The sequence below is a fragment of the Coenobita brevimanus genome, chromosome 45 (assembly GCF_032717465.1).
Source record: "Coenobita brevimanus isolate Jiangsu-jjx chromosome 45, ASM3271746v2, whole genome shotgun sequence".
Taxonomy (NCBI): Eukaryota; Metazoa; Arthropoda; class Malacostraca; order Decapoda; family Coenobitidae; genus Coenobita; species Coenobita brevimanus.
The window spans coordinates 30,611,617-30,755,795 of NC_136998.1; the positions used below are offsets into that span (position 1 = coordinate 30,611,617).

Genomic DNA, 144,179 nt, shown 5'->3' on the forward strand with positions numbered 1-144,179 from the left:
CGTACGTCATCGAAGTGAAGGGGCGAATTAATACGTAGGTGACTGAAGCGGAGTGAGGCATGGTGTGGTGAGGTGTAGTGTAGTGTGGTGTTGTGTAGTGTAGTGTAGTGTGTGGTATGGAGTGGCGTCTGTCCTCACCATTAACCACACCCATTTTAGTCCCCCCCCCCGACATTTTCCATCCTGTATGTACTGAATTATGTGTATCAGCTTCCTCATGGTCAACTCTGACTACTGATGGAAGAGAAGTTACAGGCACACAATCCACATCTTACTTTGTAGGGGATATATATATATATATATATATATATATATATATATATATATATATATATATATATATATATATATATAAAACTAACACCTGGCAATATTTTGACTCCCTTAATGACCCCCGTGAAGGCGAAAGGGGTAACTCTTAAGCTTACATCCGTGGGCTTATATCCAGTGGATGGTTGGGGTTTATTGCTCATATTACCACTCACGGGAAAGTGAGGTTGATCACCCTTGCCTTAGATGTCAGGAGTGAGCAGCCTCGTTCCAGGCTCGTATGCTCCTGGTGGGGTAAAAAGGGTTTAGATGATGATTCGCTTCACTGCAATCAAAATGTGCCGTTAAAAAACCATACTCAAGCTAAGAAAAGTGAAATCAAGGTTGAGGGCAAAATTCTGGTTATTCTTTATTGCCTAGTGTATATAAAAAAATTGATCGGTCACCTTCATCTCTTTGGTTTAAGAGAGCACAACGTCATCATCGACACTGACACTCATTCTAACTGTAATGTCGATTGCAAATGCACCAGAATTTCGGTGGGAGGATCAGCCACAGTGACGTCAGAGGATGACGTCAAAGAGGAGTGACGCACGAACCGGAAACTTGCTGAGCCACTTCCTTGAACGTGCAATATATCGCCCGTTGGGATTCCAGACCTTTGTCTTCCCCAAGCCAAGCACCGCACACTGCCAGACATTCAAATACTATGCCCCCTGTACTACCCCTCTGTACTCACATTACACGTGTACTTATGATCACATGTCTCGGGGAAATATTCAGACAACTTTCACCGTGCTTGGCAACAGCGTGAGCACCAACATTCCTGCTGACTCTCACGTAGCCCAACCCGGCAACTGGCATATAACCCACTCTGCTCCCTCGGCGTCCTTATAAGGCGGCGGACAGCCACGGCAATTCAGTAGCTTCTGAAAGCTTTACAACATCACGGCGATCTCTCTCCACACTCCACAGGCATCAGTTCAGACTTCTTCGTCAGACAGCTTGACTCTCGATCTTGGGTATTGACTCCAGGCCACAGGCAATAAGCTAAACTTAACTGGTACAACCTGCCAAGCAATAAAGATGGTTCAGGAACAAGACTTCGCCATGAACACTGTCGCCGACCCTCAGGCAAGGTCAGTATCACACCCTTGAGGTCAATAACTTGAGGAGGATACTAGTATGAGATATCAGTACCAGCTTTTGCTTAAGAGTCCAAGCCAGTAAACTCCATCATTATACCTGTCGATGTAATTTATTTCTGTAATTAAACAATCTTTGAACCTCTCGCGCTTAGCGGAATAAGAAGGTTGTCATTTAGCTCTGAGTTAAGTAAAATCGTCTGGAGACGGCAGGAATATACAGTAATATAAAACATTATCTCACTGACGGAGTTCAATCACCTAAGTTAAGCTCCGGAAAATTGTTCAGGTTAATCATTACCATCCTGACCCTTACTCTCATCTATAGATGGGATGAAGATTAGATGACTTAGATTAGGTAAATATCACATTGTATTGCAAAGCATCAAGAGTGAGATAACTCTACCCTTTTTTCCCCAACAGTCGGGCCATGCACAAGGCCTTCGACCTCTACCACAAGTACAGCAACGTCAGCAGCCACAGCGCCTCCTCTACCAGCAGCAGCAGCACAGGGGAAAGCAGAACTAAGCGACACAAGGCTCAACCCGATGTGTGGGGACCTATCTGCCGCAGCAGACAACACTTCGTCGACATGCAACACTTTTAGTCCTACACACCTCCATCACCATCCTACCACACAATCAACCTACATCACAACACTGATCTGGTATACCACAACCCTAACACCCTACCACACATCCCTATAATTCCACCACTACCTAACCATAACCCGATCATCTTATCCTGCCACAACCATTTCACTTTAGCACACCAAGTCCTCCACGACAAGATGACACACAGTGCTACACCACAGCCCAACCATCCTACCAGTCTACCGTACCACTACACGACTGGGCTACCACACCACCACCTTACCACTCAACTTCACCACAGTGCAATTCAGAGAGATATTTTTATCATGATCTCAGTACCAGGTATTTAGGAACTCTGCTTACGGAACTCAGCTGCTTCATATTTATTAGTACTTTGGCAGACATTAAACACATTCATACTCGCTAGTTCCTTGCTATTTATTTTTATTATTATTTCTTGTGTATGCGGTGTATTTGCCTTACTACATTACGAGTATATATTTTCTTAGCAGTAGATGATAAGTTGTAAAGAGAACTTATTTATATTTTCACAATAAAATAAATTAATGAATTTTGTGGTCTTCCTTTCAATCTCCAGGCGGGGGTTGTTCATCATCGGTAAACAACTCGTAAAATTTTGCGGGGAGGTCCGTGGACGTGTCACGGTGTAACTTACTTTTGGCACTGAGACGCCTGGCCGGTTGTTGATTTTTTTGTTAATTGTTTGGGGGTATCATTAGTGGCAGCTGATGGAGCGGGGGGCAAGGGATGATGGGGTAGAGCAAGGTAAAGAGAAGAGTATACTGAGAGGTAAGTACAGCACCAACGAGCCGCGCAGATTCTGTGACGTCAAAGTTAATAAGAGAGAAAGAGAGAGAGAGAGGGAGGTGGGGGTGGTGGAAGAAAACGGGAGCTTGACAGAAAACCATCTGTATGTATGGTATGCTTTTGTATTATGAATGTTCATACAAGTCGCTACTCAACACACTCACACAGTAATGGAACTTACTTGTTAAACTCGGTAGTTGAAAAGTAGGCACTGCTCCTTTCTTGAATTTCCTTTGTCCAGGAGGCACTGGTAAACCAAGCAATTCATAATTAGGGTTGCGTTCAAAGGCAGTACTCTCAAAATAACCGCTGCATACAAAACCAGATGACCGATTTTTCTTTTTGTCACATAATTCAATCCATTTTTTTCTAAGTTCTTCATCTTTTGGCAGTGCATGAAAATGTATTCTATTGTCACCTTTCACATGAATGGATTTGCATCCACGAACTATACAAATTGTTGGCATGTTCACAAAATTATCTGTATTGCCATAGCCACCCCTAAAAACAGAAAACGGAGTACCTATTCACAGGCAGGTGTGTGTGTGACTGGTGTGTGTTGAGCAGGATGAGCTGCAGTCTGTATTAACTATGACGTCATGCGCAGACCGAGACGTATTTTAGCTCCCCCTCACCCCCCCATGAAACTACCTTTCATTCTCTTTACCTTGGGGTAGAGGGTAATGGAGCAAGAAGTGACGGGGCAGGGGACGATAGGGTGAGAGATGATGGGGTGGAGGTGAGGGAAGGGACAATGGGGCAGAGGATGATGGGGCGGGGGATGATGGGACGGAGGGTGATAAGGCACAGGACTACTAAGCAGGGAACAATGAAACGGAAGGCAATGGGGCAGGGGATGATAGGGCAGAAGGTGATTGGGCAGGGTGACATGAGGCGGGGTGCAATAGGGTGGGGGGCAATGAAGGAGGGTAGATGGGGCGGAGGGCAATAGGAGGGGGGACAATGAGGTGGAGGACGATAAGGCAGGGGATGATAGCATAGAAGGCAATGAAGCAGGGGATGATGGGGCAGTAAGCCATGAGGTAAATTATGATGGGGCAGTGGACGAAGGGATGGCAAGGTAATGGGGGAGGGGACAATGGGGGGGGAGTCAGTGAGGCATGGGGCTGGGGGTGATAGGGTAGGGGACGATGAAGACGAAGAGTAGTGGTGATGGGGTGGGAGCACAGTGTAGAGACTAACCTGTGGGAGGGAGATTATCACGTATCTACCCCCACTCATCCCCTCCCCCACTAGTCTGTATTTCCATTGCCTCTTTCCTTCCCCAGATGTCTCCATTCATTCAGCCCCTACTCACTCAACTTCTTCCTTCTTTCCCACTTATTTCACTCAATCACTCATCCCCCACTCACACACTCATTCACTACCAATCCCTCACGTAAATACTTTCCACTCACTCACTCTGCACGCTCTCACTGCACTCACTAACACACTCCCCCACTCATCACCCACCTACTCACTCACTTCACACTCACTCAGTTACTCAGCTCCCTCACTCACTCAATCTCATTCATTCTGTCATTTACTCTCTTAACACCCATTCACTCACTCGTTCTTCACTCATACACTCACCGACTCGCTCACTCACCCTCCACTCTATCAGTCACTTAGTCCCCTTCACTCACTCCCCACTTACTCATTCACTCACTTCCCCACTCACCCACTTTCACCAGTCATTTGCTCCCCACTCACTCACTTTCACCATTCATTCCCCAGTCACTCACTCACTCCCCACTTACTATGCTCACCACTCATTCACTCACTCACTTGCTCATTCATCAATTATACATTCACACAGTCACTCATTCATTCACTTGCTCACTCCCCACTAACAAATTCACTAACTCATTTACTCCTCACTCAGAAAGCTCACCATTCATTCATTCACTCACTCACATGCTCATTCATCACTTATACATTCAGTCACTCATTCATTCATTCACTCTCACTTACCACAAAGTAATTCAATTACTCATTCCCCATTCACCCATTTACTCCCCACCCACTCATTCACTTACTCACTATTCACTCATTCACTCCACCCTCACTCATTCACTTACTCCCCATTCACTCATTCAGTCCACACTCACTCATTCACTTACTAACTCACTCGTTTACTCACTCTCCATTTCCTCAATCACTCCCCATTCACTGACACATTCCCCACTCACTGATTCATTCACTCATATACATATTATGGTGCCCCTGTTACTGAGTGGAGAGATGCAAATGAAACATCCACCCAGTAACCAGACCACACTCTTCCCCACGTCTCACTGTTGCAAGGCAATGCACAAGGGAACATCAATTCACTGCAGGATGTGACTGCTTGCCTGTGGTAGATGGGTCTGCTTGCCCAGACAAACTGGGGTTGCTCTACTACTGTACAACTACTACCACTACTATTACTACTCGTATTACTACTACTACTATTATTCAAGAGGAATGCCTTCATACAGTGTCACTAATGTAACCATTTCCTGGTTATATAAACATCTCTCAACTTTTCTGTTCCCCAAAAGGGGGATACTGGACTCCAAAAGGGCAACTTCAGCCTGCAGTCCACTGGATTCAGGTCCTCGTGAACCCACTCTAGTACTACAGTATGTATGATACATTGTATTCTTGCTATATCTGGATGATTTTACTCACATCAGGATGTTTTGAACAATATGGATCAGATATAGCCCTCACTAACTCCTTCAGTAATAAAGGTTATTTCAAACTTATATAAAATAAGCTGGCATTAGTAAGAACAAATCAGCAAAATACATCATTTGATTCAAGGGGTTAAAATATACTGTACTGTGTTGTACTCACTTTAGCTTTCCAGTTCTGTGATGCTCAATATCGTTCTTATGTCTGGATATTGACAGTTCTATCTGAGAGGAATAGTACCAAATCATCTTGTTAACAGTTTTATTGATAACAGAGATTGCATAAGACAAACAATATGGGTACTGCACCATAATTAAAGCCATACAGCAATCTAAATATTGCTCTGGCCAATCGATAGGCATTTCAGTGTTCTATAACATTTCCATCTTGGTCCCATGACAAGATATTCCCAGGCACACATGATCAAAAATGTATGGCACTGCAAACAATGGGCCAGGTGATATCCTAAATGATCCAATGCAATTCGCTGTGTCTATGGAAGATTTATGTTGGTCATTTTAGTAGACATACATTATACTGTAATAACAATACTTACAATGGATAAGATACCATAAATATTGCAAACCAGAGATACAGTGCATCCTTGTTAAAGCAAGACTAGGAATATCAGCATTTTGAAGTACTGTATCTATCATCTGGAATGTCAGATAATTTTGAGTGGAATGTGCACAGATACTTTTTTGCCTGAGTGAACCAAGAATGCTGTTATAAATACTTATCACTCCCCCCCCCTTTTTAAAAATTAAAAATTGAGATAATATCCAGTGACCAATTGGCACCCTGTTAAAAGATGGATATATTTAACTACTGTATCATCATCATCATCATCATATACAGTAATTTCAAGGCCTAGCTTTCCTAAAGCTGATAAATTATCATCAATGGAAGTCCAGTAGCCTCTAGTGTTTCTCTCTCCATGGGCTTGAAAAACAGTCAAGTGAATCCACAGCAGACAACAATGCCAATACTGTTCTGATCAGTGGCCAAATAAAGTTATCAGTGCTGGTTGCTGTTGATGCATGAGGCTGTCTGTCAAAGTGCATGGAGAAAGAAGCAGGAGAGGTGACAGGGCTTTGACTCTGGACTGAACAGAGAAAACAGTGAGTGAAAGTAATGCATCTTGGACACAGACTGCTATGAGGACAGCCTATGAATGCAGTGCAGTAAGTCTTCGTTATAAGTCATGCTTTGATATTCCTTTTAACTGCATACCCTTTCACTCTAATTATTCATTTTTCAAAACAGTCTTACTCAAATTATGGTGTATTTTCCCCCATGATTTTATTCAATTTATAGAAGATGTCGCACTGCTATGAAGTTAATGGAGTTTGTATCTAATCCCTTGACTACCAGCTGTCTCTCCAAAGCCAAAGAAAATTGTCTGATGTTGTGGGAATAAAATACCTGGAATACATTATAAGATAATGGAGTGGAGGGGTTAAGTAAATGATAATGGAAAGAAAAATTGCCTACTGAAGTCCCACTGCTATCTATAAAGCTACTACTGTATACCATTATAACTAAATCATATTATTATGTGAAGTGAAAACATTACAATATATTGGAACACATCCTTGACTGACTTGTAATGAAGACTGTATACTCTTATCAGTATATACACTGAAAGCTTATGTTAAATGATCTGGAAAATTTGTATAAAAGTAAAGCTTCCATATCAAACAAATTGTAATGGATTAAAAAAAAAAAAAAATCATAAAAAAATTCTGTAGTATGAAAAAAAGAGCTAGAACTACAGTAGCATGCACCATATAGCCTGTATTACAACCACAGTAGTGGCCTAATCTCCTGCTTAGAGAAGGAGCAAGATAACAGATTTTGCAACTGAAAATCATTGCTAAATGAACACAACTAGGTACCTGTAAAATGCTATAAATATATTCTCTTCCACTCACATACACCACTGACAGGCATTCATGTTCTCGTCACTTCTTGAGGATTGAACCTGTGCTCATGTCAGGGTCAACATTCCAATGAGGATATATAATTAATTACTGACCACTTGGTGTCAAACATTCTACTGTAATTCTTTCACCATAACTTGGACTAGGACTGCATCATTTTGCAACGTATTTCACATTGCTAGCTCAGTGGCAGAAAAAGACAACAGCTACTATGGCTCTACATCCTTTCCATAGGAGTGTTCATGACCAATAAATCTACTGGTACAACTTGGCAATCATGATGGGGAGATGCCAATTTTTGGCCAAGTGAACAGAGTAAAGTAGTGCATTGAACTGACAATGATGCTTCAGGATATTACTGTAATTCCTTATAAACTAAGAAAACATCTAGAAAACCATAATGCAGGTGAAAATATACACTAAGAGATATCTCACACTTACAGCTCGAAATTACTGTCTGAAATTATTGTCAGTACAGAAAAACAATGAAAAAATCTTACAACAGGCGATATTAGAATTTTGATGAAACACTAAAAAACTATACATGGATTTTTGTAGCCTAGTAAACCATTTGTCTAAGTTGGGTGTAACCAAATAACCAAATACACACTTGGTTGTCTAGTGGCTTTATGCCCCAGCTGGAGTAGCAGCTTGCACAGGTTTGATCCCCAACTGGTGACTGGAGGTTTTTCAAGCATGCAATGCCATCACAGATAGTTTGGCTGGTCATGTACCCTCAAAGCAATGATGCATACGCAAGAGGGTTGAATTACTGCACTTTCATAAAACCTAAGGATGAGATGCGTTTTCAGACAGTCTAAGAATACATTGCACTTTCATACAACCGAAGAATACTCAACACTTCCATACAGTTTAAAAATACATATCACATACAGAAACAAACTACTTAAGGTAGTTTTATTGCTCAAACTAACCTTCATTTCAAACTCATTCAAGTTTGAATTTTCTTGGCTTGTGAATGCAAATGAGTCATCCAAAAAAATTGCAGAAAAAATTCACAACCATGGAGCCTTTGCAAATGGATGATCTGAAGGTCCCAGTCAGGCAACTCATCTAAATTTCACATCTAGGCACTTGAATATTATATGGCTTATGAGAAAGAAACAGAAGCCTCATCGCACAAAGAAGCTGGTAAGGAAGAACATAACTGCACCTGAAAAATGGACAAAAAATCACCTTTACCCACTCAGTATGATGGCATCTATTTTTTTTTTTTTTTTTTTTTCACTATTTCCAGTTTTTTTATTCAATGTGAGGAAACATTTTTATTCAGTGTGGGGAGACTTTTCAAACTAGAGGGGTTAGATATAGCCTTCATTAACCACTTCACCACTACAAATTAATCCTAGAGTAATTAAAATCATGTGGCAGTAACAAGAACAGAACAAAAGACTTAAAGGTCTAAGAATTCAAATACTGTATTAGGTAATAATTTCTTCAAATGATGTGAATGTTTACATGGAACAATGGCAAAATATTTATAACTGTCTAAAGTTTTCATATGCAATATCATTCCCCTATGTATGTCTCCATCAGTGATGAATTTCAAAATATCACCTTTTCCTTACAACCAATTAATACTGTATCCACATGTCTGCATCGCGTTGGCCCTGGCCACCTAATATGGTGATTCTCCCTCTTGTTCAATTTCTGACAGCATATACTTAGGGAAACTGATGAATCAGCTTAACGGGGAGCAATGGAACCTTAATAGCCAATATTTGAAATTTACTGTTGCTTAACAGCAAAAAGTAATATAATAAAAAAAAAAAAGGACTTAGAACAAGTTGTTACTATACATTTATAAGTCTCCGACATATTGAATGCTTGTACCATGAAGAATCACTACACTTGTTCTAACATTATGAAAATCTCAAACACCTTTCAGCTCAGCTGATGGCAAAGTGTACTGACGCTGGTGTGTTGATTTAGCTGGTTACCCAGGAGACTCAGTCCAACCTCATAACTCACCAAATTTCATGTAACAGAAACCTGGCATTCAAGTTGTGAGACTTGTTCAGCTCCATTATGTGAAACCAAATCAACTACAGTAACCAAGGAGATTCATTTTTACCTCATAACCAAGTTTAATAAAATTTCATGTAACCACTGCTTACCGTTCAAGTACTGGGGGTGGCCCAATTCTGTCAGGTTAAAACAAATCCACTATAATGACCAAGGGAATTCATTTTTACCCCGCACCTAAAACTCATTGCACTCTATACAACCACTACTTAGTATATAAGATGTGGGCAAGGTCCAGTTCCATCAAATTAAAAACATACTGTACTAAAGAATACTATAAAAAGAAACAAACGACATATATACTTTAGATCACTTACTAGCCAAGTAGCCACCCGGGTACATGATGAGAAGGGCTGTGCGGTAGGAGGTGAGGTTCGTGAGGGGATCCACCAGCACAGGCAAGTTCCCTCCAACATTGTTCATGATAAAGAGGAAGATTGCCAGGCCCACGGACTGCACAGACTCCGACACCAACTCCAGCAGCACCGCAAACAGCACTCCAAACCACATCTCAGCTGGCAGAGGAGAAAGGAAAATTACATGGTCAAAGTCAATTTTGTGTGTGTGTGGGGGGGGGAGAACAGATGTGGGATGTGAAGCAGGAATTTATGAAAGTATGACAATCAGATTAGAAAGATGGTGAACTTTTTTACCATTCACTGACATTATCATCTTAACTACTTTTCTCAACTAAGGCTGGGGTAAGGTTCATCCATCATCCAGTCCTATGTTGTCCCATGAGGAGCGTAGGAGCCCGGGGTTAGGCAAGTTGGTCCTGACATTTAAGATGAGCATGACCTGCCTCACTCATCCCTGAGTAGCATTATGTGAGCAATTTAATACTTGTGGGTGACTTGACACTGAGTGACATGCCAAATGGTTTCCTGTACACTAGGAAACCATTTACTAGGCTGGATGGTAACCACATAACCAAATTATGGCACCTGGTGGTTTAGTGGGTAATTGGGGGGCTTCAATTGGATCGAGCCAGTGCAGGTTTATATCCAAGGAGTGGTCGGGGTTTATTCCTCACGTAATGCCACTCAGGGATGAGTGAGGCTGCTCACTCTCATCTTAAATGTCAGGACCAACTTTCCTAGCCCCAGGCTCCTACACTCCTCATGGGGCAACACTGGATTAGATGATGGATGTACACACTGCATATCTCTCTTTATATCTAAATCCAGTACAGGAAATCATCCCAAACCTACTTCCCACCCAGGAGATGAGGCATGGTATAAAAGCAGAGAACTATCAAAACTGCATATGCAGTTGGGGCTAACATATCATTCAAGACTTGAAAATACAAGAAGGTGTGCCTATGACTTGTAATTCAAGCTACTCTTGTCCACTAAGTTATGGTAAATGACTCGCCTAATCCTTTTGGTGATGTTACATAGCTGAAAGAACTAACTGGGACATTCAAACCACTAGACCAACAAGCACCTCAACCTTTTTACTACATAGAGTACCTCTTAGGTGAATAAAGTTGTTTGGTGCATCAAATACTTAAGTGTATCTACAGCATCACATAGTTAATCATGATTGATTTATTCCTATGACTGTTCAGATTTCCCTCAGCTGAAGAAAATAGTCTTGTGTCAATATAAATAAAACAACCATGTGTACCAACAACATAAAAAATGTGAAAATAAAAATAACCAGGGTAAAGTTATGATTTGAGATTCTTAATTAGCTAAGTACTCACCAAATAAATAGGCTCCCAAGAGGCTGAAGAAGGCACCAGGGGGAGGTAAGAACAGCACTCCTGCAGCAAAAGGTGTGGCAACTAGCTGGAATGGATAAGGCCAAGTATATTGTGTGAGGACTAACTCTATCCATCCATAAACCAATCTTTTACTGCCCTGTCAGGAGCACAAGGGCCTGTGATTAAGTAAATCAGTTAAGAAATGTACAGCAATGGTAAGCAGTCATTTGTCCCTGAGCAGGATTATGTGAGCAATTAACCCCAACCATCTCTAAAACTTAAACCCATAAAGGCCACACCTGGGTGAAGTGCCTTAATCTACTACCTGGCTGAAGTGCCTTAACCTACTAAACCACCAGGCATCTCTTTGTTGTTCATATGGTTTCTGCCCAATGTGCTAAATACTAAATGTAAACCATCAGCAATAATTAGAAAATTAAAAGAGTACAGTATATCATCACAGTAGTTACAACACCAGGCTATTATGTGCATGAACCTGCAATGCACCATCTTTTCGGAAGATAGGGAGAGAACAGAATGACATTTGTATAACTGGGCAGTAAAGCTGCCCAATTACATCAGTGCCACCACATGCAGGAATCCCTCTCCTGCACCACATCACTGTACATAAGGGGTTAACTTCTTAGTTGGATACAACTGTGTGGCCGTAGCTGGAACAGAATAAAGGCAGTCCATGTTGTAAGCTGAAGATGTGTTCCAAAATACAGCATCATCATTTTTTCCATCCAATTACTGTTGTACTGTATGATGTGGTACCAGCAAATCAGCTCAATGGTTAGTAATTATATTTTATTGGGAAATGTTCTGTTACTTAATATGGAATCAGCCCCTTCAGCCCAGAATGTCTTTTACTGTTTTAGTCAGTTCGGTTTGCTCAGCTCAGGAGACATTTATAGAACCACAGGGGTTAGATATACTTTTCATTAATACATTCATTAAGAGAGGTTTCCTTGAGCAAAGCCAGATTACCAAGTGGCAACATGATTAAAGTTTAAAATATGTGATCAGAGTGAAGTGGTTAACAACAAACGAGCAATAAAAACAAGGCAGTTAGCAAGGACTTATGTTCTGGATTACATAACTGTTCCAACCAACTGCAGTCTTTTCAGCTTCATCTTTTCATTTTCACATTCCCCAGGCAATTATATTGAACTTACAGGAGGCTTTGAACAACAGAATCCATAATACCCCTTAAGTAAAACTACCATCATCATCACCATAACTATGATCATAACTATTACAATCACCATCACAACCACCACCACCACCACCACGATAATCACTATCACCATTGTACCCTCACCTGACTCCCAGCCAGTACATAAAGCCTTGCCCTCATTCCAATCCTCTTGACGAGCTTGTCAGACACTAAGCCTCCTATCGCCACACCTAAAGTCCCCCCTATTATGGACACACCTGTCACCCACAGACCCAGGTTGAAGTCAGGGTAGTAGGTGAGAAAGTAAAGCTGGGTGTTGTATGCCCAAGAGAACCCAGCTGAAAGTAGGAGATATGTGAATGTTAAAATCATCATCACAATTATGACCACCATCATCCATTATCATCATCATTATGACCATCATCATCCATCAATATTATCATCTGTTGTTGTCATCATCACCACCACCATCCAGGCCCTTTTTCCCTATATCTAATGATGATGTAAGAGTCAGTCAAATATCCTCGGCCACAGGTTATGAGAGGTTGTTGAGGTGAATGGCGGAAACATGTAAGAACAAAGTAGCAAGAAGCAAGGTCCTTGAGGAGATGATGGCTGATAATTTTAGTCAATGATATCACATCTGATGTAAACTAGGGCCTGTAACACAAAATCCATGTCAAGTCAAATGAGTAAATGATAAGGAAATGTTAGTTAATCTAATGCAAACCTAGGTGAGATATGCAGAGTAAATACAGAACTAAATTCATCATTATCCTTACTCTTTTTTTCTGACCTACAGCTGAGGTGAGATGGGATATGAATCAAGGAAGAGAAACTGTGTAAGTAGAACAATCAGCAGCATGCCAAGTGAAGTGAACCAAATATTCACACATTGTTTAAGCTCTGGCATATAAGTATAGTACAGTATATATTACGTATTTAATCTCTTGGTCAGTATTTGTTACATTCAACTTCCACAATATTTACAATACATTGCTAGGTACTGATTAATGAAAGTGGATATGCAACTCACCTGTATGCCTTAGACAAGATGCAAAGGCAAGCATTAAGACAGGAGGAGTTAGAAGAGACTTAAGCCCTTCTACCAGTTTGGGTCCATCTGTAATTAAATCTTCCCTTGACTGGCTGTTTGGAGAGGAAGTGATATCCTTGGAGTCCTCATTAGAAAATTCAGTTTCATTTTGCTGTTGGTTGGTTCCAGGATTTTTCCCGTCAGCTTCTTCACTACCCAGCTTGACTCTGAGTTGTCCTCCTCTAGGTGGCTCAGTAACCAAGATGAAGAGCAGCAGAGTTGCAACCACACCCATCATTCCCGTCACTATGTATGACCACCGCCATCCCTACAATGGGAAAAGTAATCTATACAAGCAGTCTTCAGTGTAGGTCAAAGATGTGTCCCTACATGTGATAACCTTCTCCATACAAAAGGTACTGTAACTTGGGGAAAACTGACAAACCAACAGATCTTTATTAGGTAATTTTCTGTAATAAACTGTGGACATAAAAACAAATAGAACATTTAAAAAGGTGAATTATAACAAAAACTTGCTGTACAGAAGATTTTTATTATAAGCTTCCTTTTTACCTTTTCTCTTTTTCTTTTTTAACTCCATATAAATTACAGAGACAATGCCTATTAAACTTCTGCTCATATCGACAAAGATGACATCAGTTTCTCCCAGTTTACAGTACCATCTGTGTGAAACAAGTTGTGATACTTTACAGCATATCCCCAACTTATGAGGATTACCTGTACAATCAAAATACTGATACAATACTTTACAGTAATGCAAATATAAAAACATCTTGCTGATCACAGCCTGTCAATAGTGTTACAGTTCTAATCATAAAGTTGTATCAGTTAAGCTGTAACCTTCTCAATCCAATGGTGTATTTTATATCTCTCTCTAGATACTTCGTAGCTCCATCTTCACATATTTTGGGGGGTTATTTTTCTTCATAGATGTGCTTCTTTTAAAGAAAAACACTCTCCCTGAAAAAAATGAAAAACAGAAAAGAATGCATTTAGATGGTTGTGAAGTTGGCCAAGTTATTCATGCTGCAACCAGCTTACCAAGCCTCCAATATCTGCAGCTGTGATGAAGTTACCAACAGCATATGACAGGCCATAACCAAGGTAGATTCCCCAGTTGAAGATCCCCAGGGCCAGAGCACGCAGGGACTGAAAAACAAGATGATTTCTTGACTCAATGTTTTGCAAACAAAAACTGAAATAACGTACTATATAATTTATGTGGAAGACACAAGAGTGTGAACAGATGACCCATGATTAGAGTAGTAAATTTCACTCCATGACAGTTTTTTACACCGTAAGACATTAATACACAAGATTTAAAGAATATGTATACACAGTTTTGCTGAAACCGATTTTGTTTTTGAAGGTCTTGGTCAAGTGTGCATGTACAGGTACAAACCTTTTCTTAACCAATACTACCAACAGCTATACTGCATATGTTTCTCCAGCTTTATCAGTGAACAATCAACAAGCAGTGTGGGCTTTTTTTTTTTTTTTTTTTTTTTTTCTTCTCCATCACCTAGGCCCTTGAATTTCAATTCTGAGCTTCTGTTTTACTGGGACAACCACCAGTCAAAGATCAGATCGTAACTACAGTAGGCACTTGCTATAACAGACTAACTGGGGGGGAGCCTCTACAGGGTCATCCCATAGGTTATGGTTAATGTTGTATCTGTGTCTCAGTGCAGCATGTGTTGTGCAGTGTTCCATTATGTGTGTTATGCCATGTGGGTCTACTGTATTCTATATGGGGGGCATGTGTCACCTGTGATTCCACCCAACCCAAACTGAATTTGTAAATGAGGAGGGCTAGGTGATGTCCTTATCTAAGCCTAGTTAGGTGAACTCAACCAACACTATTTACGGACATCTCTGACAGGCGAACATCAAGAAGGGGGGTTTGCGGTACAGTGTCCTGATTGAGGTGTTGTATAGCCCTGTGTGTGAAATGTGCACAATATGTAGGCATCTCTTCACTGCTAGTGTTGGATTGTCTGGAAGTGAAGTATTGCCAAGAGGGTTTGGTAATGTTCATGTAGTGCTTGTTTTATGTATCTATTTGCATTGCATAGCTCTGTCATGTAATGACACAGGAGTTATGTGTTGGTGGAGGTTGCCACAAAGAATTGTGTGCCTCCCACATAAAAATATTCTCTGACAAGAAGGACTTCAGGTATCAAAGTGGAAGCTGCAGGAGTGGTTTTGGTGCAGCCATTGGTGATGTGTAGAGTACTGTTCTGTATGGTCAGCTAGGTGTTATAATGGATATTATATAGGATGGGGACCTATGCTGGGGAGGCACAGGATATCACTGACTTAATGTGTTTCTTGTTGAGTTGGAAGTTTTTTTTTTTTTTTCCATAGTCTGTCCCCATAAGTGCCTTGAGTGTGCTGAGTGTGGGGGTGCACTGCCTTTTCATGTCTTGTACGTGGTCACTGAGAGTGAATCCAGAGTCATAAGTCACTCCAAGGACCTTATAGGAGGGTGTGTGTGGCACAGATACATTGTTATGTGTGATTTCAGGGGAGTATCTGTGTTCATGCTTGCTGCTGGTGATGCTGCAGTGGTGGAACTGGATGGCATGAATGTCAGCCTATTGTCCTCTACCCATGCCTGAAGTGTAATGAGGTACTGCTGTCTTGTTGCAGTGTATATACGATGCTGGTGATGTGGTGTGCGGTTGTTATAGCAATGTCATCTGCATATAAGGCAATGTTTGTGGGTGGTTGGGTTATAGGAATGTCAAGCATGCACAGGCTAAAATAAGTGGGTGAAAGAATGGAACCCTATAGAACTCTTTTAGGATGTTGTGTGTTCATGATGACTCGCCCTGGAGTGCAGCATGTGCTTGCCTACCATATACTCATATGTAGTTGGCAAGCCAGTATTTGATGCTATTCTCCTTGTCTGTGTTTTAGATTTTCGTGATTAGTTTGCATCGGCGTTTGGCATCAAAGGTTTTACTAATGTCTACTGTAAGAAGTGTAGGCTGTGCGAGTTACTGCACATCCTCTGAGCGAACATGTTAGGGGATATAATGTATGGCACCTCACTTAAACTTAAGAAAATGTGGATCAGCAAATGCAAAGGTTATATAAAAATACATGAACTTCCGGTGATCCTTCAAATTATGAAAATAGATATGACTTTTGTTTTCCCCTACATGTTTCTATCTTAAACAAGCTGTTTTATTATTTTATTCAGCTTAAAACAGACTTTCTGAACAAGGAGGTTAGATATAATCTTATCTGAAACCATTTAATTATAGGAGGTATTTATTAAAGTTCTGTAAAATCATCTGGTAGCAGTAAGAATAAGCTACAATGGATTTACCTGAATTCAAGAGGTTAAGGCTATACATACATAAAACAATGCACTGAGCACCATACCTCTGGGAACATATCTGAGATCATACTACTGCAAGCTGGGGCAAAGGAGGACTCCCTGAAAGTAAGAGAGTCCATGAATTACACAAAGATTCTGATACCTACACAAACATTTGAGGTGAAGCTATTACCTTTGGCATATATATACCTGCACAGGTACATTTTCAAGCCACAGTTTCTGCTCACCCTTTCTCCAGCCCCTGGCTAGAGAGAAATTATAGCCAAGGTTTCACACTAAATGATGTCCTGTGTTAATGTGGTAGGTCAAAGCTTTGACAGATTTCATGAGGAACACTTCACAATACATTTTACTACGCCTGCAGTCTACAAAAGCTTCAAAACAGTTTTGCCTTCACTGTGAATTCCTGCAAGCTATCAACGGGTCTGCCTTCATTGTCAATTCCTGGTTACAGCTTCCTTGTAGACATGGACATATACAGGGTGAGATGAAACTACTCGTATATCTTATAAGTGTACATAAGTTATGAAAGTTAGTATTACATGCATGCATGATTAAATTTGTTTACCTGGGCTTCTTCTTCCTCTCTCTCTCTCTCTCTCTCCCTTTTTTTTTTTTTTTTTTTTTTTTAATGCCCTTGCTGCTGCCAACCCTTACTGAAGGTTTTGGGTTTGAATTTGGAGTTTTCCTTCTTTTAAGCCAGCTGAATTCAAGGAAAACTACTTCAGCCTACCTCCTTGGAGGAGATTTTAGCTGTGCAGAAAGAGAAATGCACGTGTAGTAGTCTCATCCTACACGCCATACAAATGTGACTGAGTTCCCCACCTGGGAGTGTTGTGCAAAGTCAGCTGCTGGGCTTATGGCCTCAACCCATTCCCATGGTAGTGCTTCCCATGGTTATGCCTCCCACGGACAATGATAAGAATCCATCTTCTGTAAAAATAAATGCTAGTGAAAGATACTCACCCTGCACCCATTAGCATCCTAAGAATGACAAGGTGCCAGTACGAAGAGGCAGCACCTGTCAGCCCTGTAGCCAGGGTCAGCACAGCACAGCACACCATCACAACAACCTTCCTGCCAACCATAATAACAAATCACGAATTGAGACAGAGAGAGAAAGAGAGAGAGAGAGAGAGAGAATCCTTAAGTTAAATTCCATATTCTATTTTATTCTGACAACCATATGATGATATTATTGAGTTTAGGAAGAATATCTTGGACTGAAGGTGTTAAAAGAATCCCCCGTTACCCAACAGAGCCCAGGGTTATGTCATCTTCACACTATTCATGCCATCTGCTGACAATGTTCTTCAGTTTAGGATAATTTTTTAACTGTAGGGATAGATATAGCCTTAAGTTCCATTCATTATGAAAGGCTTTTGCAAAGTTGAATAAAATCATCTGGTAGCAGCTTGAAAAAATACAAAGGATATCATCTGGATTCAGAGGGTTACTTCCAACACGATGATGACAGTTTTAATAATATTCTCTATGGTTAGAACAAGATTGTTCTATTCAACTAAGGGAAGACATCTCAAACTGAAGGGATTAAGGAAGAGGTGAAAATTAAACTGTCTGTGAGCTATGTGAGCAAAGTGATGGATGCTGAGAAAGAATGTGACTCTGTGTCTGACAAACCAGTGAATAAGGATACTTTAACTGATAAATAAGCTTTATTACATCAGTTAGTGTTGCTACAGAGCAGAGAGGTAATTGTAAAATGAAAGTGGAACAAATTGGCTCAAGAAAAAAAGGTGGCTTGTGCTATGCCTTGATATTTGCAATTCAAGGCTGAGTATGGGAAATACTCGAGGAATGTATTAGTTTCTTAAGCGCCCACCTTAACATGTGGGTGTGAAACTTTGGTATAATAAGAATGTGAAAGTCAAAAGTAAAGGCAGTGGAAATGGAACTGGAAAGGAATGTGCTTTGTTTGTATACAGTAGATAGGATACGAAACACTGATTTGCAACAGATGTGGAAAAAGGAATTCTGCTAATACTGTAATGGGTAGACAAAGTGTGTTTAGAAAGAATGGTTATTTGGCAGGAATGGATACTGATGTGAAGGGGGGGGGGATGAAATGGGTACATCTTAGTGAATCTGAAGGTGGAAGAAGGCATAGTAGGCCAAGAGGAAGGTGGATGGATATGGTAAATGACTGTGTGAGAAAGATAAGAATGGAAGTCGATGATGTTTAAGAATTGACAGGTAATCAACATGGCTGAATGAATTCTGTAATGACATGCATATCACAAGGGATTGGCAATCTTTTTTTTATCTTTATAACAGAGAGAATACAATATTTAATGTGTATTCTCAGTGCATCTTTAAAGAAAAATGGTGAATATGAGCAGAGGGTTGTACTAATGAGGAGGAGCCAGGATTCAGAAAGTTTACTGATGTGTGAAAGACCATGCAGACCTTCACTGACTGTGTTGCCAATAATTCTCCCACTTTTATGCTCCTTCCTTGTTTCTGGACCAACATTACCCCATCTTTAGGTGGGAAAATTATTAGCTTTGGACATTTTTTTCTTCTTGGCACACTCTTCTCCTAGTTTCATACATTCTCTTTCCTTCTGTCTGGATCCTATCTAACCCTGTCTCAACTGGAAAAAATGGATAAGACTGATTATAAGTAACAAAGCATGAAACTGTGTAAAGTTACTATGAATGCTAGCAAGAACTGTTTTGGACAGTATTTTTCTTTTACAGCATAAGAGTAAGATGTGTGTGAAACTAAACCATATGTGGCCGTTACTGACCTATTGAACTTATCGCTGATGATACCAATGATGATGCCTGCAGTGGTGAAGACAAAGATGAAGGCAGGCCCGGCTAACACCTGATACTCCATCCCCAGGCCAGAGTAGTCCCACACGCACATTGTAACATTGTCACCCTCCAGTAAGTCATAACAACTGCAAGGATCAATACTTTGATTATTCACACCTACTATGGGTAACTGGTGATCTAGACATTAAACTATCCTAGTTGAAGTGACTACCTTCTCTTGTGCCACTGACTCATGGCCAGGGAAGAAGTTGGGGAAGAATGGTCACCTGACCCTTCTCATACAATGGATTTTGGGGAAACCACATTAATGCATTATCCTAATACTGAGTAGATGGTAATACTGTATAAGGAATAAAGCACTGACATTAATGTGCTTTATACAGGCTGAATTTACCCTGTTGTTTTTTCATTATGTTTGTCATTAAAATTTGACTAATTTAGTTACTAAATGATAAGCCTTTCAAATGAACTACGTATAATAATAATGACCTTATAATATCTTCAAACGCTCATTTCATGTGGTTTCAAAATGTCTCTGAAATTGGTAATATGTCAAACAATTTACAGGGGAGATTTGCAACACCGCCCTGAGAACGACAGTTGTACAAGCTCAATGCATGTCATGGGCTGCTTCTACCCAAGAAAATCCTCCAGGCCCTACACTGATCCCTTGGATATCACATATAACTGGTACCAAACATGATGCATGATAAATGAATTGTGTGACAGCAAATACACAGAACCTATGGCATTTATTCTAATTGGTACCAGGCACCCTGACTGCGAGCCCAAAATTTCCCTTTTACAATAATTTAGACCTACTTAATACATACATATTGTTATGGTAAGTACCAGAAACACACATAAGCATGGTTAGGTTAATAGAAAGTGAAGATAAAGGCACATTAAGGAAGAAACACATAACACTGAGAGACTTGAAATGGGCTTGAGGTATGGGATTCTGAGGCTAAGAGGTGGACAGTCAGTGGTCTCCAAATACACCTACATCACTTGATGTAGTGCTGCTTACTTTTACCTATGGTGATTTTACACTTAGTGACAAGCCTAATGGTTTCCTGTAAAGTAGAAAACCATTTACAATGAAGGGTGGTAACCATGAAACCAGAGAACACAGTGATGTTGGATCTAACATGTTGCCCCTGATAACTGAGTGGCAACAGTCAATGTGGTATCCATCCAGGCACCAAACCCACACTTTTCCACATGTCTTGCTGTGGCAAGGAGCTGTTCACAACAAGGGTACATCGGTTCACTGCACAAGATGGCCCAGCAAGGGTGACTGCTTGCCAGTGACTGATGGGTCTGTTCAATCAGGCAGACCTGGTTTTACCGGTAATGCTACTACCTTGGGCACAGGCCTCCTTTCAGTGGCCTATTTCAGCCATGAGGCAACTAAAAAATATATCTGTGAATGATCATTGACCAAATCACACAAAGAATTGGCTTTGATGCATATCCACTACTCTGTGATGTTAGATCTATCCAGTGTATTGGTAAAATTTCTAAATTACACCAGAGTTACTTAAAATTAGGCAATGTTAAATACCGTATTGATAAATTAATAAGAAAATGGCGGATTCTGCTACTACAGCAGTGTGAACATTAATACTGCCCTTGTATGACATGGCAAGATGCATACTAATGATACCCAGGGACAATTATTTAAAAAAAAAAAAAAAAAAAAAAAAAAAAAAGTGTACACCAAAATCTAAATCTGGATCTTGTCCAGTGAACTATCAAAGGAACTAAATAAAGGATACTGGTATATTAGCCTCAAAGGGCATCATACAACACGAAAAGTAGGTGCACAAGAGGTAAGTGCTCTGTTGATGAGGCCACAGGCTCATCTGAATGTGAATCTGATGGATTGCAGTTGATGTCATCCTCCAGCAGTTCACCATCTTCCTTTTGGGAGACAGGAAGCATACTGAGGGGCTTTTGTATAACCAGGGTTGCTCTGTTGTAATAGTGCCACCATGAGATGGCATTTCTCTGCAGTCCCTACAAGTGCCTTGCCTGGAAAAATTAAGGGTGCGGCAGTCGCTTGACTGGTGTGTAGCTTGTGGGTTTGGTAGACAGGCTTTGTCCCCATAGTGCAGTTCCTGACTCATGGGGCGTGAAACAATGCCCAGCAGGAAGTGGCTTAGCTCTCCCACTAGGTACGTGTAAGCCATCACAGCCAATGACACCCACCGACCCACCGTCCATCGCTTCATCATCTGGGGAGTACAAGTAAAAGGTGGATGGTGTTTGTAGTGGTGGTGATGATGATGATGATGATAATGATGATGCTAAACAATGGTCATCACACCCCTACTCTCTGTGTGTTTCTTTCTTTCTCTATAAATGTGTGTGTGTGTTTTAAGGAGTAGGTTGATTATATACAAATTTAGTACAGTACTGCAGCAGTTCCTTACATTAACAGATATAAGTAGCCTAGTACTGTACTGTACCTAATATCTATTATATGGGAGGTAATGATATAAATCAAGTAGTACCACATAAAAAAATAAAGGACACTTTCTTTAGGTAAAAGCATTTCGTAAATAAGAAAACATCAATTCATAAAGCCAACAACCATTCAATCTCTTCACTACGATGGCAGTGCTGGAAATGGAAACTTTCGTGTGGTGACGCCAGTAAAACCATGTGCATCCACTACTTGGTTATAAAAATGTCCCTCAGCTACTTCTCTATCCCCCAAAAGGATGGCAACCTAATCCTGCAGTCCACCAGGTTCATGTTCAGAAGAGTCTGCGGTTGCAACTACTACTACTACTACTGCTTGCTACTGTTGTTGTTGCTGCTGCTACTACTACTACTACTACGACGACTACTACTACTACTACTACTACTACAAAAACTTCTACGATGTTATCTAAATTTAATTTTTGCTGCTACCATGCGATTTTCCTCTAGCTGTGATGGAGTTGATGGTATGCTGACATTTCTCCACACGTAAGGTTTCCGTTCTATTGAATGAAATGTTCTGGTGGTAGTAAAAATAAAAAATAAAAGGACGTCACCATGTTAAAGGCTAATATCCCATACAAAAAGAATCTGCATGCTCTCTCTCTCTCTCTCTCTCTCTCTCTCTCTCTCTCTCTCTCTCTCTCTCTCTCCAGTCATCCCAACCTGTTTTGTTTCAAGGCTGTCCTGTTTCCTTCTATCTCTCACTTGTCCCTCCGTAACTCTCTCTCTCTCTCTCTCTCTCTGCAATTAGGGACAAAAGTTCGTCAACTACTCATAAAAGAGAATGTAAAGGTGTAATATGCAATGGAAATCACTTTGAAGATTCAGTAAAGCCTCTTCTTCAGCAATTTATTTTACATATCGCGCCTTCATAATCCTCCTGTACGAGTATGTTATTGATGCAAATTAACTATGTCGATATAAAGGGATATACGAGCATACAAGAGAACGTTCTCGAGTAATACGGAAAATGCATCGCAAAGGAAGAGACGCGTTGAACTTCCTACAGTATGCCATCTTGGATACGAACCACTGAGCACTGTTTTTCATCCGGGGTTACAAGTCATGCTGGGTTGGTCAAGGTTATGGACAAGGATGACCCAGCTGCGCAGGTGATGCAGGAAAATCAAACGGCAATAATAAAATACCACTGGCTGAACAAAAATAAATAAATAAATAAATAAATAAATAAAACAAACCAGTTTCTAAGTACCGAAGTATGAAGGAAGAAGAGCACAATAATGTATTTACTTATTTTTTTTAATTATTGCTACCCTACTCCTGATGGTATTCAACTCCTGACAGGTGACAGCTTGGCAGTATTTTTTTGTAAGTTGATATTACGGGGAAATGGTCGCTTTTCACAAGATCGTTCAGGAGAGGGCAAGTTGTGTCACGAGGTTCTGTGTAATTCGATGCCTGAATATACCGTATGTTTGGCTAGCGTTATAATGGAATGTCCAGCTAGAGGGTACGCTCCCTACACGTGACCCCCTCCGAAATCGCTAAGCACTGACAAAAGAGACACCCTCACTGGGGAAATACAAAGATAACTAATATAATACTATTACCCATACACCTTCACTACGGCATGGCAAGGATAACAGGTCTAACAGTATTATCTAAACACCTCTATATATAGGGCATGGCAAGGATTACTGATCTAGAAGTATTACCCACACGGCATGGAAAGGGTAAATATACCTGGCAACTGGTTAAACACAGCTGGTAATGGCTTTGTGATCAAACACATGACCCTGCTTTACTTAGAGGAGTGTGCACTGTTGAGTCTATCAACCAGTCCCGACAGTGTAAACCCAGTCTTAACTCCATGGCCCCTTGAATCCGGGTGACTTTTTTTTTTTTTTTTTTAACTCTCCCCACGATTTCTTTCATTTCTTTCTTCCTCCTTCCAGATGATTTTATTCAGACTGGAGGGAAGCTTTCGAACTGGAGTGGTTAGATACAACCCTAAATCACTCTGCCACTAAAACCCTTTTCAAGTATGTATAATATAATCGTATAGCTGTTGCCAGAATATAGACGGCCCTAGTGAATAAATATCATGACCTCTTTACAGTTTATTCCAGCTGCTTCAGACGATTTTATTCCCAGTACTGAGGGGGTTGATGAAGTCTGTATCTAAGGCCTTCAGTTCGAAAATTCTATAGGCTGAATATAATCGTCTGGAGAGGGGAATGTAACGACACTTTCATCATCATCATCATCATCATCATCATCATCATCACCATTCTCCTCCTCCTCCTCCTCCTCCCTCCCCCTCCTCCTCCTCATCATCATCATCATCATCATCATCATCATCATCGTCATGTCTTTTTTTCTCACCTATGGATAGTATTGGGTTGGATCCAGAAACAAATAAAGGTAAATTACGACAGATGAAGTGTCAACAAAATGCCCAGTGAATTCGGCCACGCAATCAGCTGTGTGTGTGTGTGTGTGTGTGTGTGTGTGTGTGTGTGTGTGTGTGTGTGTGTGTGTGTAGCAGAGAGAGAGAGAGAGAGTACAGTACAAGGGTTAGGCATAGATAGCAAATACAGTTAGGCAGAAATTAGATAAGGTAAGTGAGGCAGGACTGAGACAAGTGGTGAGGCAGGAGACAGAGCTCTCTCTCTCTCTCTCTCTCTCTCTCTCTCTCTCTCTCTCTCTCCCTCCCTTTGAGGTACAGTACTCCTAAGTCTCCCCTCCCTCTCAACCACCATCATCGCCAGAACAATATTCCCTTCCTGGGAGTTCCACATTTTCAGCAAGTGTGCCACAGTTAGGTTTATGTTTTTCGTTTAGAGACCACTAATCTCGCTAAAATGTGTGATTAAGAACTCTCATCTTGACCCGTGAGCTTGACTGATGTACACCAGGATCGAATCACGTCTTCCCATCCCCCACACAATGTATCAATCTTTATCAAACTTAGATGAGGCATTTACGGGAAAACACCGCATCATGAATTTTGATCCTAACCCACGAGCTTTGACGGATCAGCAGCAAAATCGATTAGCTTCTTCCCAGATGCACGTGCAATGTTTCTGTGGCAATTTTTTAAATCCAAATTCGATCTGGCATTGATTCTTGAACACAGATACACGCAAACAGATACATTTAGCGGCATCGCATAATAATAATAATAAATTTTTAAAAACTTGTGTTGATGGGATGAACATTGTCTGAAATGGTTACGTTACACTTATGCAACCCTTCTAAACTTCACCCTCAGTCGAAAAGTCCCTCACCCGGTCAAGGAAAGGAAAACTTAAACGTATTTACAACGTTATTTAAATGGCACACTCATTTATATATACATTAAGAGAGTTTAATATTCTGGGATCTAGATCGACACTTGACAGTAAATAAAAAGACCAGGAATGTATCAAAGTTTCAGTCCATTTAAGTGCTTGTATACGAGCAATTACCATGATTATTTTGTACTGGGACAGGGCGACATGGAGGCGATTTGTTTATGGCTACCCCTTACAGGATTAAGGCGTAAGATAGATAGATTTAGACGCTTCAGAGTGATGTGAACTGAGATGCGTATTATCATCAATCTGTGGGTGATAACGTGCAACTTTTTCCTCAAACATATGACCAGCAGTGAGAAAGAAACAGTAGGCAAACGGCCTTTAGTATCCGACTGTACAATAATAAACAATACCAAGACTTTCAAAACAACACGGTGTCTGGCAACCCAAACCAGTTTACAGAAATCCTTGACAGCAGTATCACACACACACACACACACACACACACACACACTCTTGGTATCTCAAAAGCCCAGATTACTCGACAGGGTAAAAAAAAAAAAAAATCAGTATAAAGGCGTTTGAGATTGTTATGAGTGGAATGCGATTAAGGCGAGTTTATAATCAGCGCCTCTTTTTTTTTTTTTTTTCCTTTTTTTTTCAGTGATCAAGGTCAGCATCATCCTCACTTTCAAGGCTCCGCTCTTATCCTGAACATATACTTATTTACCGTTCTTTTACAGTATGGGTTCCCTTATGGGTCACTCTTTATTAGCCTCTATTTCTCCCATTATTTCGAGAACACATTTTCCATCTTAATCTTGCTATCTCCAGATGATTTCATTCAGTTCAGAGGAGAATTTTCGAATGTCGGGGTTACTCACAGCCTTCACTGATGCGTTCATAACAAATTCTTTTTTAAGTTGAACAAATCGTCTGGTGGTAGCAAGATTAAACAAATTACGTCTTCGGACTGAATAGGCTAATGCTTCACTAATCAGTACCCATTACTTCATTCTCTAATTACCCGAAAACACCACAACACGTATTTCAAAACATGGTAAAACACACACACACACACACACACACACACACACACACACACACACACACACTTGCCGTTACATTCCGACGCGTAAGTACTGGAGAAAAAATGTGAAGAGAACGCAAACGCTGTTGACTTTCAGGCCACAATCTGCCTACATCCGCCTGCAACCTATGACTGAATGCCAAACAAGTTCTGCAGGACCATTACCTACATCAGCACTGGGCCACTGAGTAAACCCATTCAGTGCCATGACATCTTGGGTTTATTAGGGAAATTTTCGAACCTGAGGGGCTGAAAACAACCTTCAAAAAAACTCTCCCTATTACAGGACCTCCCTAAACGGAATGAAATTGTCCGGGGATCTGATGCTGAAATGAATCACTTCATATTAGGTCCACTGCAGGACCGGACTTTCTCCTCCCAGGGAAAGTGATAGTCAGAATTAACCCTTCTCATGCTTGCAGAGTGCGAGTGGGTGAGGGATATCTGTAGGAAGAGATGCAGGTGAAAGCACAAAAGTGCGTTTGTGTGTGTCAGAGACTGAATACCATCGGTGGACAAACTGCAGGAAAGCTCCCGATAACAAATGATGAAAATTTTATGACATTATTTATCTTTCATGACTGTTGACTTTAATGACACCTAGTTCCTCGGAAATAACATATATATATTTTATAGTGAGGCAGCTAACGCAAATTTTGACGGAATCGTTTACTTTGTGATACAAGCACCAAATTTCTCACAGGGACTCATCAAGGGTCATGCACTACAGCACCAAGTTAGGTTTGTTGACACTGACGGTGGTGTCCTACTGAGGGTAATACGTTGAATCGCACCTGCAACTCGTTGGCCCCCAAATCGTTCTGGCTACTTGGGTTAGGTTAAACTGGGATAGGCTGGGCTAAATTTGGTTGCCGTATGTTGTTAGATTAGGTTAGGTTAACCTATTTGTGCCCAATGACTTTCATAACGGACGGAATTACACTTTTTTTAAAGTTAATGAAACGTAGAAAAATTGGAACCCGAGCTGTCGACGCAAAGCGTCACTCGGTATGCCTCGGCCAAGCCTTGCGTAAGGATTCGCCATGCAACCTCCATGACCTTACTGACCTAATCAGTTCATCGTCCATTCATACTGTATCACTGACAAAAGCTTATCGAAATCCGGTGAGAGGTTCAGGAGATATTATGTCCACAAGGATTAACTATGTCGACCTCATATGACATTGACCTTTGACCCCTTGACCTAGCTGACCTAAGCAGTTCATCGTCCCTTCATACTGTGTCACTGAAAAAGTTTGGTCGAAATCCGTCGAGGGGTTCAGGAGATATCACGCCCACAGGGATAAACTAAGTCGACCCCATATGATCTTGACCTTTGACTCCTTGACCTAGCTGACCTAATCAGTTCATCATCTCATACTGCATCACTGGCAAAAGTGAAATCCGTCGATGGGTTCAGGAGAAATCGCTCCCACAAGAGCGTTACGGACGCACGCACCCACGCACGGACCGGCCAGTCACTTAATGCCTCCTCCACCTCAGGTGGGCGGAGGCATAATAAATAGGCGAACCCCAGGGTACAGACCTATGAGCTTCGTGACTGTGACCTGATAGGCGGTGGGTACCTTCCAGCAAAATACCACACACAAGAACCCTGGGCACTAAAGAGTCATCATAGTAGGTCAAGTTAGTAAGAACAATCAATTGGTGATGACAGTCCTTGGAGCCAAGTCAACCTGACAGTCCGACATGGTGGATGCCTACTTGGCACAGTATGTGTGTAAAGCTGATGAGGTTGTATATATTGGATATTTCCAATATTACGTATTGCAGCAGCCTGAAGCTCTACTGCAGTTTCACCCCACCGAGAGAATCGACAGTGCGTACATATGCTATGACGAGAGGACATACTACCAGCACCCACTTGAAATGTCTATAGGGGGTAACATGGATTCAAGTCCAGACTATGGACTAACGCATGAGAACCACAGATCTATCGCAGCTTCCGTCTGAGAAGAGCAAGAATAAAATGTCAGAAGACTTGTCCATAATCAAGAAGAAAACCTGATATCACTATGACCGCCTGCTCAAGTGCTTGTATCTGTGGGGCTGAGATCGCCAAGACACTGATAATCTCACATTACACACCTGTCACATGAATGATCCAGACCTTCACTCTCCAGTCGATGGCACCAGATCTCCCTCTAGCCAGTCGAACTCCAACAAACTCAAACCACATGACGTTATAAGTCATCATACTTAAAATCTATACTCAGGCAGACATAAATGCGTATTACTGATGTTGCCAATTCGCGTCACTGCCACTCTATCTTCCAGCACTAAAGTAAACTATACAACTCACCAGATCACTTATTATTGCCATGGCAAGAAGTACGTAACCTTGCCACTTGAAAACTACAGCCTCCTCCCACAACTACATCTACACTCCACCAGTTACTATGGAAAACTGACGGTGTATATGACAGCACACCTGCGCAGGGTTGCCAAAGCGAAACTCATACATGTAGCTAATTTTGCTCCCAACAATTACGAGACTAAATACAAAGAAAACACGAAATTCGCTATAAAACTACAAAAATCGATGTAATACCTCTAACGCTGTACAAACATCTCCGGAACATCAGCGAGGATGCTCTTGCTATAATTTGTACATCTTAAGTTAGCGGAGATATCGTCCCGCAGCAGCTTGCTCCCGTGGCCCAGTGGCAGCATCAGTCAGTACCAGGACTCAGCATCCTGTTCACCGCACTTTCTCGTGACTATTATCATACTCTAGTGTTAATATCTTACTAGCTCAGCATTCAAGATAGAACGATGACAGTTTTACGCCAGGCTGATGTGAACGAAGTATAAATGATTGCTAAATGGAAGTGGATATGGGGAAATATTTAGAAAAACTGTTCATTGGGGGATAATACATTTTCTACCTTACTTGGATCCACTTTCGCTACGAACAGGCCAGTATCTTTTTTGTGGGGGGGGGGTACACAAAGCGGATGCCATATTTTGATTTATGTTGCTTTCTATGAAAGATAGAGAAATTACTGCTGCTGCTGCTACTAACATCACCACCACCATCAGCACCACCACCACCGCTACTGTAGTAGTAGTAGTAGTAGTAGTACCCTGTAGTAGTAGTATTAGCAGTAGTAGTTGTAATTACACCCGCAATGACGACAGCATGGTGTGTGTGTGTGTGTGTGTGTGTGTGTGTGTGTGTGTGTGTGTGTGTGTGTGTGTGTGTGTGTGTGTGTGTGTGTGTGTGTGTGTGTGTTTTAACAAAATAACTCAATTTTCATCTGATTCAAACCACACGATGAAAGCGCTGGTGGTCTGGCAAAGGGCTGACTTATAGTTTTATGGAACGATAAGTCAGAGATCATGGCAACAAAGTTGGGTCAATGATTTAAATTGCAAGGTCATATTAAATTGTTTTGTCCGAGTTAGATCAAACTTGGTGGATGGGCTAAGGTAAAGCAGGAATGAAAGGATTCGATCTTGAGAACAATCAGTCAAAGGTCAAAGTCATAGGACAAGGTTAAATTTCGATCCGCGTGCCTGCGTGCGAACGAAATTATTAAATCGGCTTTGATCCAATTGGAATCAAACTTGGTGGAAGGGCTGGGGATCACCCAAGGTGTTGACCATTGTCAAGGCGCGGGGGGGGGGGCTTGGGAGGCTTAAACCTCCCCAAAAATCCTCTCAGCCCCCTCCCTTACTCCCCTGATTGATTTTGAAACAAATTATTGTTCCTTTCGACGCCCGCGTCACCTCAGGCCCTCGTGCTCCCCTTATAAAAAAAAAATAATAATAATAATAATAATAAGCCGCCACGTGGATTGACGTACTGTTTTTGGAACAGGTCAAAGGTCAAGGCCACAGAGAAAGGTCAAAGGTCAAGGTCACATGGCAATGTCATGTCAAGCAGATGTAGTCCGACTAGACCAAGCTGGCGGACAGGTTAAGGTCAGATATGAATGAAGTAATTCAATTCTGAGAGCAATCGGTGGAATGTCGACGACACAGGGCAAAGCCAAATACTCGTCCCTTACACCAACTGGTAGGCTCGGGTGATGCACTCTGAATGCTACATGTTACAATTTTGGCGTGTCCAGGTGGCCCCACCACACCAGCCACTGAGAGAGGGAAAGAACATACCGTGGTACTTCCCGCTGGATCGGAAAGGGAATATCTCTATCTAGCGGAAAGAAAAAAACGCTACCCTGGCAACTGTAGCCGGCCTTCTTGATCATCTTCACAACCGATGAGAAAGCTTGACTGACCCACCAATAGGAGGGGCAGACTGGTGTGACGGCACGGGTTTGACCGCCTACCATTGGTGGAGGAACCGCTTTTACTAGTGGTCTGCGCTTTCCCTGACCGTGCACACTCTGATGCTTGTGTTGGTGCATATTCATCCAGGGCCTGGATTCCCAAACAAATTTACCAGTTATTCCTTTTGGCAGCTATGATTTAATTATTTATTCTATTTATGTGTTATATATTATTCTATTTTTATGCCAAATCAAGGATGTAGTACATGGGAAGATTAAACATTCCCATTCCAGGATTCACGGACAGATCAATATCAATTCCTTCCCGTAACTATGTAATGTTGCACGAAAAACATGAGACACGGAAGGTTTCCATAGTCTTCCTCCATTGTCCTTCCTGGAAAAAAAAAAAAAAAAGAATCATGATAATTTTCTCATCGTAAAATTATGATTTTTTTTCTGGAGGATGGGGAAAAACACAGGAAGATTCTACATTCTTCCTTCCTTGTCTTTCCTATATATAAACAAATAAAAAAGATTATGATAACTTTCTTCTCGTAACCAAGACTCATTATCTTTTTTTTTTTTTGGAGGGGGAAGTAGGGGAAGAACACAAGACAAGGGGAAACTGTTCACTTGTCTTGTTCTTCTTGTTAAAACATGTCAGAGGTAAAAAATTTGTGGCTTCCCTGACCTGATTCACATTCTACCGCTCCCCATGTCACTGTTCACCAAGCAGTGCAATTGGGGACCAGGAAGGAACATCAACTACTGCAGGTATAGGCAAGGGGAAGACTGAAGCTTAAGCAGACTTGACTATCAGCCTAAATAACCCAGGTGAAGGAAATAGCATGAGTCTTAAGCTTTCTTCCTGCAGTGCTTAACTCTCTCTCTCTCTCTCTCTCTCTCTCTCTCTCTCCCAGTGTTTTCTATGTTTTCTATACTTTTCTCATCAGCATTTCCAGCCCACGTTTTCTTCCTCTAACTTTATTTTCCACTTTTTTCCCCTTCAGTGACGTTCGTTCATTCATTCATTCATTCAAACTCTCGTATCTCGGCTTTCAGTAGTTTTTTCTACATTTTTTTTTACCCCATCCCATAAACCCACTTCGTCCCCTCCTCTTGCCCGCATTCTCCCTCCCTCCTCCTCTTCTCTCACCACATACCCTCCCTTCTCCATCTATCCCTCCTCTCTCTCATCCTCCCCTCCCCTCCTCTCCTTTCCCTCTGCTCTCAGTCCCCTCCTTCCTCCCCCTACCTCCATTCCCCTCACCCCTGCCTCTATTCCCCCTCCCCTACCCTTCCATACCCTGGCTGGTCTCCCTCTCCTTCCCTTCCCCTGCCTTCATCCTTTTCCCCTCCCCCTATGTAAATTTCTCCCCTTTCCAAGAAATTACTCCTCCCTTTAATTCTAATGCCCTTCCCCCTACCCACACCCCCCTCCCCTCTCTCTGCCTTCATTTCCCTCTGTCCTTACCTCATATTTTCCTCTGGTCTCTTCCCTCACTTATTACCTTCTTACCTTTGCCTCCTCTCCCCCCTCTCTCTCTCTCGGGGGGGATGGGGGAAAGCTTTGGGGGGTGAAGGTCATGGGTAGGGCATATGTGTCTCAGTTTCCACCCCTCCCCTCCCCTCCCCTCCCCTCCTGCCTTCCTTCTCTTACATCACACTTCTCTTCTGTTTCCCACGATTGTACTTCTCTTTTTCTCTTTCTCTTCTTTCCTCTTCTCTCCCCCTCCCAGTCTCTCACTCTCTCTCTCTCTCCCCCCCCTTTCTGTTCCTCCCTTAATCCAGCCCTACTTCTCTTCCTCTCGCTTTTCTTTCTCTTCACTTTCTCTCCTCCCTCCTCTCCTCTTTTCTCCCTCTATTAGTTCCTTACTCCAGTTTCCCTTCTCTCACTCTTCCTTCTCTACCTCTCCTCATCTGTTTCCTCTTTTCGCCCTCTGCTTCTCTTTCTTATTATTCTTCCTCCCTCTCTTCACTCTCTTCTTTTCCTCTCCTCTCTCCTACAACCTTCTCTCCTTCTGCCTCCTCTCTCACTTTTTACCTCTCCCTCCCACAAATGCTTGCAGTGGCACGCCCCAACATACTGAATGATGTGCACGAAATATAAGGTATAAACACTGCACGAAAAACATGTACAGCTTATAACCTTCAGCAAATGTACGTACTGTATACTTTATAAACTGCAAAATGTATGGCAGAAAAGCCGAGTGGTTTGTCTGTTGCCTAAAATGACGCAAATTCGAACTGAGGTTGGGGCAGGGAACAGTTTGATTAATAAAATTTCGCTAAAACTTGAACTTCCACAGGACCCACAAGCACGTAATAAAAACACCCCCGCTGATACCTCTACACCAGACCTGATGAGACAACCCTAGCATGTATTCTGTATGAACGGTGGGTATCAGCGCCAACGTGATCACATATGAAATTGCGTGGCACGTAGAAAGACTGTTGTTAAGCCTAAAAGTATGTTGCATCATCGAAAGTAAATATTAGGCCTAAGTCACACCGCTGTTGGAACACCGCCAATGTATGCTGTGTGTGCCGCCTGACTTGCAGGTTCCTACCAGTCTGTCACAGCTCCTTGACAGGAGATTGCTGTCTAGGTATTTGTGTCGAGCTTCATTCTAACCACTGTGATATAATATTACGGTCTAAATATTCCGTATGTTTTGGTTCAAGTATTTGCCATTTAAGACGGTGAACAGACTGTGGTATACGACCGCATCTTTGAAAAGTAACCATCATTACAGCGTTAGTTCACACCTAACATGGTGGAGAAATAAGTGCTAGAGTCTGGGGTCATTAGGTAAAACAAACATTTATATATTTTTCATCGCTACTCAGCCGATTCCGATACGATTATGATATAGGATAAGTTTTCCCTTCCGATACCGATACCCATATTAATAGGCTTTTGCATGCTGATTTACAGCACTACCTCCATCCACAATTTCCTTTGAGGAAGCAAATAAAGCAACGTTCATGGAGTGAGTGTGTTGGACAGGAAATTTTTAAAACTCGGTAGAAATAGAATTGAGGTGCATGCATCTAAAACAACACTTAAAAAGTGAATAGTACGGCTGTAACTGCATATTTGCTGCCAAGAGGGGTATTAGTGGTCAACTTCCACGGAACAGATCAGGTTGTTGTCATTTGACGTTTAAGATCAAGAAAAACTCCACTTTGCTGAGACACATGGACTGCAATGACAGAAACATCCAAACAACCAATTTCATGATAATTAAGTAGTGCCCTATTTTCATCAAAAACTCTATCAAGATCCTCTCTCCGAAAGTGCCTTTGGTAACTGAATCTGTTCTAAGGCCCAGGAATTCATCAAACACCGTTTCATGTTCTGCCCTGCACGAGATGATTGACAGAAATAGGATTCCTCACAATCAATGCCCCAGAAACTGATACGGAAATTCTTTTTCTTGTGACTTACTTGATACTGCTCCACTGCCTCCATGAGGAATGTACTTTGACACCTACTGTACTTTGGTGAACACTGTGTTAATTTTGTAATATTTTACTGTAATTATACTGTCAAAACAGCTACTAGTTTTAATATTAGCAAATATGGTATGATATTTTTGTATACAAAACAAGAAGAACCAAAGGCTCCGAACTTGCCATGGTTTTCCCTTGCACACAAAACTAAGCAGCAATAAAACCGAATATAAGAACAGCTAGAGACGTCTGAACACCTTCGACTTAAAAGACTGAATTCAAGGGAGTCACAAAGACCGACTGGTCGCCAGTGGACACAACTACATTACCAGTATTAAGGTAGTTAACATCAGGGACGTAGGCTGTACCGGTATTGTGGAAAGAATCTATTACCACGGTAGGTCAGTATCAGTAATGCAGGCTCTATTGTAAAAGAATTGTGTCAGTGGCCAGCTCTGTGCCCACTATACATACAATCTACCAAGTCCCTGGATGATATGTCTCCGCTAACCACGACTTCTCTGTTACACACCCGCCTGTCACCTCTTGTTTTAACTACCACTACCTACTACTTAGAGTCTTGGCTTTAATTCTCACTAAGAAGACGTATTTTTATTTAGTCTGCATGTCCCATCTCTACATAATTGTATTCTGGGAAGGACAGATTTTTCGAAACGGAGATACTATCTATCTATCTATCTATCTATCTATAGCCCGACGCCCTAATCCCGCAAAGGGTGGCCGCAGACAAAACGCCTCCAAGTCACTCTGTCACCCACCATTTGACTCCCCTCCCCCCAACTCACCCCCCCTTCCCTCATATACCTCTCAACTCCATCACTCCACCTCATCCTCGGTCTACCCCTCCCTCTCCCTCCCTCCACCTCACCTACATACACCCTCTTAGTCAGTCTTTCATTCTCCATTCTCTCCACATGTCCAAACCACCTCAGTGTATTTCTCCTAATCTTTTCAACCACATCCACATCTACCCCACAACATTCCTTCACTTCTTCATTCGTCAACCTGTCCCTCCACGTCACTCCACATGCTCCTCTCAAGTAACTCATTTCCACTGCTCTCACTCTTGACTTGTTCCCCTCTTGCAATGTCCACGCCTCGCTTCCATACGTCAGGGTAGGGATCACAATACCATCATGCAGTGACTTCTTAACTTCCATACTCACCTCCCTATTTCTCATCACTGCTTTCACAGATACAAAGATACAAATTATAAACTTTGTGGTCTGGCTACGTGGAGGGAAGAGATAAAATGAGACTGACTATGGGAGTGTATGACAGTGAGGCAGGCGAAAGGAGAGGGAGATTGAGATCGAGATGGTGGGTTAAGATACGAGATGAAATGAGATGAGATGAGACAGATAGACAGACATAAATAAACAGACAGACAGAGACTGACATACAGTGAAAGAGTAGGAGGTGAACGACAGGAGAAAAAATGCAAGAAGAGATGATAAGAGAAGATATGAAGAGACAGATTGATAGTGTAGAGAGAGAGAGAGAGAGAGAGAGAGAGAGAGAGAGAGAGAGAGGAGGGGTAAGGGAAATCCCAGGAAAAGGATAACTCACATCGCTTTCACTTTCACTCTCATCCGTTCACTCTTTCCTACTTTACTCCCACTGTACCGTTACTCAGCATTATCTTTCCTTCTCTCTAAACCACCACTATTTATCCAAGATCCTTAGCCATTAACCCCATCAGTACGAGGGTGTAACTTGTATCTTACCCAGGTCAACACCAGACGATTTCATTCAGCTAAGTGGAGTCCCGTGTAAGTGAAGGGGTCAGACAGTCGCCTCCTCTGTACTATTTAATTCCACCTAAAGCCTGACGATTTTATTCAGCTCAGAGTGGGTCACAGGAAGCTTATTTGATGCTCATGATACTGCATTAACTAATAAATAACAGCTCTTAATGCAAGGCTCATTTAGATACATACAAACTTAAGAACGAGTTATAAATACAATCTCATTAACTTACAAGGCAACATCTGCAAGATAATCCATAATATTTTTTTGAAAGTTTGCTTCTTAAGTGTAAATACATGCATAGGCTCGTAACTTATCTTAAACCTTCACAGAATAAATACGCAATAGGATTCGTCGAAAATGAACTTGCCATGTATCACAACTGTGTTCAAAATCAAACAGAAAATGTGCTTTTTGGGGGGGCGGGGGGAGATGGTTGCTTTGACATCTGGAGGTTCCACGCCCGTCCACTGACACTTTGGGGACTATAAATTCATTCTACAGGCATATATAAAAATAATAAAATATGAATATTTCGAGATACTAGGTCCAAGTACAGGCACAGTGATTTCCAGCCCAACAGGACCAGAAATAAAGACATGAAGCCGTGGCAACGAGCACTGGTAAGAACAACACCACTGAGAAGTAACATATCTTTAAAAAATTCCCTGTGAGAAATATAATACTAAAGAAACATAAACTTGTACAGTACTGTCATTACATACAAAAAGAATAAAATAACATACCGGTAGTGGTCGCCGAGCGTGCAGCAGTCATTGCCCCAGGTCGATGCTCCTAGCGGCATTTATAGATTACCGCTACACAGACATTACATGAAGATTTATCCAGTATGGTCGCTGGCTCACGCAAGGATACAGGTGATCAAATTTGCCTAATATTCCCCTGCGTCCACTTCACACTGACAAAAAAGCATGTCCGTCACTTTCCTCCTTAACGCATCATATTTAAAAAAAAAAAAAAAAATCTTTCTCAGCTTAAGAATGTCATCCAGAAAAGCAAAATGGGATAAATATTAGGAGAAACTTTGCGTCTGACTGTACCGTGTATTGACTCCGGATTTTATTGCCGTGATTTGTGTTGGCCACAAAAAAGTAATTTGATTCGATTTAAACAAATCAACCCAGAATACTATAGAACAAAACCGAGTCTTGCACAGCGTGCGATCAATGCAGTGTGGCAAGCAGGGAAAAAGTGACAGACGGATAATGGCCACACACACACACACACACACACACACACACACACACACACACACACATATATATATATATATATATATATATATATATATATATATATATATATAAAGTAGCTGTATTTGAAGCACAAGTTTATATCTCTGAAATATGAACAGCTAAAAAACTGTTACTGTAACTCTAGATTAAACTAAAGCTTCAGAATCAGACACGACTCTTCCATAGGTCACATTATCTACACCAGTGATTCCCAACCAGGGGTCCACGGAACCCTAGGGCAGGTTGTGAATCACTGATCTACACTGTCTGGTTACCTTCTTGCACAAAGGCCTATGCATTCACTCAACAGACCTGAAGCCTACAAAGCTACACATGTCCACCTCCACTCGGCGGTAAATTTCATCCTTCTGAAGCTTATTTCCCGTTGGTACGAGTAAATGGCAGATTAAGACATTACTACGGCTCCTGACATTCTTTTCATCACATTATTAGAGTTAAGACCGTTTTCAAGTTAATTTCCTGTTACAGCTCCGCATTCAAGATGGAAAGATGGCCATTTTAGGTGGTTAAAGTGGATGGAGCAGAGTTCGCAGTCGTTACATAACCATTAAGTGGTTCACGAGGCCATATGCCTAACTGAAATCATACACGACAAAACACAATAGGCTGGCCAGCAAGACTTGTCAAGGTCGGTGGGCATGAGACGAAGATGTGTGTGCAACAGTGTTCAGACTGACCTGGGGGATTTCTTAACACAGCTTTCTCTGCGATTTATTTTGCACATTAAGCCTCAGTATCCTCTTGTATGATACTAATACAAACTGATTTCGTAACACATCTTTCTCAGCGATGTATTCTGTGCATTACGCCTTAATACCTTTCTGTATGCTACTGATGCAGCCAAGTCGATATGAAAACGATATAGCTCACACACAAGAGAATGAACAGGTATACTATGCAAAATAAATCGGCAAGAAGAAGGTGTTAGGAAATCTCTTATGTCACTTATAATACGGGCCATACTTTCACAACATCTGCGGTTCATGTAAAGTTAATTCCTTCAATCCCATGACTTAGCTTAGGTCTTACTTCTTTTAGCTTTTATTTATTTTGACATTTACATGTGTCAGCTTTTATTAATTTTAGCTTCTATCTATTTAGCTCTTACTTATTCCTTTTACTCTCTCTCTCTCTCTCTCTCTCTCTCTCTCTCTCTCTCTCTCTCTCTCTGTCAGTTGCCAGACGCCTTAATCCTGGTTAGGGTGACCACAAACGAATCGCCTCCGTATCACCCTGACCTTTGCCATCACGCTGCCCAATCTCCAACTCATATTCGCAATTTCATTGGCATCAGATTTCCTGGTACACTTTCTTTCGTGATCTTTTCTGCATAATAAACCTTAATTTTCTCTTTCAGATTATTAATATGGCCTACATGTCAACATCACTTGCATCAGTTAGGTCAGAACATATCCGTATCTTTAGCGCACGCGGTTGCATGTGTGTGTGTGTGTGTGTGTGTGTGTGTGTGTGTGTGTGTGTGTGTGTGTGTGTGTGTGTGTGTGTGTGTGTGTGTGTGTGTGTGTGTGTGTGTGTGTGTGTGTGTGTGTGTGTGTGTGAACTACAGGACAAAAGAATAATGGTGATTTAGGCGAATTTAGCTGATGAGACCCCAACCGTGTCATGTTTAATTCTTTCTCTTCATCGCTAAGCTTATTTCAATGAGGCCACGTCGCTGCCGGCACTGTACATGAAACTTTGATCACTACCACGTGGATCTCTCTCTCTCTCTCTCTCTCTCTCTCTCGCTCTGTATGTGTGTTTTAGAGAGAGAGAGAGAGAGACTGCCACTCCCTGTTTTACCATCCCTGCAATAAATCCTAATATCAGACGCAGCTATCGGTATACACGAGTTGTATTCTATCAAGGTGGAATTTTATCTCTTGCACCTTCTCTTTTTTAGTTAATCTATACATAGAGAACGAATTTCTCTTGTAAGTATTTAGGAGCTGTATTCTCGTCCGCTTAAGAGGTTTCCTAGCATCTCTTCCATAACGATTTTTTCTATTTCCTAGCACCTCTTCCATAAAGATTTATTCTAACGGCAAAAGGTGACAATGCAACCTGAAATCATCAAGGCGTAGAATATGTGCAGACGATACGGCCTGTGAGGCGGGGCCAGGGTTCCGGGGGCTTGAATATGTGTGAATGACTGTGTGGCTATGATGATGATAAAGATTCTGATGATGATACCTGACTCACAAAACTTCTTACCGTACCTCACATACTGTTCTTTCCTTCATCACAATGCCACTAAACCGTTCTCCATCAGCGCCCTCCCATAAGCTAACTAAAGTCGTCTGAAAGTAACAAGAATAACTTTTTAAGATCCATCGTACAGAATGAGTAAACGGAAATTGCCTAGCCTATCCCTTTCGTTATGAGAAGTCTCTTAAAAATATGATGTAACAGGAAGACGGCGGCAGGAATATGCTGAAAGACGCCAATGTAGCTACAGGTGATCGTGCTAGCCCTGGGTGCTTCTTACCGTACTGCATTAACTGAAAATGTAAGGGTTTGAAAACACCTGTGATGTTGAAAATGAGTGTGTGTGTGTGTGTGTGTGTGTGTGTGTGTGTGTGTGTGTGTGTGTGTGTGTGTGTGTGTGTGTGTTACATTTACCAGTGGCTCCAATGGCATACACTGGTCAAATGTAACTGTATTAATATAATGATGCAGTGTAATGTTGACCGGCTGGTGGGGTGGGCTTGAGCAGCCAGCCTTTTGACACTGACCAACCCACCTCTCCAACTCGACACCAGACCCGTCAGTACTACTACTGTTATTAAGAGTAGTGTATATGCCGTTACACGGATCAGCACACTGTGAACATACAAAACATCGGCACGGCACAGAATATATAGCGAGGCATGGTTATAATTTTCTTTCCACTCTAACGCCGCAAGGATAGATATAAAAAACATTCCAAGAAATGAAGAGTAATATGCAAGATCAGGTGCAGTAAAACATGCGGCTGTAGGAAGGTGTGACGCCACATCCTTTATGTGTGTCTCTCCCAAGTCAGGATCTAGGCTTCACACCTGAGTAACTTTACATCCTATAACGATGGTTGCGAATTCTCCGGCAGTCGAGTCGTTAGAGCATGTCAACCAATGCTCGTGACAAAAGTTTAGTCCACCCAAAAACCGAACATTTAAGAGGATGCAATAGTGTCCTGTTACATGTATTCATACAAGTTCAAATTCTGCCGAGATTCCCGCCACGACATGGTATACACACTCTCTCTCAAACACATTGCCAATCCACTCCAATAATAAAAAATTTCCACATGCACTTCTCACCCTACTGTACATATAATCTAGAAGGTTTATACTAAGGATAGGCAGTTCAAATATTACCGGTGCTAGGACCAAGAAAAATTCAAGAGAATATATGGAATGGACTTTCGGGCTTTTGGTAACTAACATCATGGAGCATAAGAAGACGTCTCTATTCAATAATAATAATAATTATTATTATTATTATTATTATTATTATTATTATTATGATGATGATGATGATGATGATGATGATGATATAAGATGGGTATATGCAATAATGCAATTTACGGGTCGGAAACCTGAAACTTAACAAAATCCTTAGAACGCAAATTCAGGAATGCTCAGATATGAATGGAAGGAATTATAATAGGCACCACATCGAGATAAGGAAAGAACTTTGTAGATAATGGAACACGCACCAAACGATACAATCACCATACTGAAAAATTTGACAGGGACATGACAGGATACCGTCGTTATGTAAAACATATGTCTAACGGGCAACCGAGATAACGAAAAGGCATTCTAGAGATGGAATAAAGGAGTAGGGAGGGAATTAATAACTGAAACTAGCAGCCTTCCTGGGACTGGATCGAACAAGCTAGCGGTCACTAGGTCAGATATTGGGTGTGCTGAACCATATCCATCTCGAGGATGGTCTCCAGATGACCTGACTGAACTGCTTGCGAGCTTTCTTGAACGCAGTGCAGTAGGTGACTTGTACAGTCCACGGACCTTATTCTCTCCTGTGTGGAGTGCAGCTCGAATTTAAGGCGAAGCTCAACACAGACAAGCACAGTTCTTCTAAACAGGATGGAGTCAAAGGATTTTGTCTACTCTCATCACCTCACCTACTGTTACCGACGCCCTTCAACCTATCTCTTCACCATAGAGGTCCTTCCCTCTCCCTCTACTATCTCTCTTTCAGTGGTCACTGCTCCTCTGAACTCTGCTTCCCTCCATCAATTCAGCGGACACGTAGCACTCTCCATGTTTGTCCAGCTCTCTAACGCACAGGTCAACCAGTACTCTCATTCCTTCATGTAAACAACTGGTTAACTCTAGGGCTGTGTTCCTGTCTGTATTTCCTTTTACCTATGACCTCCAGTCTCTTAAACGGAATGTGTCCAGGCATCTCCAAATAACTGGATCTCGATTTTTCCTCTCTTTGGTTACATTTTACTCTAAAACGACAACTTTTTGCATGCTTCTAGCCTTTGATTCTTTCTTTTGAATAGGAGACACATGTTTTATATATATAGGTATGTATACCGTGTATAATAAACTACACTGGTATTAGGCCCACATAAAGTACCGTATTACATGAAGGCAGTACAAAATACGTCATCTCACTCTGACAGAAGTGAAATTTTCTCTCAGCAAAGTTCCTCAGCCACACTATAGCCATGACAGTCGTAATGCAACACTTGACTCACAGGCTTCACAATATATACTTACACCCCACCAAAAAACTGGTTCAGCATTACGAGTATACCATGACCCTGACTGGACACACACACACACACACACACACACACACACACATATCAACTTCATTTCCATTAACGTCATCATTATCATTGAGAATTAAATAACAGACAAACGGGCCAACACGCGTGGCAGACCTCACTTCTCGCCTCACTTACTGGGCTGATAATAACTGAATGGAAGTGACGTCACAGACTGATAACCTCTTGCATTATCTTGGTGAAAACACTGATCGCTTGTGGCGCTAAACTTAGAACACGAGAGCTTAGCCACTTCGCTCTCTCTCTCTCTCTCTCTTTTCAAGTTTGGATTTTTTTTTTTTTTAACAGGATGGGTTTGATACAACCTTCGGTAACCCTTTTACTACTATAGTCTATTTGACCTGTGCAGCTGAGACGTATGGGGCAAGTAGGGTGTGTTTGTTTCGCGGCTGTTGATTGGCCACCGATGATGTCAATAAAATAAATGCAGGCATGTATTGTAGTACAACATGCGGAGTGGGTGTACACCGTGGGTGGATATTATGGTGCAACATGCAGACGTGAGTGTACACCGTAGGTGGATGCAGCGCAACATGTGGACGTGGGTGTACACCGTGGGTGGATAATTTACTACAAACGTCACTTATCGTTTTATAAAACTTATAATCAACTTTAATTTTCTTAAATAACAGTAAACTTTCAAAGCTAATTTTGACCTCCTAATTTTCGCAAATTATTCCATATTTAAAATGGCTGCTTATACTGCAGGCAATTTTAAAATATAAATACATATGTGCTAAAACAAGAAGAGCGGAAGTTTTACATCATCGATGGCCACTCAGCAGCCGCGTATCAAACACACCCTACTCGCCCCACACATCTCAGCTGCACAGGTCAATAAAAAAAGGTATAGGACCTCTCCTCAGCTCCATAACATCGTCTGGTAACAGAATTATACAGAAAAAAAAAAAAATGCCTTCAACTGCTTAAGTATTATTTTTTCCCTGATCACAAAAACAAAATTAACAATCCTGGAGAGGATGGAGGGTGAAAGACTGACGAAGAGAGTGTATATGAGTGAGGTGGAGGGGGAAAGAGGGAGGGGGAGGCCGAGGATGAGATGGAGGGATGGGGTGGAGAGGTATATGAGAGAGGGGTGTGTGAGTTGGGAGCAGGGCAGTGAAATGGCGGGGGACAGGGCGACTTGGAGGCGATTTGTTTGTGGCCACCCCAAACGGGATTGAGGCGTCTGGCAATAGATAGATAGATAGATAGATTATCATCATTATCATTACAACTACCACCACCACCACCATCCCGTATAACACCAACCTATGCAGAGAGGTAAAGCAGGATCCTTGGAGAAAAGACGCAAAAACAGAATATGTCTCATCAACATGTTCGTAAATATACATCATTCATGCCTTCGCAGTCCTGACCACCTCACATGAAAACTCGTCTGCAGATACTACCACATTTACTGTTTATAAATGAATCCCACGAACACTTGGACAGTTATCCCAACAAACAGATTTTAAAAAGAATGCTAACCCTTGACATCTGCATCTCCGTACAAACTTCAGATACCCAATCTCGATCCTTTGTTAATTCCTTAGCTTCCTCAACTTCCATTTCAGTTCTCATCACACACTGACCTTATCCACCCACCTCCCTGCCCTACCACGTCTCCTCTCACTTTCACGGTCACTCACTCACACCCTATTCACCACTTTTTCAACAACTCTACTGTATATGACCGTAATATCAAAGTACACACTCTTCTGTTTAACCAACAGCCTTCCTTACACTGCATCGTTCATTAGTCTAATTTGATATCCTGCCTTATTTACGCCACACCCACCCACTCACCCACACACACACACACACACACACACACACACACACACACACACACACACACACACACGCACAACTTCTTACGAGTTCAATGTCCACTGGTCTCCCTTTTTTCACATTCATGCCATACCAGTGGCTCATATCCACACGCTACATCAATACTGGCACTAGTACACCATGCTCTCATCATCTTGCAGCCTCCGCGACCACCGCTCTCCACTTTTTTTTCACGTCTGCGGCCTGCCCCTTTTCTGTTACCGCTCCACGGTGTATAAACTCGTTCACCAATTCCTCTCTCTCTCTCTCATATATATATATATATATATATATATATATATATATATATATATATATATATATATATATATATACATATTTATTTATTTATTTATTTACATATATTCACCAGTCTTCACACTGAAAGCCACCTCTCTCGATAAACACAACTCCGTTTCTTTTTTTACATTCACACCACGTCGTTCACACATTCACAAAAATCTGATACAGACTTCAGAAATACTGTTCCCAGTAACGTAACTGCACAACGTCATCTGCATACACCACATCTTAACTAAATCTTTTACCACCAACCCCACCCCTTATTCCACATCAGCAGTGACCTCTCAACAACTCTCACCGTATCTTGAACAATCGTGGGTACATCACACACCCTTGTCTCACTCTAACACTGATACCGAGCTACCCCCTTAAGCATCCCTCGATAAGTCCAAAATATCACCGAATCTACTTGCAAACTCAGATCCTATAAAAACTTGTGCAAGGAAAAATAGTAGAAATAATAATATTGTTGTCGCAATAACCCCACTTTCATCTGAACGCAAACCAGGTGAAATGCTGGCTGAGCATGCTCTTCTGCGGTTCACCATCCCTCCTTCTGCAGATAAGGAAGGAGTTGGGGGTCATTAGCATATCCAGGCAGTGGAGCGGCCTGGATTTATCGGTGCCAGTGCGTAAAGGTGTCCCTCAGCAGCACTGGGATGGAGCAGCGTAAAGTACACTGACTGCAGTTTGCAGGCTATACTGTATGATGAATTAAACTGAAATTTCATTGAGAGTGTGAGTTACAATAATACAGACTAAATCTGCCACCGTACATGCTAATACAAAGCAGTACAAATCGATATATCATAAGGTCAGATTTGAAATGGTAACTCCGTGATTATACGTAACCAATAGTTCTACTGGCACTTAATCAAGTACGGCAAATTAAATACTATTAACTATCCGAAATTTGATCTAGTTTTCATTACCCACTGCATCAGCTGCATTCAGGCTAAAGTTAGACGAACACAGTAAACTTGTTCATTCGTTTGAAGAATCTCCCATCCCTATATTAGCCCGGTCTAGTAAACTCAGCACAGGACAAACTGACCAACAATTTTAGTATGACCTGATGCGTTTTACTGCACATTACTACGACTACTACTACTACCATGGTTCCTGACTACTACTAATAATTAGTCAGCGTAAACTTCAATAGGTTAATGAAGTTACTACAAGAACGATAAACTCAGTAATAACAACGAAGTCACTTTCATAACGGTGCTGTATTGCAACCGAGAAGGATGATTTCGTTATTCGAGTAAAGTTTTACACAAATGACAGATCAATACCACGAATACCGCACGTAGTACGACATTACGCTTTACTAAGCAACTTTACCTTTAAGACTGGTTCTTCCGCCTTCATCTTGTTGTCCTCCATCGTCAGAGCAATTTACCTCACTGATGTAACACTTCAAAGCTTGGCTTCTCACAACCGACTCGGCATTCTGCACCCCTCACTGAATACCGCCACCAGTCCCAGGCCCACCACGTGCTCTCCCTACGTTCCCCATCAAGCCCAAAGTGTCGTACAGCAGGTAACGTTTAGAATTTCTTTATTTCGTGTATAGCTGAGATTGTAGGTTTGTCACTTGGCTTCTTGAAGGACAATATTTATATCTGGCTTAGACGCACTGAGCCTGAAAGGGTATTGCTTGAGAGATGATAACTTTTCTGATAATGTACAGTTCATCTGAAGTCAAGGCAGCGGGGATTAGGAAGTCTTATACAATGTTTACGAAACTTTTTTTTCTGGTGATGCAACCAGTTTTTGCAACAACAAAAATACAGTCCGGTGCAAAATACAAGTCCTCACCTAGTAAGTAAAACGAGTTGTCACCAACGCTGACACTGACAAGCATAATTTAGCTACGCAATCAATACAGCAACTGTGCCTCGAAAGCGTCAACGTGTTAGAACGACGACGTGGAAAAAGCTTTAAATATAACAAGCTGGAATAAACGCTGTAGCAATAGCAAATGAAATTGATCCAATTAGGCCGACTAGTGTGAGAAAAGCCACAGATATGCTTTTAACACTTGTACTCTTAAGTTTCTGATGGGTTTTCCCACGGGTACATCCGTCTGGTTAGTACTTGGATGGGTGACCGCCTGGGAACACCAGATGCTGTTGGCATAACGTTCTCCCTACGTGTCAAGTGGGGTTGGTGGAGGATTAGTGCCCCTCCCTGTAAAACAATTAACTCTAAGCCCTTGACCACCGCGTTTGGGATACATGGCGTCTGGCAATGAATGAATGATGAACATCCGTACTTATCTAACCGGGTCAAATTTGGTGTTTACTCATATGAGACGCGATTTTGTATTGTGTCAAGGCATGCAAACTTCATCAATGTAACACTAACATATAAACAGTTCCTTTCATATTTACACGAGTTTCCCCCTAGAGTTGTTGCTCCTCTGCCCCGGTCTGGCCGAGCAAACCCATTTACCTCAACAAGCAGACGTCTCCCTGTGGTAGATTTAGCAGCGCCTCACCAGAAGTGAGACTCTCAAACATATTTACGATAAATTCTCAGTCGCAGCTGTGGTTTATTTTTCAAGGAATGATAAGGAAAGGAGAGAACATAATGTTCCAGTGTCTCTTGTTCTTAGAAAAACATATATCGGCTACGAGCGGACATTTATCGATTTTCATTTTTTCTTTTGGCAAAGGACAAGAAAAACAAATGCAGAATCGTCCCATGCCTTTAATGCTTTCTGCAAAAACATATACAAGCCACGATCGACCATTATATTTTTGAGAATCCCACCCCAGAGTGGTTTGTGTTATTCAACCATTTACACCATAAAGCACCTCAGTGGCAAAATTTGCGTCCCTGTAGGTCGGTTTACTCAGTGACTGGTTCTCTGCTGAGATGGGCAACAGTTCTCGAAAAAATGGAATCAGCCATTGTGTGTGTTGTCATTCATCGATGAACATGTCACTGATATCCAAATCATAAGTCCAGATGCTAGCGTTGGCCGTTGGTTAAAATATGAGAAGTGGGTTACACCTTTACACTCAGAGCCTCCTGTTACGATGTTGTGATGTGTAGCTCTGCTCACTATACCAGCAACTCGACACGAATAGGCCGAGGCATGAAAAAGCAGTAAAAACTGGCATCTAAGTCCCCATAGGCCTAACAGCTCGAGTGACCAAAGGTGGCAAGCGCATATCTGACGGTCGTTAATGAAACACCTATTTGTGTTAGAGGTAATCAGCCTTTATCCCACATTACTAAGTGTATTCAACAACGATGCAGGAAGGCTAGGCATGTTTGACCATCACATGTATCAAAATTTATCCTAAAAGACAGCAGGCTTATCCAAACTTTCCCGCTCTCTGTAAATAATGGTCATGGGTAAGCGACAACGGATTCAATTATAGAAAAACTTGGCCGAATTTTTAAGCCAGAACAGAAAATGCCCGGGTGTTGATAAGGATAAATTAATAGAAACTGTCCGGGTGTTGATACGGGTACACAGAAAATGCTCGGGTGTTTATCAGGCTAAAGAACACCACTTAGCCCTTATATCCTCTAGATTCCGGTAGCCTAGCATCGAGCCCTGTACCTTGCAGAATGCAGAGGCTTATATGCGACGGGATGTTACCTTCCCATTTTACAAGCCTTGTAATTAGTCCCTTAAATCCGAGTGCGTCATTCTTACATTCATACTGCTGTCAGAAGCCATCCTTATAGTTCTTTTACAACAACCTGGCCCAGATTTTCGTCCTCTGCAGCTTATTTCACGTATCTCAGCGAAGGAATAAGACAAAACTGTGTCTCTACATCTTTTTCAAAGCTTTTCCTCACGACTGGCACCATATTTAAGTGTTTATCTCTCGCTCCAAGTCAGTAATCAGGGAGAGGCGGTAGTTTTAGGCCAAGTTAAGAGTAAAATGGGTATACTACTAAGGACGTTATTAAAGGATTAAACGCTGTATCTAACCTCTCTAGTTTGAAGGCTATACTGGAAACAAAACTCATCCAGTTCGAAGTCTGTCCTGAGAAAAAGGATCGTCAGGAGTCAGCATGAATAATAAAGTACGTCATCGGACTGAAGAGGTTAATCATAGATGCTGCTAGATTTAATTATTTATTCATTTATTATTCGTTCATTCATTCATTCATTTTGCTTCGCACTGCATCCAGACGATTTTACTCAGCAACTTTGTGACTTTTCGAGCTGGAGGAATTTGATACAGCCTTCGTTAACCCGTTCACTGCTGGGCATCATACTGAGTTGAATAAAATCGTCTGGTGGCAGGTGGCTGAGTAAAATAAAAAGTAAAATACGTCTTCTGGGTTATTTAAATCATCCTAATATCACCACACTCTTCATAAAGCACCTACAAACTTATATCAACCGATCGTATCCCAAAATTATTCGCTAAGGAAGAGGTGATGCGGAGCCTCCATATGCGACGACAATAGGGGCTTAAGACTTCTATAACTCAAATAAATAAATTCGTCTGAAGTTAGCGGCATTAAAGTACTAGAGTTGTCCCGAGCATGAAAGGGTTAGCTTCTTTAATCAGGGGACTTCCGAAATTTCTCTTGCTACCCTCAGACCCACTCCTTAATCTGCGGGGATACCTGTTGTAAGGTGACGGTGATGGCTATGTCTTACTTCCCTAGGTCTGAATCTTTTCCTAAAATAATAATAATAATAATGATACTGCTACTACTACTACTACTACTACTACTAATAATAATAATAATAATAATAATAAAAATGTGCAGCTTCTTCCTGTGCATTCAGAGGAAACGCGGAAACTGCACACCCATTCTTTTTTTTTTTTTTTATGTGAGGAAGAAAGAACCAAAGGCAACGAAATCTTGCGATAGTTATGCCGGTTTCGTTGGAATCCATGTGCCCACTTTCCCTTACTTCTGATCGTTTATATTTCTGGGAGGGGGTTGACCCCCCAAGAATCACTGGGGGTTTAGGAGGAGCCAGGACTCCAGGGACTTGAATGTTGAGTGCAGGAGTATCTGGCACATTTTACTGGCCGTGTTGGGGAGAGTTTTCAATCTTTCGTGCCTTCTCTGTCGTTTTCTGTACCCTGCTCATAAGCCTTAGGTGAGAAAACGGGCAGAATGAGGAGGAGGAGGAGGAGGAAACTAAGGAGGAGGGTGATGATGATGATGACCACCACGCCTTTGAATCATGTAGTGTCAGTCAGTTTTCAGGCGCTTGAGCTCACATTCTCGTCGGCTGAGGAAGCTCCCTAACGCCTTCTCGTAAAAGATTTAATTAGCTTATTGCACCTCACTGTCCTCTCTTGTGCTACATAACTATATCCTTCCAGTATCGCCATACTCTTCGTAAATAATGTACAGATATATATTAACCATCCATATCCAAAAATAAATCGCTAAGGAAAAGGCATGAGGGAGCTTACTAAACCGACGCACCTTGGACCCCCCCAAAGACACGCGACCTTCACTTCTGCCCTCAACAACCCTCTTCCCTCCACCCGTTTCGTTGCATCTCTCCCGTAGCGATTTGTTTTATTTAATACGCCTTAACATTCTCTTGTATGTTAATTAAATAGTTCTGATATCGGCATTATTTGTGTTAGGAATATACAGTACATACGGAAAAACTAAACTGATAAGGAAGATGTGTTAAGAAATTTTCAGTCAATTACAATACGATCCTTATTGACCAACTTAGGATCAGCTCCCTCGCGAAACCTAAACTTTGATTTACAAGAACAAAAGAAACACATGGTAATTTTCTTTTCACTACTTTACTTTCTTACAGGATAAAATTAAAAACAAAGTGGGAAAAAATCAGCACTTTCCTCTCGCTGTCTTTCCTACAAAAACAAACACGAGCTGCAAGAGATGATCATTATTTTTATTTTTATTTCTTCTCCTCTACTCCCTTCTTGTTGTTTGGGGCGCGCAGGGACCAACACACTACTTGCCTGGTGCTAAGGTTACAGTATAATTAGCAGGTTAACTTTATTTTAGCATTTATTTACATATTTATTTATTTATTTCATAGACGCAGGTCGGGGCAGTCGAGTGAGTGCCTACCAAGTCTCCCAATCTGGTTCGGTTCTACTCCTGGGTGGACATTTATGAGGGTGCAGTAGTATGGCCTTTCATGTACTGCCATTTGTTAACCTCTCTCTCTCTCTTACACACACACACACACACACACACACACACACACACACACACACACACACACACACACACACACAAATACAACATTCCAACACAATTTCCACATGTACTTCTTATCCAACACTACAAAAGCCTTCTACACCTAAACCACGGGCCAATTTTCCGGCGAGAGAAAGCGGTGTTCCTCGGCCTTCAGACCACTCGCCCGAGAAGGACTTTTATCAAGGTGTGATAGCGTGGCGACGGCCGGCATTTGTGGGTGTGTGACAGGTGGAAAAACTGATGATGAACCCAGTACCCAGGCTCAGACAGAGAGAGAGAGAGAGGGGGGGGGGGGAACTCGCAGGACTTGATACCCATTTTCCCACAGTGGGTGTCCCTGGGTAGCATTCTCGTTGCACCCCTTCCTTACCTGTTTATGTGTTTTGAATGTACAATTGTCCGTCTGTTCAAAAAGATGAATTTACAACCTTAGGCATAATCATCACTGTTATGACTTTTAGAGAAGGGGTCCAAGCTGGCAGATACCCGCAAGCAAAACTACAAATAAAAGAGGGCATCATCGTAGTGAAGGAAGAAGCTACTTTCTATAACCCAAGTTAAGAGGCAGCATTAGTGAGCTTCAGTATATAGCACAGAAAGTCTCCCAGTTATCATGACAACTACGCAGTGGGACAGAGGAGAGGGGGAGGGAGCAGAGGGAAATCAGCAATGCTATCATGATAACCATTTTATTCTCTACACTGCGTCTGATAAGGTGCAACTCAGTGTCGTCTGCTTCTTACTAGTGAAGGTATAACGTTAGACAGACTTTTATACACTGATTTCTAGGTTTCTGATGTATAACTACACTCTGCCACATTCACTTGACCAAAAATTACTATCCTCATCTCGAATGCTGAGCCGTAACGAGACAACCCTAAAATGGGGTGCAAATTAACGAAAGGATATATTACAGAAAAGACGTAGAGCCGTAGCGTTGTATTATTCTGCCACTGAGATGTACGGTAACAAGAGAATAGCACTAGAGTACATGGTGCTGGTCACGACAAAGTCTGGTGGACAGGATGGAGAGTCGTAATGGTGTCTTATTCTGTCACTCAGGTAAGTACACAGACAGGCCTCAACTGACGCTTGATCGCCTGTCCGACTGCCATTTTTGAGTGATGTGCCCCACCCCCCTTTTTTTAGGGTTGGGGACAGGGGAATCGAAGCTCCTACGTCCTTGTCTTGATCCAGCCTACCGTACTCTTATTTGGCTGAGATATACAGTATAGAGGCACAGGACTATTTTGCCAAGTCCACTCACGTCACAACCCCTCTCTGATCTCTTCTTAGGCCCTTGTGAACTAAAGAGATTATTCAGATATACGGAAATATGGTCTTCAGAAGGCGGCTACTGTACTGAAGACGGTGTATTAGGCCTACCTTTAAAATACCAACAAAGAGGGTCTAACACATTGTCTAACTGTTCATGACTTATCCATATCCTAAATTTAACATTTTTTGTTTCAGAAAACTAATTCTTTTAGTTCAGGGATATTGGGGATGATATAACATGATATATGCAGATGAGAAGATGTCTGTCCATTCATCCACCATCCACTCCATTGTTGTCCAGTCAGGAGAGTAGGGGATCGAAGCTAGATTTCTTAGTCCCGAGCAAGAGAGATCAGTCGTCCGCTCCTGAGTGACAATGTGAGCAATAACTTCCAACCAACCCTTGGGTAATGTATGATTCAGAAAACAAGGACAGAGAAGGCACGAAAGAGGAGAATTATCAAGAGCAAGCCTGGTGACATGAACCAAACAATTATGCACGCATACGTAAAACTCACTGGTCCAGCCATGTGCACAGCTTTTTTTTTTTTTTTCGCTGTATTTCTCTTAAAAGATGTGCGTCGACTAATAAAAAGTTCCAGACCCTTGTCGTGGGCTTCTCTGTACCTTTAACCAATTCCCTAGCCTCATTAGTTCCATACCTCACTTTTTAAGCATTCATTTATTATATCTATTCTAATTCTTGGCTTCACGTAGCACAGTGGCGGAAAAAGACAATACTGTGGCTCTACACCCCTTTAGAGATTCTAATTTTAGGTCAAGTTAGAGTAAAAAGGATATACGGGTAGGCGTAAAATTACCATCTCTCAATCTTGAATGCTGAGCTATGTGGGGGGATTAGCTGTAGACTACAGGTATAATGTTAGTCACAGATAAGCTCCACGAAAAGGATGCAAGGGCGTAGTATTGTCTTATTTTGCTGCAAAGCAATGGAAATCTCTACCAAGTTAAGATGAAAGAATTGCAGTCTGTATGAATAACCAGTAAATTAACATGGACGTGCTATACGCAGAAAGAAACTATACCCTTTTTATTCAAATCTGGTATAAAATTTCCATCTCTTCATCTTGAATACATGGTTATAGCAAGTGACTAACACTAGAATGTTATCCCAGTCATGAAGAAATGCCATGAAAGGGATACAGACCCATAGTATAGTCTTGTTCTGCGATTGGGCTACGATAAATTAGCTGCAAAGGTCTGAAAATCTGAGCCATGTTAGTGTAAAAGAATCATAGTAAGGAAGAAGTGCTACGAAGCCTCCAATTCTGACGACAGTACCGGTTCTCAAGCAGCACTGCTGAAGTTATTGTGCTAATAATTGTGCTCCGAGTGAAATGCACATTGTTCAGATTTCGAGATGGGGCACCAAGAAATACGGATTCAACGCCGTCTGGTTATTACCGTTAAGTTTTCCTTTGTATGGTGCTGGATCTACAGGCAAGAACTGAGTCTGCCAGTTATCTTGCTAAGTATGTCCATGGGAAGAGCACGTTCTTCAAATTACGAAAGAGGAAACTAGAAAAAAAATATATAGGTTCCACGAAGTTATGTCGTTACCATTATTAGGATACCCTTAAGTTTTCATTCTGATATTCATATGGCTTCAGTGCACCCAATACACATTCTTGAAAACAGGCGAACTGGCTCGATGGAAGAAATACTGGTTCCACGTCATCTTGTTTCCAGTGTTACCGTTAACTCCCTCACTCAGAGAAAGTCAGTTACGTCATTTTTTCTTGCAATAGCGTGTGATATGTGTGTGTAGACACAGAAAAATAGATAGATAGATAGATGGATAGACAGACAGACAGACAAACAGACAGACTGTGAGATAGACAGACAGACAGATGGGGAGATAGATTTTGTTCTAGCAACAAAGCAACAAATTTTCACCATGATCTTGGTCAGTAGTTAAGGTCACTATTCCAGTTTGGTCATCATCAACACTGTAATTACCTTTGTCTCACCATCATGATTCATTAGACGGATCCTACATAATACCCTGTGCCTTATGCCCATCAAAGAGTTAATGGGCCTGGCGTCACGTTGCTGATTCTGTGACCCTATAGGCTATATGGCCAGGTGAAATGATGGCCTTCCTAGATCTTTAATGTGTGACACTGTCTTACTATGAGGGTCACTTCAGGGGTTCCCAACCTTTATTTACCCCTTACCCCATTTTCCACACCTCCCTTCACTCATTACCCCTCATTGCTTATGTTTCCACAATTGCATTTTAGCTGCTTAACATTTTGATGCCTAGATTTTAGTTTGAATGTAGGACTTAATTAAAGGTTAGGCTAAAACCAAGAGAGTTATTGCAAGGAGTAATTTATTTTTATTATTAACACTGATACCAAATAAACATGACTTTAAACATTCATCTCTGAATTTTAGTATAGGTCTGAAAGTCTATCATAACTGGTATGATTTTTAGATTTTTTTTTTTTGTTACCTCCCCCATTACCCTTCACAAAAGACCAAATTACCCCACTTGGGGTAATTTACCCCAGGTTGGGAACCCCTTTAACACAAAACCAGTCTTCTAGCTCTGCACGAGGTCTTTTTTCGACAACAACAACCGCCACCAACCTTCATCTTGGCCTTGAAATTTTTGCCCTTTAGGGTAAAACATGTTATACTACCATTAGGTACTTCGGGACCATTTTCCAGGTTTCTGTCCACAGTTGCTATAGAATCACTAATTTTGACGACTTTCCTCCTGTCTCACACTATATATACAGTGACTTTATAACAAATGTGATGCATGGCTGCAAGTCAATGAGTAAAAGTTAACATATTTACAAGATGCCTACCTTCAGATGAGCGACAGGATGGGTGCCGGTGATGGAGAGCAGGGTGAGAAGAGGCAGGGACGCATCCTGCAGTACACAGGACCAGGCCCACTTCCTTCCATCCCGGACGACAACTGGGCTGATTTCCTGCTTCATCAGATGGCCTCCTATGGCGATGCAGTAGCAGTGGTGAGGCATGACATCACACAGCTGCAAACATATATATGATTTTTTTTTTCTACTGCCCTGGCATGGAGTGGGTGTGTGGAGCGAATAAAATAGAGTGTAAGATACATGCGAGTGAGGTGGAAGGAGATAGGAGGACAGGGAACCAGGGGATGAGATAGAAAGGAATAGAGAAATATATAGGTAAATAATGTTCGGGGATGGAAAGAAGGACGCTGATGGTGGAGGACTGGGCATCATGGAGGTGATTTGTTAAATCAAAATCTGATAATAATAATATGCATCCCGTAATTTATGGGTATACTTACGAGTACATCTCTGTGCACCTAAATTTAATAGAGACTGCCTTACAAGAGAATATGGGTGTGAGTGAATTACCTTCAGTTATTTATCAGGTTAAGCCTGTTAAAGACAGGCGGGTGAACTGGGTTACTTAATTTAGTTTTTGATGCCTTTAACTGCTTGAATGGAATAGTTTTTGAAGCCTTTGACTGTTGAGAGAATGGTTTTTGAAGCCTTTGCTAGATGAAAATAATTTTATGCTTCCGACTGCTTGGAAATAGTTTTGAAGAATTTGACTGTTAGAAGAAAACTGTTTTTGAAGTCATTGACTACTAGGAAAGAACAGTTAGGAGATAATAGCAGACTATTGAAACTTTTAACTACTAGGGGAGAATAGTTTTGCGCCTTTGGCTGCTAGGAGAGAACTGCTAGGGAAGAATAGTTCTGAAACCTGTAAAGTCTAGGAAAGAATAGTATTTGAAGCTTAGACTGACAGGATTACTTCCAGTTACAGCTGAAAGTACTCAGAGGAATAATCTCGAAGGAATAATCTTGAATTGCGTTATTAGGTTGAGAGTGAGACTGGGCGGCAAAGGACCTACTCCCAGCTATGTCATCTCATACCGCGGGTGGCTGGTGGGTTGGCAGCGTCGGGTGTGGGTCTGGGTAGCGTGGTGCTGTTCCTCATGCCCTGCCACATGGACTATCCACTGGTTGCCCTGGCCATCGTTTACCGCGGAGCCATATGTGTACCCGCCAACACAGCGGTCGATGCAGGTGTGTAATAGGCTGAGACTGCTACTTTACTTGATGCAGTGATGTCGTGGCAGGAACGCACCACCGTATTTTTTTTTTTTTTTTTTTTTTTAGCAGTCTGCCCAGATGAATACTACCACAGTCTACACAATGTTCGTGGATGGAGGTAATAAGGGTGACGGTCATGTAGTAGTCTCTGTTCACTGGTGTCAGTCCAACCACCTTGAAAACTCCTCACTTCCTCGTGCACTCCTTGCCGCCTGCAAAAAAGAAAGGGAAAGTACCATCATTAACATCATCATAAGCCTGTGGAAGGATTAGCAGCAAAGCTCTTCGATCTCAGTCAAAGCACTGACTACAGAAGTAAGGCCCATTCGCAATACCGAATCCACTCTCTTGTTGAGGGCAAGGTTTAATGACCTTACACCACCACTGTAATGATGGTTGCCACATCCATATACCGGTACAATGAAGGGGTGGGGGAAGGGGTTTAAGTCTTCCATTTCCGACATTTTTAGTTGCCTTGAACGGAATGCAGAAAAGGCAGGTACGTATTAATTATATCAAGTCATCCCCAGGGATATGAGTGGTATGACACTATTTTTTTGTGTGTGTGTGGGAGGTGGGGATGGGAAGGGGGACACGGTAAGCGTTATAGCAACCCAAAATGGTTATTCCGTACAGGAAAAAAAAGAAGACAACAAAAATATAAAGGAAGTGTTGTGTCATGAATAGGGTTGAGCTGCCATTCAGAGGGCAGGGCGCTGTTTAGGCGGGACATTTTTATTCAGGTGAGGGAAATTCTTGCCCTCTACATATTTAACTTTTTCAGGCTACTCTGACTCCAATTTTTATATTATGCTGTATACAGTACAGTATTAAAAAAGATGAACAGTGCCGTTAGTTGGAATGGAATGTAGAAGAGTTGTTCTGCCCTTGAGTGTGTTAAGGGGCATTCATTCCCATCTTCAGCCTGCCTGACTTCCCCTCCTAAATGAACCTGCCTATGTGATTCGTGAGAGAGGTGTGCAGTGGGCTGCGGTGCATGAGGGTGCCTTGAATGTGATTAATGCTGACTTTGAGCTTCTCTTCCAACCCTTTTCTAACTATCCGTCTTATCTCTCTCTCTCTCTCTCTCTCTCTCTCTCTCTCTCTCTCTCTGTATATATATATCCACAACTCTCACTCTCTGCTCCACAGAGGAGCTGGGTCATATGCTGCATGTGAGTGGTGCCCGGTGGGCTGTGGTCCATGAGGGGGCCGTGGACACTGCTGATGCTGCCTTCGCCCTCCTGCCCTCCACCACGCTCAAGAAGATGTGGATCTTGGGTACTGCACCAGGCAGGCCAACAGTGGCTGACCTCATGACCCACAACCCAGCACCGCCTGTCACACGGGTATTCACTGCTTCACAACATATTCACTGACATTCTCTCTGTTAATGCGTTTGCACAGGCCATTGCCTTACTACGTCATTCAAGTTATGAGTTAAGTAAAAAAAAAAAAAAATACACCATTCCTCCCTACTTTAGTCCTGCTTCCAGACATTCTGATTCGTTGCTTATTGACCTCTCAGGACGGCCAGTAAGTTATTCTAATTAGACAGTCTTATTCAGCCAGGGAGAGACCCTCTTGCTGAAGGGTAAAGAAGCAGTTCTTATTAATACTTTAAGCAATTGGAAGTGCTGTATATTACTGTTCCATCTAATGTCACGTGTCATTCATAAACTGGTCATATATCAGTCATGTTATATGCTACTCATCTTCTTTAATGAGGAAAACAACAGATTTTAACACTGGTCTTGAAGTGCTAAGGAAACGATTCAGATCACTAGCATTATCTTTCCTGCCACTGACCTACGGATGCAGATGAACGAAAATCTCTGCCAACTAAATGCAAAAGAACAATAATCTGATATATTGGCGGATGAGTAACTGAGGTGCTTGGTGTTGTCAGGCTGAGGGTCTGGACTCAGCTATGATGGCTGCCCTCATGCCCTTCTCCTCGGGCACCACAGGCCTGCCTAAGGGAGTCCTGCTTTCCCATCGTAGCCTCGTTGCTGTTCGTATGCGCGACAGGTCAGTCAGTCTGTCAGTTACACACACACACACACACACACACACACACACACACACACACAGCCCCCTTATATAAGTGCCTCACAAACATCACAATCGACTATTATAACTTTATTTTTCCACCGCGCTTGCGAAGCGAGAACAGGTGTTAAATTTTCCTTTACGTGTGTGTGTGTGTGTGTGTGTGTGTGTGTGTGTGTGTGTGTTTTCAGTGAAAATTAGCTCACTGTTTCTATCTGATTTTAACCAAATTTGGTGGAGGGATAGAGGGGCAGCCATGAGGATAACTTATTGTTTTTGAGGGCAATAGGTCAAAGGTAAAGGTCACAGGGTTGGGTCATAATTCGACCTAGCAAGGTCAATTTTGAGTTTTCATCTCATTTAGACCAAAGTTAATTCGTTTAAGGGTTCTAGGTAATGCTACGATGAAGAAATCAGAGTTTTAGAACCAGGCTACAAGGCAAGGCCAAATTTCAACCCGTGTCTGTGTGTGAGCAAAATAACTACAACAGTTTGGGTATAAACTACATGGAAGTGTTGAGGATAAGCCAAGGGGTTGACCTACTGTTTTTAAAAAATTATGGGTCAAAGGTCGAAGTCACCTGGCAAGTATATATTAAATAGTTTTTCTCCGACTTTCACCAAAATTTGTAGAAGAGTTCAGGGTTGAGCAAAAATAAAGGGATTCAGTTCTGAGAACAATCAGAGATCAAGGTTACATGGAAAGGCCAAAAGTCAATGTTCCAGAACAAGTCAGTCAAAGTTCTGATTAGATTTGAACTAAACTTGGTGGGAGACTTAAGAATTGTGCAAGAATAATTCAATTTTGAGAATAATCGGTTGAAGGTCAAGGTCACAGGGCAAAGTCAAATGTTCTTGCCTTAACATTAATAGGTGGGCACGGATGCTCAACTCTCTGAGTGCTTCTTCTTCCTGAGCTGTTAACCATAAAAATTATACACAAGAAAGCCACATGCCTTAGACCTAACTCAACCCCATCTATGTCATCCCTTATATATAGCAGTGATATAAGAGAGAGAGAGAGAGAGAGAGAGAGCGCAGAATGTACAGGATGATAAGATAAATAACTGAACATAAAATGGACGTATAACAGTGTACACTGTTTGATGCCTAAGGGCTTAAATCCAAGTAATGGTTGGGGTTTATTGCTCACATAATGCCACACTGGGATGAGCTTTTCTCTTCACTGTTTGAAATGAGTGGCTTAGCTCAATGTCTCTCCATTCCTAATGGAACATAAAAGAATGTGATGATGGGCAGATGCTTAAGAAACATGAAACAAATTACACTATTTACTTCTTCCAAAATAAACAATTTTTATGTAACTTTGCAGACATCAAGAAGAGGTAGCTTCAGAGTTGGAGCAGGCAGTACGACGTTTGGTAAATTCCGTGCTGATGATAATGCCTGTGGCCCACCTCTACGGCACTGAGATAGTCATGTGTAATCTATACTACGGCAGGAAAATTGTCTTTCTGTCAGAGTTCTCACCCAAGAAATACTTTGAGACCATTGAGAGGTACAAGGTGAGTTCTTGAGGCAAGTTGTGTACAAAAGTGCCCTTAAAGCACTTTTAATGTATCCTGAAAATACTGGTACTGCTTGTGATAGGGTAGAGAGGTATATTTAGAGACACAGCAGTGAGTTGGCGGGAGGACAGCCAGATGGTAGGAGACAAGGCAAAATGGAGGTTAATTGTTTGTGGCCACCTTTTATACAATTAAGACATTATATGACAGATAGACAGAGATGATGCTGTGTTAATACCAAATGGTCACAGTACATTCCCATAAAATACACTGTGAAAAGGCTTTCCTTAAATAATGTGATGTTGGTTATGTGTTTTCCTGACTAAGCAGCTGAGTGGTTAGCGTGCCCCAGTTGAAGTGAAGGTCTGGCCTAGTGCAAAGGCTTGATTTTCAAGCTGACTGAATGCTTACTAGTCATTAAATACCTTCAGAGACATTAAACTGGTTAAATGTACTGGACAAGGGTAGCCCAGCCTTGAGTTTCTACACCTCCAAGGTGTAATATAGGACTTGCAGTTACCATTTACTTTTCATTAGCAAGGTTCACAGTTCAAATCTCACTGAGAACACTGAATTATAGCATGTTTCTTTCAGATATGAATTCTTTCTAGGATATAACAGTGAAGGGGGAAAGACCAATTATGCCAGAAAGAAGAGGGGATAAGTGAGCGTATGGAGAAAGACCAATTATGCCAGAAAGAAGAGGGGATAAGTGAGGGTAGGAAGAAAGACCAATTATGCCAGAAAGAAGAGGGGATAAGTGAGGGTATGGAGAAAGACCAATTATGCCAGAAAGAAGAGGGCATAAGTGAGGGTATGGAGAAAAGAAGAGGGAATAAGTGAGGGTATGGAGGGAATAAGTGAGGGTATGGAGAAAAGAAGAGGGGATAAGTGAGGGTATGAAGAAAGACCAATTATGCCAGAAAGAAGAGGGCATAAGTGAGGGTATGGAGAAAGACTAATTATGCCAGAAAGATGAAGGGATAAGTAAGGGTATGGAGGAAGATGATATGGAAATGTTAAAAGATCTTAAGTTTCACCTTGATGCCATTGTCTTCAGCTATTTATAATTCTTCTACAATGCTACACTCCTACTGCAGATCACCCAGTCTCCTCTAGTGCCCCATCTAGTTAAGTTCCTGAATGAAACACCTTTGTTGAAGAAGTACAATGTCTCCTCTGTCAGGAGTTTCTTCTACTCGACTGCACCTCTTGACGCAGCCTCGCATGATGCCTTTGAAAAGAAGGTTAGTCAAAGATGAGTTTCTTTCAGGAGTCTGCATGAGATGCCACTGGACACTCTGGGTGGAGCACCTGCAGTATCCACCCAGAAGCCAAATCTCATATTTCCTTGCACCTCACCTTGGAATGGACACTGATCCTGGTCTGTGAGATGCTCTCTACTACAAGGGTGAACTGGATCTCCTCAGAAGTAGTTACTATGCTTCCCTGTGGTCAATGGGTCTGCTTAATCAGACAGACTGAAGTTAAGAAACAACAGCAATAGTCACCAGCATCATCATTGTCATCCCAACCTCTCTTCACACCAAGGATGGGGTGAGGACTAGTATCAAAATACAGTACCATGAAATCATGACCCTTCCTGTCCAACCCAGGGATCAAGCTCACATCCCTTCAGATTGCAGGTCAGTTTTCTAACCGCTTATTCACCACCTTCCCCTGGCAGATGGGTGTGCAGCTGAGTACAGGATATGGCTTGACGGAGACGTGTGCTGCAGTAGCTGTTAATGGTGGGCCAAACTTCAAGCCTAACTCAGTAGGCAAAGTCATCCCCTACAATGAAATTAAGGTTTGTGGTCACTGCACATAGTTCTCATAATGCAGTATGTGTTCTAGAATTCTGTAATATCTTGATGAGTTGGTACTTTTAAAGTCAGAATTTCAAATATGTCAGAATGGCTAATACTGTACACTCAATCCTCGAGTACCGCGGGCAATAGGGACTGGACAAGGTCCGTGGTACCCAAATCCGCGTCACTCAGACAATATGTTTGTGTGTATAATGGTACAATGTGTTCTGGCGACTTTTCATAACTCACTTTTACCCCTTTTTACAACCTAACCCCACGTAAATTGACCCTTGCACCCACCATCATGTAAAACAATGAGACGTAACTATTGTTATTTAAAAAATCAGTGGCATTAAAAATAGCATTAACAAAAGCAGAAGTTGGGCTGGGTACCCTTTAATTGATACGTAGCTCCATGGTATTTTCCTCCCTCCCCTCAACCCCATTGTTGTTGTCAAAGTTTCGCCATCTCTTGTATCATGTGGCCTTCAGGACAGACCTTAGGCCAAATGGTTAGATGAAAATTCATGGGTTTGACGGCTTTAGGGGACGAAACAGAACAAAAATGTGTGCTAACCAGAAAAAATTACATTCATCCTTGTGTTCTCTTGAGTTAGTGTTCCGTTTCACATTCTTCATTAGATATCGCGCTTCCCTACACTTTTCAGACAGACTAAGCATATGGCTAAACTGCTCAGTCAGTCCGAAATGTGTTGGGAAAATCGATATTGAACGAAGAATGTGAAACGGAATGCTAACACAAGAACACATGGATGAGAACTTTTTTTTTTTGGGGGGGGGGTTTGCAAACATTTTCGTTCCATTGCGTCCTCTAAAACTGCCAGACCCATAAATTTTAGTCTAATCATACGGCCTAACGTCTCTCCTGAAGGCCACATGATATGAGAAGGCGAAACTTTGATAACATTATCGGTGGGGGGTGGGGAATGAATGCCGGGAAGCTACGTATCAATATAAGGGTACCTAGCCCGACTTTTTTGTTAATGCTGTTTCTAATATCATTGGTTATCTTAATTACAATGATTATATCACTGTTTTACCAGATGGTGCATATAAGTGGGGGTAATTTACGTGGGGTAAGGTGGTAAGGAGGAGTAAAAATGACAATTTCTCTGACGCTCCACATAACGCCCTATAGGCCTAAGCTTCTCAGTCAGCTTCAGGACAAATATAAACTTTCAGTGCTACAAGGTTCGCATCACTTCCTTCACACGATCTTTATCTTCTCCTGGTCCTTCCACATCGTTATGATGGTGCTTTCATGTACTCCACACTTTTTTGCCATTTCGGTAAACGTACGCTTTACTTACAGCAGTAGAAGGACCTTACCAATTCAATTCATATTCCTCCAGTTTGTTTTTGGTGTTTTTCTGACTATTTTAAGGGTGATAAATTACAACTTCCTGCAGAAAAACTTCCCACATTTTATCATCATGTTCCTTAAGCCATACCTATGATTGTCTTGACGTACTCAAAGGTGGTTTTCGTCTCCCAATTTCCCAACTGGATGCTAGGTTAGATTAGGTTAAATTATTAGGTATAGTTAGGCTAGGTTAGGTCAATTGTAGTTAACATTTAGGACAGGCCCTTTTGCTGTAACCCTGACGAGTCAAACGAGTTGACACAGTGTAACACAGCTAAAAACAACGGGGAAACAGATTTAGCATGAAACGATTATTTACCTCCCATAAGTAATCCGAAAAATACAAGACTATCAGGAAGAAGATCGAAGAATGTGGAACTGAACGCTAACTTGTGAGAGAACATGGAAGTAATTTTTTTTTTTTTTCTGGTTAGCAAACATTTTCATTCAGTTTTGTCCCCTAAAACTGCGCAACTCATATGACTGTGAGGTAAAGTCAGTGAGATGCGAGAACGGATTTTATAGCCGTATGCTCAGTCGGTCCGAAACGTGTTGGGAAGCATGAATTTGAACGAAAATGTGGAACTGAACACTAACTTACGAGAACCCATGGGTGAAAGTTTTTTTTTTTTTTTTTTTAATTAGGAAACATTTTCATTCCATTTCATCCCCTAAAACTGTGAAACCCAGTATGAGTGTGGGGCAGAATTAGGCGAGGCGCGAGAAAGGACATAACCGTATGCTCAGTTAGTTGGAAATGTGTTGGGAAGCACTAAATCGAACGAAGAATGTAGAACTGAACGCTAATTTACAAGAACACATGGATAAAAGAGTAACTTTTTGTCAAGCAAACATTTTCATTCCATTTCGTCCCTTAAAACTGCAAAACCCATTATGAGTGGGTAAGAACTAGGTGAGGCATGAGAAAGGACTGATAACCATATGCCCAGTTGGTCCGAAATGTGTTGGGAAGCATGAAATCGAATGAAGAATGTGGAACTGAACCCTAACTCACGAGAACACATGGATTTTTTTTTTTTTTTTCCCTGATTAGCATACATTTTCGTTCCATTTCATTCCCTGAAATTGCGAAACCCATAAATTTTGTCTAACCATTTGGCCTTGAGTGTGCCCATGAAGCATATTTCCATTCTGTATGCGTATTCATCTCACCACCGGGAACCCTCAGCCAGGAACGATGCTCGCCCAGTTGTTTCAAAGCTAACCATAGGTTTTTCTCAAAAATATGCTCAGTGTGTTTCCCAGGCAAAATTTTTTCTACCTAACACCTAACCTATCCCACTAGGGCTTCTTGGCTTAGGTGGCTGGGTATGGTATTGAGATCAATACCCATACAGAATGGAACTATGTGCCCAGGAAAAGTACCCAGAGTTTAGAGGGTGACGTCATCGCGCGCGACTTTCAAATTTAGTCGCCAGGCCAACTGACTTCCCGCGTGAGCTCGAGTTTTTCCACATGTTGACATGACTTGTCTCATTATGATGACCGCGTTAGAACAAAAACGTGTTACTCAACCACGTGTTACTCAAGGACTAAGTGTACTTTGTATTTTTAAACACATAAATTGGAAGATTCTCAGTTATATAAAATCATTGCCAAGCCTGGTCTCCTTTCATGCCTATATCACCTAAACAGTGTCAGTAGAAGTGTTATATCTCAATAACAGTGCTGTTACATATTTGGCCAAAATACCTGGTTACCTGTATATATACCTGTATATCAGTAGATAATGCTTTAATGTTTGATTGTGGTAGGAGGATACTGATGAAAATTGCTTTGATAACTCAGAAAGCAAGATCAAAGCCCCATTTAATATGACTCAATGAGGTTTTACTGTACCACAAGTTTTTCCTGGTGTTTGAGTGGTTGCAGCACCCTGTTAGAGTGATGGTCTATCCTTGAACACAGGCTTGAACCCCAAGAGGTGAATGGGGGTTTATTGATCATGTTACGCCATCTAGCCATCAAGAGAAGTAGGTCTGTCATCTGCTCTAAAATATACTGGGCTGTGTTAACTTTGCCCTAGGCCTCTGTACACTGATGGAGTGATTGTTGATGGGGTGATATTGGATTTGCAGGTACCATGGGTGCAGCCAGGATTTTATTATGGGAGAGGTTTTAAAGTAATTTTGACTCTTGTTTTTTGTTAACAAAATTATTGTAAAAGAGAGCAACAGACAGGGAGGAGTTAGTGTATACAGGTTATATACGTGTAATATCCTCCATTCCTGATCATCTCATTTTTTTAACTCCCTAAGTCTGAGAACATTTCATTTTGAGGGGGGCTTCTGTCAGAAGATCTTTCTCAGCTTTAAGACAGACTTCTTAAACTGGAGAGGTAAGAAATACTCTCTGTTAACATCTTTACTCAGAGGACATCTTTTGTATTACAGTATTATCTTACCACCACGTTACTTCATTCAGTTTAGAAGAGACTACTCACAGTGACGGAGATAGATACAATGTCCACCACTATGTGGCTTCATTCAATTTATGAGAGGTCTCCTACACTGAGAGAGTTAGAGACAATGCCCATTCAGAGAACATTATTTGTTTTTTATTGAAATTGCTGCCAGATGCTGTTACCCAGCCTGAGAGAAACCTCTCTGACTGAAAAAGTTAATGCAGTTGGCTTCTGAAGTTTAGTGTGTTACTTACTTCATCTTTAACAATAAATTCATACTTCAGATTACTGGTATTCTAAGTGAATTATAATGATGAACCATCGTAACAGTATAGCATGCACTATTTTTTTATGCCAATAAACTATCTTATTTTAATTTAATATGCTACACTTTTGCATGAGGATGGACCTAACCATAACCTTGCCATGTCTTTGGTGTGTGGCAGATTGTGGACAAGGATGGGAAACTGTTGGGAGAGGGTGAGAAGGGTGAGGTGTGTGTGCGTGGTGCTGGGACAATGCTTGGTTATGCTAACAATCCTGATGCCACTGCTGCCATGATTGACAAAGAAGGATGGGTTCACACGGGCGATATTGGCTATTATGATGCTGATGAATTCCTCTACATCACTGACAGGATTAAGGACATCATCAAAGTCAAAGGCTATCAGGTCAGTGAGAGCTGTGGTGGTGTTATCAGAGCACTGTACATGACTGCCACCAACCAATGACACTGGCAACTATATTGCTGATGACCTCCCCTACATCATCAAAATGAGAAAGAACCTCAATAAAGTTACCAGGTATCAGGTTAAGAGCCATGAATGAGAGTGAGCTAGTGTTAAATAAAGAGGAAGTACCTTAACAGTAAATGATTACTGAGGGACAGGTCCACATAAGCAATATTGGTTACTTTGATGATGATGACTTCCTCTACTGTACATCACTGACAAGATAAAGGACCTCTTTAAATTAAGAGGCCATCAGGTCAGTATGAGGAAATCTGAATGACGAGTGGTGTTGAAGAGAGATGAAACAAAGGTATAGACATGAATTTGATGATGATGTTGGTGACAACCTCTGCATTACAGAGAGGATAAAGGACTCCTCAAAAGCCAAAGTGTATCAGGTAAGTATGAGGTAAAAATGAAGAGTAAAAGTGAGACTGTAAGAGTACAATATATTCCTGACAGCAAGGAATGGCACTGGCTACTATGATGCTAACAGCCTCCTCTAAGCAATAACAGGAATAAGTGAGTAAATGAAATCCAAATGCCAGACAGCAAAGATCATATGGCGCTATGTTATGATCTGATGATGTAGTAAGGAATATAGAAGGCACGGTAGAGGATAATGTCAGTGGGAGGTCCTTAAAGTTTTCATGCCATACAACCAAATGTCTAACCTGATAGGAGTAGATGGAAAATAAAGAACATAGGAAACATGAAAATATCAAGAAGAGAGGTTGGACAGAAGAGAAGAAGACGGCAAGGGGGGAAAAACTGAGACAAAAAGACCCCATTTAGTCACCTCTTATGACAAGCAGTGATACTTGAGTGGTATTCTTTCCTCTTCTCCCCAGGGGGTGTCACCAACAGGATAAAGGACCTCATCATGGTCAAAGGCCACCAGGGTAGTATAAGGAGGTGTGAATGAGAAATGGTGATTACTGTAGCTATTTGACTGCAATGAAGGCCAATCAGGAATCAGTGCAACCTGGAAAGTAAACATAAACTGGCAAGTACAAGGTGGAAAAACTACCTGAATCACTGACAAAACTAAAACAATGATGCAAGGAAACATAACATCAATGTAGTTATGGAATACTCTCATAAGAGCCCCATAACTTGTTGGGTGTTCTTACCTTTTTTTATTTTTGTAGGACTGAGCCAGGATTGTAGTCTTCTATTTTCTTTTGCTTGTTTATTATACATTACATTAAGCCTTTCAAGGCCATGTCTGTGCCAGATTATTTTAATTCAGCTGAATGAGTCTTAGGAACCTGAGTGTGTTACTTACCCAAGTCAAAAATCAAATTAATCATCAATTCTAAACTTCCTTTTTTTTATGTGTTCTGTGTGTGCCTGCAGGTGGTACCCTCTGAGCTGGAAAGAGTGTTGCTTCTTAACCCTCATGTGGCTGATGCGGCAGTTGTAGGCATCCCTCACCACTCCAAAGGGGAAGTGCCACGTGCCTATGTTGTTCTTAAGCCTAATTCAACCCTTAAGGAAACCCACTTACAGAGATATGTTGCAGGTGAGTAGAGGAGAAAAAAAAAACTAACAGGAAGTCACTGATTACCCCTTCAGGAGCTCAGAAAGTTCAGGGTAAAGGAGGGAACAAAGATAGGTTGCTGTAGTCCAGGTGCATCTGTTATAAATTTGTTGTTGTATAGTAGCAAAACTTGGCCAGTAGAGAAGGACAATGTCTGTATATATGAGGGTAGAGAGATGAGGATGGCTAGATGGATGTGCAGTTCTTCCCTGGATGTGAGCTGCAAATGGCAGAATTGCAATTGAGTAGCTGTGGTGAAGTGATGCATAAAGGAAAATTTACATGGATAATGTGTCAGGCTTGGTCACCTGATGCTGGCTCTCCATGCTGCTCAATCTCCGGCAATCTCCCTGTTCAGTCCCTCATCCTTGATGTCACACTCTACGACCTCATTCCACGTCTTATTTGGTCTACCTCTCATAACTCTATCCTTAACGTGCACATCTCTCACCCCCTTCACCCAGTTGTCACCTTCCATCCTCTCTACATGACCAAACCATCTTCTACCCCTCCTCATCACAACAAATACACTGAAGTCCCATCCTTCCTCTCAACTCCTTATTCACAATTCTAACCCCTCAGGTCTTTCAATCAAAGATGCACTACAAGTCTACCTAATTATCATCACTGTATATTTGAGCCTACAAATATCTTCTTCCTCAACTGCCCAGGTCTCACTGCCATACAGCATTACAGTCCTAACACATGCTGCATACAAGAACCCCTTAGCTCAGAGGAAGAGCCCTCCCAATGTCAGTAGAGGCAATTGCTCCCTGAATTTCTTCCAACCCTAGCCACTGAGCTTGTTCCAGCCTCACTTTCAGCACACAACATGTTCCTCAAATGACAGAAGCTCTCCACACACTAAAGAGACTCTCCAGCAAGATAAATCTTTTCTTTCCTCTCAGTCTGCGTGCTGTTCCTGACACACTGCATACAGGAAATCGGCAATATTTTGCAGTCTACCTCTAATACCACTACATCTTTTATGAACCCACTTATCATAAGCATTGCACATGATGAAGCTAATTTCACTTTTGTTTTTCTGTATTTACTCTCAAACCTTTGTACCCAATCCATTCTTTCTCTCAACTTTCTAAATCTTTCCTCTGTTCCACTTTCATTCTCTATGATCAACATCATGCCATCAACATACAACATCTTCCTTGCGAGTCCAGTTCTGAGGTCATATGAGAGGGCTTCAAGCACCATGAAAAACAATAAGAGACTTAAGACTGACCCTTATGCATGCCAAAATTCACAGAGAACTCATCAGTCAAACCTGCATTCACTCTTGCCTGCATTCAAGCACCCTCATACATTGCCATGAACATTCTAACCAGCCACTCCTCAACCCCAAGCTTTCTCATTGTCCACTTCACCACCTCCTTAGGAACTCTGTCAAAGGTCTTCTCCAAATCAACAAACACTAAGTGCAGCTGCCTCATCTATTCTATATGTTTTTCCTGAAGCTGTCAGACAATGATTATCACATTAGTAGTCCATTTGCCTTGCCTAAACCTAAACTGCATCTCATCAGTATTCTTTCCACTATCACACCTTTCAGAACTCTCTCCATTACCTTCATTATCTGATCCAAAACTTTTATGCCTCTATAATTTCCTTTTTCCAGGACATCATCCTTTCCCATATAGACATTTATAATCATGCTTTTCAGCCAGTCATGTGGATGAAAATTAGGTATAAAGATCTGTGAGTGTGAATGTGGAAGGTAGAGTGCCTAAGATGACATGGACAGAGGTTCTACAAAATGTCCTTATGGTAAAGGGACTGAACAGACACCACCAGATATCATGTGGCACAGGGAGTTGTCATCAAGTGAACAAGGTTGGTACATGCAGATGTGTACAAACTTTTTCAAAATGCACAAATAACACCATTTCATCATATTTAAGAAAAAACGTATACCTTCACCATGTTATATTTGTAAAAAAATGTAATTACCTTGGGTGGGAGGGAGTGGGGAAGGAGCAAACACATCATACAGTTCCTGGTGATGGGTTAGGAGATCATTTCAGCCAGTAGCAAGTTATATGGTACTGTAAGCTGCCAGAAGTACACATAACCAAACATACGTGCCTCCTAAACTTAATTTACAGCATCAGTGAAATTAGAGTAATACTATATACAACCATTTGCTCTGTGGCAGGTGGGGGCACTCACCATCCATTCACTTGATGTAGTGCTGCTCTCGAGAGTCTGTTCTTTCCTTTCCTCCTTCCTTCTTTCTTTCCTTCCTCTTCTGTCTTTCTTTACTTCATTCTTTCCTCATCCTTCTGCCCACAGGTGACATTATACTCCCTCTTCTGTCTATCTATCCTTCATTCTTTCCTCTTCATTTTGCCTAAGGGTGACTCTACACTGAGTGACAAGCCAAATGGTTTCCTGGACATCAGGAAACCATTTACTATGCTGGGTGGTAACCATATAACCAATTATGGAGCCTAGTGGTTTAGTGGGTAATTATGGCACTCCAATTGGATTGAGCCGGTGAAGGTTTTTATCCAAGAGATGGTTGGGGTTTATTGCTCATGTATTGCCACCCAGGGATGAGTGAGGCTGGTCACTCTCATCTTAAGTGTCAGAACCAACTTGCCTAGCCCTGGGCTCCTACACTTCTCATGGGGCAACGTAGGATTGGATGATGGATGGATGGATGGATGGATGGATACTCTGAAAAATATAGTGCATGGCTGGTTTATGGGACATACTTTTGGATATGCATAACCATAAATATCTGGCATAACAGCAAAGTATAAAATGCAAGGAATTATCAGGTAAATCATATGTTTGTGTAAGGCAGGCATAAATTGGCCTAAGTACTCTTGAAAAGAAAGATGAAACCTGAGAAATGTTAAGAATTCATCACCCAAAACAATGTGTTACCTAACAGCTAGTACATATGGATAAAATATATACACTGCAAAGTAGAAGAGACTACACCATACAAGAGACAAAACCAGAAATTCAGAAAAGTGTTTAAGCACAAGAGAATCGATGTAACATGGAGTAAACTGTGCAGGTCTATGATCTCAGGAATAAATCACTTAAAATTGTATTGCCATAGCATATCATGTGGGGATTGATGAACCCAGCAAAGCTGGAAGGGATTCCCCAAGATGAAAAAGAGCCTGAAAACTTTCATCATCATCATCACCATCATCATCATCATCCATACCTCACCTCTGCCAAAACTGTAAGAGAGGGCTTCATATTCATATTCTGCACAGAAGAATTCTCAACCCTCTCATGGCAGAGATAACTGCAGTATTGTACAGCTTAACTCTCTCTTGGTAGAAACGACTGTAGTACTGTACAGTATTCTATTCCATCTACTGCCAGACGATATTATGCAGCTGAATGTGAGCCATAGGACTCTATGAGTAGACTGTCTCCTTTCAAAGTACTGTTCTTTACTGTGACATATCGTGATATGATTGCATTCCTCTGCACTACTGGTGGTAATGCAAAAATGAAGGTATCATATAAGTGCAGTACTGCACTCTGAGTCACCTCCAACATATCAATTGAATAGCATGGTATGCTTGTACCATCCTCAGTTTCTATGGTGTGCCACAGACATTTTTTTTTTTTTCTGTACAGTACACAGGTACCACAAAACAGTTCAGTACTGTATTGTGGTACAAAAGGGATTTAAAAATAACATGAATATCACACCTAAATGTCAATTTGTTTTATATTCAACTTGACAGCAGGAATAGAGTGTTGTTGAGTGAAATTTGTTGTGATTTATTAATTAGCTAAAATTGGCTTATACCTACCAGCTGCATAGAGAAGGTCATTAAGACTTATATCTACTATGGATTTAAGAAATGAGGAAGGAGGTCCTGCAGCATCCACTTTCCTTTGTTCAATTTAATGGTAGGCAGAAGAATTTAGTTTTAACTTTACATAATAATATTATAATTACCTCATAAGAATGTTATGTAGCCATAGAGGTAGTACCAGATGCCAGAGATGGATGCTGCATGAAATTTAATTTGATACAACATTACAGATCGTGTGGCTAAATATAAACAACTCACAGGTGGGATAAAGTTTGTTGACAGTATCCCAAGGAACCCCACAGGGAAGGTACTCAAGAGACTACTGAAGGAAGAGTTCAAGACCCCCACTGCAAGACTCTAAGAGCACTTTCCACACGTGCTGAATGCAAATTTCAACTTTATTTACAGTACTCTGTTTGTTTTGTAAAATTTTCACTGTACATAAATTTGGGTAAAAATGTTTATAAAATTCCAGCTTGAAATCCACCACTGAATGGTGGTTAGGGTTTATTGCTCATGTAATGCTACCCAGGGATAAGTAAGGTTGGTCACTCTCATTTTAAATGTCAGGACCAACTTGCCTAGCCCTGGGCTCCTACACTCCTCATGAGGCAACACTGGAATAAATGATGATGATGATGGGGAAGTAGAAAGGAACTTTGAAGCAAACTGTTCTTGAACCAGAAGGGAAAAAGTACAAGGCAGCAAATTTGAGGTAATAGAGGAAATATTTCCCAAGGCAGAATTATGATAATATTTCAATCCTCTTAATGCAACACCTGCAGCTGACTAACTGAATAAAAATAGTTCTGATATATGACTTTTATTAGTATTACAGTATATGACAGAAATGGATATGTGAAATGACAGCCAAAAATGATAACAACCTGTCTCACATTACTCATTTCAGGCCCAGGAGGGACTGAGGTATGGAAAGATCCAAGGCTAGGCTACCACAGTCCAGACCAACGAAACTGTATAATGCACCCATATCCTTAGCTGCAATTAAACTTTTGAAAAACCTTAGCCACCTCTTAGGCTCAAACTGTAGCATATTAACATGTGGCTGTCTTTGACATGAGACTTCTACCACTAGACACAACCCACTGCCTAGATATCTAAAATATTAGTAAACAAATAAATAATTTTTAAAGTGTGGGATGTGTTGCTGGGCCAAATCATCATTCCTCACTGATCATCCAAATTCATTATACTGTATATCCAATATCTACATGAGGTTGGGATGGTCTAAAGCAGATATCACATCTTGTTAAGGAACACTATGCATGGAAAAAGTATGCCCCAGTTTCCCTCTCCTACTCCCCTTTATCATGCACTGTAGGAAGCACAAGAGTTATTACAACTTTGCCAGGTTGGGATTGAAAGCATAGGGGAAACAAAGCCACCCTTGATAACCTATCATTTCAAGCTATAAAATTTTGATGATTGCATGTGCAACTTAAAGACATCAGTAAAGACTTCAGGTCCCTTTTCCATCTTTAGTAATACTGGTTTTGCTTGAAAGAATATAATTTTCATAGCCATATCCAGTACTTCACATTATTACCATTTCATTTCATATATAAAGGCTTCAGCATGCATGCATATGTTGGCCTAGGTCACCCAATGGCAGCTCTCCATGCTGCCCAAACTCTGGCAGCCTCACTATTCAGTCCCTTTTCCCTGAGGTCACATTGTATGACTCCATCCAAGGTCTTTTTCAGTCTGCCTCTCGCCACCTTACTCCTAACGTTCACACTTGTCATTTTCTGCACTCAAATGTCATCCTCCATCCTCTCCACATCCCCAACCATTTCAATCTACCCCTCCTCATCACAACATCAATACACTCCGGTCTCGTCCCTTTCAACTCTTTCATCATAAACCTAGACCCCCCCCCCATGGCCTTGCATTCAAGGACACACTGCACATCCACCTAATCATTGTCATTTCTGAACATTTGAGTCTATGACTATCCTCTTCTTTACTGCCTAGATCTCACTTCCATACAGCACTACATTCCTAACACATGCTTCATACAAAGATCCCTTAGCACGGAGGGAGAGGTCTCTCAATGTCAGGAGAGGCAACAACTCCCTAAGCTTCTTCCAAACACTCCTCACTCTAGCCACAGAGCTACCCAGCTCAAAGCACATAACATGTCTTTCAAGTAACAAATCTCTTCCACACACTCAAGAGACTCACAAGCAAGATCAATCCTTTCATGCTGGACAATCTCCACATGTTCTCCCCAACACACGCACAAACAAAATCAGCAAGATCTCACAGTCTACCTCTAATGCTACTACATCTCTTATGCTCCCACTTATTACAAATACTACACAAGATGGAATTACTTCCCAGGCCCTTGTGGCAAACTGCAAATGGTCATTGTCCCTCCTCTTTGATGGTACTGTCACCAGCCTTAGATACCATCATTTTTATTTGCATTTACTCTCAAGCCCTTGTGCCCCACACCATCTCTCCCCTTTCTAAATTTTTCCTCTGCCTCCCTTTCATTCTCTGCAATCAACACCAAGTCATCAGCATATAACACATCCCGTGGGAGTCCATTTCTGAAGTCGCATGAGAGGGCTTCAAGCACCATGATAAACAATAAGGGGATCAAGACTGACCCCTGATGCATGCCAACATTCACGGAAAACTCATCACTCAGATTTCCATTCACTCTCACCTGGGTGAAAGCACTCACATACATAGCCATGATCACTCTAACCAGCCACTCTTCGATCCCAAGCCTTCTCATTGTCCACTTCACCACCTCCCTAGGAACTCTGTCAAAAGCCTCCTCCAAATCAATAAAAATAAAGCACAGCTCCCTTTTCTTTGCTATTTCTCCAGAAGCTGTCGAACAATAAATAAGGCATCAATGGTCCCTCTGTTTGGCATAAACCCAAACTGAATCTCATCAATATTCATCCTTTAACTTATCATACCATCTAGAACTCTCTCCCACGCTTTTAGTATCTGGTCCAAAAGTTTTATGCCTCTATAATTCCTTCTTTCCAGGGCATCACTCTTCCCTTTGTATACATTTACAATCACACTCTTCAGCCAGTCATCTGGGACAACACACTCATGTATAATCGTATTCAGTTTTTACCTTTTGGTATGGAAAATAATACTTCACCTTTAACATTTACTATACACTTTATTTGGACAATGCATTAACATCACCACCATTTTATGACATGGCCCAAGTTAAGACAACAGACAAACTCTATACCTGAAGAGCTCCACATATACACAAGATAAACACTTATGACGGTAAGGTAAAGTACAATCTCTACAATAACGGAGAGCAGATGTGTTTATTATGTGGAATGTACATGAACATACTATTTTTTATCCTTGTCATCATTCAGTCGCCTGCAAACACCTCATTTTTACTATTATGCTCATTGGCACACATCTGCTCAACTAATTTATATACAACTGCACCAAATTCAACAAGTTGTGCTATACAACAATAGCATAAAATATAAATACATGGTCCACTTCTTACAATGAAACATAACTGAAACATGTATGGATGAACTTTGTATTGTCTCAATTTTTACAACACTTTCAGTTATACAAACTTTCCAGGCACTCCCTCTCATTCAATCCTAAGAATGTATAATCAACAGTACAGTACATATAAAAAAATGGAGAATCTAATAATGCATATATTTCCTACACCCTACTACTTTCTTTAATATACCTACTTGATAAATAAATAACTTCAAAATTTTAATCTTACATTAATTACTGATGATAGCTATGACCTTCCTCAGTACATTATCATCAGCAATCTAGAATACACCCAATACCATTCTGTACTCTTCATTCCTAAAAATGAATTCAAACATTGCAAATTATTATGTCTCTCAGTGGCTTCTGCTGTATTCTTTTTAATTTCCACCAATACCAACAATTTCCTTATCTCCAGTCTTACACAAGACGTACATACAACCAGCTAAAAGGAAAGGAGAATCACCACATGACAATGATATACATCTATATGCCCCTTACTGTGGTCGGTCTCGGGGATAGAATTCAGCCAGGGTAGAGGCTGGGATACGCTTCAGCATCTCCTTGGGGAAGATACGCAGCAACTGCCACCCAATGTCCAGTGACTCAAAAATGGTCCTCTTCATGTATGACCCCTGAGAGATGAAGGACTTCTCAAACTTGGCCAAGAACTCCAAGTACAGCAAGTCATCGGATGTCAGAGCCTCTTCACCAACCACAGCCTTCATGGCTTGCAGATCCTTTGCAATGGCATAGCAAGCATACAACTGATTGGAGACATCTGAGTGATCCTTGCGAGTCATGCCCTCACCAATGGCGGACTTCATGAGTCGGGACAGTGACGGTAAGACATTGATGGGAGGATAGATCTGACGATTGTGCAACTGACGTTCAACATAAATCTGTCCCTCTGTAATGTAGCCTGTGAGATCTGGGATGGGATGGGTGATATCTGAAAAGAAAGTTTTCAGGCATATTAAAATTTTACAAAGTACAGTCAGAAACAAAAGTCTGGCTATTATTCCACAGCATCATATTTGTCACTTTCTTCCCAGATGCATCATATCAAAGATAATAATCTATAAGCTGAAAAACATACCAAGCCTATCTCACCTTATGAATATTAGTCAGCAGGGGAAAGTGAGCAGCAGAGGAGATGACAAAGTAGGCAAACTTTTGTCCAGTGTTGTGAAGTACCAGCACAGTATATACCAAATTAAAATTTCAGCATGCCAATACAGTAGAGTTCTTTAGGGGTCATACCTTCTTAAAGAAGTTTATCTCATATATACTTCCTGATGTGCAAAACTTCTGGTGTAAATACTGTCTCAATCAAACTGGTGTGAACTGTCATATCAGGACAATTTGCTGTGGATACACTTGTACTGACGAAATGTTGGGAAAAAAAAAAAAATGCCGTCTACGGGCGACTCTACACTGAGTGCCAACCAATGGTTTCCTATACACCGGGAAACCATTTACTATGCTGGGTGGTAACCATATAACCAAACTATGGCACCTGGTGGTTTAGTGGGTAATTATGGCACTCCAGGCGGACTAACCCTGTGTCGGTTTATATCCAAGGGATGGTTGGGGTTTATTGCTCACATAATGCCACTCAGGGATGAGTAAGGCTGGTCACTCATCTTAAATGTCAAGACCAACTTGCCTAGCCCCGGGCTCCTTCGCTCCTCACAGGGCACCCTAGGATGATGATGACCAAATATGTACAGAATGTTGTGGGAGAAAAACTGGTGGATACTTAAAGTTTTTATGATGGTGGAAAGTCACATACACGAATAGCTAGATGCTTGGGTGTTACACCACATTTATAGACCATGGCCCATGCTGCATGCGTAAGTCTTTTCACCAGATAACATCTCTCTATACGTCATAATCATGATTCATTTCCCTTCTCAAACTCATGTGTCGAAGGGCCCCACACAGGACCTCAATGTAACATCTTTCACAGTCTACCCCTAAGCATTCTTCTCTCCACATTCATACTATGACTCATCTCAGCAAGTCACCCTCCCTCATCCTCTCGGCATATCCAAACCATTTACCTACCAGTTCACATCACTATGCTACTATCTCTCACGCAAAAATTTTCTTATAGTACACTACTCTCAGTCTTATCATCCAGTGATTCAGTGTGTGCTTTAACCCATGGACTGCAGCAATATGACCACTTTAGTGACCACTGAAAAATAACATCAAATGTACATCATCTTGGAAATGGTAGGAGACACCTCTTCATGAAATATTTTTACTCAATTCACCATTGTTACAGAGTTACTGGGGATAGAAATTTCCCAGTTGGTGAGAAACTGGCAACTCTGCCAGTGGAAGTCACTCCTGTCAAAGCTTGAGTGTGTTGCCCCTTAGTCTAGTAAGCCATAACTTGAGCATGATGAGCTGCTTTTGATGATTTATTTAATCTTTGCCTCACTTCCCTCAGCCACTGTTGGCTCTGCATTTGATTTTAGAATCATGGACTGATTTTCCTGGACAGGTCTGAGCACCTCCTCAGCGGCTAAAACCATGGTAAATGAAATAGCAGGTGAATGAATTTCATTCATTATTGCTAGTGTCCCTTTGTTTCTGGGCTCAACATAGAGGATGGGGATGAGATAACGGATAGCCTAATAACACAAAAATTGAATGACACTGCTCCTACAAGAAACTTCATGGCACACTATTAAAAAACCCACTTATATGAGGTTAGTCACATGCTATGGGTTAATATCTGTACTGGTATCAGAGGTAGACTGCGAGATAATGCTGATTTTATGTGTACGGCGTGCCGGGGTGAGCAGGTGGAGATTGTCAGATGTGAAAGGATTGAACTTGCTGGTGAATCTCTTGAGTGTGTGGAAGAGTTTTGTTATTTGGGAGACATGTTGTGTGCTGGAGGTGAGGCTGGAGCTAGCTCTGTGGCTAGGGTGAGAAGTGGTTGGAAGAAGTTCAGGGAGCTCTTGCCTCTCCTGACATTGAGAGGGCTCTCCCTACGTGCTAAGGGTTCTTTGTATGCAGCATGTGTTAGGAGTGTAATGCTGTATGGTAGTGAGACCTGGCCGGTGAAGGAGGAAGATATTCGCCGGCTCAGACGTACAGAAATGACAATGATTAGGTGGATGTGCAGTGCGTCCCTGCGTCCAAGGCCTGGAGAGGCTGGGTTTACGATGGAAGAGTTGAGAGGTAGGATGGGACTGGAGTGTATTGGTGTTGTGATGAGGAGAGGTCGATTGAGGTGGTTTGGACATGTGGAGAGGATGGGGGATGATAATTGGGTGAGGAAGGTGAGAAGTGTTAATACTGGAGGTGGGGTTATGAGGGGTAGACTGAGAAAGACATGGGACGAGGTCATTAAGTGTGACCTTAGGGTTAAGGGACTGAACAGGGAGGCTGCAATGGATCGTGCAGCGTGGAGAGCCGCCATTAGGTGACCAAGGCCGACACATGTAAGCATGTTGGAGCCTTTAAAAATGAAAACGAAAACAGCAAGGGAACAAGGGTATTTGAAATCCCAATGGTTGTACAATTTCCAACTGGAGAGGCTTACTACTGAAAGATCTTAAAATGAGGATTATCTGTAAAAGGAGAATGACAAAACTGATATCTTACCATCGTTAGGCATAGTAAGGATAGGTATCTGTGTGATGGAACCCTGCCGCCCCTCCACTCTACCAGCACGCTCATAGATGGTGGCCAAGTCAGTGTACATGTAACCAGGGAAACCTCGACGTCCAGGCACCTCCTCTCGGGCTGCTGACACCTGAAAGTAACATTATATACCATTACTACAAAGATCTGTTTAACTATTTATGCAAACATGAGTTGTATGGCATCAAGCTATAAAGAAGACATGTAGGATCATATACCTTATGATCCAGACATAAAGCTGCTACGTAACCAGTAGGTGTGATATACAGTAAGCCATACAATTTCAAGTCACACAGTAAGGTACACTAAAGAGGAAACTGCTGTTCACTGAACTGTCTGTTCATTCGTTTCGTTTACAAAGGCTTCAAAATGCTTGCATGTGTCAGCCTTGGTCATCTATTGGTATCTCTTCATGCTACTCAACCTTTAGCAGCCTCTTTTTCAGTCCTTTATCCTTGAGGTCACTCTCTAAAGTAACCCCTCAATTATCCGACATAACTGAGCCAAAGGCATGTCCAGGTAGTGCCAATGTCTGGAAAATGAACAATATCCCCCTACTATATCCACACCCTACCTACACCCAACCTCCTACCTGTACCTAACATATTTGTACAGTATCTCTGCCTATTTTGGTAGCATTCTCCGGTCATTCTAGAATATTTAGACATCAAGACACATATAGGAATATACAAATTAATGCAAAACACTAAGAAAACCATGCAAAAAAAAAAAAAAAAAAAAAAAAAAAAAAAAAAAAACCTGTATGTACAGTACAGTACCCCTCCAAACTTTGGCAACGTTTTCGATCATTCTGGCACATTTAGACATTACAACATACATAAGAATATCCAAAGTAAAACACCAGGAAAACCATGCAAAAAAAAAACTTAAACAAAACAAAAAAACTTATATGTACAGTACCCCTCCAAAGTTTGGCAGTGTTTTTCGGTCATTTTGCAATATTAAGACATCAAAACACGTTGGAATATCCAAATTAATGCTAAACACCAAGAAAACAATGCATAAGCAACAAAAATCCACAAAAAAAAATGGAGACAGTTGGAAAATCAGTTATCTTTCTAGGACACGAGTGATTGCTGCTCCTGGGACATGCACATAAAAATTCCAGGGCCAAATATGTCACCGGAAATTGGGGTTACAGTACTGTATATATGGGGTTACAGTACTGTATATTGATATAAATGGTATACCATCATCTTCGCTGGTGTGTCTACTATAAAATAAGCTAATAAAATAACAGAACACTGATGAGAAAATAACAAAATTGCAGTGAGAATAACTGTTGTTCAAGAGTATAACTTACCTTTATATAACTTCCTAACATCCTAGTGCAAAATTTTGCCGGCACCTTGAAAGAGCTAAGCATATGTCTAGATGCAGAATTTTATGAGCTTTCTTGTGGTGTTTTTGGAATTTTGATGTGACCAACAGTATTCAAATACATCACTAAAACTTTAAAAACTCATGGGTCAGTGATTTCCGCGCAATGGAGGGGAGGGAGTGAGGAGAGAGCCGGGAGGCAGGCCTAGCAAGGCAGGGAACATGGAAGAGTATGGAGGAGGGACAGGAGGGGAAGGGAGAAGTGAGGCTGTGGGCAGGATTTTCACCCTTCTATCATGAGGTGGATAGGCGCTTTCACCTGACTTGTGGCTTGCGGTCCGTGTTACACAAACGGTGGCAGGTTGGAAAGACTAATCTTGGTGGTGCATGACTTTGGACATTCAATGGGGATGCATACTGGTATTTTGACACTGCTTGTGGGTTATGGTTGGTATTACTCGGATGCCGGAGGTTTGTAGGGAGTGATTGGGCCAGCACGCAACTTTGACGATTCAGTACAGGGGCAGACGGACATTATAGCTCAGGTTGTGGGTTACAATCTATTTCTCAAGTACGGCTACAGCCCAGTGGCCATGATACCGATTGTTTGAATGTGTCAGCTGGCCGGCTGAAGGTCTCAGGGACTTTTTATGTTCTGATAATGACAAGTAAACTCAGATAATGATTTAATACAGCCATGGTCCAGTATCTGGACAATGAACATGCCCGGATACTGCACATCCAGATAAATGAGGGATTACTGTATAACTTTTTCCCAGGTTTTTCCAGCCTGCCTCTTGCATCCCTACCTTAAATGCTGACACTTCTTACCTCCACATGCCGTGCAGCAATGAATACTAACCCGAAAAAGGAGTTGCAAATAAACATGTCATTTTACTGTTCTCTAACTCTGAACTTTCACTAGTACATATATGACCAAATACAAGAATTAAAGGATGCTATTTAAGAACTATTGTGGGGATGGAAGGGACTGTGGTAAATAAGGACACAGGTTCAAAGTTCAGCTGTTTGCAGAGAATATCTTGGCAATCTGATATTTTGGATGGAGTTTTTACTTTTCCTTAACACTCCACTAACTCATTATACAACAGTCTAATACCAATACATTACTGGTGGTCCTAAAAGTGATATCATTTGAACATCAAAATACAGATGTCAGTATTAGTGCTAAGTCGTGAAAATAAAAGAGATCCTCTGTCCGAGTGTACTACTGTATCAAGAACTGACTTCCTAATCTATTTCTAGCCTTGTGTTTAATGTAGATGGAACCAAACTTGAGTTAATGTAACAATGTGATTTTTTTTTTTTTTTTTTTTTTTTTTTTTTTTTTTTAAACCCACTGAGGGACACAAAGGCTAAACACCAACAAGCTATTTGTAAACTATTGTCCGTGATTCCGCAGGCTGAAAGTGATAAGTGGGTGTTCACTTACAGCAAGGCTGGGTATCATCATTTGGTTATAGGGTCCCCATCCAACATAAAAGATTTCCTGGGTTACAGGACACCATGTAATTTATCTTCATTTATTCATCCCTCAAGCCTTCAAATTTCTGAGGGCTATATCACAACAGTAGGTGAAAACAGCTAACAAAATTGATGCAGAGAGAGATACCAATAAGAAGATGGTTATACAAGACTAACCTCACGCAAGGCCTCAGCGTATGAGGACATATCAGTTAGGATGATGAGGACGTGCTTCTCACACTGGTATGCCAGGTACTCGGCAGTGGTCAGGGCAAGGCGGGGTGTGATGATACGCTCAATGGTTGGGTCATTGGCCAGGTTCAGGAACAGGCACACATTCTCCATTGAACCATTCTCCTCAAAGTCCTGTCAGAGGAGAAGTTAAATCATCAATATCATCATCAACATTAACATCATCATCATCATCATCATCATCATCATCCCCACCAGCCTGACCCTTTTTCCTATCTAAAGGTGGAGTGAGGTGGAATCCAGAAATAATGCAAGTGAAAACATAAATAAAGGAGAACTATCAACAGCATGCCCAGTGAAACAGGCCAAGCACTCATTCACACATTATTCAAACCTCCAGAATCCTGGCTCCACCTCACATGTCTAACCATCTCCACATAATTTCTGCTAATTTTCTTGAAATCTTTAAGCCTGGGAATGTCTTTTTATTATTATTATTATTATTATTATTATTGGGGCAATGCAGGATTGGATGATGGATGGAAGGATTATTATTATTATTATTATTATATTCTTGCCATTTCCTAACAATTCTACTCAGCTTAGGACAGGCTTTTTCAATTGGACAGATTAGATGCACCATAAATGAACCCCTTCAGTATGAGAGAGGTCTTTCTAATGTTGAACAAACTGTCTAGAGATAGCAGAAATAAATTAACATGGATGTCATCTGGATTCAAAGTAGGCTATTAAAGATGCACTTCACATACACCTGCCAGAAGGGTTCATGTTTGGTTTTCATAATCTCAGCTTCCACAGTGCTTTTCCAAGACCCTAAACTGGATATATGTAAGTTTCTGGGCAGTAATCTTGCTGGTTAAGGAGGTCCCTTAGCACTTCTTCCTACACAGTTTATTTCTGAGCACAGCACTACAATCTTTTGTTCTGTGTAATGTATGCAAACTATGCTGGTGAAGAAAACAAATGAATAACATACCAGCGAGTGTTATTTGGTGTACAGGCAGTCCTAATTATGAGTTATGGATGTGTGCGAAAATATTACAACTTATTCAATACACAGTAAATGGTACTTCAACTTGGGAGGAACGGGTAAATTAGCTTTCAAGGTATCAGGTGAATCTCATTAATTCAGTATCTCAGAAATCTATTTGATGACTGGAAAAAAGTATGAAAAGATTATTTAAAATGAACATTCACTCAAATGGTCAATATATTGTACATCAATAAGAAAAAATGTGATAGACTGCCTCCTAAGTTTATGAAAATGCAGTTCACCATCTCTGACCTGTTTGAAGAATCGGGCAGTTTCCATGTTGACACCCATGGCAGCAAACACGATGGCAAAGTTGTCCTTATGGTCATCATGCACACCCTTGGAAGGCAATTTCACCAAACCAGCTTGACGACAAATCTGAGCAGCGATTTCATTGTGAGGAAGACCAGCAGCAGAGAAAATGGGAATCTTCTGTCCTCTGCAAGGAGATGACAAGCTATCACCAATCATCATCACCACCACCACCTTTAGCCTAATCTTTTTTCCAACCAACTGCTTAGAGTGAGGTAGAATCCAAAATAAAGAAAGAGGCACTCACCATCCACTCACTTGATGTAGTGCTACTCTCAGGTGCTTGACCTTTCCTCTCCTGTCTATCTTTCTCTCATTCTTTCCTCTTCCTTCTGTCTACAGATGACTCTACAATGAGTGACAACCCAAATGGTTTCCTGTACACCAGGAAACCAGTTATTATGTTGTGTGGTAACCATATAACCAAATTATGGCACCTGATGGTTTAGTGGGTAATTACAGTGCTGTAATCAGATTAAGCCATTGCAGGTTTATATCCAACAGGTGGTTGGGGTTTACTGCTCACATAATGCCACTCACGGATAAGTGAGGCTGGTCACTCTCATCTTGAATGTCAGGACCAACTTGCCTAGCCCAGGGCTCCTATGCTCCTCATGGGATAACACTGGATTACATGATGAATGAATGATGATGATTTTAAGTTGAACAACTATCAGTGGCATGCCCAGTGAAATGGGCCACACAAACATTCATACATTATTAAATCCCCAGGAATCCTATCTGGCCATGTGGAGAGGATGGAGAGCGGGAGACTAACTAGGAGAGTGTACAAGAGCGAGGTGGAAGGTGGGAGAGGGAGGGGGAGGCCGAGGACTAGATGGAGAGGTATAAGAGAGAGGGGGGTTTGAGCTGAGAGCAAGCCAGTGAAGTGGCATTAGACAGGGCGACATGGAGACGATTTGTTTGTGGCCACCCCTTACGGGATTGAGGCATCTGGCAAAAGATTGACAGAGAATAGAATCCTACCTCCACCTCAGTTATAAATTACAAATACAGTACAGTACTATGTACAGTATTGAGGACTGGTATGCATGTAATAAATACAGTACTCATGTAGCCCTATCCTGACTGACAAAGTTCCACCTATCAATCATACAATCTTATGTTGCTCTATATGAAGCCTAGGCGCCTGGGTCTTGGGTATTCAGTCCAGATATTCAATGAGCGAGAATCAGTCATTTCGCCCGAGTGGAATTATAAAAGCAATTAATTTCAACCACTTATGGGCAACACTCAATAGAATTAATGCTCATTAACCCACTCGTGCATCGTATCTGGCTTACTGCACACAATTCAAATAATGGGACAGTAATCTTGTCAGAAAAAACTCCCATAATGGGACAGTAATCTTGTCAGAAAAAACTCCCATAATGGGACAGTAATCTTGTCAGAAAAAACTCCCATAATGGGACAGTAATCTTGTCAGAAAAAACTCCCATAATGGGACAGTAATCTTGTCAGAAAAAACTCTCATTGGTGTTAGAAATAAAAGCATCGAAACTCTATCTTATTGGCTGTATTGCTTGAACTGTAAGTGTGAAGGAGCAAGACAGTTTCAAAACACCTCCGTATCTCAATTTCACACACTCTTCTTGTTACATTTTCCAACAGTCTGTCCTCATTTCCATAATGATTCAATCCAAAACAACATGTCCTATGTTCTCTCCTCCATAGGCATAATCAATTTTCCATCTACTGGTATTCTACAATTCCATATTTCATCAACTCTACTTCAGTTTGTGAACAAAACATGGCTGTACTATTCTTTACCATACAATATTGCAATACCCACCGAGCAATTGAATTCATGACATCAATGGAAGAGATACCAGTCTGAATCATCTCCTCAGGGTAAGTTCGTGACCAAGGGTTGATGGGTTGACCTGAGGAAGCAAACCGTACTGCATAATTTACTGATTTCTCGGAACATGTTAGTGATGTGTTCTAATACTGTATATTACAACTTTCATAAAAATGGTACTATAAACTGAGTGAAAAATGGCAAACCACCTTCATAGGTAGCAATAGAATATGAACAGGCAATTTTCTTTATTGCTATGCACTTAAAAGCAAGCAAGAAAGCCAAGTACTTAACAGCAACATGTACAGCTATGCTACTTTATGTTTCTCATGAGACAGGGCAAAAAAATATATCAGTAAAGTACTGACCAATACTTGCCCTAATGATACTTATTAACCGGCACAATGTCGATAACATCTGCTTACTGATATTTATTAACCCATTCAGAGTGAGAGGTAATTTAAATTCTCTTCTTTCTGCTACCAAACAATTTTACTCAGTGATGGGGTTAATGAATGCTGAAACCTCTCTAGTATGAAAAGTTCTCCCAAACTTAATAAAACTGTTTTATAATAATGAAACACTGACAAACCTTGAATATCCAAGAAGTCTTCAGCGAGAACAGTGGGACCCTGATCAATAGGCTTGCCAGAACCGTTGAAAACACGCCCCAACATGTCCTCCGATACGGGAGTTCTCAGAATGTCACCGGTGAATTCACATACTGTATGCTTGGCATCCACTCCTGATGTACCCTCAAACACCTGAAATACCAATAATACTAGTATGAGAAGAAGAAAAGAGATGAGCAAAGGTATATATATATCTCCCTACGTTTCAAGTGGGGTTGGTGGAGGATTAGTGCCCCTCCCTGTAAAAACAATTAACTCTAAGCCCTTGGCCACCCTGTTCGGGATACATGGCGTCTGGCAATGAATGATGATATATATATATATATATATATATATATATATATATATATATATATATATATATATATATATATATATATATATATATATATATATATATATATATATATATATATATATATATATATATATACCATCATCAGGACCTCCTTTCCCACCCTAGGGCAGGGTGAAGAATAGCAATGTCCAGACAGCCCAAATTTGCCCAATCTAATGGGCCTGGCTTCCATTCGTTCACCATTCAAGCCCTATCTGATGTGCCAAAAACACTCACCCCCTTCTGTAGCTTCACATAAATGTATCCGACAGAGTCAATCCAGACAATGTCACATTAAAATGGGGTGCCAGATCCCTGATCATGCACTTCTCTTCACAATATTCATCCACCCAGCTCGATCTCTTGTCAGTCCCCTGGCCTCACCGACTTCCAAACCTCTCTTACTCACATACTCATCCTCTCTCTCTCTCTATATATAATAAAACTCACCTGCACAACGGCTTTTGATCCACTAACTTCCAGCACTTGTCCTTTCCTCTCTGTACCATCAGCCAAATGGAGGTTCACAATTTCAGCAAACTTTGGGAATTTCACATCATCAAGGATAACCAAAGGACCATTCACTCCAGTCACTGTCTTGTAGCACAGGCGAGGCTGTGCAATGTAGTCCCGCTGCACAGCTGCAGCATGTTCCAAGTGGCCAAGAGTAGGCATGTTGTAATCTGAAAAAATAAACAAAAACAGTAATTTCTTGTCATAGTTTGGCCTTTTTCTATAAAACCCTCCTATTGTTAAGGCAACTCTATACTCTTCTTACCTTAATTTGTCCCAGATTTTCATCCTTTCACTCCATATTTCACATAGCTCAGTAGCAGGAAGACAGTGCTTTGGTTCTACATGTTTTTCACTACATTTCTTCCTGACTAGCACTATATTCTAGTTTTAAGCTATTGCTACAACACGACAATCAAGATAAAGAAATGGCAATTCTAGGCTAAGTTAGAGTAAATGAGTACTGTATTCTATTCCAGTTAATGCCAAATGATTTTATTCAGTTGAGTGACTCATAAGAGACTTCGAGTCCTAATACTGTATACTGTACTAGCATCCCGTTACCAACTGGTCACCTAACGGCAGCTCTTTACACTTGCTCGATCTCTAGCAGCCTCCCTATTCAGTCCCTCATTCTTGAGGTCACAGAATAGGAGAGTAAGGCGCAGCAGTATAAATCGTTTAGGAAAAGGTGTTAGGGCACTTCCTTAATGGACAAAAAATGGGTCTTGATGAAAGAAGTTAAGCCTGAGAAACACCACTACTGATAGGCATTGAGGAAGAGCTGTGGCCACCTACAACAGCAACAACAGAAGAGAGAGAGAGAGAATTTTTTTTTTTTTAACTTCACAATATGGAGTTCTATTATTGTACTTCATACTGTATGTATCCTAGACTTTACAGAATATCTATTTATCTATCTTTGGCCAGACGCCCGAATCCCAAAAAGGGTGGTTGTTTCTCTGAGTTCGTTTATGAAGTGTTTTAATGTAACTGCTTAGCGCTATTTTGCTAACCTCTATCATATTTTAATGGATCTCTCCCATGTGATGTATATCAAGATTTACTTTATGATCCCACTTACTTTTGCCATCACATGATCGTGCAATGACTGGCAAACATGCCATCATTATCAAATGCCTTAACATATGATAACTGTTTTGCCTTGTTCTACCTAATAATGCCCAGTACACTCTTAATCACTGGCGTAATTCACCCATGCCCTACACTAGATATTGTATAGGTATCCCCCATCACCTCAATATTCAGCAGTGAGTTGGATACTGCGTTATTACACGTCTCATCCAACTATCCTAAAAGCTTTCCCATGAGTAAAAGATGAAAATTAAGCACAAAATACAAAAAAGTAATGATAAAAATACAGTAACAGTGTCGACTGGTTACTGTTAATGAGCCAGTTGATACACCTGGACGCCAGATATTCCATAGAACCACTGGTTGTCCTCTTTCGGCCCCAGATATTACTTTAATAGAGCTAAGCCGGCAGCACTGGATATTGCGACAACGGATAATTGAAAGTTTATCGCACACATTTTAGTTTGCATGCTGTGAGGTCGGTTATAATCACTGGGGGGTCTGGGGGGGGCCAAGCCCCCCCAGTTAGGTTTCAATGGCTCCAGTTAGGCTTCCACTACTATTTTTTTTTTTTATTGTTTTCATCTGAGTTTGTTTGGTAAGACGTCATGTCCAGTTGGCAGGACTGGTACAAAACACGCTGCAGGGGGCATTCAGGCAGCCTTCTGTAATATCGCAAAGTACGTATGCAGTATTTCGTTTCTTCTCCCATAATTTTTTATTGAAAATCAAATGTTGATCACCTGTGATGTATCCAGTACTAAAATCATTTTCCTTAAGAACGTAGGTCAGTAAGAAAACATTTCGAATTGCAGCATCACTGTCATCTAAAAAAAAAAAAAAAAAAAAAAGTGCTGGGTAGTAATCACATGATCATGTAACAGCAAAGGTAGATGTAATTATAAAGCAAATTGTTATGTACATCAGAAAGGAGGCATCAATAAAATAACAATACAGGTCAGTAAAACAAAGCTCAGCAATTAAATTAACATTTAACGCTATGTACGATATACTGGTAAGTTATATACAGTATGAAGCACAATGCAACCTCCTATTTATCAATATTTTAAAAAGGACCACTGTATAATCTATACAAAACATACAATCCTATCAAACACTTCATTCCAATAGGAAATTTGGAAATACAGGTACTTGTACTTCATAAAAAAAAAAAAAAAGGTAAAACACCATAAATTATGTTTATCCCTAGTCTCAAGGATATTTACCAATTTACTAATACTGTTTTATAATAAATTTCACGAAATTAAGGTTAGCCTACCTGATAAGTGAGATACAACAGCCAGAAGAGGCTGTATAAAATACATCTATGATTTGAAGGTTCTTAAGTTAACCTCAGTTTCACCGTAACTGCCAAGCAAACTGGATTTTCTACCCTAACATTCATATATGTTGATGTCAAACCATTCACGACTCACTATAAACAATAGTCAATTACGCTAAATTGAACATTATCCTGTCACTCAGGACTATTATCTTAAAAAATTAAAATAACTTCGCTCATAACTCTGAATTCATACAATGACCCATGCTTAATACAGATGCAGCAGCTTCTGATAATGGAAATTTTGCCATAACTTACTTGTTTCAGGACCAATGCACTGCTCACACAACAAGCGTCTCCGTCTGCCTCACTTGTCATATGATGTCAGCTGATCAATGGCTACGCGAGCCATGCAGGGATCGAAGCTGAGGAGGTTCTTCGATCCCAACATGTCTCATATTCTGTCTATATTTATGGTACGAGTACAGGTATTTGTCAAAAGTCAATAAAACATAATTAATTGTAATATTGAGTGAAATGCCAATAATATTACCCTTTTCAGGCTTTTGCATTTTGACAATAATCTAGTTTTCTATGGTAAACAAGAGGGTAAACTATTATTCTTTTGTTTTAGTCATCTACACATTTCTACTTGGCCTTCAGTGATTCCCCATTGTGCCAGGTCTTGTGTTGAACGCTGAATAAAGATTCCAGACATTCCCTCCATCCCACCCGAACCATCCACCCCAAAAGAGTGTGAAAGATCGTCAATAATGGGACCTGCAGAGAGTTGCTCACTGACAGCATAGATGCGGGGGTTGTTCGGGGATTAAGGATTAAAGGTATTGATTGATGACCTTAGTATTAAAGATATTAGGAGCAAGGATACTGAGTATTAGGGATGGGAAATAATTTAACTCTTAGTTGCAGTGACGAAAGAATGAGCATTTGAAGATGTCACTGATATGCATGGTATTCTAGGTTGTGGTTGCCTGTTAGTGAGTGTGTGTCACTACCGTTGTTTAAAATTTTCTATGCCAGTTGTCTGTGTATCTGTCTTCTTGCTGCAAATCGATCTAGTCTGATGTTTTATTATAAGGTGACTGATGCAGAGTGCCTATAATCACGTCTGATCCATCTTCCAGCATTGTTTTGTTTCAATCTCATCATATTAATATTGAGTTTGTGAATCGCAGACGGTGTGGCAGTATAGCAAGTGTAGTCGGACAAGTGTTTTATAGACAAGAATTTTTTATCTACGTTGCATCCACTAAGTATTTCCAGGAATTAAGCCTTTCCCTCCTGCTGCCCCAGTGTGTGATTCCACCTCAAGTCCGCTGGGAGATGGACACTCAAGAACTTAACTAATAGCAGTGTGGTGTTGGTTCTAGTGTTGGTGATATTGTGTATTTTGTACTGGAAGAGAATCGGGGAATATTGCATGTTGTTTTGCTGTCGCCCCAGCAAGGCTCATATGAACGTAAATCTAGTGGCCTGCAGGGTGAAGCTGTCCTTTTACTGTCCACCGTCCTCTTTCGGAGGATAGGGAGGGAGTTGAGGAACGTTTTTACGACCGGGATGTGAAGCCGTCCATGTCATGTCGATGTCATCACGTGAAGGCGCAATTTTCCGGCACCTGGAAGGGGGGGGGGTGAGTAAGTGGAGCACGTGTCACGTCTGTATGACAATCGACATTTCGCATTCCAGCTCTTAGAAACAGATGTGTCATTTCAGAGCCAAAAACAATCAAGTCTGTCTAATTGTGATTCACACACACCGCAAAATTCTATATGCAGAGGAAAGTGACAGTGGAAGATCACTAATACGGCAATACCACACAAATAACTGGGACAGGGGAAGCCTAACAACTGTCGAGAACGACTTGTTCTTGATGTTTAGATTATAATTGTCTGTGAAAATAATCGTTCTTTGATGCCAGAAGTCTTAATTTTACTGAAAGTCTTTTGTGTGAGACTTTCCTGAAGACCTTACAGATGACTGCAACAAATATATCCACTTGTCTAAATGCAGGAGTCGGTCAGGTTCTTCTTGTCACCGTAGTAGTAGTAGTAGTAGTAGTAGTAGCAGTTGTTCCCTAGACAGTCTGACCGAACAGCCCCGAGTCCCTTAGGAAGGCCACGGCCGAGACAGGGAATTCCTACAGAGCTCTTAAGATGTGTATGTTGTGTTGTTGGCGCAGGTGATTGTGTACAATGCAGTCTTCCATAATGTGCTTAACAGTATGGGGTGCTGTTTTGCATCCTGGACAGGCGTCAGCGACGGAGTCAGCCGGCATCTTCTGATAACTCAAGAGGGCTGGATGATGCCCACATCTCACCCTGACAAGATGGACCCTGTCCTCACGAGGGAGGTAGGATTCAGAAGAGTGGATATCAGGAGGCCGTGCAAGCAGCTGTGTGACTGAATGGAGCGGCGAGTGATCTGAGTATGGATATGCTTCTGGAATCTGGTTTGAGGTGGGCAAAGGGAGAGAGAGATGGCAGTATATTTGTGTATGATATCGTGTGCTGGGTGTTGCTTTGATGTTCCTTGGTATGTGTGGATGTGCTGCCCATGGACGGATTACCAGGTAGGCCTATAGGCAAAATGGGCAACTGCCTACCAGGCCATGGCCTGTCCCAGACTTCCAGGGCTGAATAAATATACTCTTTGGGCGTCCAAATAAGGGTCATCACCCATCAGGACATCAAAAAAGGCCATTATACTGTAGGCCATGCCAAAATTTCACTGGAAATAACCGAAAAAAAGAGATCTATATGTTGAGGCCAACCGTCTGTGTTGCTTACCAGGTCACAGCAGGGTTAATCGGGCCCTGGTGCTGCCATGTAGTGTAGTGGATGGTGTGGGTTTGTGGAGGCTGCTGCAAGAATTTGTGTGCCTCTCATGTCTAGATGATCCTTGACTTTGAGGACTTTGCTTTCTTGATGTAGGTGGTCTGTGGGTGTAGTAGCTGTGCAGCCTGTGATTATTTTTAGGGCCTTGTTCTGTATGGTCTGTGAGTGTTGTAGTGTGTTTTAGTGAGGTTAGAAGTCCAAGCTGGGGTTGCATAATTCATCACTGTACGTATATATTGTTTATCTACCTTAGTGGTGGTTTCTTTTTTGTGTCCAAATGTTGTATGGGCAAGTGAACTTAAGGCATTGAGTTTTGGTGTTAACTTATCTTTAATGTTTGTGATGTGTTGTTAAAATGACATTGATGTATTGTATGTTACACTAAAGATTGTGTGTGTGTGTGTGTGTGTAATTCACCGGGTCGGTCAGGATCACTTGATGGTCGTGATCGCCAGCTTTTACCCTCCCGGAAAGGAACCGAGAGCTCATATAGTCCGATCTAAGGGCAAGGCTGTGACCTTCACACACCCACACACCCGTCCCTTTGCTCAAGGGGGACAGTAACCACCCACTTCGTCGGTGAAACTTTTCGCAACCTGAGCGAGGCGCGAACTCCCGTCTACCAGATGGCAAGCGAGAACGTTACCACTGCACCAGCGAGCGGTGTGTGTGTGTGTTCTTACCTAATTGTTCTTACCTAATTGTATCTTTACAGGAATGAGTCAAGCTCGTACTGTCCCGTGTCTTAGACCATATTTATCGTACATATCCTTAAATTTGTGAATTGTTTTGGCACACACTATTTCATTCGGTAGTGCATTCCATTGATCAATTGCTCTGTTTGGGAAACTGAATTTCCTTACGTCTTTATCACCTCTCTTCTTATGCGCGCGCGCGCGCGCGTGTGTGTGTGTGTGTGTGTGTGTGTGTGTGTGTGTGTGTGTGTGTGTGTGTGTGTGTGTGTGTCTGTCTGTCTGTCTGTGTGTGGTAGGGGAATGTTGTTTATGGTAAGGTATGGAATGTGACTGTGTTCTGCTGTCCAGTTTGTGAGAAGGGTTACTGTAGATATGACTGGATCTATTTTAAGCCTGTTTGTGGTGAACCATTCGTGTAGCGTGTTGAAGTAAGGTTGAAGGATGTATGCAGCTGTGTTTGCGTTTGGGTGTGCACATGTAAGTGTTATGTCATCCGCATAGGAAGCTATGTGTATTTGTGGTGTGTGGAGTGTGGGTATGTCGTGCATGTATAGGATAAAGGGAGTAGGGGACAAAGCAGATCCTTGAGGGACGCCGTTTGTGAAGTTTCTGATGTTCGATGACTGACCGGCAAACGTTACATGTGCACATCTGCCTGCTAAATAGTTTGCCAGCCATCTTTTTGTGTTATTGTACATGTTTATGTTGAATATTTTGTTTGTGAGTTTGTGGCTGGGGATAGTATCAATAGCTTTGCTAATGTCTAGTGTGACTATAGCAGTGTTCTGTGTGGTGGCCTAGCTGAATTGATGCCATCAAAAACTCTGCGTAAGGTCTGTGAGAAGAGTGTTTGTGGAGTGTAGCTGCCTAAAACCATGTTATGATGGGGCTTGGGGGATGTGAGGTGTAACTAGTTGTAATATCAGTTGTTCAGTGACCTTGGAGGGGCTGCAGAGGAGTGTGATGAGGCGTGTGAGGAAGGTAACGTGGGGTCTTTGTTGGGTTTGGGGATAGTGATGATACTGTCATGCTTCCAGATGTTGGGTATTATGTTGTGTGAGTAGCTGTAGTTTGATATGTTGGTGGTGCTTGTATGCCTTGTGGTCCAATTTTCACATGTAGCTGCCCGAGTTTCGCGCGAACGTTTGGGCCGAAAGCCATGTGGTATATTTTGCTTATTAAAATGGTCCATGATGTGTCTAAGAATGTGCTTCCAACTGAAAGAGTTCTGTCTGTGGAGTTAATAACTGTCACATTTGCCAATAGCCAGTTATGGGGGCTCTCTCCGGTTTGAAATGTCTGAGAAAATATAAAAAGCAGAAGAGGAACATGAACGCCTTCCGTACTCTACAGTATATGTTATCCGCTCCTGTCGCTTTATCAGTGTGGGAATAATAGTTTCGCAACTCTTTGGATGTGCATGACATAAAAACAAATAAACAAACAAGGAACATCATCATCATCATCAACACCAAACCTCTTTTCCTACCCTAGCATTGGGCGAAGTAGGGTAAAAAAAAAAAAAAAAAAAAAAAAAAAAAACTAATTAAGGTCTACTCAACTGAATGGGCCACACTCCCACTGACTCACCATTCAAGGCCCTGGAATCCTGACTCCACCGCACAGGCATAATCATCCTTAACCCGTCAAATATCATTAATAAATTTGCTTTGTAATACTTTTCATGTTATAATGAACGAAGATGTAAGTATAAATAAGCAATCTCAAATACCACTTTGGCTCAAGAAAGTTTATTAAGACGGCCCAAAGGTGACCCCCCCCCAAAAAAAAAAAGGCTCAGTATTTATTGACTTTTTCTACCAAACAATATTCATACTCCTACTTATCCAAAATGTAATATTATCCTCTCTAATTAAAAGAAATGCTATAAATACATAATACATTCCTACAATAAAATCTCCTGAAGCATCACACTGAAAAGGCTCATTCGTTCTAGAGTATACAGTCAATGGTGAATATATAAACAAAAGGAATTTCCTATAAAAAGGGGGAAAAAGTTGAAGTCAAGATTGAAGTCAAGGCTGAAAAATGTAGACACCCGTAACACTAGACATGAAGAACAAGGGGGCATCATCAGCATTAACAGTGAGCGGTAGTGTAGTTAGCATGGAAGACTTAGTAGATCGTCTTTCATCGTGCATATTACACCGCTCACACGTTAATGATGTAAAGTATATTGATATTTAAAATGATATTAATAATATACAAAATATAAAAATGAAATAGGGAAAAGGTAACTAAGGAGCAGATGCTAGGAAAAAAAAATCCAGTCCAATAATAATTAACCTTGTGCATTAGTCTAAGAAATACTTGAAAAAAATGCGGCGCTGCTCCTCCGCATCTTCAGGTGAGAAGGAGAGGTTGTGTGTGCGGGTGGACTGGGTAGTGGTGCAGGTGGATGAGGGAGTGGAATGGGTGTGAGGAGTGGGAAAGGTGGTGTAGGGAGAGGGGACGTTGCTATAAGGAGTGTTAATGCCGCTGTGTGAAGAAGTGTTAGAGAACATAGCGCTGGAAAAGGCATTGTTTACGTTGCTGTTAAAGGAAGTGTTATTGTAAGAGGGAGAGGTGGTCTGAGAGGAAGTGTTAGGATAAATGTTGTTAAGGAAAGTGTTGTTGTGAGAAAGAGTGTCAGTGCAGGCGCCAGAATTTGCACTGCTATGAGCCAGTATAGAATCAGCACCCTCACCTAAGTACGACCCCGAAATATCCTGACTCGGGCGGCAATGATAACAATGCGACCCACTTCCACGACTATACAGCGTCCCCAGGAGTCGTGTACCGCAGGCGAGGCAGCGACTGACGACTACGGAGGGATTCTGAAGGAGGAGAGAGGCAGGGGTGGGTTGTTTGAATGTGAGGCTGACAGAAGCGGTGCAGATAGCATGTGTGCTGGGTTTGATGTTTGCTCCGGCTTTTTTCCTTCTCTTCGGCAGTTCTTCTTTCATCTCCTCATTTTCTTTTCTTATTCCCTTTGCCTGTTCTATTTCCATCTCCTCACTGTCTCTTCTTTCTCTCTTTGCTTCTTCCATTTCCATCTCAGTGTCTCTTTTCGCTCTCTCCTCCTCTTCTATATCCATTTCCACATTTACAGTTTTTGCTCTCTTCGTCTGTTCTCTTTCACTCACCATATTTCCACTTTTTCCTCTCTTCGTCAGTTTTCTTCCCCTCTCCTTTTCTCTTTTTGCCCTCCTCGCCTGTTCAGTTTCCTTCTCCAGATTCATTCTTTTTGCACTCTTCACCAGTTCTTCTTCCATCTCCTCATTTCCTTTTCTTGCTCTCTTCGCCTCCTCCATTTCCCTCTCCACATTTACTGTTTTTGCTCTCATCTCCTGCTGTCTTTCCCTCACCACATTTGCTCTTTTTGCTCTCTTCGCCTGTTCTGTTTCCATCTCTTCGTTGTCTCTTTTTGCTCTCTTTCCCTGTTTTCTTTCAATCTCCTCATTTTCTCTTTTTACTCTCTTCGCCTGTCCTTTTTCCGTCTTCTCATTTTCTGCCCTTGTTCTCTTGATCTTTTCTTTGTCCGTATTTCTGTTTTCTCTTCTTGCTCTCTTTGCTCGCTCCTTTTTCTGACGACCATTTTTTCTCTTACGTGCATTATTCGCTTGTTTAGGCGTTTTCTCTTCCATTTCTTCCATCTTGCTTGTATAACCCACGCCTTTCTTCTCATTTTCTCTCTTACTTTCTTCGTTCGTATCTCTCCCCTCCTCCCCTCGTCTCTTACTTTCATCATTCCCTCCTCTCTCCTTTCCCTCCTCTCTCTTATCTCTCTCAGTCGTTAGTTTCTCCATCTCCTCCTCTTCCTCTCTCTTTCTCATGATTTTTCTTTTCTTTCCTCTCTTCCATCTCTTCGTTTCCGTTGCCTCTCCACTGTCCTTCTCCTCCTTATTCTCTTCATGGTGTAGCTTCTCTTCCTTCCCTTCTCTTGCATATTTCATTCCCCCAGGTGCTTTTATTTTTACCTCCTTTTTCTTATTCACTCTTTTTCTCCTCTTCCTTCTTTTCTTTGTTCCAGCCTTTCTCCCCTTTGGTCTGTGTTCATTCTCTCTTAATCTTTCAGTCATTATCTCACCCTCCTCTTCCACCTCATCCTTCTCTTCCTCCTCCTCCTGCTGTTCTTGTTCTTTTTCTTCCTCTTGTAACCTCATCATCTTCCCTCCTTTACCCAATTTCCCTTCCTTTCTTCGTTTCCACTTTGCCTCCTCCGAGCATATATTTTTGGCATTTATTGGTTTTCTGTCAGATTTTGCCTCGTGGTCTTCTTGCTCTATCACATTCACTTTCTTTCTTTTCGTCGTTGTCTTGACCCACTTTTTCTTTTTTTCTTCCTGCCTCTCCTCCTCCTCCTCCTCCATTTCTTCTTTCTCCTCCTCCTCCATTAGCTCTTCCTTCTCTCTCTCTTCATCCTTCATCTGTTCCATCTCTTCTTTTATTCTCTCTCCTTCTGTTAGAGTCATCCATTCCCTTTCCCCCTCTTTTTCTTCCTTGTTTTGATCACTTCTCTTTCTCATTTCTCTCTCCCTCTTTAGCTGGAGTCGGCTTTTGATCCTGCTTTCCCCCATATTCTTTTTCTTCCTCTTTTCGGCTTCTGTTCTTCCTCCTTTGATATTTCTCTTTTCCGTTTTGTATTTCTCCTTCTCTCTTAGCTTACAAAGATTGGCACTTATTTTTGACGTCTCCTTTTTACGTTTTGCTGCTCCCTTCTTTACAACTATCCTCTTTCCTTCCTCCACCCCTTCTTCTCCCTTCTTTTTTCCTGTCTTCTTTTTCTTCTTCTTCCTTCCCTGCTGCGTTGCCCTTTTCCGTTTTCCTATTGCTTTCTTTACCACTTTCATTCTTTCTTCTTCAATTGCCTCTTTTCTCTCCTCGTCCTTCCCCCTTTCCTCCTTCTCTCTCGTCTTTCCTCCTTCCATTTCCTCTTCTTCCTTCCTCTTTTCCTCCTCCTCTCTCATTCCATTCCTCCAGTTTCCTACTCCAAGTTGAATCTTCTCTTCATACTTCGTCTCACTTTCCCTCAGTTTTGTTCCTCTCTTCTCTACCTCTCTCTTCATCCCCTTTTCTATTGCCTCTTTCCTCTTCACCTTTCTCTTTCCCTTTTTCTTTATCATTTTTCTCCTGTTGCTTGCACCATATCGAAACTTCTTGTTCTTCTCCCTCTTCTTTCTCCTTCCTTTTTTCATCTCAATGTCCTTCCCTCCTTTTCCTTCCCTCTCCTGTGATACATTTTCTCTCTTTTCTTGCACCTCTGATATTTTCTTTACATCCTCTTCTATTGCCCTCATCTCTTCTACTTCCTCGTTTACTGCCCTCTCTTCCTCAATCACCGTCTTTTCCTCTTTCTCCTCCTCTTCTTTTTCTCGCGTTGATCTCTGAGTCTTTTTCCTCCCCCTACGGCCAAATATCCTCTTTATTATAAGTCTCTTGTTGCGTGGAACCTCAGTTGCTATCTTCTTCATCTTGCTCGTCTTCTTTTTCCTAATTCCTCCCTCTCCTTCCATCCCTCTCGTCTTCTTTGTTCTTCCTACTCCTTTCACATCCATCTTTCCTTCTATCCCTTTTCCTTTCTCCCCCCGCTCTCCTTCCTCTCTTCTACCTCTTTCTTCACCCTCTTTCCTTCGTATCTTTCCTGTCTTCTCTTCCCTCTCTCCTTCCTCTATTCTTCCTCTTTCCCCCTTTTCTATATCCACTTCTCCTCTCCTGATAATTGTAGTAGTTACTGGGATGGTGGTAGCTGTGGTGGGTGCTGAGATGGTGGTAGCAGTTGAGGTGGTGGTGGCAGTGGAGGCAGACGCGGCAATGGTGTTGATGGCAATGGTGGTAGCAAGCGAGTTGACAAGAGCACTGGCACAACCTGGGGATAGAGGGGTGTAAGTGGTGTCAGTGGTGTAAGTTATTAGATGTCAGTGATGCAATGTCAAGGTGTAAGTGATGTCAGTAATTTGGGATCAAGGTGTAGCTTTAGAAAAACCTTCAGACGCGAGCGCTTATAAGACTTCTTTCACCCTATCACTGCTGGAAATCCATTATAAATATACACGTAATACAGAGTACGAACAATGATAGTAACAAAGAGCTTCACGAAACTTACTGTCAGAGTAGTGCACGAAGATTAAATTAAGCCCTTGTTTTATGAGAGCAAAACTCAAAACACGTGAGAAGATAGGAATTAGTTGCTAAACTGCATTCCACCTTACATAACGCAATCGGCAAAATGGTAAAAAGGGAAAACTTTATCATCACTATCATTGATATTACATGACAGTATTGTGATACCAACTCTAACGTATGGAAGTAAAGCCTGGACGTTGTTAGAGGGACACAAATCAAGAGTGAGGGCAGTGGAAATGAGTTATTTGAGAGGAGCCTGTGGAGTCACATGGACAGACAGACTGACAAATGAGGATGTGAAAGATCGTTGTGGTGTAGATGTGGATGTGATAGGAAGCGTTAGGAGAAACACATTGAGGTGGTTTGGCCATGTGGAGAGGATGCAGAGTGAAAGGCTGACGAGGAGAGTGTATGAGTGAGGTGGAGGAGTGGAGAGGAAGGGGAAGGCCGAGGATGAGATGGAGGGATGAAGTGGAGAGATATACGAGAGAAGGGGTGTGAACTGGGGGCAGGGCAGTGAAATGGCGGGGGACAGAGTGACGTGGAGGCGATTTATTTGTGGCCACCCCATATAAGCGATTAAGGCGTCTGGCAATGGATAGATAAATAGACTACCACTACTACTACAATTACTGCTATTACTACTATTATCGCCCCCTTTTAGGAGACGGTGCGACAATGTTTTTGCCTGCCAGCGCGCGCGTGTGCGTGTGTATCAGTTCCTATTATATCTCATGATCTGCTTGAGCTATCAACGTGAAACCTTCAGGGTATCAAGATAGGACCAAAATCTTCGCCGAATTTGAAAATAGGCACACGGGGTCAAGGTCACTAAAATGGCTGCCAATGGTCAACTAGTTTTTATTGACCCCTTTCAGCACCATTATATCTCATGAACTGCATGAGCTATCAACATGAAACCTTCAGGGCATCAAGATATGGTCTAAATCTTGGACTTTGCCAACAGCATATTCTGGCGGACGATTAGCATTCGCCTTCCGAATGCTTTTCTTTCATTATTATTATTATTATTATTATTATTATCATTATTATTATTATTATTATTATTATTATTACTATTGTTGACCCTCGTGCTTCAGTAATATCTAAAACTGGGTTCTTGCTCCACTTTCGCTGTCTGAAGGTTAATATTCCCGATACCACTTTGTAACGAAATCAATGTCAAACACAGTACCCGAATAAATGATGGGAACAAATTTGTCCAGTGATCTTTGGCTCGTATAGTGTACGTAAGGCTGTACTTTACTGCTTGGTTTCCGTGCACTGGATTGTTGCAAAGTAGAGTAGCCTACGCGTCTTTCTGTAGCCATACGCTACGTAGTAACACTATTTTGTGACATTCAGAATCAGCATCGTAAATTAATATCTGCATGTGCCTAACATGAATGGTGTAGCCTATAAATAAATGTTTAGGGAAAAAAAAAAAAGTACTGGGCGGTTTTGCTTTACGTAGACTAGTCTATAGAGCCTATTTGCTACTGCACGATACTTATCCTTTTTTTAGCTGCTTAATAATACTTCTCAAATTAAAGACAATGAAATTATATAATCTGCAAGCATAATAAAACAGTCAGTAGCGATACTCATATGTAACTGCTCTACAGTACACCAAAATCCTTACCATGCATAGCTTCTGGATAGTCGAATTCAAACTGACATGTAGTAATCTTTGTACGGGTACGTGGACGGCCTTTGAAAGGTTTATGTATGGGGATGATTTTTGCCATAGGGCTCCAGTGATAAGGACGGGAGCGACAGATGACTATATGTAAGCTGAGACTTTTCGTTGTAAGTTGGACACTGCCGCAAAAAGGACAACCGATTGGTGCCATCTTGGATCACTGCATGGGCTACAATACATCCAGCGGATGGGCTACGATACCGAACAATTGCCACTCTGGATGTATTGTATACTGCGCAGCGTTATTCATTAAATTGCAACAGAAAGCCAGTCTGTAAGACAGAATTTAGGATTCTGAACACAGCAATAACTTTCTGCAAAAATACTAGGTTAATGCTGACAACCAGTTGCGGATTAAAAAAAAAAAAAACATATACAGTATATATGTTATTGGCGGTCTTGGAATAAGCCAAATACAGCTACTAATGATTAAATATTCATGCATACGGTTAAAATGTCCTCTGCCCTGCAGTATCACCATATTCCATCTGCCTATTTAATGACATTTGCACTTAATTTTGTGCATGTAGTCTATTATTTGAAGTTAAATCTACATCAGCTTTATATATATATATATATGATCCAATCCTACACTGCCCCATAAGCATAAGAGCCCAGGGCTAGGCAGTTTGTCCCAACATTTAAGATGAGAGTGACCAGCCTCACTCATCCCTGAGTGGCATTACATGAGCAATCAACCCCAACCATCCCTTGGATATAAACCTTCACCAGCTCAATCCGACTGGAGCACAATAATTACCCACTAAACCACCAGGCGCCAAAAATTTGGTTACATGCTTACCACCCAGCATAGTAAATGGTTTCCTGGTGTACAGGAAACCATTTGGTTTGTCACTCAGTGTAGAGTCACCCACAGGCAGAAAGAAGAGGGATGAATGAAGGAAAGAAAGACAGAAGAGCGTGGAAGGAAAGAAGGATAGAGGAGAGGAAAGGGCAGACACCCGACAGCAGCACTACATCAAGTGAGTGGATGGCAAGCACTCCCACCTACCACAAATGTAAAAGTCAGGTACTAAAAATATCAAAACAAAGGGACAAACATTACCTTCAGGAAAAAGTATAAGACTTGGTAATTTATTTTTTCTTTTTATTCAAACTATAAAACTCAAATGAAAATGACATTCTTGCAAAAATTGAACCTCCTGGAATTTCCAAAAGCTGCCCAAGTAAAATACCCTTTACGCTACTTTCTTCACAATAAAGTTCAAAGTCCTGCAAGCATGATATTCTCACTTGGAAGTTAAATACTCTTACTGCTAATACACAGTTTAAATAATCAAATACAGTAAATGCACTCCACCACTGATAATGTTTCTCACTTCATTCTTGCTGTCTATATATGATTATATTTAGATCGAGATCACACAAACGAGGGTGTTTCATAATGGTCTTCATTAACCCTAGCAGTACTCTGTACAATTCTATTAGGTAAACTAATTCTGAAGTAGTCTACTAAGTTATATTACACCCCTCTGGACTGAAGAGTCTATTCTACACTAACTATAATCCGAAGACAGAAAGAATAAACTAAAACCAACATCATCATATTGAAAGATTAATACATTTTACAACACTTTCACACAAAATAATTTTTGGTAAAGACATCTTACAGCTCCTCCCTCTCCCTGTACGGCCCATTGAGGTACTCTTCTGGTACTTCTTCATCCTGAGCAGTTTTCTTGTAGAAGCCTTTCTTCAACATCAACTGGTTACACTCATCACGGGAGAGCTTTTCGAGGGGAATTCGCTCAACAACCTGAAATATTACACATTATATAATTTACAAAAATCAACTACTACTGATAATTCACAAGCTTTTCCAACTCTTCCAAAATAGCAGCAATACATATTAATCAATATAACCCTCTCCTGGAAGAATTACATCCACATATGGGAATGTTTTCAGAATTAATATCTGCATAAGTGGGTATAATTTATTCCATCTGAACAATTTATGGCACTGAAACAAAGACACCCTCTTCCCTCTAAATTACAGTGGCCTATTGCTCAAATACAAAGCAAGCAAAGTCAATTTGCCACCATCACCTTGCACCACGGCACTAGTAAAGGCAGGGGTGAGCAAAAACCACATTCTGCATGAAATTATAAAACAAATCAAGGCCTCATGAGAAAGCCAGTCCAAGTTTACATCAGTCATCTATATGATGAGCATCAGCATCATCACTTCCGATTCCAGACACAGTGTGCACACCTTCACATGGTGACACCAATAAAATCTTGCAACTCCACTGCCTAGCTATGTATATCCCTCACCTTCCTCCCTGTCCCTGAAAGGCGGTTGGTAAACTGCAGGAGGAAGGTAACATCAGCCAGCAATCCACCAAGTTTCATACAAGGCCAAACATATCCACTAAGGTGAATAAATTAATGTTCACGTTTTTTCTTATTCTATTTATTTATCCAGCTTGTAAGCACAGCTGTTGTGCTGTGGTAGGGACAACTATTTACCTCTACCTACCTATAGCCAGATGCCTTAATCCCTTAAGGGGTGGCAACGAACATATCACCTCCATTTCTCCCTGTCCCCCGCCATTTCGCTGCCCTCCCCTCAGCTCGCACACACCCTCTCTCATGTACCTCTCCACTCCATCCCTCCATCTCATCCTCATTCTTCCCCTCCCCCTTCCCCCCTCCACCACACTCACATACACTTTCCTCTTAGTCTCTCATTTTCCATCCGCTCTACATGGCCACATCACCTCAATGTATTTCTCCTAACACTTTCTATCACATCCACATCCACACCATAATCCCCTTTCACTAACTCATTTGTCAGTCTGTCTCTCCATGTAACTCCACAAGCTTCTCTCAAATAACTCATTTCCACTACTCTCACTCTTGACTTGTGTTACAACATGGTCCAAGCTTTGCTTCCATACATTACAGTTGGTATCACAATACAATCATGCAGACTGCAAGAAATTAAGACTGGCACACACACACTGCCACAATGCAGAAACTTCACTAATGTATACAGTGTTGTAACCCCTAATTAAATCAGACTGGCTGTACCCAAATTGATGCGGGTAAGCCTGTGTACACAAGACTTAGCCATGTAACAGTCTGATGGATATGAAACATGGCGCAAGACTGCACATGAGTGAAATGGTACAAAAAATCTCCATGTGAATAAGGTATATTAAAACCTCCATAACTCTGAACCCTTTTAGTCGGGATTACGTTTAAGTCAACATGGCATATGATATTTGTTGATGAAAATAATTTATTTATTTTTTTTTAAATGCAAAAATCCCAGAAAAAACTACCCTAAGTCAAAAAATGTCATCTAATGGAAACCAAATCTCAGCATGATGCTCTAGGTTCATCATATTTTAGCCTGCGAGGGCCCTTCATCCACCTCTTGCCTTCCAAGGCACTTCCTTCAGTCCTAAGCAGTGTGTCCTCAGAGTCACCTGCACAAATTTTCTGTTGTGACTATGACTGATTAAATTTGCATACAATAGTGCTTTACGGTGGTAATTAAGGCCTGTACATAAAGTATGTAAAGTGTAATAGTATTCTTAATGCATGAATGTAAAAGTGTATATAAAGTGTAAGGTAGTGCAATTGTGATTATGGTTAAAAAATGTTGCACACAAGTGAAAATGTTGTACAGAAGTGATCATGTGCCCCCCTAACACCTCTATATCATACCAAATGGTCCTCCTTATGCTTGGGTTACACCCTCTGCAAACATGGTGAGTTTTTTCTGGTTAGCCAAGAGGCCTCACACACTTTCCATTAGTCAGAATTTCAGTGAAGTCGTAACTGCCTCCTTCCCTACTATTCCAGCTTAAGGAGGTTTTACTTTACCTGTACTTAAAAAAAAATACATAAAACAATAAATAAATAAATAACTTTGGAATTGATTCAGTGACTTTCTAAAGGTGTACAGAAATGTGTTTTTGAGTACGATGTGGACCCATCAGTAAACAATATGATTTCATAACAGGTCAGGCTAAGTTAGGTTGGGTTAGCATAAAATGGGTTAGGCTAGAGCATGTAAGGTTGGGTTCAATGCAAAAAAAATTTGCGTTAGGTTTGGATGAACAGACAATGATAAAAGTCTATCTATCTATCTATAGCCCGACGCCCTAATCCCTCAAAGGGTGGCCGCAGACAAAACGCCTCCAAGTCGCTCTGTCTAATTTGGTAAAAAATGGGCATCAGTCTGTCTTCGCATACCACAAGATGGCATCAGTCTGTCTTCGGTGCTGTCGGAGTCTGTAAACAGACACTGCTTTTTAACACTTCACCACTGTTAAAAATAAAAAACACTGAAAACTGAAAATGCACTAAAAAAAATACTCGAAGAATCCCTTGAAGAGGTAAGGTAAAAAAAAAAATAAAATTAAATAAATAATAACAATGTCTTATGTCTCCATACGGATTACTAGTTAAAAACTAAGAACCAAACTATCAAGACGTCTGGAGGTTACAATGAGTGATAAAAGCAATTCAATACAGCAGGGATATATTGCACTGAAGTACTGCTGATGCACTGACCTGATCAAACCTATTCAAGAGCACCAACTCTGGAGGAGCACCACCAACAGACTTGAATTTGGCATTGTGGCTGTTGTAGGGTTAAGGATGTTGCACAGAAGTTATGCTTACACTGAAAAGCTTATTATTTGTTGATTAACCACAGGGTTCAGACACTGATAACCAATAAATTGACTCACATCCTAAAACTTTTTTCGTATTTGTTAACATTGCACGGTAGTATGCTTATTCCCCTCCATTCTTTACACATCAGCTCCACTGTTGCCTTCATCTTCTGTATCAACTGTGGTACCCCATAAGCCTTTCCTACTGCGCTACACGAGCAAAGAATCCTATAGCTCCCACAATCTCCTATAACAAAAGGGTATGCACTGTGTTCATCAACATCCATAACACTTTTCTGGTCTTTACCCTATTATTAAACTTTCACATTACTGTTTGCTGTAAATTGCCCATCTGACTCTTGGAGCATCAGTAATGTAAAGAAAAATCACTCAAGAAAGTTTGACAGTTACCTACTAAGTTGATTTCCCTGTTTTTCCCAATACTGTATATGGTACAGGGTAGCAAATGTTTTAGAACCTATCCCTTACTAATAAGTACCACTCATATGTATCTTTTATATTACTGTACTAATTCCACCTCTTCTGCCTCAATGTTGTGAATAAAATATGAAGGCTTCTGTATAATCCACTAGATGAACTTATACCCCAGCAGCCAGTTATAAAGGATACAAAAGGGGGATGTCCTCGTAGATGAATTTCTTCACCTCGGGGAGCCTGTTCAGTCGTCATCCACCACAGCTCTGAAAAATTGAGGTAAATTAGGAGAGAATATCATTAAATCAGCCCCATGGGTCTGGCAGTGTCTTACTTTATTCCTGCTATCTTCAATTTTATTCTGCTTAGGAAGAGACTGGATTGTGTAGGGGTTAATTTAAAAGATTTTCCTTCCATGTCACTCCAAATACTCTCCAAAGGTGAACAAAATCAGGAGGTGGCATGAATAAAATAAAGTCACTGGACTGAAAGGGTTAAAAAATGGAATTACTTAACCACACATGCTTACAACTGACCTTACACTTGATACACTGTACCCTTGATCCATTTCTCACTCAAATATTTACAGTATTCTACATATATCATACCAGTATTAAATATGTCCATCAGTGATGTGGTATTTCCAGATTTCCTATTGGAGTGAAGTGTTGACAGGATCCTTTATTTTTTATAGATACGGTAGTGTATCACCATTCGCATAAACGTGGGAATATTGTACCCTGAAGCTCTCGCTTATGAGAATTCTGCGTTATAAGGCCATATGTTTACATGTGTTTCATGGTACCCAAGCCAGCCCCAGGTTCACCTGTTGGGACAATTTTCAGGGTCTCTTTCCAGGACACTTACCTACCAGTACCTAATAAAGACTTCATTACATACAAACACTAGAGGACTCCCCACCTTGAATGGAGGACGTTGTGGGCTTGCTGGGGAAGGTGGAGTGGGGTTCCATGGCAAAAAAAAAAAAAAAAAATTAAAAAAAAAAAAAAAAAAAAAAAAATCACAGAGCAAATGTGCAGCCATAGCGTGGGGATAGGGTACGCTCAACTGGGGCAGGAATGCTCAGTGGGCTGTGATGACACCCTGCGCAGACACGTGACAGCAATACATCATAGGCTGATGCAACCTGCGCTATGACTATCACTGGCCGCATTATGTCTGCTCCAACCACGTTATGACCTTAATTTGCCTCGTTTTGACTCTTTGAATCATTATTTGGGTCCTCTGGCCATGTTATGTCTATCGTCGCCACGTACTATGGTTCTCAAAAAAATGGGCAGCTACTTCCACTCAAGTAATAGCTATCATTTTTGCCCTGTGATAATTTTGGCATCAAATGTTGCCTTCCGCATTATGTGAGTTTCATGCTGTAGGATTACACGTTGTGAGCGCTGCCTGTGCACTGGGCTTTTTAAAAACGATGGTTTATAAAAATATTCATAAATAGGGGGTTCCATTATTGTCTGTATTACTGCGAGTATCTTATATTTTAAGGAATATGAAGTGATTTAATATAATCGCCAAGCGCTGCTTTACTAACATGTATCATATTTTAATGGATGTCTCTTGTGTGACGTAAATAAAGATCTATTTTATGACTGCACCTACCTTTGTCATCGCATGGTCATGTGATGATTATGGCATGATCAACGAACGTTCTGTATGCTCGATACTGTTTTGGCACAAGTTTTATGCAAAGCATACTTTTGTTTTCATGTCATTGGATAGGTTATAATCACTGTGGGGTCTGGGGGAAGAAGACCTCAATCAGGCATCCACTGCTAACTGGGAGGGTCTGGGAGGGTGAAACCCCCCAGCTAGGTGTGGCTTCTCTAGATAGTGTCCACCAAAATGGTAATTATATTGTGTACATTTGAGTAAATTTGATGCACTGGTGCGTTCAGTCAGCGAGATTGGCAGTAAACATGTTGTTGCCGATGCTCAAGCGGCTTTATTTGATATCGCAAAGTAGGTACTGTATATTTTACTTGTCCCCTTTATTTATGTCAAAAATTCAATATTAATTACCTGCAATGTATCTAGGACTAAAATTACTTCGGTTAAAAAGTTGGTTTTAAGAAAAGAGCTTGAATCCATATGTCACTTGTCTTCCCATTTACCCTACATATATCTCAATATCTTACTGTACGTACTCTGTGAATGAAAACTGTGGGTGGTAAAACAAATGGCATATAAGAGAGTGTAATGAAAATATTTTCCTAGAGAAAATGTGCTACAATGTCTCCTATGCCACCCATAATACATCCCCATACCCTGTACATTTTCATCACTGTCATTACCTCCTTACCTTAACCCCTCAAATCCTAGTAATGTCTTTTTTTTTTTTTTTTCTGCTAAAGGCTATTTTCGAATTAGTAAAGGCCTAACTTAAAGAAGGGGTATATTATGGATATATCTAACCCCCCCAATTCAAAATCTATCTTGACATGAATAAAACCTGATTTAAAAAAAAAAAAACTACAATGCTGCAAACTTATATGTAACCTTAGAGAACTCCCTGAAAACTAGAATGACACTGCAACATAATACATGTCACATTAAACTTCTGGTGATCACCTGAAAAAGCCACGTCATCTGATTTACGTAATTTGCATGTGATGACGAGGTCATTGTGGGAAAGAACACCTGCAACCAATGAGGGCTCGCTACGTGACACCCGATTCTGATTGCGTTTTTCGAACACAAATTCCACTTATTTACAGATTCATAGTAATACTCTCATCATTTTTCTCTTCACTGTACATTCGCTGAGTCCCTATCATACCATTTAACAAAGGATATGCAAAACGAAGGCCCAACAGGGACATAAACGCCCCTTCTCATGGATAGGTGATGAATGTTCCTGGATACAAGGGACCATTATACAGTATAACAAAAACTATTAGGATGGGTCCATACCTCAATCCTAGCTTTCGCAACGTCCACATCTCGCAGCTCTTCTGCGTAGGACATCAATGCAACCCCCAAGAAAAGGGCAACATGAAATAACCTCCTCATTTTGTGAGTACTGCCAATCGTGTGAGCTTTCTCGATTCCCCTCCACTATCTTCATTCAGTTGTGAAGTTGCCAAGTACCGCTAAACTTGCTCTCAAAAATTGCTAGAATATTAGATTCAAGCAAGATTTACAAAAAAGAAAAAGAAATCAAGAAATCCTTAGAAAACGCGTGAATTTCTAGGATATCGCCAAAGCATTCGGACATTTCCTATAGAGCACCTAAATTTCTTGTACAGTAGACAGAACGCTCTAGGATAAATACGGCACTTTGCAACTATGTTCGGTTGTCATTAACAAGCGATGAAAACATTGGAAATAAACTGCTGTACAATTAGCTGTAAATTATCGTGAATGGAGGATCATTCCTTCATTTTTATGACGTGTAATACAGTTTTGTCTGTGGCCACCCTTTGCGGGATTAGGGCGTCGGGCTATAGATAGATAGTAATACAGTTTATTTTTGCTGCATTCAGATGATTATCTTTGATCTGGAAAGTCCTCAATATTATTAGATTTTAAAAGGATCGTGTATGAAACAGTTCATACAAAGCACACATATTTAGAAAAATGTGTTAGGTCTTGTCACACATCAAATAATGATATAGCCTATTACATAGACATTTGCTTTCGCTTCAGCTCATTACATCCAAATATAATCAGCAACTGTACAGAGATGAAGAGGTAGCAGTTTTGTCATGTGAGAGTAAAACCTTTGATTATGACTATATCCTCTCCGGCTCGAAATAGTCTACCCTGAGCTGAATAAAGGATTAAAAGCGTCTAGCAGGACAAATCAAATAAAAATTATGTACTCAGGCTGCAGGAATTTGCATCAGGCAGTGGCTTGATTACTGGTCATAGCAAAATAGCTGACGGGCTAAATTATCCTGTTTCTTGTGTGTGTGTGTGTGTGTGTGTGTGTGTGTCATAAAAAACTGAGTGCGGTACGTCATGATGTGATAGGTTACTGTTGATCACCTCACTCCTTGACTCACCTTAGGATGTATGCTGGACGCAGGTCATGCAGGTCCTCTAGACTATGTCCAGATCGTGGATAAGAACCATCGCCTTCCTTTGTTGTATAAGTACTGTACTTTGTATCTCTTTCACGACAATAACCATTAAAAAAAAAAAAAAATGCAAGTGATGGCCTTAACGATACCATAAAAATACGGTCATTATCGTACTTCCCAACTGCTGCCATAAGAGAAGTATTATTATTACTATTTTTATCAATACAGTTTACTTTTAAGACGTAACTAACAGAAAAATTAATTATCTTCATGCATAGTAGCATCATTGATGAAACCTCCGTATTTAAAAATTTTTCGCCTAAAATCGCAAAACGGACTCATAACAAAAAAATGTCGGAAATAACGTCTACATTATGCCTAGAATAGTTAGTTTTAAGCATTATAGAAAAGAGAAATTTTTCAGAATATTAGAGAGAATTTATTTAATAAACTGACATCCGAAGCTTCCCAAATACTACGTTACTCATTTGACTACGTAAACAAAACATGGCACTAATTTGTGCAAGTAAGTTTTTGGTTAAAAATTACGTTGCTTTTGTTTATTGTTACTATTTTTTTCACCCTACGTAATGAGCTGAAGTTGTGATAACGTGGGATCAAGCCGGTATGCGGTATCTCCTTCCGTACTGCAGTTATTAAGCCCGATAATGTGAGGCAGTGATGCCGCTAACCATGATGCTAACCCACGAAGATTTAAAACTAATAGTTTTTGTTACCTTTCATGAACAGTATATTGGTTGAACTAGATTACATATTAAATTATAGCATCCATTGGTAAGTTTGCAGGCAATTGCCAGTTTTGTTCCATGGTTTTACTGGGAAAAGAAGGTACAGAACAAACACCCCTTCATGGGGTTCATATGGGCATTCTCTTTAAACTTACTATTACCCCTGTGTGATGGCATTTCGTTTTCAGAATATAATTTAACCAGGAAAAGTTTTTGAAAATTTCTGTATATATTGCCAAATATCTATAGTCCCTACCCTATTCAGAAAGTAAATTTTAGGGTAAAGTGTCAGTACCATGGTGCAGCATGTTGAAGTGTATGTAGGCTAAATATTTATCTTTACACCAAACTCATGCTGAGAAAAATACAATAAGCTTTCATTCTATTACCCATAATTCTAATGAAATTTTCTTCCACAAATGTCTCTTTGAAGTTAACTGTTTTCAATATCTTAATTAAACTAGCATCTTTACGAACGGTTGGTATGGCAGCCTCCCTTTTTAATGGAAATCAATAAAAGGCTTTAGTTAATGTTACCAGAAATCATTAGAAAGACTATGTTTAGTAGGCGTTAACCAACCTACGGCTGTATTACCGAATATTAGCCTAACCATAATATCCTGTACCTTACTTTGGCTGAGAGGGATACTGGTATGGGGAAAATTGCAGCCTACAGGTAGGACATTGTCATGTCCAGTGTAAACAAACTAAATTATCCTTAGGGAATTAAAGTGCTTTTCTTAGTATTTATAAAAGAAAAGTTGCTTAGAATTAAAGGCTTTATAATTAACCTACTTTTTTTTTTTTTTTCCCCAGCATCAGTTTGGTGTAAAGGAAAAAAAAGGGTTTATGAGTAACAAATGTGTTGTCTCATAAGAAAAAAAATTAAGTTAGTTTAGTAGTAGATGCAGCAAAGATTATTGTTGGTTTTTAGGTGTGAAATTTGCCTAGGTTAGAGCCCATTAGTGTCAAGGTTAGGTCAGAATATTGAACTTCATTGCTTTTCTCTTGCACTACTAATAGGAATTGTGGAAACTATTGTTTTTAAAACTAGTTTTCTTCTGTAACATAAACTGTGATGCAAACTGTTACCTCGAAAATTGGCTTGATATTAATTGCATAGAGTAGAGAGGCATATGAGAGAGTGGGGTGTAAATTGGGTGGAGGGCAGTAAAATGGTAGGGGGACATTAAGGCGATGTTGGTGGTCACCCTGTACAGGATTAAGGCAACTGGCTATAGATAGATAGGAAGACTAATTGTGTTTGCTCTTGTTTTTGCAGTTGAAAAAGTTTGCTTGAATTTTATTAATTATTATTATTATTATTTATTTATTTGTTTAATTATTTTAAAAGATTTATTGCATTTTGTTGTTGTTATTTGATATTATTTCCCAACTTTTATCGACATTTTCCTTCCATGTGAGGAGTCAGACTTTATGGTAGGAAAATGAGAAAGAAGATACTTGTTGCATTAATATCAGAGTCAACTGGAAACAAACTTGGAAAAAAAACAAACTACAGTAATCTAACTAGGGTTTAGTTTGGTAAGGTTGTTAGGTGAAAGCCATAGTTTGTAAATCCAGTTCAAGAAGTCTTGTACGGTAAGTACAGTTAGTAATAAAACTAAGTTGAAGTGGTGAAAAGGTTGATATTACTATAATTCATCTGCTATAACCAGGCAGAGACTATATTTCATGTAGCTAAATGGCAGAATAGATAATAGTATAGCCCTTCATCCTTTCCATTGCACATTTTCATAACTAACAACATACTGTATTTCAGTTTCATTCGCTTGGCTATATCTCTCAGCCATCCCCTTTGTTGTGGAAGGTAGGGTGGCCTTTGGGGGTCCTGGGCAAAGCCTTTATGCACAGTCATGGCTTTTAACCTAGGAACAATATTTTGCATACTGGTAGACATTTACTTCAGCCACATTTTAGGCAGGGTGAGACCCCCAGTGGCCACCCCCACAAGGGGGCTGGGACTGCCTCAAGGGGGTACAGCACTATACCTTTTACATTGGCGCACAAACTGTTGCACAGTAGTAAACCTTCGTCCAGACCAAAGTTTATATGGGGTAGGACTTTTCCCTTCTGCCTTCCTTATAAATACTATAATTTTTTCTTTCCCCTCACAGTATGGCAGGGGTGGGTGTGGCTATCAAAGGTATCCTTTGTCTTGTTTGACTTAAGTTTGGAGGTTGATCATTGGCCCAAAACATATCCCCATTAAACCCATGCTATAGTGGCTTCACTTTATGATTGGTTTTCAAAAATGTACTGTATCCCAGTCATATAACATGGGTATACCATACTATATGTATGCTACCATAATCCAGTAACAGCTGCCAATATGGCTCGGTGGTAACCATGTTAACCTCCTGATCTGTGAGAGACATTTAATGTGGGTGATATTTGCTTATTTCACATGTTTACTTCCTGGTCTGTGAGAGACATTTAAGGTGGGTGATGGTAGTACAGTATGCCCATTTCCTATGTTTAACCTTCTGGTCTGTGAGAGACATATAAAGTGGGTGATGGTAGTATACCCATTTCATATGTTTACCTCTTGATCTTTGAGAGACATTTTAAATGAGTGCTGGTAGTATACCCATTTCATATGTTTACCTCCTGATCTGTGACAGATATTTTAAGTGGGTGATAGTAGTACTGTATGTCCATTTCAGACATTTACCTCCTGGTCAGTGAGAGACATTATAAGTGGATGATGATAGAATACCCATTTCATATGGTAGCCCATGTTTTAGAGAGACTGACATACATAACTATATTCATTACAGAATTGATTTTCATATTCACTGCTCTAATCACAGACATATCTTCCTGATTCATAGTTAGTTTACATAGAGAGGAGTTAATTTTGGCTGTTGCTTTCCTCATGAGGAGATAAAGTTTTTCGTTGAACCTCCTGTGAACAGGTACCGTACAGATATGGGACTGCATAACTCTCATATTACCATACCCTCCAGTCACAGCATTTTTAAGAATCAGTTGTAAATAGTTGGAGAATGGTAAGTTCTTAACAGAGTGAAACTGAAAGAAAAAGGGAAACTGAGGATAAGATGAATGGATGGAGAGGAGATATACTGTATGGTATGTGAGTGTCACATGGGTTGCAAAGGCTATGTGAGAGCATGCAACAGGGCAACATGGAAGCCATTTGTTTGTGGCTTCCCCCTCTGGGATTGAGACATCAGTTTCTATAGATCAGTAGATTTACTGCCCTCCTAAGCTTGCCATTTTAATATTAGTGTATATTTGCAAACTGGTACTTCAGTGTTAGATTTACTACCCACCTGATATTTGTGATGTGTGTGTGTGTGTGTGTGTCTGTATGTGTGTGTGTTTGTCTCTATTTTAGTGTTAAATTTATGGCCCACCGAATCTTTTTGTATAATGTGTTTGTGTTTTCCTTGGTGTTTTATATAGTTCAGTGTCTTATATAGGCTATTTATGCCTTGTCCAGTCAGCAGTGAGGTGCCAGAGCAGCCAGTGGTGTCCCCACTGTCTGGTGCCGTGTTTGAGCGTCGTCTGCTGGAAAAGTACATTGCAGAGAATGGCACCGACCCCATTACCAATAAAGAACTTTCTGTTGATCAGCTTATTGAACTTAAAGGTATTTATGAATATGAAATGAAATTGTATCAAGCTTGATTTTATCAACATGAAGGCAACATTGTCAGAATTATGTATATATATAGTCTTTGTGGTCCATTGGTCTGTCATGTATCATGGAGTTTAATTAATTTTCTGGTGGAATGTGTGTTTATATTCATACATACACCTTTAGGCTATTTACAGTGTATATAAAGTAACCATACAAATGTAGCCTAACTAACGTATGGTTACCTGGTGATATGATGAGTTGTCAGTCCAGTAAGATGTGGCAAAAAGGTTTAAATTTGAGGGGGGTTGGGGTTAATTGATCACAAAATATCACCGAGTTTCAAGCGACTAGCATGGACTGAGTATGGAAAAGTTTTTGAATTATTTGTTATTTCTGAGACAGGTAGTATTAACTCACTGAATTCAAGTGAAGTTCCTTTGTAGTTTATTTTTGATGTACTGGGCTATTTTATTCAGTTTAGAAAAAGATGTCTCATACTAAAGGGATTTATTGATGCTGTCTTTAACCCCTCCAGTTTGAAAAGTCTGTCCTAATCTTAATGAAATTATTAGATGTCAAAAAAAAAAAAAAAAAAAAAGATGAAAGAGTTGTCCCAGGGCTCAGTGGATTATTCTGTGTTATTGCAGTACCTCCTGTGGCTAAGCCCAAGCCACCAAGTGCCACAAGTATCCCAGCTATTTTGAAGGCTCTGCAGGATGAGTGGGATGCTGTTATGCTTCACTCCTTCACCCTCCGCCAGCAGTTACAGACTGCACGCCAGGAACTCAGGTCACTGTGCTGTCTTATGGTCATATGTAAAGCTTTCATGAAAAAAAGCTCACATACCAGTACTGTATTTTCAAACTATAGTTATATTTAAATGGTATTGAAAAAAATGATATAAAGGAAATTGGTAAGAGGTAATCATTCACTTTGGTACAGTATATTTGTCTGTCTGTCTGTCTCTGCCTACCTCAGTGTATATATGTAAATTTTGAAGTGAGAATTTAATGACTTGGAACAGGTATGTGTGCTGAAATGAAGTTTAGGAGGTACCAGGTAATTCATGTGTTGCTTTTGTGTGACCGTGTACTTAAATACATGTGTCAGCTTGAATATAGAGGTTACATTTTTGTGCCAACAGCCATGCTTTGTATCAGCATGATGCAGCCACCCGTGTGATTGCCCGACTCAACAAGGAGGTGACAGCTGCCCGTGAGGCCCTGGCCACACTCAAACCACAGGCAGGCATTGCACCAGCTGCTCCTACTGGACCCACTATTGTGAGTGTTTCTTGTTGCAGTTCTTCAGTGACAGAAGTAGCTTTCCTCTGTCTTGTGAATAACCTTGAGTACCTGTAGAACAGCTTGAACATACATAGTAGAGCTACCCGCCCATGTCTGGCATGTGTAAGCTGGTCGCTACAGTACATACTAAGATCGGTTTCTGTAAATGAAATAAAAGGGTGGTGAAAGCTAAGATAAGATAAAGCGAGATATCTTCTGATGGGAGAGTTTAAAATGGAAGTAAATCTGTGAGAGTGAGGATAATATTGGAGAGGGAAGATTGTATTTTGTATTAAAGAATAGGGTGAAATACTATGATAGTAAAGAAGAAGTTGAAAAAAGTAACTGGAACACATAAGCAAGAAACAGTTAACTTTGTTATGACCATCCCCTGTTAGCATATTCATAGGATGGTTCAGAGTACGGTACTGGAAAAGGTGATGAGTGTCATGCAGCTGTGTGATGAAGACTGTATTCTTAATGGAGGTAACAGAGAAAGAAGTGGGTTTTAATGGTAAACTAAGTTTATTGGTGCCATTTTGAGAGGATTATGGTTTAGGAAATCCTCATTAGAAGTTAGGAGTGTTCTCCAGAAATATTAGCTATTTCCATTATGTTATTACATTGCTATAATTTAGGGGACCTGGCAGCTCACTTATATTGGTAGCAGTGGAACTTTAGTAGATGTTTTTTCTATAATTAACTGTGGTCTTTATACCAGAAAAGACTGGCCAAAAAAAAATGATGATGTAACAATGGCTTTCCCTGATCTGCACTTTGTATATACAATATATATGATTGTTGTATCATGATGGCTTGTTTACACAGGCTGCCACAGCAGAGGCTGGTGGAGCTGCAGATGTACCTAGTGAGGGTGCTGGGTTGACGGAGGAGGTGGTGGCTCGGTTGCAGGACACTGCCACCGTGCTCACACAGGAGCGCAAAAGACGAGGCCGCACTGTGCCCGAGGGACTCACACCAGCAGACCAAATCAGAGGATACACAACTCTAGCATCACACCCTGTAAGTAGCACTGTCTTTGCTCCAGTGAAAGAAATTGTGGCCCCAGATTGCTCTAATAATGTTTTTTCTGTTGCTGATATACTGTTCTTGTATACAGGGGGGTTACTGTGTTATGAATAGATACATATATGGAAATCTGCTTGTTAAGTGAATGCTCTTATAGTGGAGTACATAACCTATATGAGAAAAGGGGGATTCAGTGTTTGACCACCACCAGCTTACACCTCTACTGTACAGCTTTGTAAGGCAATTTTGAACGAGAATAAATGTTTTATATATGCAGTCGTGCTGCATAACGTCTGACTGCACAACGTCCATTTGCTTTAACATCTGGGGCCGTTAAAGATAGTTATCCTCCTTCCACTCCTCCTTCTCATCATCATCATCATCATCATCATCATCATCATCATCCGGACCTCCTTTCCCACCTTAGGGCAGGGTGAGGAGTAGCAACATCCAGACATCCTAAGTTTGCCCAGTTCAGTGGGCAACGCTTCCATTCACTCATCATTCAGTCCCTTGGAATTCTGGCTCCATCAGATAGGCCAAAAGAAAAATTTATTTATTTATATAATAACCCTCTACCTCATCTCCCTAGGGTCTGCACAGTGCCTCAGTGCCCGGAATCCTGGCTCTTGATGTTCACCAGAAGGACACCAGTAAGATTGTCACTGGTGGCAGCGACAAAAATGCCACCGTCTTCAACAAGGACACTGAACAGGTCAGGTGTAGTAAGGCTATTACAGTGCTTATGTTTTTTCTTCATTTATATACTGCAGTGGGTGCCTGATGGTGTATTAATCTAAGAAGCTCCAACCATAATTGACCCATAAGGGCTTATTTCTTATAGGTGGTTAGGGTTTATTTACTCATAAAACCACCTTTGGGTGAGAAACTGGTCACTTATGTAAAATATCTGGACTAGACTGTGTAGCCTAGCCTTGGGTCCCTACACTTTTGATTGGGCAGTATAGGACTGAATGAGCAAAAGATAGAAATCCTCAAATGAAACATGTGTATATTTTTTCATACTTTGTACTATTAAAGACTGATTCACACCTTCCATCAAGATTTCATCCAGTTCACACTCAACCTTCAAGTTGGCATGGCATCTCATAGAGTTTAACCCCTTAACCGCGGGGCGTCACTTTCGTGACGCTTGGGAGCAAGGGATCATACCGCGGGGCGTCGCTTTTGTGATTCTGTGTTATTTTGAATTCACCCGGGCTTTCAAGTGGGGGCTTGTATCATCTATCAGTACTGACAATGTCCAACACTAGTCAGCACTCCTAATCTCATCTGTACTCCCATCCATTGTTGACAATTTAGCCATTTCTCCCCGTTCTTGACTCCCCTCCCTACCCCCCCTCCATTACCCTATCCTCTCGCCTGCCCGGCCATGCTACGCTAAGTAAATCTTCCCTGGAATTTTTCACTGATTTCATCCATTGAAATAAGCCCTATGTCGTATTCTTATACCAAATAATATATACAAGAAAGAAATCAGGTAAGTGAGAGTGCCATACACCTGGAATTGGCTAATTATCACCTGACAACACCTCACGTGCACTTGTTCGCTAATTTTCGCTGTTTTTTTCCCCTTGAAATATGCCGTATAATCTATTTTCGTAATAAATATACATGTAAGGAGAGAAGGGAGAAGCCTAAGTGATATTTACATTCACCTGGAACTACCTAATTTATAATGTATTGTCTAGATTTCCTGCCAATCATATCAGTGCTACACAAAGCTGTTTCAAGATTTAACATTGGTAGCTCTGATTATATATCTCCTAAGTAGGCCTCTAATCTATTTTCGTAATAAATATACCTGTAAGGAGGGAAGGGAGAACCCTAAATGATATTTACATTCACCTGGAACTACCAAATTTATAATGTATTGTCTAGATTTCCTGCCAATCATATCAGTGCTAGACTTAGCTGTTTCAAGAAGTAATATTGGTAACTCTGAATAACCCCTAAAGCAGGCCTCTAGGCTAGCTGGCCTGGCAGCTGCGTTATCAGTGTAGTCTCATCTTCCGAAGTGAGAGGACGTATGTTTCATCTTGCTGACTTCAAGGCCTTTTTTCACCCCCATGCAAATGGCTCTGTGACCTTTACCCCCTACTAAACCTCGTGTGGAAAGAGGTAAAGGGCTGACAATTGATAAAAGAGTGACTACGATCTTTCTATTGAGTAAAACAGTGCAAGTGGAATTGTAAATAATGTGTAAATAATGTGTAAACAGCAAGTGAAAGTAATGAATGTAAATATACGTGAACAATGGAAAATAGTTTTATAAGTTATTTCAAGTGACAGTGCATAACACTGTAAATAAAATAGAAATGTAAATAACGTAAATAAAATAGAGAACGTAAATAGAAATGTAAATGAGTAGTATTATAAGAATACGAGTATATACCCTAGGAGTAATGAAAGTGAAAGTTTCACTCTAGCATGTCTGAATGCTATGAGTTATGAGAGTGAAGATGAAAGTGACATTCACTCTCAATGCCAGTATACAGGACGAGAAAGTGAATGCTACGTATTTTACTGAAAGAAATTTAATCCCTACAGTGACAATAAACTAATACTACTGAAGGAAACTTATGGATAAAGACTGTAGATATATATAAGTGTTATATAGTAATAGAAATATAAAGTGTGAGGGGTTTTATGAATAATAAATGACAGACTACCATGAGCGAACTAGTGCCAGTGCGACGATCAGACGCGCTCGTAATTTCCATTGCTTTCACAGTGTTTTTTTTTTTGAGTATGGATCCCAAACTACTTGAAAATTGTAGAATAGTGTTTATAGTGTTTGTATCTGGCTGTGGTAATCATATTACGGGTTGTTGGGAAGTGTAAAGTGGAGACTTCGTTACCCTACTTCAGAGGTCTCCACAAGTCCTACGGTAACCGACGAAGGCTCAACAATCATTCCAGGAGAAAGCTGAAGGTATGTGCCATAAGCATATGTAATTTTATTATTCTAGGACTAATAACTGATTTTTGGCAAATATTTTTTGAGAGTCTGTCGGAGCCCAAATAACCCCGCGGCACACGCAAGTAATTGGTAAACAAGCCCGCGGTGTAGGGGTTAAGAAACTTGCATGAATTTCACTTTTAGATGAAAAAAAGGAATTGAACCCTAAAGAGAACTAGTTATGAATACATAAAGCCATAAGGAAAAGACAAGCTGAAGGTGAATACCAGACACTTTACGGGGAGTTAGGTGGTGAAGTAAAAATAATAATCCACCCATCCATCCATCGTCTAATCCTGTGTTGCCCCATGAGGAGCGTAGGAGCAATACTAATGATAATAAATATTCATTAGTAGCCATTCTGGTTCTGTATCTTGGCAGTAGCGCACCACTGACTTCTCAGACACTTTTTTTTTTTTTTTTTTTTTTTCCATGAGTGCTTTAGTACATTAAAATAAAAGACAACATTGCCTTGATTCCAACAGTTAAATAACAACTTTAAAACAATTAAACTTTAATTTTTTTACCCAGTTTGTTAAGCCCTTGTAAACAATTCCTTTTTTTTTTTTTTTAACCATTGTTGCTTTGCCTTCTATTTTATGTATAAAGTTCATGCAAACCATGCTGGGATGTTGTTCCCACTATCAGTAATGTCTCAGCAACAGCTAGGCTTGGCACCATCTCGTCATGGCAAAGTATTCTTCCTGAGAAACCTTGCCAGAACGGAACTGATACGTGCCAGGTACATGACAGTGAAGAACCATTCGTGTGAACAGGTCCATTCGATTACATGAAAGAAATAGTAATGGAACGGTGACATGACGTGATGAGACAGTAATGTGGTGAAAAGTGTGAAAGCCTTAAGTCCACAGTAAATGACAGAAAACTTATAAAACTAATTTGCCAGTTTCTTCCAATTTACAGTACCAGTTGTATGGAAAAATGTGATAATTTTGAGACATACCTGAGAATGAGAGGCTGACTAGAAAAGAATATTTGTGTGTGGTAAAGGAGGGTAGGGGAAGAGGGAGACTGAGGATGAAATGGAGGGATGGGGTGGAGAGGTATATGAGCGAGGAGTGTGTGATTTGAAGAGAGGGCACCCTGAATGCAAAGGACAGGTGACTTGGAGGGGATTCATCTGTGCCCAGCTCTTCCAGGATTATTGCTTATGGCTGTTGATGGACAATCACAGTTTTAACAGTTAACAGTCTCAGGCTTCTGTGTTTTACTCTCATCTTAATAAAATTGTCTGGTGTTGGTGAAATAGACTGAGACTGTACAGTTGTTCCACCATGCTATAGTTAATGGCACAAGTATTAAAGGTCAAGCTTCTTTATTATTACTGTATTATCACGATCATCATCATTTTTATTGTTGTATTTTTTCAGGTTGTTGCTATTCTTAAAGGCCATACCAAAAAAGTCTCGTGTGTTGTGTACCACCCAACAGAAGATACTATCATCACTGCATCACCAGATACTCAGGTAGCTACAATATACTGCCCTTAATGGGATGCCTGTTTTGTACTAGTAGTAATTATAAATTAAATTACCCTTTTTCTAGATCTTCCACTTTATGTGAAGTTGTGAAATGAGGATGATGACCTTAGTACTCCAGATGTGAAATGTATGGTATTTTCAGCAAGATATAGTGGTATACTGCCCTAGAGGGAGAGAGCTATTTTTTTAATTATTATTATTTATAACTGGGCTAAAAACCTACTTTTCTTAATGACAAAACTGGATAAGTATGGCAGAAAAAGTAAGACAGATATAATTATTTCTAGTTAGTGTTGAACATGGTGGATTTCTGGGTGGGGTGTTTGGCAAATTGTGAGAAAAGCAAGTGAGATGTAATGCTGGATATTAAAGGCACGTATGGATTTGGAAAAATTATACAACAAAATGGACAGGGAGTGATTACAGAATATGCTGTAATGCATTTATGTGGGAGGAACTGCTGAATGTTAAAAGTTTTTGTGGTCATAATGAAGGGTTTAAAAAAGGGTAGATTTGAGGAAGGGGTTCAATATCTTAGTGTTGGAGTTAAGGGAGAGGTCAGAGAGAGAGTAATATGGTCCATGTACTGCAGCTGTACATCATTTCCATAGTACTTTTTTTGGTTTATTTCCCATAGCCCAGTAGCAAAATAAGACAATACTACAGTTCATTATCCTTTCCAACGTACTTATTCATGACTGACACCTTATTCGGGTGTTAATCTCTTATTACAGCTCAGTATTAGAGAGGTGACAATTTTAGACCAAACTGAAGTGGACAGAGCATAGTCACTGTGTCTTTCTCCAGATTCGTGTGTGGAATGTTGGCACCTCCCAGACTCTACAGCTCATACGTGCTCATGATGGGCCGGTGACAGGCCTTTCTCTTCATGCTACTGGTGACTACCTTCTGTCAGCCTCTCGAGATCACAACTGGGCCTTCTCAGATATTAGAACTGGTCGTGTCCTTTGTAAGGTGAGGAATATTGTAGCTAGTTTGAGAATAAATAATTCTGTTGTGTTAAGTAATTTTTTAATAATATTACCAGGGTAAACTTTTTCAGGCACAGGTTTTTGGTTGGGGGTTTTACAGCAGGATGCCCTCCTTGGCACCAACCCTTCAATATGTCCAGACTTGGGACCAGTACTAAGTGAAATCCGGTGACTAGTTGTAGTTTTATGTTTGATTCATTTGTGTTGTGAGTTAACTTTGTGTGTTTGCAATAAATGCTTGGTTATTCTACTCATTGCACGTGTGCAACATTTTGGGTCCAAACATATGCTGTAACAAAACTATTTTATGGATAATGATTAATTTGATGTTTATTTTTGTGTCTTGATGAGAAGTATGAATACACTACTTGCACTACATCATTTTTCTTGTGTAGTTGGTATGGTGAGTGAATGGGAGTCATATGGTAGTATGAGCTAATTACTTTCCGAGAGGTGAACTGTTTCCTAAAACTACAGTTCAGTAGTTTTATCCCATGAGATGTGGAGCAAAGACTACCACCTTTGCATTTCCCTCTTGTTATAGAAAGTGAATGGCAAGGTAGGGAGTATGGGGTGGAATTCCTCCTCACTGTAAACCCTAACCTGTTCAGCATGATTTTTTTTTTTTTCCCTGGGCAGTTTTATCCAAAATATGTTAAGGTGATAAAATGTAGTTAGGTTTAAGTGAACTACAGTACTGGGAAATATCCTTGAAAGCCTGGATTAGTGGAGTTGTATCAGTGGAGCGTAATTAAGGCTGTGATCATCCCCTTGTGCACAGGTAGAGGTAACTGAAGTGAGTGCACAGAGTATCACTGAGCAAGTCAGCAGAGTGTTGTAGGGAAGGTGCATTAAATAGTACAAGAGGAGATTAGGAAGTTATCACAGTATCAGGTGGATGAGGAAGACTGTGATCATTGGAGTGGTAAGGAGTATGTGGATCAGTTATTTGTAGGAAGGCATACAGTAGAGGAAGCATGTAAGAAGTACTGCAGTACAGTATATTTGTGGTGTCTATGGATCTTGAAAAATCATATGATGATTATGTCTATGGATCTTGAAAAATCATATGATGATTATTGTAATGATGCACCATTAGGAAGGAAATCATGTTATAATATGATTGGCATGCTGAGTATAAGTTAGTAACCATAACTGGAAATGACCACAGTCAAATAACTTATATTCCTGAGCTTGGTAGGTAAGATTTAAAGTAGCTGTATCACTGTTTCAGTTGATTTATGCTTGTAAACCATAGTGTCAACTCATCCTCTGCTGCTACTCTTGACTGGAAGGAAGTCTTAGCCAGGTTTTCACACTGAAGGAGGAACTTGCTGTCCTATGTTAAGGTGGTAGCTAGGTCAGATGATAGTTTTGTTTTATTGCACAAGGAACAGTTTACAATGACAGTTATTTGTACAGTCTTGAAGCTCAAAACTACGAACAACAGTTCTTTGTTCATAATAAAACCCAAACTATGACTTCCTTTCAGCCAGAGTTTAAGGGTAAAGGGTCAGCAGAAACAATGGTTCACAAGTGTATTATATCAGTACATACTGAATTTTCTAAAACTTGTCAGGTAAGTGATACATCAGCCAGTTCGCCACTGACTGCTGCACAGTTTCACCCTGATGGCCTCATTCTGGGCACGGGCACACAGGACGCCACCATCAAAATCTGGGATCTGAAGGAACGCTCCAATGTTGCTAACTTCCCAGGTGAGCTCACTACTGTTACTGTAATTCCTTGTTCAAGCACATTTTCACTTAACATTTTTTCACCATAAAGCTTTTTATATACTATACTGGGAGCAAGCTATTGTTAACGCATTAAAACGTACCGAGCTGCAGACCTCTTGTGAAGTACATTGAAGGTTTTCATGGACCAAGCTGCAAGCCCCATATGAGGAACACTTTATTTTGATTATAGTGGTAGGTGGGGGCGCTCACCATCCACTCACTCAATGTAGTGCTACTCCCGGGTGACTGCCCTTTCCTCTCTTCCTTCCTTTGTTCCTTCCATCCTCTTCTGTCTGTCTTTCCTTCATACTTTCATGTTCCTTGTGTTTGTGGGTGACTCTACACTGAGCGACAAGCCAGATGGCTTCATGTACACCAGGGATCCATTTCCCGCACTGGGTGGTAACCACATAACCAAACTTTGGCGCCTGGTGGTTTTGTGGGTAATTAAGGATCCCCAATCGGATTGAGCCAGTGCTGGTTTGTATCCAAGGGATGGATGGGGTGTATTGCTTATATAATGCCACTTGGGGATGAGTGAGGCTGGCCATTCTCATCCTAAATGTCAGGACCAACTTGCCCAGCCCCAGGCTCCTATGCTCCTCATGGGGCAACACAGGATTAGGTGATGAATGAATGAATGAAATAAACCAGTGGCCCAGGGGAGGTAAGCTACCTTACTAAGAATCAACCTGGCGGAGGTTAAGTGGTCAGGATGTGTAGTGAAAAGCCATAATTAGTTTTTTTTTTTTTTTCCTGGTAAGTAGTTTATACAGCTGAACATGTTTCATCCAGAAAATATTATTATTATTATTATTATTATATTATCATCATCATCATCATCAGTATTTTTTCCATCTACAAATGATTTTCATCACTTTAGGATAGACTTATTGAGCTGAAAGGGTTAGAAATAGTATTCACTAACCTTTTCAGTATCAGAGGTCCATGTGTGTTCTGCAATATCATCCTGTGTCTCTTTAGGTCACAGTGGTGCCATCAGTTCCATTGCCTTCAGTGAGAATGGATACTACCTGGCCACTTCTGCTGAAGACTCCACAGTCAGGCTTTGGGATTTGCGCAAACTGAGGAACTTCAAGACAATCCAGCTGGACGAGGGGTATGAAGTGATGGACCTGTGCTTTGACCAGTCGGGTACCTACCTTGCTGTTGCCGGCACTGATGTTAGGTGGGTCTTGACTTTGTCATGCATATTTCTTAAAGAGCTCAGTGTAGTTATATTTATCAGCATTGTTATTATCATAGTCATTTTCATTGTCATCACTCACCATCATCATCATCAACATCAGCAGCAACTTACAATTTGGCATATTTCTTTACCTCCCAGATAGAGTCAGTCTGTCAACTATCTGCTTACTCCAACACTTGTCATAGGTAATTCACCAAACTAACAAAATCTTGTCAGTTCCCTAGTCTTTTCAGCCTCCATACATCACTTTCTCACATACTTGTTTACCTTGTCTATGCACCTTCTCAGCCTGCCATGCATCATCCAACCTCAAAACTCACTCATTTACAACTGTTTTATCACCTTTTTTACCTCCATTCTCATCATATGGTCGTACCAGCTAAGCACTTTCACTTCTACCCAATTTTTAACAGACTTCCATTTATGAGTCACGTTGTGTTTTGATCATATGCATTCTACACTAACTTTGCATATTATTTCTTTTCAGAGTTTATGTGTGCAAGCAGTGGAATGACCTTAGAATATTCAATGACCACACAGCCATGGCCACAGGTGTTCGCTTTGGTGCCAATGCATCATATTTGGCATCGACTTCAATGGACAGAACACTTAAGATTTATGGGCCATAAGATGGGAAGCAAAAAGTATGTCATCTTAAATGTTTAACTCCATGATGGATGATGTTTTTTTTTATATGGCATTGTTGCTACATCAGATGATTTTATTCAGCTTAGGGACTTTCAGACTGAAAGGGTTGTATATACCCTTCATTAATGTGTTTACTGCTGAGGTGTTGTAAGCTGAATAAAATTGTCTGATAACAGCAAGAATTAAATAAAAACAACATCCTTTGACTGAAGTACTGAAGTCATCTGCAAAGATGATTACTAATAGATTTAAATAATAAATTTTTACATTTTACGTAGGTGGCTCAGATAATTCAGAAATACTGTATACAGGAACTTTGTGTGCATTAATGGTACACACTGTAGTTCCCTTCATTTCCTATTTTGATGAATATTTTACTATATGTATTTTGCATTTTAGTCTTACTGTTTTCAGATTTCCCCCCTCCCCCAGAAGACATTTTTTCCAACTGGAAGTATTAGATATAGCCTTCGTTAACCTTGTCACTACAAGATGTTCGTTGTAAGTTGAATAAAATTGTTGTGTTAGCAGCAAGGATAAAATAACAAAATTCATAAATGCATTGAAGAGGGTAATATTATGTAGAAGTGTAGTGGGTATTTCTAAATTTTGTGTATTAAAAGGGCCAGTGTTTTCACAAGTCTGAGGTATAGGTTTTTATGTTTTACTGTTTGTTTATCAGTGCACTGAATATGGTTAGCATAACACTATCAGTTTCCTGGAATGTGAATGTTGTAATACTCTATGTAGTTGCCTTGTTTGTATTGTCCTTGTAAATATCACAGCAAACTGACCATCTTTATTCAGTGTTTCAAGCATACTGACAGTATAGCCTCTGAGTTATAATATGTACTACAGAAATTGAGTATTTTTATTGTTTGCCCATGTTGCTGTAGTAGGAGGTACATACATATTCTGATTATTGATCCAGTCAGTGTTGATGTTTAGTGATAATGACTTTTGCAGATCAGTGAGAGATGGAATTACTGAATGGATGAGAAATAACATTCAGATGGTATGGACATAGACTTGTAGAGTACACAAAGAATACAGATAGAGTGCTCAAGATAATCTTTGAATGTGAGATTGAGGGTATTGTTGGCAGAGACAGACTTTGTATGTCATGAAAGAAAAGAGCGAAGCAGTATAGTGGTAAACAAGGAAGAGGAACTGAAGTGTTTGAGAGAGTGGGAGATGTGTAAGGATAAAGTACTCTGGAGGCAATTCTGTCATTACCATCCCCAGTTGGGGTGTTCCTAGGAGGGAGCAAGGCATCAGATATGATAATAATGATGATCTGCCAGAATTGGTCATTATTGCTGCAGCTTACCTTTGCAACATGATTTCATGAATGACCAGTCATATATGTATATATGCTTGCACATTAGCATGATTTTAGGGGCTAGGCAGTTTTGCTGTGTGTCAGCCATGATTTCTTGTTTAAACTTAGCAGGCCTCTTAATAAGGTATGCTGGTAGCTTTTTAAGTATGTACCATTTATTGTCAGTTCTTCATTTTTGAGGGATTTGTGAATTACAATATAGGTATGTACTACCAATGTCATGTAAATATTAAACAACCATTCTTCAGAGTCATTTTGCCACTGACATAGAATCTTCTTTGTGTGAAGCATTCATCATTAAACAAAACCTTTTGTGAAGTTAAAAATTGCCACACAGCTACCATGTGATTATGATGAATACTGAAACTAAATAACTACATTTTGAGTTATCATAGATATGTCTAAGATGTTACTGCTGTACCACTCAGCACCGGATCTAAGTATAACAGTTTTTAAAAATTGACAGAGATTATTCTTATACCTTTCCTTGATATTATTTTATTAGTACAGTATTTCTATACATATGTGACCATGTATGTAAAACTATGACCCCATTGTTTTCATCTAACAGAACTGGGCCTCTCCCACAACTTTAATAAGCTGTAATTGCATTCAGTTCAGTTCATTATGAGGTAGGGATTAGTCTCCCTGGTTACTGGTCAAATTGACCATCCAGTCTGACTACACTTGGTCCTTACCTGAGATTAAAGGGATTAGGGATCTTTGTTGGGTAAGAACACATATTTCAAAAGAACTTAATGAAAACATAATGAGAAAGGAAATGGCACTTTAGTTGTTTTGCTGATGTTGTTGCACTTGATTTTTTTATTCAGGATAGCACCAAACAGCTTTGTTTCAGTTGAGGTATCCTAGTAGTCAGTGGCAACATATTTCGATAAACCTTTCACCGTTGTTATCTCACCGAGGAATATTACATAAACAAGTCATTTTTATACAGTTGAGAAGAATCCTAATATTTGAAGCATTAAGTATTAGATTGATATTCACAGTTATGGAACTGATCTTAAAGTACATGTTACTGGCACTGTGGTAGAATTCATTGGCTGGAGTGATATCTTTGCCCTGCATGTGCAAGTTTAAATCTCTCAGAGGTTACAAGATACTGTGCTATGATAATACAACGTGGTGTTACTAAGGCCGTAAGTCAAAGTCTTGCCTTTCAAAACTCTGGACTCTGGTAACCTAACCCTGGACTCAACGCTATCAAGGAGTAATATGGGACTGATTGTTACTTCCCCCACCCCACTCCAAAACAAACACTGTTGCTATCTGTAACTTTCTCTTGTTTTACAGGCATCCTTATTTTAATAGACTTATTGTTGATACAGCACTAATATCTCTACCTTTACCTAAATATTGTGCTGTGAAAGAAAATGTATTTGTGAGAGCAACATGGTTCAAAAGTTAAAAAATATATATATATATATATGACTGTTGAGAGAGAAGGTGACTCAGTGTGTTTTGTGGGTTAATAGGGGCAGTATTAAGGTGGTGAAGGATTTAAACTGCCTAGGTACACTAATAGAAAAAAAAAAGGTAAAAATATGAAAATGAAGTGGAGAATAGAATGGGTCAAGGATGAGAAGTGGCTGGTACTATGAAGACCTTAGCATGAAGCGGATCTAAGTGTGGAAGCAAGGATTGCATGAGGACGTGTTAGAGCGTACAATATATGGTTAGGAGACCTGTATGTCATTGGTGTGAAACAACAAGTATAAGAGCAATGGAAATGGGACAGCTTAGGGAATGTATGTGGTGTGCATAGTGTAAATAGGACAAAACAGTGGTTCATGATAAGTGTGGAGTAAGGAAATGTGTTGATACTGTACAGTATTGTAATATGCTAGAAAAGTTAGCTTAGATGGTATGGTCATATGGAGAGAATGGATATAAACAGGGTGGTGAAATAGGTATTAGTGAGTGAAAGTGAAGATGAGGTGAGGCATTGTAGGCCAAGAAGAAAGTGAATAGATATGGTAAGTGATTGTGTGAAAAACTGAGGTATAACAGCTGATGACAACAAAAAAAATGGTAGCTGATCAAGTTGCATGGATGAAGTGCATATAGAAAGGCATGTGACAGTACATTGGTGCCCCTTACATAACTTGATAATCAATAGAATGACTATCTGGCAGTTGTATTTTAAGTGTATCAATTATGTCAAGAATGTTCAGATGGTAATACTTGTGAGGTGGTAAGGATTCTGGGGTCCTGCATGTGTACAAATGAGTGGCCCATTTCATTGGTTATGCTCTTGATTGTTCTCCCACTTTCATCCTTTCTCTTCCCATGTTTCTGGACCCTTAGATGATGATGATGATAGAAAATACAATCCAGTGCTGTTCTGTCTTCTACATTTCATGTCTAACATGTGATAAGAAAACAAAGAACATGTCGGTAAAGTCTGGTACCCATCGATCCCTACTAGGGCCGTGGGGACATAAATATGGCCCTTCAGAGGTAGGTCACCAAATCTCATGAGACAGACTGGTGGGCTAGCTAGAACCAATAGACCCTCACTTCCGAAAAAGTGGAAGTCAGTGCCAACGCTGTAGGACCCACGCTTCCACAAATATAGAGGAGTTGGGCAAAGCCATAGAGCCCACTCTTCCAAGAAACTGGAAGTCTATACAGCCATAGGATGACCACCTCCAAGAAATTGGGAGTGTACCACAGCCGTACGATCCATTGATAAAAAATATAATAGCAACAGTAATAATAATAATAGAGGTGTGGGTCACAGTCAAAGGAGCCATACTTTCAAGAAACCGTGAGTTTGTACCACAGCCATAGGATCCATCATTTAAATGATGATAATAATAACAAAATTAATAATAATAATAATGATAATAATAAAAGAGGTGCTCGTCATGGTCAAAGGATCCACACTTCCAAGAAACTAGAAGTTCATGCCACAGCCAAAGAACTCACACTTCCAAGATACTGGGGGAGTGGGTCACTACCACAAGTCAAAAGTGAGAGCAGTGGAAATGAGTTATTTGAGAGGATCATGTAGAGTTACATGGAGAGAGACTGACAAATGAGGAAGTGAAGGATTGCTGTGGTGTGGGTGTGGATGTGGATTTGATAGAAAGTTTTTGGGGAAATAGGTGATCTGGCCATGTGGAGAGGATAGAGAGAGACTAACAAGGAGAGTGTATGCGAGTGAGGTGGAGGGGGGAGAGGGAGGGGGAGTCTGAGGATTAGATGGAGGGATGGAATGGGGAGGTATATGAAAGTGGGGGGGGGGGGGTGAGCTGGGAGCAAGACAGTGAAGTGGCATTGGACAGGGTGACATGAAGGCGATTTGTCTGTAGCCACCCCCGACGGGATTGAGGCGTCTGACAATACAGTATAGGAGAAATGGAGTTCCCCCGAGCTAAGCCCTGTATTGGACTATATAGCCCCGCTAGGGTTACAGGAGGGAGCTACCCTTCCCGGCACGGCAGCCCGGGCGAGGCTCGAACTTGCAATCCCTCGATCACAAGTCCAGCGCGCTACCACTGTGCTACCGCGCCCCCATGACAATACAGTAGATAGATAGATAATCAAAGGACAGCCGTACACAAGTATGCATACCAACTGAGCGTGGCTTAGCCAACCTTTTGGACCATGTTGACTGTTAATAAGTATCAGGATGTAAGTCGGTATTTAAGTAATGTAGACTGAATTCAGCTTATAGGCGATTTGTGTCAAAATATTTGGATTTATTCAGTTATTGCGTGAACCATGGTAGCATGTTTGGGACCTTTATCGAGATGGAAAAACGCTGGGAAAAACAACTTTGTGTTGGCATGTTGGAACTGCTAACTGTGATGATTTCCCACAGAACGACGGAAGCAGAGGTTATATAATTGCATCACGTAGCCTAATAGGATGATGGTACTTAATAGGCAATGCTTAGTATTGATACATGCTCTGGAAAAAGTACATTCATGCTAAAGCCAAAATTTCGTTGGTCTGGCATTAACGAACAGTTTTATTGTGACTCTAGCCAGTATATCCTCATATTTTTATGTGTCCCCTCCCACCGCTAAAAGTAAAGGTCATGTACTGTAAATCAGATGTCATGTTTTACCAATATTACGTTTGTGACCTATCGAGTCGGTAGTTCATTATTGGAACTGATGCTTCATTAAGAGTACAGGGATGTTTTTATTTATCCAAAGACAAACAACTTTAGTTCTATTAATAAGGGATAAATATTTGAAAAGAAAATAATCGAAGGGCCATATTGTGAAGTTTAGGCTTAAGGTGCTAATGCAAACTGTTTTAAAAGTGGTAAATATACGCAAGCTACTGACAGAGTTTGTCAACATGGCACAGGGGAGTAGAGGTGTTGCTCGAGTTCTCGCCAAACTAAAGTCATCGGTTGAAGAAGGGAGATATTATGAAGCTCACCAGATGTACAGAACGTTATATTTCAGGTTTGTAGCAGGAAATATGTATGATAATCCTACAAGAGAAAACCATTATTCTCCCATAACACAGCAGTTGAGTGCACTTTGAAGTATACCTAAGTACAATAATTTTTTAAATGTAAATGTCTTATTTTGTTGTGTGTGAGAGGTTATGTAGGATGGTATGCACTGGTTTATGGTAGATATTGCTCTTATGAATCTTTTAAGTGCATTGGGGCAGAGTCCCAAGTAGCCTATGGTTTTCCAATTGGCTGAAAGTCATTGGTATTTTCGATGGATGATAGTGCCATTTTATTTGAAGAGACTGCTTTTCTTTGTAATACTAGTTACTTTTCATAATTCAGCATGAGAATATTGCACACGGTTTTGTTAACAGTAGAGTTTTCCATAAATATTCATATTTGTATTTCAGGGAAGTTTCCTTATGTGATTGTAAGTGAATAACAGCGTGATTTGGTGCATTCATCCCCTTTCCCCTATCAGACTTTATCCTCCAGAACAGGGCAATGAAAGTTTGGAGTGATATGTAATGTAATGGTAAAATATAACTCACATTAGGCTATGTAAAAATATGGTAGAAAATGAAAAGCCTCCAACCTACTTTCTTAAGCTAACCTACCAAAACTCTAGACTTATGTTATTTAATGTATAAGCTATCTGTTAATCTATAACCATACCAAAGCATATTTAATGATCTGGGAACTTATTTTAGTGGTTTGCAAAAAAAAAAAAAGTTTCTAATGCAGAGATGTAAATTCCCACATCTACCAAAATCAGTCACTTTATACTGGATACCATAGTCAGTAAAAGTAGAATTTTATTGTTCATTTTCACCTCGCAGGTACAATTTTCATGGTAATCTGTGAGGATACACAGAACCACCTCTTACATATGTAGCGAATATTTTACTCACCTTTGAACTTATTCAGTGACTTGGTTACGGTGTACAGAAGTGCAGTTTTGAGTATGAAAAGGATCCATGTATAAAAAAGGAAAATATAAGTACCCAAGGGATAGGTTAGTATGTTTGGTTAGGTTAGCATAAAATTGGTTAGGTTAGGATACGAGTAACAAGGTTAGATTAAGAAAATTTAGGTTAGGTTCGGATACATAGACACTATTAAGGGTAGTTTCTTTCAAAAATGGCATTCTAAGATGGTGTCCACCTGTCGTCTTACACCACAATATGGCTGGTAATTTTTTACAAGTGGACAATACACCCCCCAGGTAGTGCAATATATTTTTCTGGCAGTTTTTGATACGATTCGAATGTTTCTGACCTTCATTTTTGTCGGAAATACCCCTCACTGAACATAATAAAACTATCCAAACCAAACCAAACATACCTACCCTATCTTAGGGGAGTAATAATCAATTTCCGAATGGGGTAATGGGGGTTATTTGTGATCCTTAGGGACTATACTATACGATAATGGTGCTAAAATTCCAAAACTGCATATTGTCCACTTGTAAAATAATACCATATGGCTTCCATCTGTAAACAAACACTGCTTTTTAAAATGCATTTCACCAGTTTAAAAGAAAAAAAAAAAAAATGAAAGTTGAAAATGCAGTCAGAAAATACTTAAAGCATCCCAAGGAGGGCTAAAGTTAGGGAAAAAAATAGAAGAAAACCACAGAACAAGGTGGTCCTGTGTCTCCTTAAGGATTACCCATTTTATAGTTACAGTACCGGTACCATTTTTATGAGTTGCTTGTGAGTGTGTTTAAGTACTTGGGTAGTGTGATGAGTAAGGATGGAAATTTAGAGGGTGAAGTGCTTGAAAGGGTACAATAGGGAAGAAAGGTTGCTGATTCTTTGAAAGTAGTGATAAGGAACAAGGAAGTGAGCATGGAAGTAAAAAAGTCACAGCATGATCAGTATTGTGATACCATCTCTAACATATGGAAGTGAAGCTTGGACCTTGTTGGAAGGACACAAGTCAAGAGTGAGAGCATTGGAAATGAGTTATTTGAGAGGAGCATGTGGAGTTACATGGAGAGACAGACTGACAAATGAGGAAGTGAAGGAGCGCTGTGGCATGGACATGGATGTGATAGAAAGTGTTAGGAGAAATACACTGAGGTGGTTTGGCCACATGGAGAGGATGGAGAGAGACTAATGAGGAGAGTGTATGCGAGTGAGGTGGAGGGGGGGGAGGGAGGGGGAGGCCGAGGATGAGATGGAGGGATGGGGTGGAGAGGTATATGAGAGGGGGGGGTGTGAGTTGGGAGCGGGGCAGTGAAATGGTAGGGGACAGGGCGATGTGGAGGCGATTTGTTTGTGGCCACCCCGAATGGGATTGAGGCGTCTGGCAATAGATAGATACTCTAGATAGATAGGATCTCTAGAGTATTGAATTACAATAGTTCTGATAGTAGTAGCTTTTTCTAATTTATCAGTTACTTGTAGATTTCTTTATTTACAGATACTGTAGTCTTCAAAAGTATAATGAAGTCCTAGATCTTCTATATGATGGAGCATCTCTTCTATTAAAACATGAACAAGTAAGTGTGTATTCCCTGTTTTTCTTCAGAGAATGGATATATGGTTTTTCTGGTTTCACCTGGAACTCTGTTGATATTTATCCTGTTTTTATGTTTTACTGCTGTTATTTCAACATCCTGGCTACCCCATTTATTACTGGTATTTGAAAATAAAGCTGTTATAAGTAATGTGACCATTTTTTCCAACCATAGAAAGAACTGGGCCTCCACTATCCTGCCCATGTGCCTCCTTTTATTGTATGATTAATTTATGCATGTTTTGTAATGTTTTGACAGTGGCTGGGTAATTATAGTCTGAGCTACCATATACTCTGGCCATTTGAACATAGTTTGTTTTCCGTAATTAATCCTAGAACAAAGTATTAGTCATGAAGAAGTGCTTTGTAAAGGATGTACAGCTGTAGCAATGTCTTATTCTGCCTTTGAGCCATGGGAAATTCAGTAGGGCAAAAATCTCTCTAGTTAAGGTGGATGAAGTACTGGTTATAGTTTATTTGTTTTGAAAGACTGTACACTTTTGCCTGGGCCAGTCTCATTTACTTGATGGCATCTTTCAATACTACATGATCACTAGCAGCATCCCTGTTGTCTCCCTCCGAGGTGATTTCCTAGGACCTCATCCTTATCGTGTTAGGTCTGCCACTTTCTTTGATGTTGATACACCTCTTTTTTTTTTTTTTTGCATCTGCAACAAGGAGGCTGTAATTTCTAGACACTGGCTATTTTGCTGTTTATGTACTATTTAATTATAACTTCTGAAGGTAGTGGTACTTAAAGGTTTGCCAAAATTTAAAAAATTTGTGTGACCAGTATAACTCATTCATAAAAAGATAAGGTGGGGGGGGGCGTGATGAATTTTTCCAACATCATATGCATCTGCCATCTATCAGTGGTTTTCATTCTGTTCAGTATCCTGTCTTTGATGGCTTGTCACACTGACCAGAGGTCTCCCCGGGGCCAGACAGTCCAAAATGTGCTATAGCTCCCAACTGAGCAGAACAAGTGATACTCTGTACACTGACTTCCTGCCACGAGTGACAGGAAGAGCAAGGTCCCTGCCAAATTTTCAAACCATCTTCAAATGGCCAGACTCATGGAATCAAGTGGTCAAGGGATATCCCACTTGATCCAGAAGACAACCCCAGGAAACTTTAGTTGGCCTGGCCTCCAACATGGCAGTAAAGCTCTCTCACCTGAGAGCAGTCCAGCCAGAAGCACCAGTGAACCGTCACGAGGGCTGGTTGGGTATAACGTAATAGGAGTGGGCTGTGCAGGGCACAAAAACCACAATCCATTTATCGGTCCCCAGTCTGCCTGGGACCCTCCAGTCCCAGTCTGTCACAACTTGTGAGCAGTAAACAGTATTATTTATTGAGGGGTCCAAACCTCACTTCCCACAAATAAGGTAGCTGTAGGGCCTTTAATTATATATACAGTATAGATGTCTAAATATATATATATGCAGTTGCTATTGATACGATTTTTTTACTTTACGATGGTAGATGCTGTACTTCTGAATTTGAATTTTGATCCTTTCCCGGGCTAGCGATATGCAGTACAGTACAATATTCCCTCTTGATGCTGGCCAGCGGCAGTGAGCCAAATCCCAGTCTGCCTGGGCGGTCGTTAGTGTAAACAATTGATGCTCTGATGCTCTTCAGTGTTCTGTGTTGCCAGTGTTTTTTTTGGAAACCCCCTTGTATCTGCATTGTGTTTTGTACATCCGTTGTGTCTGTGAAATGCCCACCTGTCTCTCCTGCTACTGATGAGTAGAAGAGGAAGGCAGTTATTCTTAAGAACTCAAGATAATTGCCCAGCATGAAGGCGGCAAGCCTGTAGGGTCCTGGTCGTTTCGGCCGTAAGTCATTTAGGCTGTAACATCCAAACTGGCCAATGGCCGAATCGCCTAACAATTTAAACAACATAACATAGCATAACATAACCTGTTTGGATGTTACAGCCTAAATAACTTACGGCCGAAACAACCAGGACCGAGCCGAAAATGACCATCACATGTGAACTTGGACTTTTGCAATCGATGAGCTCGGTACGGTATTCAATAAATTACGTGAGTTTCTCATCACTTTTTTTATAAAATAGGCTTTTTGTTAATGATTTTGCCCAACTGTAGGGCAGTGTAAGGTTCTAAGCATGTTTAAAGTAGGCTTTGCCAGGCTATGATGTTCGGCTGGTTACCGTAGGTGTATTATATGCATTTTTGACTTACGATAACTTCCACTTACAGTCAGTTTCTCGGAACGTAACTCAATTGTAAGTTACCTGTATTTATAAAAAAAAGGAAGAGGTCTTATTCCTGTAACTGAAGTTAAAGTAAGACTAGAAAGGCTCGGATTTGTAATTAGCTAACCCAATCTCATTTACGAGAAGGGGAGGGGGGGGGAGAGAGAGATGCTTTACTTATACAGAAATATATTATCAGATATTCTTGATCAACAGCAAACCAGTGGTGCAGACTTGGCGTTACTAATGTTAGATGTGCTGGAGAAGTCCAAGACTAACCCGACAGAGGAACACATAACTCGGATAGCAAGGTATGTTGATGATGGTGTTTGATAGTGTCAAGAGCTAATGTTTGTTGACAGTCCCCTGCCAGCAGTGTGACCAATCTTCCATATTTCTCGCTCCTACACAAATTTCTGAGAGAGTATCCAGTACTATTCTTCATTCTCATACACTTTGGTTTTCATATTATTAACACAGCTGGCAAGGAAACATCAGTAGGCTTTTAATCATGATAGTACTTGTCATCATAATGTAAATATTTACCAGGTAATGTGTAATTATTGGCAAAATTTGTTAAAAAAAAAAAAAAATCTCCAGGAGGTATATGAGTAACTGGAGAGGAATATTATGTAAATTACTGTACTCTTAAGTTCTAGAACTTTCTGGAAAGAAGTGCAAAAATGTAAAAATGAGTACTGTATGGAAAAAATATGAATATGTGAGGGGTGAGAGAGGATGAGTATTAACAAGTAGAAAAAAGTATGGAGCAGATAGAAAGAATATTGTATTTGGATGGGATTGACTAGAGCAGCGGAATAGTAAGGGTATTGCTTTTGGTAGAGCACAGAGAAGGTACTTGGTCCCCAAGAATGTGCTATTGGCAGAAGTGAAAATGAAGAAAAAAATTGGGAAAGCAGCTGATGTTAAGAAATATGCAGTGATGATGAATTTTGTTGAGAGAGTGGAAAGTAATGTGTGTAGGGAATATGCTAAAAAGTTTGGATGAGTGGAGTTGTACTAGTGGCATGGATAGAGGCTGTGATATTTTGTTCGAAAGTAAAGGTAATTGAAGTGAGTGCAAAAACTGTTGTATTGGTAGTCTCCTGAGTGTCGCAGCTAGGAAAGATATCTGAACATATATAAAAGAGAATATCTGTCTGTGTCTCTCTACCCTTCATGAAAATTGAGTGGGATACATTTAGAACTTTAAACAGCTCTGACAGGTGTAACTTTGTACAACAAATTTAGATTTGTACATTACTGTTGCCAAGGTGGTGCCCCTGATGATCAAAATCAGAACTACATTCACTGGAAATAATGAAGTCAGTATGGTGGGAACACAGTAGCCTATTGCTGTAGAGTTTATTACTTCTATAACCATATAATTATTAGCTACACAAGGTTGAATTAGTGGGCAGGGTGGATGGGTGGGTGGGTAGTGAGAAAGTAGGTCCTTTGTAGGATAAGGTCCATGATGAATATATCCCTTGAGAAAAAGGCCCAAGGAGGAACATAGGTTCAGTTGGTAAAATGGGACCCCGGGGTTCTCCCACAGGGGTAGTGGCCATCTAGGGTCCTAGGTAGTGCCAGTGTGCACGATCACAGGGTTTTATCTGGGCAATGCTGGGTACCCCTGCTAGTAGAGAATACGGTAATAAGGTTAGAGAAAGTAAAAAATATTTCTGTGTCTTGTGAGTGATCAATAAGATGGCTTTAGGAGTAATAGGGAAGTATGGATTGGGTATTTGAAGTAAAACAGGTACGGTAGCTCATAGGAAAGGCATGTGAGAAGGATTGTAAGGTTGATTCCAGTTTCTATCCACAAAATAGTGCATGGAACACCACTAATATTGTGAATTCTGTTTAGTTTGTTCAGCTTAGTGAGTCATGGGAGTCCTGAGAGGCACCAGTACCTTGTGCGAGCAGTGAAATGGTCCTGTGGGGATGGTCATAAGCTGGGCCATCCTCGACTACACCAGCTTCTTGCACAGACACTCTGGAAAGGTAGCTATGTCTCTCATCACCATATGTTGTTCTTTGTTCTTTGTAGATTATATTATTATGGTAAATCTCTTCCTACCAGATAATGTTATAACCAGTAGATGTTTTTGCTCAAGATTACAACATATTTGTTAAATCTCCTGCCTGCAGATTGTTTGTTTAGATCTCTGTGCACAGTATTACTGTACTGTACAAGTATACTGTATAACTAAGTCTCCTAAATATGTTATTTATTATTAAATCTCTTCATACCATATTATATTATTAAGCCTTTTCTCACTGGATTGTTTACTTAAATGTGCTCCCTGCAGAGAAGAACTATGGATCTGCCAGATATCACTATTTGCGGTCGGAGGATGGAGGGGGTTGTGCCGACATGCTGGTGGAGCTACACTTGCTGAGAGGTTATCCATCAGAAGTGGACCTCTTTGTAACACAGGCTGTCCTTCAGTAAGTGCTTCAGTTGTCAGGCTCTGAAATCGTGGGAGACTTACAGTTGTATTATTAAAACTGAGTACAGTTGTATTATTAAAACTGAGTACAGTTGTATTATTAAAACTGAGTAGGTAAGACCCAAATAAATGATGGTCAGTTTTAGAACACCTATGGGAATACAAAATGGGGATACAAGTACATTACTGCATATCACATTGCGTAACTCAGACTTACATACGGTAAGTGGTTAGACATAGGATGAGTGAATCTCTCTTACAGGAATCTCCAACTTTCTTGGTGCAAGAGAAAAGTAGATCAACTTCCCCCCTCCCCCTATCTGTATATATATATATATATATATATATATATATATATATATATATATATATATATATTTGTAGTCAGATGCCTTAAACCCATAAGGAGTGACCACAGACAAATCACCTCCATGTTCCACTTTTGTTTGCTGTTTGGCTGCTTTCCTTCCTGCTCTTCGCTTTATTACTCTTGGTTGCAATTGTTATTGACAGTAACTATATATTTCAGGTATTTGTGTCTGCAGAAGAAAGTTGCAGCCTCACAAATGTTTGATACTTACACCAAGAAGCACCCAAACATTACCAGACAGCGAGGTCCTCCTTACCTTCTGCCACTACTAAATTTTTTGTGGCTTCTGCTCTCAAGTATTGAAAGGTTTGTGTTATCTTTTAACATGTTTATTTTAGATTGTTGCTAACTTTAGTACTGTCTGCAATGGTTTCTATTGGTTAGTTTTATCTGCTTCAGTTTTTCAAGATGTTTATATAAGGTACAGGGATTCCTCATCATAAGGGAAGTGGATGTTCCTGAAGAGCACATCTTTTTTCAGTAGCTACATCTGTTACTGTAAACTGGGGGAAAACAGGAGATCAGTTTTTAGGCAATTTTTTTATATTTTACTGTGGACTCTATAACAAAAAGGAATGAAAAAAGAGAAAAAAGTAGCTGTTGGCATCCGTATAATATACCTCCACTCGTGCACCACCAGCCATGTCATGTCGTTATCGTATTGTATCGTTTAGAAAGACTCCAGCATGCTTGTATGTGTCAGCCTTCGTCACCTGATGGTGGCTTTCTATTCTGCTCAGTCTGTGGTAGCTTCACTGTTCAGGCCCCTATCCCTGAGGGCACACTCTGTGACCATATAATTTGATTAATTTGTGAGCCATTCAACAGCTTCTGAATTCAGCATACCATTAATGAGAAAGTTAAAGTTTGCTTGTACATAGCATAAAAGACTTGGATATTCATCATTGAACATAAACCGATTAATATCACTATTGGATGGCTAAGGAGAAAATTATATGTAAATTGCTACTCCTCACCCTGCCCTGAGGTGGGAAAAGAGGTCCGGATGATGATGATGATGAATGAATTGGAATCTTATTGGTGTTTATTTTAGTTTTTCAGAATACATAAGGTGCATGTCTCAGTTCTCACTTAAGTAAAAGGCTTTTAAAGGACCATGAGAACATATGCAGTGCTTTATGTTGTTTCATGGTTGTAATTATGAGGAAGCTCACTCATTTCCTTCATTGTTTATTCTTGACATGACAGATTTATTTTACCAGTGAATCAAATAATTTATTGTGCCTCTGTGATTTCATTGGCAGTGCAGAAATTGTCAGTTATTTGTTCAGTAAACTTGAAATAAAAAGCCCTTCTTTACATAAGTACATATATGCATGTTTTAGTGTATTACTGTAGTTAAATGTCTAGTTAATATTGATTTGGGAAATTAATTTAATTTTGTATACTTTTTTTTCCAGTGGTAAAGTTACATATTTCACTGTGTTATGTGAACAGTATCAAGCAAGTTTAAACAGAGATCCTTCCTACCGAGAATACCTTGATCGCATTGGACAACTCTTCTTTAATTTACCAGCACCAAAACCCCAGCAAGGCCCAGGAGGAATATTTGGTTGGTGAAGTTACATTTTTATTATATGACTGTCCATCTATCTGTCTGCAGTATAACCTGATGCCATAATTCTGAAAGTGGTGGTCTTGAATAGATTGCCTCTCCATCCCCCTGTCCTCCCTCTCTCCATCCCACACAGTGCATTCTTATACCCCTTCACCTCATCCCCAAGCTACCTCTCACCCTCAGTCTCACTCACAATTACGCTTCTAGTTTTAATGTGTATCCCATTTGAACTCTTGTCATTTTTGCAAGTTGTAGGAATGCTTACAGTCAAAATATTTCTTGTGAGATGCAGGTGTTTGACAGCAATGTATTGTGAGTTTTCCTGGTAGAAAACTCAGTTGAAATTAAGAATTATGTTAAGAGAATAGTGAGTACACGAGGGAAATAAGGTGAATGAAGACTTTGAGAGAGAAACAAATGTAAATTGTCTGAAATTAAGAATTATGTTAAGAGAATAGTGAGTACACGAGGGAAATAAGGTGAATGAAGACTTTGAGAGAGAAACAAATGTAAATTGTCTCAGAAAATGGTAAGCTTTTGTAGAATTAGATGCAGAAATGTAGGGATTAGTGTGGGTAAAAATAGGTAAATTGTGATCATTGATTTGTCTCATTCATTCATCATCTAATACAGTGTTGTCCCATGAGGAGCATAGGAGCCTGGAGCTAGGCAAGTTGGTCGTGACATTTAAGATGAGAGTGACCAGCCTCTCTCATCCCTGAGATGAATTACTTGAACAGTAAATCCCAACCACCCCTTGGATATAAATCTAAACCAGCTCAGTCTGACTGGAGTGCCTTAATTACACTCCAAGCCACCAGGCGCCATAATTTGGTTATATGGTTACCACCCAGCATAGTAAACAGTTCCCTGGTGTACAGGAAACCATTTGGCTTGTCACTCATTGTAGTCACTTGTAGACAGGAGGAGGAGGAAAGAATGAAGGAAAGAAAGGCAGAAGAGGAAGAGAGGAAAGAAAGAAGAGAAAAAAGGGCAGGTACCCGAGAGCAGCACTGCATCGAGTGAGTGGGTGGTGAGCACCCCCACCTACCACTTTACACAGTTTGCAGTGTATGTATATATATATATATATATATATATATATATATATATATATATATTCTTGTACACCAGGAAACCATTTACTACGCTGGGTGGTAACCATATAACCAAAGGTTGGCGTCCGGTGGGTTAGTGGGAAATTACAGCATTCCAATCGGATTGAGCTGGTGAAAGTTTATATCCAAGGGGTGGGTGGGGTTTATTGCTCATGTAATGCCACTCAGGGATGAGTGAGGCTGGTCACTCTTATCTTAAATGTCAGGACCAACATGCCTAGGCCGGGGCTCCTACGCATCTCATGGGGCAACGTAGGATTGGATGATGATGAAAGTATATATACTGTATATAAATATACACTGTGTTTATATATTTTTTTCCCCTCAGGAAATTTAATTCAGGGATTGCTCGGTGGAGGTCTTGGGGATGATGATTCCGAAGATGAAGTTACCATGGGTGGAAGCTCGACATCCAGCCGTCCGCCTCTTGCCACAGAAGAACTTGACTAATGCTGTCCTACCCTAGCCTGCCCTCATCCCCTTAATAAGTGTGGATATCATGTTTGCTGGCCCTTAATCCCTTCCATGTGATGATGTCTCCTTATTTTATTCTTGCTACTGTCAGATGATTTAATTCAGCTCAGAGATGGCTCATGTGTGTGAAACCCTTCAGTATTTTACTATCACATCAAAACTGAATGAAATTATCTGGTGTTACACCATCTCGTACTTGTATGGGTTAGCCTTTTTTTTTTTTTTTTTTTTTTTTTTTTTTTTTTTTAAATAAAGCTGCTTTTCATGCTGCATGGTCTCTTGCATTATTCCATTCAAGTCCCCAAACCCAGAGGTTCCTTCTCAGGACCTCATCCTGTTTTCCTTACAGTAGGGGCTGTAAGTCTTTACATTACCACACTCTTACATTTAAACAACCTCATTCTGCTTAAGTCCATCACCTCTCCAACACTTTAAATGCCCAGGCATCATCTTAAATCCATACATGTTGCTCCATCCTTCATTATGACACTGTACATCCACCTCCCCATTGTTTGTTCATTGTGCTTAGTTCTGAAAATTTGTTCCACCTTTACTGACCTCATTACTCTATGCACATATCGAGCATATAGTGTTCCTTTAATATGCAGAGAGAGTCCTTTCATTGTCTGAAAGGCAGCAGCATTCTAATTTTTTTTTTTCCATCCACCTCTGACTTATGCAGTTGAGCTAGCTTATGCACCCCCCCTCCCCACTGGAAATACCAGTAGCAAAACTCATCAATAGCTAAACTTAAAGCAACATCCCCATCATGGATCCAGCAGCCTTGGCTTGACTGCACAATCTCCCTTGGATATGACACACTAATAATGACTTGATACCGGGCTATCTACTTTTCACACAACCACATCTGTTATGTATGTACCTTCCACAAACCACACAAAATGAAGTTACTACTAGCCCTTTTCCTTCCCGTGATGAAATGCTGCTGTCTACTCTCCACCATTGAATTCTGTCCACCTCACTGATTGTAGCCTTATCCTTCCCAGCATTCTAATCCACATCTCTAGATTGCATACTCTCCCTCCACTTCCTAAACATTTCCAAGTCATCATACTTAACAATCAACAATCAGTATCATATTTTCAGCTTTTAAAGTCCCATGGTAACCCAGACTTGAAATTTTATGATGGTACTTTAGGCATCTAAATAAATAGAAGGCGACTCAGATCATTGCGGTGCATACTCAGTAAAAATTAATTAAAAAGTGACGTCATCCAAATGAAGGGCTTAACAGGAGTCTTTCATGAAACAGTTCCATATTGAACTCTCTCCTTTGCCACCTTACACTAACACATCACCCTGTTGATAGTGTGGACTGTATATACATTTATTCTTTTCATAGTTATAAATTGTTTAGTTATTAATATGAATACTCTCTTCTTCATCCAGATTCTGCCTTCAGCTCTTTCAGTGTTGGGTGTAGATTTCATTATTTCTTTCCTTTTCACAGTTATATAACACCTGGTTCTTAACGCTTTCTCTCTTATGGGTACAGTTTGGTAATTTTGTTTGCTGATGCAAGAGTAAAAACCTAGGAACAAAAGGGATTAATGTAGTAGAGACATTTATTTTTCCTTTACCTAGCATGGAAAGACCTTTGCCCAACCATGGATTGACTTTATATATATATATATATATATATATATATATATATATATATATATGTATGTATGTATGTATGTATGTATGTACCCTCCAGTACGAACAGTCCATCGTCAGGTGAACAAAATTGTCAGGAAATAGCAAGAATAAGTGAACAAAATTACTTCCCTAGGGTTACTGTGAATTCCTTTTTTGTATTTGCCTTGACTTGATCTCAGACTCTTATTCTGGCATGGAATCCTCTCGTAATCATATACCTGTAATGATGTACTGTATTTTCAGTGTAATCATACCATCTACAGATGACTTAATTCGGCTTAGGAAATGTCTCATATTGAATGGGATAATGAAGGCTATCTCTATCCCAGTCTCTGTCCGTTCAGTTTATCCTGATCTGAATAAAGTAATCTGGAAGTAGCAAGAGTAAACCAGTTAAGTATATCATATGATTTGAGGAGTTAACTTAGCATACTCTCAGTCCCTAACTTGTATATTGACCTGTTAGACCTTACCCTAATTCCCTACATCATTATTAGCCTGGTTTATTCTCACTCCCTCCAGGTGATACAGTTCAGTCTAGGGAACATACCTCATCGTGAAAGGTTGCTGAAGGCAAAGTGTTACCCCTCCAATTTGAAAAGCCTATCCTGAACATAGGCAAATCATACAGTGGTAGGGAGAATAAAATACATTAAAGGATTGATGGGATTTAACCGGAGGAAGTTATTTCTTGTTATTACTTTTACCATTGCAGGATTTTATTCAGTTTATGGGATACTTTTCAGAAGGGGGTAGTTACAGTATATACAGCCTTCCAAACCCCTTCACTGGTAGAGGGCTCTTTGCATCCGAGTAAAATCATCTAGCACTTGTGAAAATATAATGAAAAACATAATTTGGTGAATAATGTTTCTGTTGGTAATCTTGTATCCACACTTTTTGTATATAATTCTTTCATTTTAATTCTGTGGCTGTTGTAACTTATCCCATTGAGTTGAGGGACGTCTTTTTCATTTTATTCTTGACATCAGACAATTTCTTCTGCTTGGGAGAAATTTTTTGAACTGGAGGGGTTAGATATACCAGTAGTTTTAATAAACTTCTTCAGTGCAAGAGACTTTTCCCAAGTTGATTAAAATCATCTGGTAGGAGCAAGAATAAACTAAAGAGATGGTACCCAGATTCATGGGGTTAATTATGGAGTGATGTTGAGACTTACTTGTAATGGAAAAGAGTTAACCCTGGATATATGATGACATTTATATAATTTTATCCTTGTAATGTTCAGACACTTTTATTCAGCTCATGAGGAAATTCATGAACTGGATGGGGTGAATGCAACCCCTTTGATATGAAAGGGTTATGCAAAGTTGCCCGAAAGTAGCAAGAAAAGTAGAATGTCTCTCGGATTCAAGGTGTTACGTCTTCAGTCTGTTGAGATACTCATTTGTTTTATTCTTGCTGCTTCTAGACTTGTTCACAA

General features: G+C 40.6%; 6 protein-coding genes and 1 pseudogene across 7 annotated transcripts; 4 read left to right on the forward strand and 3 right to left on the reverse strand.

Annotated features, from left to right (window-relative positions):
• Nucleotides 1-1,209: 1,209 nt before the first annotated feature.
• LOC145398305 (uncharacterized) lies at nucleotides 1,210-2,065 on the forward strand. The gene is made up of 2 exons (XM_080271194.1): nucleotides 1,210-1,409; nucleotides 1,839-2,065. The coding sequence occupies exons 1-2, from the start codon at nucleotides 1,357-1,359 to the stop codon at nucleotides 2,020-2,022; spliced, it is 237 nt and encodes a 78-aa protein (XP_080127320.1). The 5' UTR covers nucleotides 1,210-1,356; the 3' UTR covers nucleotides 2,023-2,065.
• A 5,173-nt stretch (nucleotides 2,066-7,238) lies between these two features.
• LOC145398306 (uncharacterized) lies at nucleotides 7,239-45,564 on the reverse strand. The gene is made up of 11 exons (XM_080271195.1): nucleotides 45,495-45,564; nucleotides 21,637-21,839; nucleotides 19,569-19,724; nucleotides 17,765-17,875; nucleotides 16,843-16,897; nucleotides 14,491-14,598; nucleotides 13,429-13,756; nucleotides 12,537-12,730; nucleotides 11,213-11,297; nucleotides 9,822-10,019; nucleotides 7,239-8,632 (listed from the first exon to the last, which is right to left on the reverse strand). Exons 1-11 carry the CDS (start codon nucleotides 45,534-45,536, stop codon nucleotides 8,592-8,594), a joined length of 1,521 nt encoding a protein of 506 aa, XP_080127321.1. The 5' UTR covers nucleotides 45,537-45,564; the 3' UTR covers nucleotides 7,239-8,591.
• Nucleotides 45,565-51,380: 5,816 nt separating this feature from the next.
• LOC145398479 (uncharacterized) lies at nucleotides 51,381-71,356 on the forward strand. The gene is made up of 11 exons (XM_080271356.1): nucleotides 51,381-51,404; nucleotides 54,467-54,628; nucleotides 55,477-55,684; nucleotides 56,864-57,060; nucleotides 57,621-57,742; nucleotides 59,097-59,289; nucleotides 60,393-60,539; nucleotides 60,980-61,102; nucleotides 65,359-65,583; nucleotides 67,003-67,168; nucleotides 71,226-71,356. Exons 1-11 carry the CDS (start codon nucleotides 51,381-51,383, stop codon nucleotides 71,354-71,356), a joined length of 1,698 nt encoding a protein of 565 aa, XP_080127482.1.
• Nucleotides 71,357-74,164: 2,808 nt separating this feature from the next.
• Vha55 (V-type proton ATPase subunit Vha55) lies at nucleotides 74,165-88,651 on the reverse strand. The gene is made up of 8 exons (XM_080271283.1): nucleotides 88,579-88,651; nucleotides 85,821-86,053; nucleotides 84,994-85,165; nucleotides 84,393-84,483; nucleotides 82,520-82,706; nucleotides 81,199-81,387; nucleotides 78,157-78,307; nucleotides 74,165-75,481 (listed from the first exon to the last, which is right to left on the reverse strand). Exons 2-8 carry the CDS (start codon nucleotides 86,043-86,045, stop codon nucleotides 75,027-75,029), a joined length of 1,470 nt encoding a protein of 489 aa, XP_080127409.1. The 5' UTR covers nucleotides 86,046-86,053; nucleotides 88,579-88,651; the 3' UTR covers nucleotides 74,165-75,026.
• A 12,058-nt stretch (nucleotides 88,652-100,709) lies between these two features.
• On the reverse strand, nucleotides 100,710-107,839 carry LOC145398307 (selenoprotein M-like; annotated as a pseudogene). Its single transcript, XR_013897115.1, has 4 exons — nucleotides 107,666-107,839; nucleotides 104,921-104,991; nucleotides 104,187-104,256; nucleotides 100,710-101,415 (listed from the first exon to the last, which is right to left on the reverse strand). The product of XR_013897115.1 is annotated as a selenoprotein M-like (transcript).
• A 1,439-nt stretch (nucleotides 107,840-109,278) lies between these two features.
• On the forward strand, nucleotides 109,279-126,313 carry Prp19 (pre-mRNA processing factor 19). Its single transcript, XM_080271196.1, has 11 exons — nucleotides 109,279-109,303; nucleotides 113,014-113,163; nucleotides 113,802-113,943; nucleotides 114,299-114,437; nucleotides 115,269-115,463; nucleotides 116,062-116,184; nucleotides 119,844-119,939; nucleotides 120,762-120,929; nucleotides 122,526-122,664; nucleotides 123,670-123,874; nucleotides 124,383-126,313. Exons 1-11 carry the CDS (start codon nucleotides 109,285-109,287, stop codon nucleotides 124,522-124,524), a joined length of 1,518 nt encoding a protein of 505 aa, XP_080127322.1. The 5' UTR covers nucleotides 109,279-109,284; the 3' UTR covers nucleotides 124,525-126,313.
• A 3,910-nt stretch (nucleotides 126,314-130,223) lies between these two features.
• Nucleotides 130,224-141,049, forward strand: LOC145398309 (Golgi to ER traffic protein 4 homolog). The gene is made up of 8 exons (XM_080271197.1): nucleotides 130,224-130,333; nucleotides 132,757-132,835; nucleotides 135,293-135,387; nucleotides 136,947-137,083; nucleotides 137,392-137,530; nucleotides 138,062-138,208; nucleotides 139,324-139,475; nucleotides 140,928-141,049. Exons 1-8 carry the CDS (start codon nucleotides 130,224-130,226, stop codon nucleotides 141,047-141,049), a joined length of 981 nt encoding a protein of 326 aa, XP_080127323.1.
• The last annotated feature ends 3,130 nt before the right edge of the window (nucleotides 141,050-144,179 follow it).

What these genes read in the sequence shown, in the direction of transcription:
- LOC145398309 (XM_080271197.1), top strand. Translation starts at nt 130,224, where the DNA reads ATGGCACAGGGGAGTAGAGGTGTTGCTCGAGTTCTCGCCAAACTAAAG. An exon ending in CACATAACTCGGATAGCAAG is followed by an intron (nt 135,388 to 136,946) that starts GTATGTTGATGA and finishes AATTCTGTTTAG; the next exon opens with TTTGTTCAGCTTAGTGAGTC. An exon ending in CTGCTCTCAAGTATTGAAAG is followed by an intron (nt 138,209 to 139,323) that starts GTTTGTGTTATC and finishes TTTTTTTTCCAG; the next exon opens with TGGTAAAGTTACATATTTCA.
- LOC145398305 (XM_080271194.1), top strand. Translation starts at nt 1,357, where the DNA reads ATGGTTCAGGAACAAGACTTCGCCATGAACACTGTCGCCGACCCTCAG. An exon ending in GTCGCCGACCCTCAGGCAAG is followed by an intron (nt 1,410 to 1,838) that starts GTCAGTATCACA and finishes TTTCCCCAACAG; the next exon opens with TCGGGCCATGCACAAGGCCT.
- Prp19 (XM_080271196.1), top strand. An exon ending in TCAACAAGGACACTGAACAG is followed by an intron (nt 116,185 to 119,843) that starts GTCAGGTGTAGT and finishes GTATTTTTTCAG; the next exon opens with GTTGTTGCTATTCTTAAAGG. An exon ending in CTGCATCACCAGATACTCAG is followed by an intron (nt 119,940 to 120,761) that starts GTAGCTACAATA and finishes GTCTTTCTCCAG; the next exon opens with ATTCGTGTGTGGAATGTTGG.
- LOC145398479 (XM_080271356.1), top strand. Translation starts at nt 51,381, where the DNA reads ATGGTGTCTTATTCTGTCACTCAG. An exon ending in CAACACAGCGGTCGATGCAG is followed by an intron (nt 55,685 to 56,863) that starts GTGTGTAATAGG and finishes TCTGCTCCACAG; the next exon opens with AGGAGCTGGGTCATATGCTG. An exon ending in GCTGTTCGTATGCGCGACAG is followed by an intron (nt 57,743 to 59,096) that starts GTCAGTCAGTCT and finishes GTAACTTTGCAG; the next exon opens with ACATCAAGAAGAGGTAGCTT.
- LOC145398306 (XM_080271195.1), bottom strand. Translation starts at nt 45,536, where the DNA reads ATGGAGGACAACAAGATGAAGGCGGAAGAACCAGTCTTAAAG. An exon ending in TCTCAGATATGTTCCCAGAG is followed by an intron (nt 14,599 to 16,842) that starts GTATGGTGCTCA and finishes CTTGTTTTTCAG; the next exon opens with TCCCTGCGTGCTCTGGCCCT. An exon ending in CTGCAGATATTGGAGGCTTG is followed by an intron (nt 13,757 to 14,490) that starts GTAAGCTGGTTG and finishes TTCCCATTGTAG; the next exon opens with GGATGGCGGTGGTCATACAT.
- Vha55 (XM_080271283.1), bottom strand. Translation starts at nt 86,045, where the DNA reads ATGCCTACTCTTGGCCACTTGGAACATGCTGCAGCTGTGCAGCGGGAC. An exon ending in AGACTTCTTGGATATTCAAG is followed by an intron (nt 84,484 to 84,993) that starts GTTTGTCAGTGT and finishes TTGCTTCCTCAG; the next exon opens with GTCAACCCATCAACCCTTGG. An exon ending in CTGCCCGATTCTTCAAACAG is followed by an intron (nt 81,388 to 82,519) that starts GTCAGAGATGGT and finishes CTCCTCTGACAG; the next exon opens with GACTTTGAGGAGAATGGTTC.